Source organism: Balaenoptera physalus (assembly GCF_965194825.1).
Source record: "Balaenoptera physalus genome assembly, chromosome: 9".
NCBI lineage: Eukaryota > Metazoa > Chordata > Mammalia > Artiodactyla > Balaenopteridae > Balaenoptera > Balaenoptera physalus.
Genome location: NC_138888.1, coordinates 78,089,096 through 78,233,274, shown reverse-complemented (window position 1 = coordinate 78,233,274; position 144,179 = coordinate 78,089,096).

The following is a 144,179-nucleotide window of genomic DNA, read 5'->3' as shown; positions in this document are numbered from 1 at the left end:
TTCCTTGAAGTCAAAAAACTTGCATTCATTTCAAGTACCTGGTGATCATAGGGTACAGCCAGGGAAGGTGCCATCCCCCTTGGGGGGAGGGGCAGTGGATGGGCTCCCGCACCCATGCACCTCCTGATGCACAGATTCTGGAGAAACAAAGGGCAGTCACACCGCAGTCAGCCTGTCAGGCTGTCGGGCCACTGGACAACCCGACCAGCCTGGAAGTGCCCCATCAGTTTGCTGAAAGCAAAACCCTGTCCCCCCTGTGAAGCCAGGCAATTTGGGTCAGAGAGTCAGAGGAGACCGGTAATCAACTCCTCCTCTCTGCTCACCTCCTTGGGGTTACAGCAACCCCATCTCCAAACCCAAATCTGACCCTGGAGTGCCAAACTGGGAGTGGCAGGTGGGCTCTGCCGGTGCTTCAGCGCCCTCTGGAGGTTGTCTGCTCTAATGGCAACTCTCAGCCCTTCCTCCTCCTCCTTCCCTAGTCCTGGGGGCTGCCTTGGCCTCCTGCAGCTGCTGGCCTGAATTCATTCTTCTTTTTTCTCCAATTACAATGAAGTGTCTTACAGAGGTTTGGAATCTCTTGAAGAAGGAAGATCTTTTAGCCAATACACCTTAACCGTGAGAAGTTGGTTTCAAGAATGAACCTGAAATACTGTATTTTTCTCCTGATGATTCCAAGGAGAGACAGCTCAAGTTTTCTAAATCATAAGAAAAACCAAGGTAAATATGATATTCTGAGCCAGAGATGAAAAAGCAGTTTTTAGCACCCCCTCCTCATGTCATATGACCGGGATTTAAATCAATCAACTGCCACTGGTTTTTAAATCAAGTGACCCAACTTTAAATCCATCAGCTGCTTCCCTGTAACTCACGTGACTTGGCTTTGAATAGTAAGAAATGCAGAGGTATAAAAATGATGTTCTGAACAATAAATGGAAAGACAACATTTTAGAAAGTTTTTTCCTTTTCGAATGGACCATTCATTGCCTACAGAATAAAGGATTCCCTTGTGGATTTCTTGAACTGTAAACACATACATTGTCTCCGTTGGCTTGATTGACTTAGATTTTGGGTTTTTTTTGTTGTTGTTGTTGTTGTTAACATCTTTATTGGAGTATAATTGCTTTACCTTGTTGTGTTAGCTTCTGCTGTATAACAAAGTGAATCAACTATTCGTATACATATATCCCCATATCCTCTCCCTCTTGTGTCTCCCTCCCACCTTCCCTATCCCACCCCTCTAGGTGGTCACAAAGCACTGAGCTGATCTCCCTGTGCTATATGCAGCTGCTTCCCAATAGCTATCTATTTCACCTTTGGTAGTGTATAGATGTCCATGCCACTCTCTCACTTCATCCCAGCATACCCTTCCCCCTCCATGTGTCCTCAGGTCCGTTCTCTACATCTACGTCTTTATTCCTCGGCAGCGACTCCTGCTAGGGACGGATACTTCCTTTTATGCTCAGGGAAATCCCCTAGTTTGAATATGATTTGAGTTTGATCCTGTGAAACCATCAGAACTTCCCACCAGAGATAAATGAGGAGATTCTGGCCTTTATTAGTATGCATGATGAACACGGGTGTCCTGGCTGTACTTGCCAACCCTCCTATTTTACCCACCTATTTTTATCCACCTTCCTCCCTGTGAGTACCTTTGACCAACCCTGAGTTCAGACTCCTGACCTATTACAGTGACTTTGTCAGCCTTTCTTTAAAAATGGACAGGTAATAAAACGAATTTAACCTAGAAGCAGCAGCTCAGTAAGGGAAATAAAATCATCAGAAGTTATCTAATCACAGCCACAGCCATCCAGGGCTCTGTCTTACCTGCTGGGTCATAAGAATGGGACCTTCCTAAACTTGAAGGGCATCCAATCAAATAAGTAAAGGTCTGCTCACCTCTGGCTCTTGGAGGGATTGCTAGGCACTCTACCCAGTGTATACTAACTGCAAAACACTGTCATGGTTGTGAAACACCTATGTTCCAGGAAAGCTTTTTGGGGTGCATGGGGAAGGTTTCTTTTTGACATCAAGCAAAAAATAAATCACCAAGCTCTTTGAGCACAGGGGTTCTTAAGAGGGCAGTAGAAGGAAGGAATGGGCAGAAAAGACGATCTCCAGTGAAGTGAAGGCCGTTTTTCCAAAAGAGTAGGATTTAGTCTCAGTTTAAGGAGAACACTTTTAAATAGCTGGGACAGCTCCAAACTGCAGTTTAGGGAACGAGTGCTTCAAAAGAACAGTGCTTTAAAAGTCCTGGCAAGGCAGCAAGAGGATGAAGAGTTGGTTTTGCATAGTTTTGAACACAGGAGTAAAGAAGCAGAGGCATCTCTGACTAAAAGGCCCTGAGATCCTATGGCATCAATGGGTCAGTTGCAGGGGCAGGGGGTGTGGGGGGCGATATTTCTCTCTCAATGTCTCCCAGGGCAGCCACCCCTCCCGACCCCACCACCCCCACTCCCTTCACCCTTCCTCCCTCCACTGTTGGGTCCCCAGGGACAGCACTTTTCAAGCTGGAGCCCTCAGGCACCATCTCTGCTGTCTGGATTCTTCCTGGAGCCTGGCAAGTTCTGGGACAGGAAGGCGGGTCTGCAAGGCCGCTGCGGTGCAGTCGGACCTGGAGGCCTGGAGGGGAACTGGAGCCCTGAAGCCCACCCACGTCCTTGAAGCCGAGGGAGGAACACATCCTCCTAACAGTACTTCTCAGGGGTCAGCGTGCTCCCCACCCGACGGTGATCCATACTCACTTGAGGCAGCAAGGACTGCCTCTAACTGGCCCCCTCGATTCCGCCTTAAGGGTCCTCGCACATGTGTGATAGCGCAGGCCCCGGATCTCTTTAGTCAGCTGAGGCCAGTGCTGCCGGCATCCCTCCAGTCCCATCCCCCAGCCCCTCCCTTGGGATTGTATCTAATAGAAGAAAGAGCACAGAGGAATTGGCTGAATCAAGGGACCTGGGAGCCTGGGGATGAGTTTGAAGACCGAGAACCTAAGGCGCAATTACATATTATTGGAAACTCTTGTGGAGTGTGTGTGGGGGGGAGGTTAGGAGGCTGAGAGGCTGAGTCGACCTGCTGAGTCCAGCCCCAGGACACCACACAGCCCTGTCCCCCTTTCCCTGCCATCAGACAAGCGGTGCCGCAACTCCAGCCGGGACTCTGCACTTCCCCCTCCCTGATTCTCCAGAAGAGCAGGTGGCCCCCCTCTGAGGGCAGGGGCAAGACAACGGACCGATGTCCCCCTGCACTAAGGCGCTACTGGAATCTTTTCCTGAACAGCAGTGCTGGCTTGGAGCGAACCCGTGCACCGCCAAAGTTGGTCTCGTCCTGCAGCTGAGGGATGCAGGCTTTAAGTCAGCTGCCTTGGCTTTAAATCAATCAGTCCCCCCTTTAAGTCAGGTGACCCGACTTTAAATCACTGTGTGCCCCTCAAGCCTGCCACTTCAAAAGTTGGGAACTTCACTTTGATCCCAGCACCTCACACAGCTGAATGCACACTGTAGTCACCCCCAAGCCTGGCTTAGAGGCAGGATATAAGGTAAGGGGATGGGCTGCACACATGGTGAGGAGGGTGCACTTCATGTACCAGAAGGGTCCAGGTACTCTGGGTACAGCAAGCAGTGCACGATACAGCAGCTCCCTGGCAAAGCTGGTGATGCACAGGGGGAGCAGGCACACTCAGGCATGCAGAGGTTCCAGGCCAGGAGCTGGGGCACAGCCAGCCGGGAGGGTGTGAAAGCCGAGGATCTGAGCCTTCTTGAGAAAGGCAGACACAGAGGATGGATGAGAAACAAAGACCAGATGAAACATGGATTTGAAAAGCACACCCTGCTCTTGAAATTGGGGTGGGGTCACCCCAGATTTGACTCTTCTTACGCCCCAGTACCTAGTGCTCTGCATTTGCCCAATTACTTATAAAATGTGACTGATAATATCTAAACCATAGAATACTGCATTTGGAGTGGTTTTGCGTGTTTATGTTTCTATAGTGGAATAATCTTTTCTACAAGAAAAATGTACACAATCTGAAATAAATTCAAACCCCTCTTTAAAAAATACTATATCGGACTTCCCTGGTGGCGCAGTGGTTAAGAATCTGCCTGCCAAGGCAGGTGACATGGGTTCGAGCCGTGGTCAGGGAAGATCACACATGCCGCACAGCAGCTAAGCCCATGGGCCACAACTAATGAGCCTGCAGACCACAACTACTGAAACCCGCGCGCCTAGAACCGGTGCTCCACAACAAGCGCAGCAAGAGAAGCCACCGCAATGAGAAGCCCGCGCACCGCAAAAAAGAGTAGCCCCCGCTTGCCGCAACTAGAGAAAGCCTGCGCATAGCAACGAAGACCCAACGCAGCCAAAAACAAATTAATTAATTAATTAGTTAACTATTTTAAACAAAAGTACTATTTCCTTCTGTACAGCTTCTCTGGGAAGAACAGAGAGATGGCATAGGAGAGTGAGAAAGACCAACATTTAGTGCACATCTCTCATGCAGTTGCTCTGCTGGCTCAGATAGATTTATCCCCACTTTACAAAGGAGGAAATAATCTCAGATAGGTTTAGTAATTTTCCCAAAGCCAAACAGCTATGGAGTGGCAGAACCAAGATCTGAACCAAGTCTGTTACCTTCAAAGCCTAAGTCCTCATCACAACAAAACTCAATTAATATTTACATTTATCGAATTACATGGCAACCTGGGGAGTTCTTGGCACAATCCTGAATAAGAGTGAGAAAGAAAGAAATAGCATTGTTCCTATAGTCAACCCAAATTTTTGGAGCAGCTGCTAGATGCCTGGCCCTTTTTGGGGTTCAGCAGTGATCAAGACAGGAAGAGTCCTGCTTTCATGAACCACGTAGTGGGGAGGAGAGACGGGTGCAACTTGGGTGAGGGATTTCACCTTGCTGGACCTCTGTTTTGTCATCTGGAAAATGGGATGGGTGTTCCTCATTTTCTGGGATTGTCCAGCCCTCACATTCTCTGATTCCATAAGAAGCATTTGTTTTCCTGTTTCTTTCAAATTCATTCAGGCCGTGAGCTGTGATGAATGTTGTTAGCTGCTCCCCAAATCACTCTATTCCCACCCTTTTCCTGTGATCAGGTCTTTCCCGAAACATGACTCACAGTCAGTCAAGTCACAGAACCGAAGGGGCACCCAGCAGAAAAATCCCAACCCTTGCTTCCCAGGAGCTCTGCGGTCTACCTGCCAGGTAAACTTAACTCACCTGGCACAAGGGGGCCATCCCTGGTGTCACATCAACATGATCTCAGGCACAAACCTCCTTGTTTTTCCATTTTGTCTTGAAGTTACTTGTTGAAACAACTGCACAAATATGACACAGATATAAAATCAGGCATCTTCTGCCCCCAGTGCCTACTAATAAATGATTTTCTGCCACTTTAATGATAAAGATAGAACATTTCAACATTCTGCTACCCTTATTATTTGTCATTTTTGTTGATATTTCTATTGACTACATCTTTCAATATTTTAACAATGGAACATTTATTTAGGGTGTTCCAGACCCAGCCTTTAGTGGTAAAGGTTTTGTTGTTATATTTCTATTATGTTTCCTTTAAAAATCATTATCCTATTTAAATGGATTAAGTCAATTCTATAGGCATTTACCTTATGATATTGATGAAATTGATACATAGAGGGCAGTAGTACAAGTTGATTGGACTTGAGAACCTCTATTAGCACAGTTAAGTATAAATATTAGCTATATGTAAACCAAAGTACAGGCCGAGTGAGATTCTCTGACTTTTTTCCACTGTCTGCCCCTCAAGCCTGTGAGAAATGGAATAGTTCTTGCCCTATCAGTAAACAAAGGATGTCACAGTCTTCAGCACTTGCAGCCCTCCAATGTGAGCCGGCGGGCCCTGAGGCACTCAGGATATGCAAATACAGAATGCAGGCCCCAGAGAGCTGAGGTGCATATCAAAGGAAGGAATTCAGTGAGCCCAGGCAAAGAAAAGCGCCGCATTCCTCACCTTGGGAGAGCTGGTTTTCCTTAGTTAACAATCACCTTTTGATGTTCCCCATTACCTGCGCCAGTTCCCTGCCCTGTCCCCTCCCCCTGGTACTTTAGCTCAGGGAGGAAGGAGCGCAGAGGGACTCGGCTGAATAAGGGGCCTGTGCGCCTCGGGAGGAGTTTTCAGCCGCTTTCCCCGCAGTCGGGAAGAGGGGCGCTGACGCTGCAGCCGGACCCTGTGCCTCCTTTGCCCCGTTTCCCGTCAGGACGCTCAGGCCGACCCCCTCCTCACGCCCACCAGGCCTCACGAGCCAGGACGAGGGCAGGGGCGAGAGGAGGGACCGAAGTTCCTGGGGACCAGACGCTGGAGGCCGCTCTTTCTGCACAGCAGCGGCGGGTGGCAGCGAACCCCTGCCCCTCAGAAGCTGGTCTTGTGCTGCCGCCCGGGCACCGGACCATGCGGAGGGTCGGCGCCCACTTACCCGGCCCGCCGTCCCCGCGACTGTCATGGCTTCGGCCGCTGGGGCACCTCCAGAGCCGGCAGCCTCAGTGAGGTCGCCCTCCCCTCGGGCTCCGGGGCAGTTCCGTGAAGGCGGAGGGAGGAGACCCCGCCTGAGCCGGGAGTTCCAGCTCTGAGGAAACGCGGGCTCTGTTCAGCGCGCAGTGGGTGGGACCGCTCTGCCCCGAGGCCTTCCGGGAGGGAGCGGGGCGGCGGGGGAGGGAGCCGCCAGGAGCGCAGGGCCCCGTCGGGGGTCCTGGAGGGGCGGCCCGGCCTGGGGGCCACGCCCACTGTGGCCGCAGCCCAGGCCTTTTTCCTGGAATCCTACACAAAAAAATTAGAAAGATACACAGTCTATAGTAAATATTCACAAATGATTGTTGCTGCTGGGCTCACTATTCTATTAAAGGTGTAAAATCCATAAAACACTTTAAGTTCAAAATTAAATGTGAATTTTTACCTTTCTAATTATGTCCCTGATATTCACAGTTGTGGTTAATGAATCAGAGACTGTGGCATCACTAGTTAAAAATGAGCTTGTTAAAAATATAGAACTCAGGCCCACCGGACCTACTGAATCACAATCTGCACTTTTACAATCTCCCCAGTGTACTCGTGTACCCATGAATAGTTGAAAGGTACATTTTTACCTCGACAGGTCTTTTCTCTATGAGAAATACACACATTTTATCCAGTTTGATATAAATAAAACACTCAAAAATTCATATGCCTGTGTTGAAACCATCATTTTATCATTTCTTTTCCAGACAAGTATAGTCTCTATACTGGTTTTGTGGATCACATGCCATACTCTTTTCTTGTAGTTAGAAATAAGGTAGAGCAAGTTACTTTGTAAAAAAAAAATTATATATATATATATATATATATGTATGTATTAGTGGATAATTGAAGACACTCTTCTAAATTAAAACCTTCTCTTAACTTGCTGTTTTCTTCTTGGGTCATATTATGAGCTCTTCCCGTGGCCACATGGCATGTGTACGTTTAATTTCAGGGACTGCTGACATTCCAGGATGTGGCCATAGATTTCTGTCAAGAGGAGTGAGAATGCCTGGACCAAGATCAATGGGAATTGTACAGGGATGTGATGTTAGAGAAGTATAGGAACCTGCTCTCCTTGGGTGAGGATACCTTCCTTCCAGAATTCCTTATCCAACCACTGGGTTTGCAGTCCTTCATTTGTAGAATGTCTCCTGGAATCTTCTGCTTCCTACAATAGGGTTTCAGATTGCAACGTTTCAGGAAAGATTGGGAGTTTGTGGGTATAATTTTTCTTATTCTTTTAAAATTGCAGCCTCCCTTTTAATATACTTTGTAACTGCTTGGGATGTGTCTATATGAACTGTGTACTATATGCTTCTGTTGTAGTCCTTACAATATTTCATTGTCTTATTTTCTCTAACAATTTTCCATGGATTCTTTGGGCTTAAGGTATATTAAAAGGGAGACTGCGAATCTGGGACTTCCCTGGTGATGCAGTGATTAAGAATTCGCCTGCCAATGCAGGGGACCTGGTTCGATCCCCGGTCCGGGAAGATCTCACATGCCACGGAACAACTAAGCCAGTGGGCCACAACTACTGAGTCTGCACGCCACAACTACTGAAGCCGGTGTGTCTTGAGCCCGTGCGCCATTTATTTTTTGGAGAATAAAACCACTTCTGAGTGATTAAAATTTAGGCCAGCTAGTCAAAATGCTTTATCACCTGTTCTTCTAAAACACTGGTCAATGGAACAAGTTTTACTAGGGATAACAGTGTAATTGTATTCTGGAGTTCATATGGGCAATATGGTTTATGACCTTGATGCTGGATCACGACATTTCAACGGTATAACTGCTATTAATTGTCTGTTTGTTCAACGATTAAAGTCTCACGTGATCTGAGTTCAGACTGGAGTCATCCTGGTTGGTTTCTGTCTATTGCAGATTTCTTCCAGCATGAAAGGACAAGAGCAATACGGCTTCCTTTACAAAATGTCTTCAAACTAAATGATGATATAGTCTACATTCAATTAATTTATACATACCCTACTGTAGAACAGGGTTCGTTACGCAGGCAGAGCCCGGTAATTATGTAAAACTGAAACTTTTTCTGCACTGGTTCAAGTCCTCTTCCTAAGAATATGTTTATAATCAACATTCTTTCACAAATTACCCAATTTAATTCACCATAGCATTCCTCATATTAACTAAATGGAAAATCCTAGGCTATATACAAATCCAGAAAGGGCCAAAAATCATCAGCCCCCATGGATGATTACAACCCATTGCTGAGGCATTCAAATTACTTATTAAAGAACCACTATGTCCATCAACATCATCAATTTATATATTATTGCCCCAATGCTAGCCTTAACCCTGGCTCTCACAACATGAATTCCTCTTCCCATATCTTATCCACTAATTAGTATAAATGTAGGCATATTATTTCTATTAGCCATATCACACCTAGCCATTTACTCCATCCTCAGATCTGGATGAACTTCACATTCAAAATACTCACTCACTGGAGCTGTAGGAACAATAGCACAGACGATCATCTCATATGAAGTAATGTAGCAGTTATTCTATTCTCAGTCTTACTGGTAAATGGATCATTTACACTTTCAACAGTAATTATTACACAAGGACACCGATGACTAATTTTCTCCTGACCCCTACCCAGAATTTGATTATCTCCGCAGTAGCAGAAATCCAGTGAAGCCCCACTTGATTTAACAGAAGTAGAATCAAAACCTGTACATGTCTTCAATGTAGAAAATGTAGCAGGCCCATTCACCCCGTCCTTCCTAGAGAATATGTCAATTTCCCTATAATAAACATTTCCACAGCAATCTATTTTTAGGAGCATTCGGCAATCCCTAGGTGCCAGAATTATAGATTCTTTCATCTTTTAAATATAGTTTTTTTTTAAAAATAATTTTTATAGTTTTACTACCTTTAAACAAAATGTACTCCATTGCTGTGGAATATTCCTTCATAGGAGCGTGCATGGTTCATTTCTGCATCCGTCTGTGATGGCCTTCAGGTTCTTTCAGGTTTGGCTCCTGTGGCTGCAAGTCCATGTCCGTGTGTCCTGGTGCAGGGCTGGTGGGTTTGTGTTCAACTGGGAGGAGCACTGTGGGTCTCTGTGCACGGACGTCGCTATCTGAGGCCCGATTGCTTCAGAAGTGGTTGCATCCCCCCGTTGCGTACCAGGCTTTCCATTGCTCCACATCCTGCTGATAATTGATACTATGTCTTTCATGTCTGCCATTCTGGTAGGTGTATACACAGTATTTTGCTTATGGCTTTAATCCCTCTGTTGTTAGTGAAGTTGTGCATCTTGTGGTATTCATGGACTATTTCCTGTTGTTTTTTGAAAAGTTTTAAAAATTGTGGTCTGGTACACATAACGTAAAATGTACTATCTTAACCATTTTTAAGTGCACATTTCAGGGTCAAGAAGTAATTCACACTGTTGTGCAAACCTGACCACCATCATCCTCCAGAACTTTTTCATCTTGCAAAATTGAAACAGTCCCCATTAAACACTCACTCCCCATTGTCCCTCCCTCAGCCTCTGGCCCTCAACGTCCTACTTTATGTCCCTATGTTTCCGACTGCTCTAGGGGCCTTGTATGAGTGGATCAAGCACTGTTTGTTTTTTTGTGTCTAGCTTACATCACTGAGCATAATGCGCTCAAGGTTCATCCCTGCTGCATCCTGTGTCAGAATTGACTTCCTTTTTAGGCTGAATAGCATTCCCTTGGATTGATGGACCGTGTTTTTCTTCTCCATTCATCCATTAGTGGACACATGTAATATCTACATTCATTTCTACTGTCATAATATTTGTGGAATAAACTCAGAAAGTCCTATGAATCAAAAGTCATTTGCCATTAACTTTTTTCTTAAACTTGTTGTTGTGGAAAACATCAAGGCTAAGAAAAGGGAAAAATACATGTCAGCTTCACTTGTGTTCAGGAATTAATGCTTTACGGATTCACTTTATTCCCTGTGTGTGTGCTCTGCGTGTGCATGTGCCTGTTTGCATACATATGCTGTGCATGTGCATAGGTATGTGAACTTGCACCCATTAGTGTGTGCATGGGCATATGGGTGCATGTGTGTTCACATGCTAGTGTGTGAATATAGTTGTGCTGTGCACGTGCATATGTTTGTGTGTGTGCTGTGCCTGCCTGTGCGCACACCTGTGTGTTTGCTGGAACCACTTGCAAGTTGGCTGCAGACTGAATTGTGCCCCAGATATATCCGCACGCAGCTGCTCTAACAATCCTGCGTAGCCACGTAAAGGTCACAGATCTCAGGGATTTAAATGGATGGAGCAGGATATCCTGACACAGAGTTTGTCTTCCAATGACTGTCACTGTCTCAGTAACATCCTTCACACCTTCTTTAAGCCCCATTCAGGGTCCAGTTTAGACTCCCATTACATTCATTCACCTGTCCCAGGTCCCCTAAAGCAACAATGTCACCGTTGGAGAGCCCGGCCAAGGCTGGGGGTGCCCCTCCTGTTGGCCTGGCCTCCAGGCCCTGCCCTTGGCTCCTGTTTTCTCATATCTCAGCCAGGCCCCGACTTGGATCGGGCCGCCACCTCTTTCCTCACAGGGTCCCATCGCCCAGTCAAGGGGGTTCATTCTCCCCAAACACAGCATCAGGAGTCGGGGGCTGACAGTCCCCACTGGGTCTCCTTCATGTGAGACCCTGTGCTGTTGAAAGAGCAGGCACCCTGCCCTCGGGGGTGGGGGACTGGGGGGCGACATGCGGCCCACGATGGGCAGGCGGGTCTCCGGGTGGGGCGAGCCAGTGTGCAAGGAGTTCCGCGGTGGGTTCTCCTCTCCAACGGCTTCTGTGCCCCTACCTCTCCCCGTGCCTCCCCTCGAAGACAGCACGGTGCCCGGGTTGGGAACCATGGGAGCCGTCAGCCACCGCCCCCTCTACACACACACACACACGCACACGCACACGCACACGCACACGCTGCAGGGAAGCAGGACCTGAGTGCAGGGCTCTCAGCGGCCCTGAGCGCCCCGCCCGGAATCGGCCAGCCGAATGGACAGACCGGATCTCCCGGCCCGGACCATGCAGGACTCTCCTGACCTGGCTTTCAGTGTGGCCGCCTCCTTCTGGAAGCCTGGGAGGCTGGAATCAGGCCACTTCTTATCTGTCCTGGCAGCAGACTGGGCTGCACTCTAAGAAGTTCGTGGCTCGCCCGTGGATCCTGACCATCAGGTGGCCAGAGAAATTGGGAACATTTCTGTTTTGCCTGTTGAAATGTTTAATGACAAAGATTTTGTTCAGTTTCCTGATGTGGGTGTCCAAAGATGAGAGACCCATGTGTGTGATCTGTACCTCCTATGAGATCAGCCCTAAGCTAGTTGAAACATGATCAAGTTGTGTCTACATGGTAGATTTAGACCTCTGCATGTCCTGTCTACTGATTATGTTTAGAGCTGACCATGTGTTGTCTATAATAAGAAGATTTAGACCTGAGCATGTTCTGTGTACGCTAGGACTATGGGGACCTGGGTAGAGACCCGGCCTGGCCTCAGTACTGGGAAGCTCCGTGCCTGCATCTGAATGTCAGTGCTTAGATGTCTGGGGTCTGGAGCTGAGGTGGGCTTGTCTACGTAACAGCCTCTCTTCTGAGTGTGGTGACCTGGTCCTCCCAAGGGTCAGTGCTATGGTCGGGGCCTTAGTCTTAATCCCTGCAAGGTTCACCTTCCCTGGGGCTCATGGAGAATCCTCAGGAGGACTACCTGGCAATAATTCCAATTTACCAGCACGTGCATGGTGCATAGGGAAGCAGGTTTAGCTGCTGAATTGATTGCAGGGCACGCAGATCGGGCAAAAGGCCGATGGGTGACAGCTGAGGCTGCTGCTGAGCTCTCCCTCCAGTCTACCGTCCCTACTCAGCAGAGTCCAGAGCTGCCCCTCGGCTTTCAGCCCTGCTGTCCTGTGAGTTTTCTCAACATGTAAGTGAGACGAGAAAGGACTGAGCATGCCAGCACCAGGGTCGTGTGTTCAACTCTAGTATGAAAGCTGTAAAAACAGTTAAAATCACACAGAACCAAAGTGAGAAGAGGAGGACTCCTCTGGGACAAGTGTGGGGAAAGGAGACCCACCTGCCACTTTTTCCCATCCCAGGAGGTCCCAGGGACCCAGCTTGTTTCCACATTGGGGGAGCCCCCTGCAGAGCCATGGTGTCCTGACCAAGGGGACGTGTGACCCCAGGTGCAGGGTCTGGGGAGGTGAGGGCACCCTGGGACTGTGGACATGTGACCCAGGTGGAGGGGTCTGGGGAGGTGGGTCACCCTGGTGAGTGTGGATGTGTGGCCCCAGGTATAGGGTGCGAGGACTGTGTGGGTCTCACCATAACTGCATGGATCAGGATCACAAGGATGGGGAGACCGCATATGCGCTCTTTGCCTGCAGTGTGTCCTGTCCCCTTTGAGATTTCCAACCTCTGCATTAAGGGTGTTGTCCTGATTAACCTGTGGTTCCTTTTCTTCTCTTCATCTTGTCACAATCATATGAGGTCAGGCATGTTTGAGTGGGTTGCTGCTCTGTGTTCCGGTGAGTGACAACACTTGGTGGTATCGTATTAATACTATAGCATATCATATGTCTAATCTATGGGGGTCACCACTGCCTGAGTCCCCCAGGACATAGGTCAGGTGAGCACAGACTAGCCCCCCCTAAGAATGGTCTCCCACGTGCTCTGTGAGGGTACCGTGATGGCCCCTAAGGTAGGGGACTGTGTCTGGGCCTCCGACATTTGTGATGAAGGGGAGTCGAAACGGAATCTCAATTAACAAGACATTATTTTAAGAATTTATTTTAAGTGAAATAAAACACACGTCACATACCCTTTACCATCATCACCGTTTTAAGTGCACGTTTCTGAGGCGTCAGATAGATTCACTTTCTCGTGGAGCCATCACCACCATCACTAGAACTTTTCATCTTGCAAAACCAAAATTCCACAACCATGAAAGTCTCATTCCCCATCCCCTCCCACTGCCCCTGGCACCGATATCCACTTCAGTCCCTGAGTTGTCGACTCCAGGGCACCCACTGGAGTGGAATCCTGCAGTGTTTGCTGACGGGTCATTTTGGAAGAGCTGACTTTCAGTCTGAAGCTCTGCCTGTTGGCATCTGAAGAATCTGCATTTAAGGAGAGGGTGTATGAGGAAGGGGGTGTCTGCGGGACAAAGGTGTCCGGGGTGCAGGTGAGCCAGGACCTGACCAGCTGCCTTTTGGGTCCTCTGGTCCCATCTCTTGGTCTGTGCCTCATCTGCATCATCACTGTCCCCGCTGGCACCGCTGGGGTGTTGTTGTCTGAGTGAGAGTCCCCTGGTGCCCCTGCTCTCCTCCCCTCCTCCTGCTGGTTGCGGAGGGAACTGCTTGCTGGGTGGTCTCTACTCCTGAGGCATGAAGGACCCTGTAGCATGGACCTGCAGACTGTGGGGTGTGGTCCCAAGAGCATGGGGCCCACATAGGACACGACATCGGGGCGTGACAAGTGCTAGGGCTGCCTCATCACTGACAGGGAATGTTGCCCAGATCCTGCTCCAGAGGGCGTGGTGGGTGGCCTGGGACCCTAGAGGCCCCATTCCTATACTGGAGCTTGGAGAGTGCATCCCCATGGGCTTCAGATTCACCCCATATCTCAGCCATATCCCTCTGTCCTGTCTTTGAACTCAGGAAAACGAGCTCTCTTGTCCACAACATAGGCCTGGTCCTCTTGATACAAGGTTTCTTTAAGTTAGGCGTCCTGGGATAGCAGCTCCTTTTAGGCCTGAGAAGGAACAACTCCGGAGTGTACAACAATTTCAGAGGAAACTAATATTCAATGACTATCCCTAACTACTCGGTTGTTGACTTCTATTAGTCATTATTCTCCTGGTTTTAGCTCTGATGTGGGGATTACAGAGGAGTCAACATTTAAATCTTCGTAATCTGTGTATTTGTAGCTTCAGTATCATTACTGACCCATAGTTTTTTACGGTTTGGGAAGAGTTATTGATTTCATGTATCATGTAAAGGATTCACAATGATGATAGGACAATTAAGATTACAATAATAGCTAGTAAATTGTTCACATTTTCTCTACCTGTGCATCTATTGTATGCATATGAATTTAGATGTCAATATTAGTGAAATGATATAGAGGACTAGAGAACTTATTTTAAAAATCACTATTAATGTGTGATGAAGAAAATGTAAAAGTTCTTCCATAATCGGTGATGTTGTATCTTGAGAGCCTAGATGAAATTGATATGCCTTAGTCATATACAGGATTTTAGCCTATCATTTAACTCTGACAAAGCTACATCACTTTTTACTTTTATCTCATTTATTGAGGAAGACATAATTGATATGGTGTTGGCTTGAAACTGGTTGAAAAGGACTTGAGTCCTTCCTTATTTTACATTTACATAGGTAGGATCTTGAAACGTAGGATATGGTGGAGGACATCCGTGTAACCATTCTAGGTTAGGAGTAGCAATTTCCACTGCTAAGACTTCTTGATTAGACACAAATGCTTTTCAAAGTATGAAGATTATTAGCATTACTGCTGCTACTGAGATGAATGAGCCTAAAGACAAAACATTTCATGTTGTGTGTGTCTCAGGGTACTCAGACTAACGTAGTGACATCCCTGAGAGGCCACGAAAGTGCGGCAGGAAGTCATATTTACTACTACAAATATACTTGTGAAGTGAATTTTTGCTCATGCTGAGTTAACTGTATAACCTGAGAATAGTGGGAATCAGTGTAGAAAGCCTCCTATAATAGTGAAGACTGCTCCCATGGACATTAGGTCATGGAAGTGTGCTACTACGTAGTATGTATCCTGGAGGACAATGTCTGGGGATGAGTTGGCTAAGATGATTCCTGTCAAACCACCTCCTGTAAAAAGAAAAACTAAAGCCTAAATCTCATAATATAGTGGGAGGTCATAGAGAATTACCTCCGTGAACAGTTGCTAACCAGGGACTTCCCTGGTGACGCAGTGGTTAAGAATTCGTCTGCCAATGCAGGGGACACGGGTTCGAGCCCTTGTGTGGGAAGAGTCCACATGCCGTGGAGCAAAAAGCCCGTGTGCCACAAATACTGAGCCTGCCCTCTAGAGCCCGCAAGCCACAACTACTGAAGCCCACGCGCCTAGAGGCCGTGCTGTGCAACAAGAGAAGCCAGTGCAATGAAAGGGCCGCGCACCGCAACAAAGAGTAGCTGCCGCTCACCGCAACCAGAGAAAGCCCATGCGCAGCAACCAAGACCCAACTCAGCCAAAAAAAAAAAAGAAAAGAAAAAGAAAAATTAAATAAGGAGTTGCTAATCAGCTAGATACTTTGACTCCTGTAGGGATAGAAGTAATTACGGTAGATGATGCAAAGTATGCTCCTGAGTCCACAGCTATCCCTATGGTAAACATATGATGGGCCCACAAGAGAACTCCTAAAAAACCAGTGGACATGACTCATACTATTCCCAGATAGCTGAAAGGCAATTTTTGTCCTAAATAGTATGTAATGATATGTGAGTTTATAACAAACCCTGTTAGGCCATGAATACAGACTTCAGGGTGAGCAAAGTATCAAAAGAGGTGTTGGTATAGGATTCGGTCTCCTCCTGCAGGGTCAAAGAAAGTAGTGTTTAGATTTCTATCTCTTAACAGCATGGCAATTCTGGCTGCTTGGACTGAGATTGGTAATTATAGTAATATGGCTATAGTTGGGGAAGATTAAACAAATAATGGTGTTTGATATTGGGATATGACTGCTGGTTTTGTATTAAAGATTATAGTAATAAAAGTAATAATACCAAGAATTGAGGAGACACCTGCTAAATGTAAGGAGAAAGCAGTTAGGTCGACAGAGGCTCCTGCATGGGCCAGATTGCAGGCTAGAGCTGAATACACGGTCCCACTGGTACCAGAACCAGCTTCTGCTATTGGTGATATGAGTAGGAGTAAGAATGATGGGGGAAGTCGTCAAAAGTTTATATGATTTATTGGGGGAAATGCTACTTCAGGTGTCCGAGTTATTAGTGGCTCAAGTCAGTTTTCAAAGCCTGCAATCATAACGGGTACAGCAATAAAGAAAATTATTACAAGTGCAGGGACTGTTATGACAACCTTACAGATTTGGGCATCTCCAAGTAGCGGTCCAGGTCAGCATAGCTCAGCCTGGATTAATATAATTAAGGTGCTGCCTGCTACTCCAGCTCAAGCACCAAACAGTAAATATAAAATGCCGATATCTTTGTGATTTGTTGAAAATAATCAGCAGTGTATGAACAGAGGTAAAATGACTGAGTTAGCATTAGACTGTAAATCTAAAGACAGAGATTGAACCCTCTTTCTGGCAAACCCTGTGGTGAATCACCAAATTGAATTGTAACTTCAGAGAAGCAGCTTCAATTCTGCCAGTGAGTATCCTGCCCTTTTTTTTTTTCTTTATTTCTTTCTCAAATGAAGAAGTAGACTGAAGCCAGTTGACTAGAGGATTTGCCTGTTAACTACAGTTTCCTGGGGTTAAAACTCATCAATCTCGTAAAGATTTGGCTTCAATACAGTGTTTGCTTTACATTCAATTGATGTAGAATAAAGTCTTGCAATCCTTATTTTTAGGAATTAAGTAAATTTCACTTGTTTAGGGTTTTGAAAGCTCTTGGTCTGAACTAACCTAAATTCCTAGTCCAGCACCGATAGAATGGGTGTTGTGTGTAGTAACCGTGTGGGTATTATGATTGGTAATGATAGGAAGGTTATTTCTTTGTATGTTCAAATTGTTTTGTGTTTGTTTTGTTTAATGAAGGGAATATAGTTAGTGATGTGCAGTATGTTAGCTGCAAGTAGAAATATATGCTGAGGACTGCTATGATGGCTATTAGTGTTGGTAGAATGATGTTGTCGTTTTTGTTATCTCTTGGATAATTATTCATTTGGGTAGAAAGCCTGATAGTGGTGGGCGATGTCCTAATGATAATATAATGGTGAGGAAAATGATTGTGATGGGAGGTGTTTTATCTCATGTGTGTGATAATGATACTCTTGTAGTACATGATCTGGGCATAAATAAGAAGAAGATAGTGTTGTTATGATATAAATTAGTATGTTTAGGATTGTTATAATCTGAATATACATTATAATAGCTGTTATTCATCCTATAAGGGCAATTGATGAGGAGGGTGTAATACTTTCCAGGTGAGTATGGCGAAGCCTGCCTCAGCCTCCAGCTATGATTTATAATATCACTATGATTAATAGTATATTTAGGTTGATGGATGGTGACATGTGGTATAAAACTGAGAGGGGTGCAATTTTGTCATGTTGATAGCATCAGCTCTGCTGTTCATGGGATGCCTCGTGTGACTTCAGGCACTCAGAAGTGAAATGGGGAAAGTCCTACTTTTGTGACAAGGGCGATTGTCATGAGGGTGGACGCTGCTGGATTAAAGATTCTTGTTGTTCATTGTGCTCTTTGACCAGAGTATATTAGATTAATGATAATAGCCATTATAAGTAGTATTGATGTGGTGGACTGTTTTAGGAAATATTTGTTGGATGCTTCTGTAGCTTATGGGTTCAAGTTTTTTTATTAGAATGGGAATACCATTAACCAGTGTGAGCTTGTTATACAATTATATTTCCTGAGAAAATGGTCAGTAGAATGATGGTAAAAACAATGAGAGTTTATTAGCACAGGAAGGATATACAAAAATATTTTGGGGGTACGGGCCTGAAGCTTACTTAGAGAACTTTACTATATAGCATGTGGTGTAATGTGGTAGGTAGCATGGAGAATGCAAAATTATTAGGAAGAATTCAATTCCAGGAATAAGAGCATTGAAACCTCTATGATTTACTCTATCAAAGAATCTCTTTTGTCAGACATATTTCTTAAATTTGTGGTGGGTTGCCTGGTATGATGACAAGTAGTGAAATCTCTCATATACATAAGGTTAATGTTAGTCGTAAAAAACTTCTCATAAGAGATGTATGCGTTGATCATATCAAAATTGTAGGTAGGAGGCTCAAATTCATAGAAAGGAGATTGTTAGATGTGTTTTAATGATGACTTGGGCTGTATATAATTCTGGGACCTAGGGATTGTCGAATGCTCCGAAAAATAGATTGCTGTGGAAATGTTTATTATAGGGAAATTGACATATTCTCTAGGAGGGACGGGGTGAAGGGGCCTGCTACATTTTCTACATTGAAGACTTATACAGGTTTTGATGCTACTTCCGTTAAATCAAGTGGGGCTTCATTGGATTTCTGCTACTGCGGAGATAATCAAATTCTGGGTAGGGGTCAGGAGAAAATGAGTCATAGGTGTTCTTGTGTAATAATTACTGTTGAAAGTGTAAATGATCCATTTATCAGTAAGACTGAGAATAGAATAACTGCTACATTACTTCATATGAGATGATTGTCTGTGCTATTGTTCCTAGAGCTCCAGTGAGTGTGTATTTTGAATGTGAAGTTCATCCAGATCTGAGGATGGAGTAAATGGCTAGGTGTGATATGGCTAATAGAAATAATATGCCTACATTTATATTAATTAGTGGATAAGATATGGGAAGAGGAATTCATGTTGTGAGAGCCAGGGTTAAGGCTAGCATTGGGGTTAAGGCTAGCAAGAGAAGCCACCGCAATGAGAAGCCCGCGCACCGCAACAAAGAGTAGCCCCCGCTTGCCGCAACTAGAGAAAGCCTGCGCATAGCAACGAAGACCCAACACAGCCAAAAACAAATTAATTAATTAACTAGTTAACTATTTTAAACAAAAGTACTATATCCTTCTGTACAGCTTCTCTGGGAAGAACAGAGAGATGGCGTAGGAGAGTGAGAAAGACCAATATTTAGTGCACATCTCTCATGCAGGTGCTCTGCTGGCTCAGATAGATTTATCCCCACTTTACAAAGGAGGAAATAATCTCAGAGAGGTTTAGTAATTTTCCCAAAGCCAAACAGCTATGGAGTGGCAGAACCAAGATCTGAACCAAGTCTGTTACCTTCAAAGCCTAAGTCCTCATCACAACAAAACTCAATTAATATTTACATTTATCGAATTACATGGCAACCTGGGGAGTTCTTGGCACAATCCTGAATAAGAGTGAGAAAGAAAGAAATAGCATTGTTCCTATAGTCAACCCAAATTTTTGGGGCAGCTGCTAGATGCCTGGCCCTTTTTGGGGTTCAGCAGTGATCAAGACAGGAAGAGTCCTGCTTTCATGAACCACGTAGTGGGGAGGAGAGACGGGTGCAACTTGGGTGAGGGATTTCACCTTGCTGGACCTCTGTTTTGGCATCTGGAAAATGGGATGGGTGTTCCTCATTTTCTGGGATTGTCCAGCCCTCACATTCTCTGATTCCATAAGAAGCATTTGTTTTCCTGTTTCTTTCAAATTCATTCAGGCCGTGAGCTGTGATGAATGTTGTTAGCTGCTCCCCAAATCACTCTATTCCCACCCTTTTCCTGTGATCAGGTCTTTCCCGAAACATGACTCACAATCAGTCAAGTCACAGAACCGAAGGGGCACCCAGCAGAAAAATCCCAACCCTTGCTTCCCAGGAGCTCTGCGGTCTACCTGCCAGGTAAACTTAACTCACCTGGCACAAGGGGGCCATCCCTGGTGTCACATCAACATGATCTCAGGCACAAACCTCCTTGTTTTTCCATTTTGTCTTGAAGTTACTTGTTGAAACAACTGCACAAATATGACACAGATATAAAATCAGGCATCTTCTGCCCCCAGTGCCTACTAATAAATGATTTTCTGCCACTTTAATGATAAAGATAGAACATTTCAACATTCTGCTACCCTTATTATTTGTCATTTTTGTTGATATTTCTATGGACTACATCTTTCAATATTTTAACAATGGAACATTTATTTAGGGTGTTCCAGACCCAGCCTTTAGTGGTAAAGGTTTTGTTGTTATATTTCTATTATGTTTCCTTTAAAAATCATTATCCTATTTAAATGGATTAAGTCAATTCTATAGGCATTTACCTTATGATATTGATGAAATTGATACATAGAGGGCAGTAGTACAAGTTGATTGGACTTGAGAACCTCTATTAGCACAGTTAAGTATAAATATTATCTATATGTAAACCAAAGTACAGGCCGAGTGAGATTCTCTGACTTTTTTCCACTGTCTGCCCCTCAAGCCTGTGAGAAATGGAATAGTTCTTGCCCTATCAGTAAACAAAGGATGTCACAGTCTTCAGCACTTGCAGCCCTCCAATGTGAGCCGGCGGGCCCTGAGGCACTCAGGATATGCAAATACAGAATGCAGGCCCCAGAGAGCTGAGGTGCATATCAAAGGAAGGAATTCAGTGAGCCCAGGCAAAGAAAAGCGCCGCATTCCTCACCTTGGGAGAGCTGGTTTTCCTTAGTTAACAATCACCTTTTGATGTTCCCCATTACCTGCGCCAGTTCCCTGCCCTGTCCCCTCCCCCCGGTACTTTAGCTCAGGGAGGAAGGAGCGCAGAGGGACTCGGCTGAATAAGGGGCCTGTGCACCTCGGGAGGAGTTTTCAGCTGCTTTCCCCGCAGTCGGGAAGAGGGGCGCTGAGGCTGCAGCCGGACCCTCTGCCTCCCTTGCCCCGTTTCCCCTCAGGACGCTCAGGCCGACCCCCTCCTCACGCCCACCAGGCCTCGCGAGCCAGGACGAGGGCAGGGGCGAGAGGAGGGACCGAAGTTCCCGGGGACCAGACGCTGGAGGCCGCTCTCTCTGCACAGCAGCGGCGGGTGGCAGCGAACCCCTGCCCCTCAGAAGCTGGTCTTGTGCTGCCGCCCGGGCACCGGACAAGGCGGAGGGTCGGCGCCCACTTACCCGGCCCGCCGTCCCCGCGACTGTCATGGCTTCGGCCGCTGGGGCACCTCCAGAGCCGGCAGCCTCAGTGAGGTCGCCCTCCCCTCGGGCTCCGAGGCAGTTCCGTGAAGGCGGAGGGAAGAGACCCCGCCTGAGCCGGGAGTTCCAGCTCTGAGGAAACGCGGGCTCTGTTCAGCGCGCAGTGGGTGGGACCGCTCTGCCCCGAGGCCTTCCGGGAGGGAGCGGGGCGGCGGGGGAGGGAGCCGCCAGGAGCGCAGGGCCCCGTCGGGGGTCCTGGAGGGGCGGCCCGGCCTGGGGGCCACGCCCACTGTGGCCGCAGCCCAGGCCTTTTTCCTGGAATCCTACACAAAAAAATTAGAAAGATACACAGTCTATAGTAAATATTCACAAATGATTGTTGCTGCTGTGCTCACTATTCTATTAAAGGTGTAAAATCCATAAAACACTTTAAGTTCAAAATTAAATATGAATTTTTACCTTTCTAATTATGTCCCTGATATTCACAGTTGTGGTTAATGAATCAGAGACTGTGGCATCACTAGTTAAAAATGAGCTTGTTAAAAATATAGAACTCAGGCCCACCGGACCTACTGAATCACAATCTGCACTTTTACAATCTCCCCAGTGTACTCGTGTACCCATGAATAGTTGAAAGGTACATTTTTACCTCGACAGGTCTTTTCTCTATGAGAAATACACACATTTTATCCAGTTTGATATAAATAAAACACTCAAAAATGCATATGCCTGTGTTGAAACCATCATTTTATCATTTCTTTTCCAGACAAGTATAGTCTCTATACTGGTTTTGTGGATCACATGCCATACTCTTTTCTTGTAGTTAGAAATAAGGTAGAGCAAGTTACTTTGTAAAAAAAAAATTATATATATATATATGTATGTATTAGTGGATAATTGAAGACACTCTTCTAAATTAAAACCTTCTCTTAACTTGCTGTTTTCTTCTTGGGTCATATTATGAGCTCTTCCCGTGGCCACATGGCATGTGTACGTTTAATTTCAAGGACTGCTGACATTCCAGGATGTGGCCATAGATTTCTGTCAAGAGGAGTGAGAATGCCTGGACCAAGATCAATGGGAATTGTACAGGGATGTGATGTTAGAGAAGTATAGGAACCTGCTCTCCTTGGGTGAGGATACCTTCCTTCCAGAATTCCTTATCCAACCACTGGGTTTGCAGTCCTTCATTTGTAGAATGTCTCCTGGAATCTTCTGCTTCCTACAATAGGGTTTCAGATTGCAACGTTTCAGGAAAGATTGGGAGTTTGTGGGTATAATTTTTCTTATTCTTTTAAAATTGCAGCCTCCCTTTTAATATACTTTGTAACTGCTTGGGATGTGTCTATATGAACTGTGTACTATATGCTTCTGTTGTAGTCCTTACAACATTTCATTGTCTTATTTTCTCTAACAATTTTCCATGGATTCTTTGGGCTTAAGGTATATTAAAAGGGAGACTGCGAATCTGGGACTTCCCTGGTGATGCAGTGATTAAGAATTCGCCTGCCAATGCAGGGGACCCGGTTCGATCCCCGGTCCGGGAAGATCTCACATGCCACGGAACAACTAAGCCAGTGGGCCACAACTACTGAGTCTGCACGCCACAACTACTGAAGCCGGTGTGTCTTGAGCCCGTGCGCCATTTATTTTTTGGAGAATAAAACCACTTCTGAGTGATTAAAATTTAGGCCAGCTAGTCAAAATGCTTTATCACCTGTTCTTCTAAAACACTGGTCAATGGAACAAGTTTTACTAGGGATAACAGTGTAATTGTATTCTGGAGTTCATATGGGCAATATGGTTTATGACCTTGATGCTGGATCACGACATTTCAACGGTATAACTGCTATTAATTGTCTGTTTGTTCAACGATTAAAGTCTCACGTGATCTGAGTTCAGACTGGAGTCATCCTGGTTGGTTTCTGTCTATTGCAGATTTCTTCCAGCATGAAAGGACAAGAGCAATACGGCTTCCTTTACAAAATGTCTTCAAACTAAATGATGATATAATCTACATTCAATTAATTTATACATACCCTACTGTAGAACAGGGTTCGTTACGCAGGCAGAGCCCGGTAATTATGTAAAACTGAAACTTTTTCTGCACTGGTTCAAGTCCTCTTCCTAAGAATATGTTTATAATCAACATTCTTTCACAAATTACCCAATTTAATTCACCATAGCATTCCTCATATTAACTAAATGGAAAATCCTAGGCTATATACAAATCCAGAAAGGGCCAAAAATCATCAGCCCCCATGGATGATTACAACCCATTGCTGAGGCATTCAAATTACTTATTAAAGAACCACTATGTCCATCAACATCATCAATTTATATATTATTGCCCCAATGCTAGCCTTAACCCTGGCTCTCACAACATGAATTCCTCTTCCCATATCTTATCCACTAATTAGTATAAATGTAGGCATATTATTTCTATTAGCCATATCACACCTAGCCATTTACTCCATCCTCAGATCTGGATGAACTTCACATTCAAAATACTCACTCACTGGAGCTGTAGGAACAATAGCACAGACGATCATCTCATATGAAGTAATGTAGCAGTTATTCTATTCTCAGTCTTACTGGTAAATGGATCATTTACACTTTCAACAGTAATTATTACACAAGGACACCGATGACTAATTTTCTCCTGACCCCTACCCAGAATTTGATTATCTCCGCAGTAGCAGAAATCCAGTGAAGCCCCACTTGATTTAACAGAAGTAGAATCAAAACCTGTACATGTCTTCAATGTAGAAAATGTAGCAGGCCCATTCACCCCGTCCTTCCTAGAGAATATGTCAATTTCCCTATAATAAACATTTCCACAGCAATCTATTTTTAGGAGCATTCGGCAATCCCTAGGTGCCAGAATTATAGATTCTTTCATCTTTTAAATATAGTTTTTTTTAAAAATAATTTTTATAGTTTTACTACCTTTAAACAAAATGTACTCCATTGCTGTGGAATATTCCTTCATAGGAGCGTGCATGGTTCATTTCTGCATCCGTCTGTGATGGCCTTCAGGTTCTTTCAGGTTTGGCTCCTGTGGCTGCAAGTCCATGTCCGTGTGTCCTGGTGCAGGGCTGGTGGGTTTGTGTTCAACTGGGAGGAGCACTGTGGGTCTCTGTGCACGGACGTCGCTATCTGAGGCCCGATTGCTTCAGAAGTGGTTGCATCCCCCCGTTGCGTACCAGGCTTTCCATTGCTCCACATCCTGCTGATAATTGATACTATGTCTTTCATGTCTGCCATTCTGGTAGGTGTATACACAGTATTTTGCTTATGGCTTTAATCCCTCTGTTGTTAGTGAAGTTGTGCATCTTGTGGTATTCATGGACTATTTCCTGTTGTTTTTTGAAAAGTTTTAAAAATTGTGGTCTGGTACACATAACGTAAAATGTACTATCTTAACCATTTTTAAGTGCACATTTCAGGGTCAAGAAGTAATTCACACTGTTGTGCAAACCTGACCACCATCATCCTCCAGAACTTTTTCATCTTGCAAAATTGAAACAGTCCCCATTAAACACTCACTCCCCATTGTCCCTCCCTCAGCCTCTGTCCCTCAACGTCCTACTTTATGTCCCTATATTCCCGACTGCTCTAGGGGCCTTGTATGAGTGGATCAAGCACTGTTTGTTTTTTTGTGTCTAGCTTACATCACTGAGCATAATGCGCTCAAGGTTCATCCCTGCTGCATCCTGTGTCAGAATTGACTTCCTTTTTAGGCTGAATAGCATTCCCTTGGATTGATGGACCGTGTTTTTCTTCTCCATTCATCCATTAGTGGACACATGTAATATCTACATTCATTTCTACTGTCATAATATTTGTGGAATAAACTCAGAAAGTCCTATGAATCAAAAGTCATTTGCCATTAACTTTTTTCTTAAACTTATTGTGGAAAACATCAAGGCTAAGAAAAGGGAAAAATACATGTCAGCTTCACTTGTGTTCAGGAATTAATGCTTTACGGATTCACTTTATTCCCTGTGTGTGTGCTCTGCGTGTGCATGTGCCTCTTTGCATACATATGCTGTGCATGTGCATAGGTATGTGAACTTGCACACATTAGTGTGTGCATGGGCATATGGGTGCATGTGTGTTCACATGCTAGTGTGTGAATATAGTTGTGCTGTGCACGTGCATATGTTTGTGTGTGTGCTGTGCCTGCCTGTGCGCACACCTGTGTGTTTGCTGGAACCACTTGCAAGTTGGCTGCAGACTGAATTGTGCCCCAGATATATCCGCACGCAGCTGCTCTAACAATCCTGCGTAGCCACGTAAAGGTCACAGATCTCAGGGATTTAAATGGATGGAGCAGGATATCCTGACACAGAGTTTGTCTTCCAATGACTGTCACTGTCTCAGTAACATCCTTCACACCTTCTTTAAGCCCCATTCAGGGTCCAGTTTAGACTCCCATTACATTCATTCACCTGTCCCAGGTCCCCTAAAGCAACAATGTCACCGTTGGAGAGCCCGGCCAAGGCTGGGGGTGCCCCTCCTGTTGGCCTGGCCTCCAGGCCCTGCCCTTGGCTCCTGTTTTCTCATATCTCAGCCAGGCCCCGACTTGGATCGGGCCACCACCTCTTTCCTCACAGGGTCCCATCGCCCAGTCAAGGGGGTTCATTCTCCCCAAACACAGCATCAGGAGTCGGGGGCTGACAGTCCCCACTGGGTCTCCTTCATGTGAGACCCTGTGCTGTTGAAAGAGCAGGCACCCTGCCCTCGGGGGTGGGGGACTGGGGGGCGACATGCGGCCCACGATGGGCAGGCGGGTCTCCGGGTGGGGCGAGCCAGTGTGCAAGGAGTTCCGCGGTGGGTTCTCCTCTCCAACGGCTTCTGTGCCCCTACCTCTCCCCGTGCCTCCCCTCGAAGACAGCACGGTGCCCGGGTTGGGAACCATGGGAGCCGTCAGCCACCGCCCCCTCTACACACACACACACACGCACACGCACACGCACACGCACACGCTGCAGGGAAGCAGGACCTGAGTGCAGGGCTCTCAGCGGCCCTGAGCGCCCCGCCCGGAATCGGCCAGCCGAATGGACAGACCGGATCTCCCGGCCCGGACCATGCAGGACTCTCCTGACCTGGCTTTCAGTGTGGCCGCCTCCTTCTGGAAGCCTGGGAGGCTGGAATCAGGCCACTTCTTATCTGTCCTGGCAGCAGACTGGGCTGCACTCTAAGAAGTTCGTGGCTCGCCCGTGGATCCTGACCATCAGGTGGCCAGAGAAATTGGGAACATTTCTGTTTTGCCTGTTGAAATATTTAATGACAAAGATTTTGTTCAGTTTCCTGATGTGGGTGTCCAAAGATGAGAGACCCATGTGTGTGATCTGTACCTCCTATGAGATCAGCCCTAAGCTAGTTGAAACATGATCAAGTTGTGTCTACATGGTAGATTTAGACCTCTGCATGTCCTGTCTACTGATTATGTTTAGAGCTGACCATGTGTTGTCTATAATAAGAAGATTTAGACCTGAGCATGTTCTGTGTACGCTAGGACTATGGGGACCTGGGTAGAGACCCGGCCTGGCCTCAGTACTGGGAAGCTCCGTGCCTGCATCTGAATGTCAGTGCTTAGATGTCTGGGGTCTGGAGCTGAGGTGGGCTTGTCTACGTAACAGCCTCTCTTCTGAGTGTGGTGACCTGGTCCTCCCAAGGGTCAGTGCTATGGTCGGGGCCTTAGTCTTAATCCCTGCAAGGTTCACCTTCCCTGGGGCTCATGGAGAATCCTCAGGAGGACTACCTGGCAATAATTCCAATTTACCAGCACGTGCATGGTGCATAGGGAAGCAGGTTTAGCTGCTGAATTGATTGCAGGGCACGCAGATCGGGCAAAAGGCCGATGGGTGACAGCTGAGGCTGCTGCTGAGCTCTCCCTCCAGTCTACCGTCCCTACTCAGCAGAGTCCAGAGCTGCCCCTCGGCTTTCAGCCCTGCTGTCCTGTGAGTTTTCTCAACATGTAAGTGAGACGAGAAAGGACTGAGCATGCCAGCACCAGGGTCGTGTGTTCAACTCTAGTATGAAAGCTGTAAAAACAGTTAAAATCACACAGAACCAAAGTGAGAAGAGGAGGACTCCTCTGGGACAAGTGTGGGGAAAGGAGACCCACCTGCCACTTTTTCCCATCCCAGGAGGTCCCAGGGACCCAGCTTGTTTCCACATTGGGGGAGCCCCCTGCAGAGCCATGGTGTCCTGACCAAGGGGACGTGTGACCCCAGGTGCAGGGTCTGGGGAGGTGAGGGCACCCTGGGACTGTGGACATGTGACCCAGGTGGAGGGGTCTGGGGAGGTGGGTCACCCTGGTGAGTGTGGATGTGTGGCCCCAGGTATAGGGTGCGAGGACTGTGTGGGTCTCACCATAACTGCATGGATCAGGATCACATGGATGGGGAGACCGCATATGCGCTCTTTGCCTGCAGTGTGTCCTGTCCCCTTTGAGATTTCCAACCTCTGCATTAAGGGTGTTGTCCTGATTAACCTGTGGTTCCTTTTCTTCTCTTCATATTGTCACAATCATATGAGGTCAGGCATGTTTGAGTGGGTTGCTGCTCTGTGTTCCGGTGAGTGACAACACTTGGTGGTATCGTATTAATACTATAGCATATCATATGTCTAATCTATGGGGGTCACCACTGCCTGAGTCCCCCAGGACATAGGTCAGGTGAGCACAGACTAGCCCCCCCTAAGAATGGTCTCCCACGTGCTCTGTGAGGGTACCGTGATGGCCCCTAAGGTAGGGGACTGTGTCTGGGCCTCCGACATTTGTGATGAAGGGGAGTCGAAACGGAATCTCAATTAACAAGACATTATTTTAAGAATTTATTTTAAGTGAAATAAAACACACGTCACATACCCTTTACCATCATCACCGTTTTAAGTGCACGTTTCTGAGGCGTCAGATAGATTCACTTTCTCGTGGAGCCATCACCACCATCACTAGAACTTTTCATCTTGCAAAACCAAAATTCCACAACCATGAAAGTCTCATTCCCCATCCCCTCCCACTGCCCCTGGCACCGATATCCACTTCAGTCCCTGAGTTGTCGACTCCAGGGCACCCACTGGAGTGGAATCCTGCAGTGTTTGCTGACGGGTCATTTTGGAAGAGCTGACTTTCAGTCTGAAGCTCTGCCTGTTGGCATCTGAAGAATCTGCATTTAAGGAGAGGGTGTATGAGGAAGGGGGTGTCTGCGGGACAAAGGTGTCCGGGGTGCAGGTGAGCCAGGACCTGACCAGCTGCCTTTTGGGTCCTCTGGTCCCATCTCTTGGTCTGTGCCTCATCTGCATCATCACTGTCCCCGCTGGCACCGCTGGGGTGTTGTTGTCTGAGTGAGAGTCCCCTGGTGCCCCTGCTCTCCTCCCCTCCTCCTGCTGGTTGCGGAGGGAACTGCTTGCTGGGTGGTCTCTACTCCTGAGGCATGAAGGACCCTGTAGCATGGACCTGCAGACTGTGGGGTGTGGTCCCAAGAGCATGGGGCCCACATAGGACACGACATCGGGGCGTAACAAGTGCTAGGGCTGCCTCATCACTGACAGGGAATGTTGCCCAGATCCTGCTCCAGAGGGCGTGGTGGGTGGCCTGGGACCCTAGAGGCCCCATTCCTATACTGGAGCTTGGAGAGTGCATCCCCATGGGCTTCAGATTCACCCCATATCTCAGCCATATCCCTCTGTCCTGTCTTTGAACTCAGGAAAACGAGCTCTCTTGTCCACAACATAGGCCTGGTCCTCTTGATACTAGGTTTCTTTAAGTTAGGCGTCCTGGGATAGCAGCTCCTTTTAGGCCTGAGAAGGAACAACTCCGGAGTGTACAACAATTTCAGAGGAAACTAATATTCAATGACTATCCCTAACTACTCGGTTGTTGACTTCTATTAGTCATTATTCTCCTGGTTTTAGCTCTGATGTGGGGATTACAGAGGAGTCAACATTTAAATCTTCGTAATCTGTGTATTTGTAGCTTCAGTATCATTACTGACCCATAGTTTTTTACGGTTTGGGAAGAGTTATTGATTTCATGTATCATGTAAAGGATTCACAATGATGATAGGACAATTAAGATTACAATAATAGCTAGTAAATTGTTCACATTTTCTCTACCTGTGCATCTATTGTATGCATATGAATTTAGATGTCAATATTAGTGAAATGATATAGAGGACTAGAGAACTTATTTTAAAAATCACTATTAATGTGTGATGAAGAAAATGTAAAAGTTCTTCCATAATCGGTGATGTTGTATCTTGAGAGCCTAGATGAAATTGATATGCCTTAGTCATATACAGGATTTTAGCCTATCATTTAACTCTGACAAAGCTACATCACTTTTTACTTTTATCTCATTTATTGAGGAAGACATAATTGTTATGGTGTTGGCTTGAAACTGGTTGAAAAGGACTTGAGTCCTTCCTTATTTTACATTTACATAGGTAGGATCTTGAAACGTAGGATATGGTGGAGGACATCCGTGTAACCATTCTAGGTTAGGAGTAGCAATTTCCACTGCTAAGACTTCTTGTTTAGACACAAATGCTTTTCAAAGTATGAAGATTATTAGCATTACTGCTGCTACTGAGATGAATGAGCCTAAAGACAAAACATTTCATGTTGTGTGTGTCTCAGGGTACTCAGACTAACGTAGTGACATCCCTGAGAGGCCACGAAAGTGCGGCAGGAAGTCATATTTACTACTACAAATATACTTGTGAAGTGAATTTTTGCTCATGCTGAGTTAACTGTATAACCTGAGAATAGTGGGAATCAGTGTAGAAAGGCTCCTATAATAGTGAAGACTGCTCCCATGGACATTAGGTCATGGAAGTGTGCTACTACATAGTATGTATCCTGGAGGACAATGTCTGGGGATGAGTTGGCTAAGATGATTCCTGTCAAACCACCTACTGTAAAAAGAAAAACTAAAGCCTAAATCTCATAATATAGTGGGAGGTCATATAGAATTACCTCCGTGAACAGTTGCTAACCAGGGACTTCCCTGGTGACGCAGTGGTTAAGAATTCGTCTGCCAATGCAGGGGACACGGGTTCGAGCCCTTGTCTGGGAAGATTCCACATGCCGTGGAGCAAAAAGCCCGTGTGCCACAACTACTGAGCCTGCCCTCTAGAGCCCGCAAGCCACAACTACTGAAGCCCACGCGCCTAGAGGCCGTGCTGTGCAACAAGAGAAGCCAGTGCAATGAAAGGGCCGCACACCACAACGAAGAGTAGCTGCCGCTCACCGCAACCAGAGAAAGCCCATGCGCAGCAACCAAGACCCAACTCAGCCAAAAAATAAAAAAGAAAAGAAAAAGAAAAATTAAATAAGGAGTTGCTAATCAGCTAGATACTTTTACTCCTGTAGGGATAGAAGTAATTACGGTAGCTGATGCAAAGTATGCTCCTGAGTCCACAGCTATCCCTATGGTAAACATGTGATGGGCCCACAAGAGAACTCCTAAAAAACCAGTGGACATGACTCATACTATTCCCAGATAGCTGAAAGGCAATTTTTGTCCTAAATAGTATGTAATGATATGTGAGTTTATAACAAACCCTGTTAGGCCATGAATACAGACTTCAGGGTGAGCAAAGTATCAAAAGAGGTGTTGGTATAGGATTCGGTCTCCTCCTGCAGGGTCAAAGAAAGTAGTGTTTAGATTTCTATCTCTTAACAGCATGGCAATTCTGGCTGCTTGGACTGAGATTGGTAATTATAGTAATATGGCTATAGTTGGGGAAGATTAAACAAATAATGGTGTTTGGTATTGGGATATGACTGCTGGTTTTGTATTAAAGATTATAGTAATAAAAGTAATAATACCAAGAATTGAGGAGACACCTGCTAAATGTAAGGAGAAAGCAGTTAGGTCGACAGAGGCTCCTGCATGGGCCAGATTGCAGGCTAGAGCTGAATACACTGTCCCACTGGTACCAGAACCAGCTTCTACTATTGGTGATATGAGTAGGAGTAAGAATGATGGGGGAAGTCGTCAAAAGTTTATATGATTTATTGGGGGAAATGCTACTTCAGGTGTCCGAGTTATTAGTGGCTCAAGTCAGTTTTCAAAGCCTGCAATCATAACGGGTACAGCAATAAAGAAAATTATTACAAGTGCAGGGACTGTTATGACAACCTTACAGATTTGGGCATCTCCAAGTAGCGGTCCAGGTCAGGATAGCTCAGCCTGGATTAATATAATTAAGGTGCTGCCTGCTACTCCAGCTCAAGCACCAAACAGTAAATATAAAATGCCGATATCTTTGTGATTTGTTGAAAATAATCAGCAGTGTATGAACAGAGGTAAAATGACTGAGTTAGCATTAGACTGTAAATCTAAAGACAGAGATTGAACCCTCTTTCTGGCAAACCCTGTGGTGAATCAACAAATTGAATTGTAACTTCAGAGAAGCAGCTTCAATTCTGCCAGTGAGTATCCTGCCCTTTTTTTTTTCTTTTTTTCTTTCTCAAATGAAGGAGAAGTAGACTGAAGCCAGTTGACTAGAGGATTTGCCTGTTAACTAAAATTTCCTGGGGTTAAAACTCATCAATCTCGTAAAGATTTGGCTTCAATACAGTGTTTGCTTTACATTCAATTGATGTAGAATAAAGTCTTGCAATCCTTATTTTTAGGAATTAAGTAAATTTCACTTGTTTAGGGTTTTGAAAGCTCTTGGTCTGAACTAACCTAAATTCCTAGTCCAGCACCGATAGAATGGGTGTTGTGTGTAGTAACCGTGTGGGTATTATGATTGGTAATGATAGGAAGGTTATTTCTTTGTATGTTCAAATTGTTTTGTGTTTGTTTTGTTTAATGAAGGGAATATAGTTAGTGATGTGCAGTATGTTAGCTGCAAGTAGAAATATATGCTGAGGACTGCTATGATGGCTATTAGTGTTGGTAGAATGATGTCGTTTTTGTTATCTCTTGGATAATTATTCATTTGGGTAGAAAGCCTGATAGTGGTGGGCGATGTCCTAATGATACTATAATGGTGAGGAAAATGATTGTGATGGGAGGTGTTTTATCTCATGTGTGTGATAATGATACTCTAGTAGTACATGATCTGGGCATAAATAAGAAGAAGATAGTGTTATTATGATATAAATTAGTATGTTTAGGATTGTTATATTCTGAATATACATTATAATAGCTGTTATTCATCCTATAAGGGCAATTGATGAGGAGGGTGTAATACTTTCCAGGTGAATATGGCGAAGTCTGCCTCAGCCTCCAGCTATGATTTATAATATCACTATGATTAATAGTATATTTAGGTTGATGGATGGTGACATGTGGTATAAAACTGATAGGGGTGCAATTTTGTCATGTTGATAGCATCAGGTCTGCTGTTCATGGGATGCCTCGTGTGACTTCAGGCACTCAGAAGTGAAATGGGGAAAGTCCTACTTTTGTGACAAGGGCGATTGTCATGAGGGTGGATGCTGCTGGATTAAAGATTCTTGTTATTCATTGTGCTCTTTGACCAGAGTATATTAGATTAATGATAATAGCCATTATAAGTAGTATTGATGTGGTGGACTGTTTTAGGAAATATTTGTTGGATGCTTCTGTAGCTTATGGGTTCAAGTTTTTTTATTAGAATGGGAATACCATTAACCAGTGTGAGCTTGTTATACAATTATATTTCCTGAGAAAATGGTCAGTAGAATGATGGTAAAAACAATGAGAGTTTATTAGCACAGGAAGGATATACAAAAATATTTTGGGGGTACGGGCCTGAAGCTTACTTAGAGAACTTTACTATATAGCATGTGGTGTAATGTGGTAGGTAGCATGGAGAATGTAAAATTATTAGGAAGAATTCAATTCCAGGAATAAGAGCATTGAAACCTCTATGATTTACTCTATCAAAGAATCTCTTTTGTCAGACATATTTCTTAAATTTGTGGTGGGTTGCCTGGTATGATGACAAGTAGTGAAATCTCTCATATACATAAGGTTAATGTTAGTCGTAAAAAAACTTTTCATAAGAGATGTATGCGTTGATCATATCAAAATTGTAGGTAGGAGGCTCAAATTCATAGAAAGGAGATTGTTAGATGTGTTTTAATGATGACTTGGGCTGTATATAATTCTGGCACCTAGGGATTGTCGAATGCTCCGAAAAATAGATTGCTGTGGAAATGTTTATTATAGGGAAATTGACATATTCTCTAGGAGGGACGGGGTGAATGGGCCTGCTACATTTTCTACATTGAAGACTTATACAGGTTTTGATGCTACTTCCGTTAAATCAAGTGGGGCTTCATTGGATTTCTGCTACTGCGGAGATAATCAAATTCTGGGTAGGGGTCAGGAGAAAATGAGTCATAGGTGTTCTTGTGTAATAATTACTGTTGAAAGTGTAAATGATCCATTTATCAGTAAGACTGAGAATAGAATAACTGCTACATTACTTCATATGAGATGATTGTCTGTGCTATTGTTCCTAGAGCTCCAGTGAGTGTGTATTTTGAATGTGAAGTTCATCCAGATCTGAGGATGGAGTAAATGGCTAGGTGTGATATGGCTAATAGAAATAATATGCCTACATTTATATTAATTAGTGGATAAGATATGGGAAGAGGAATTCATGTTGTGAGAGCCAGGGTTAAGGCTAGCATTGGGGTTAAGGCTAGCAAGAGAAGCCACCGCAATGAGAAGCCCGCGCACCGCAACAAAGAGTAGCCCCCGCTTGCCTCAACTAGAGAAAGCCTGCGCATAGCAACGAAGACCCAACACAGCCAAAAACAAATTAATTAATTAATTAGTTAACTATTTTAAACAAAAGTACTATATCCTTCTGTACAGCTTCTCTGGGAAGAACAGAGAGATGGCGTAGGAGAGTGAGAAAGACCAATATTTAGTGCACATCTCTCATGCAGGTGCTCTGCTGGCTCAGATAGATTTATCCCCACTTTACAAAGGAGGAAATAATCTCAGAGAGGTTTAGTAATTTTCCCAAAGCCAAACAGCTATGGAGTGGCAGAACCAAGATCTGAACCAAGTCTGTTACCTTCAAAGCCTAAGTCCTCATCACAACAAAACTCAATTAATATTTACATTTATCGAATTACATGGCAACCTGGGGAGTTCTTGGCACAATCCTGAATAAGAGTGAGAAAGAAAGAAATAGCATTGTTCCTATAGTCAACCCAAATTTTTGGGGCAGCTGCTAGATGCCTGGCCCTTTTTGGGGTTCAGCAGTGATCAAGACAGGAAGAGTCCTGCTTTCATGAACCACGTAGTGGGGAGGAGAGACGGGTGCAACTTGGGTGAGGGATTTCACCTTGCTGGACCTCTGTTTTGGCATCTGGAAAATGGGATGGGTGTTCCTCATTTTCTGGGATTGTCCAGCCCTCACATTCTCTGATTCCATAAGAAGCATTTGTTTTCCTGTTTCTTTCAAATTCATTCAGGCCGTGAGCTGTGATGAATGTTGTTAGCTGCTCCCCAAATCACTCTATTCCCACCCTTTTCCTGTGATCAGGTCTTTCCCGAAACATGACTCACAGTCAGTCAAGTCACAGAACCGAAGGGGCACCCAGCAGAAAAATCCCAACCCTTGCTTCCCAGGAGCTCTGCGGTCTACCTGCCAGGTAAACTTAACTCACCTGGCACAAGGGGGCCATCCCTGGTGTCACATCAACATGATCTCAGGCACAAACCTCCTTGTTTTTCCATTTTGTCTTGAAGTTACTTGTTGAAACAACTGCACAAATATGACACAGATATAAAATCAGGCATCTTCTGCCCCCAGTGCCTACTAATAAATGATTTTCTGCCACTTTAATGATAAAGATAGAACATTTCAACATTCTGCTACCCTTATTATTTGTCATTTTTGTTGATATTTCTATTGACTACATCTTTCAATATTTTAACAATGGAACATTTATTTAGGGTGTTCCAGACCCAGCCTTTAGTGGTAAAGGTTTTGTTGTTATATTTCTATTATGTTTCCTTTAAAAATCATTATCCTATTTAAATGGATTAAGTCAATTCTATAGGCATTTACCTTATGATATTGATGAAATTGATACATAGAGGGCAGTAGTACAAGTTGATTGGACTTGAGAACCTCTATTAGCACAGTTAAGTATAAATATTATCTATATGTAAACCAAAGTACAGGCCGAGTGAGATTCTCTGACTTTTTTCCACTGTCTGCCCCTCAAGCCTGTGAGAAATGGAATAGTTCTTGCCCTATCAGTAAACAAAGGATGTCACAGTCTTCAGCACTTGCAGCCCTCCAATGTGAGCCGGCGGGCCCTGAGGCACTCAGGATATGCAAATACAGAATGCAGGCCCCAGAGAGCTGAGGTGCATATCAAAGGAAGGAATTCAGTGAGCCCAGGCAAAGAAAAGCGCCGCATTCCTCACCTTGGGAGAGCTGGTTTTCCTTAGTTAACAATCACCTTTTGATGTTCCCCATTACCTGCGCCAGTTCCCTGCCCTGTCCCCTCCCCCCGGTACTTTAGCTCAGGGAGGAAGGAGCGCAGAGGGACTCGGCTGAATAAGGGGCCTGTGCACCTCGGGAGGAGTTTTCAGCTGCTTTCCCCGCAGTCGGGAAGAGGGGCGCTGAGGCTGCAGCCGGACCCTCTGCCTCCCTTGCCCCGTTTCCCCTCAGGACGCTCAGGCCGACCCCCTCCTCACGCCCACCAGGCCTCGCGAGCCAGGACGAGGGCAGGGGCGAGAGGAGGGACCGAAGTTCCCGGGGACCAGACGCTGGAGGCCGCTCTCTCTGCACAGCAGCGGCGGGTGGCAGCGAACCCCTGCCCCTCAGAAGCTGGTCTTGTGCTGCCGCCCGGGCACCGGACAAGGCGGAGGGTCGGCGCCCACTTACCCGGCCCGCCGTCCCCGCGACTGTCATGGCTTCGGCCGCTGGGGCACCTCCAGAGCCGGCAGCCTCAGTGAGGTCGCCCTCCCCTCGGGCTCCGAGGCAGTTCCGTGAAGGCGGAGGGAAGAGACCCCGCCTGAGCCGGGAGTTCCAGCTCTGAGGAAACGCGGGCTCTGTTCAGCGCGCAGTGGGTGGGACCGCTCTGCCCCGAGGCCTTCCGGGAGGGAGCGGGGCGGCGGGGGAGGGAGCCGCCAGGAGCGCAGGGCCCCGTCGGGGGTCCTGGAGGGGCGGCCCGGCCTGGGGGCCACGCCCACTGTGGCCGCAGCCCAGGCCTTTTTCCTGGAATCCTACACAAAAAAATTAGAAAGATACACAGTCTATAGTAAATATTCACAAATGATTGTTGCTGCTGTGCTCACTATTCTATTAAAGGTGTAAAATCCATAAAACACTTTAAGTTCAAAATTAAATATGAATTTTTACCTTTCTAATTATGTCCCTGATATTCACAGTTGTGGTTAATGAATCAGAGACTGTGGCATCACTAGTTAAAAATGAGCTTGTTAAAAATATAGAACTCAGGCCCACCGGACCTACTGAATCACAATCTGCACTTTTACAATCTCCCCAGTGTACTCGTGTACCCATGAATAGTTGAAAGGTACATTTTTACCTCGACAGGTCTTTTCTCTATGAGAAATACACACATTTTATCCAGTTTGATATAAATAAAACACTCAAAAATGCATATGCCTGTGTTGAAACCATCATTTTATCATTTCTTTTCCAGACAAGTATAGTCTCTATACTGGTTTTGTGGATCACATGCCATACTCTTTTCTTGTAGTTAGAAATAAGGTAGAGCAAGTTACTTTGTAAAAAAAAAATTATATATATATATATGTATGTATTAGTGGATAATTGAAGACACTCTTCTAAATTAAAACCTTCTCTTAACTTGCTGTTTTCTTCTTGGGTCATATTATGAGCTCTTCCCGTGGCCACATGGCATGTGTACGTTTAATTTCAGGGACTGCTGACATTCCAGGATGTGGCCATAGATTTCTGTCAAGAGGAGTGAGAATGCCTGGACCAAGATCAATGGGAATTGTACAGGGATGTGATGTTAGAGAAGTATAGGAACCTGCTCTCCTTGGGTGAGGATACCTTCCTTCCAGAATTCCTTATCCAACCACTGGGTTTGCAGTCCTTCATTTGTAGAATGTCTCCTGGAATCTTCTGCTTCCTACAATAGGGTTTCAGATTGCAACGTTTCAGGAAAGATTGGGAGTTTGTGGGTATAATTTTTCTTATTCTTTTAAAATTGCAGCCTCCCTTTTAATATACTTTGTAACTGCTTGGGATGTGTCTATATGAACTGTGTACTATATGCTTCTGTTGTAGTCCTTACAATATTTCATTGTCTTATTTTCTCTAACAATTTTCCATGGATTCTTTGGGCTTAAGGTATATTAAAAGGGAGACTGCGAATCTGGGACTTCCCTGGTGATGCAGTGATTAAGAATTCGCCTGCCAATGCAGGGGACCCGGTTCGATCCCCGGTCCGGGAAGATCTCACATGCCACAGAACAACTAAGCCAGTGGGCCACAACTACTGAGTCTGCACGCCACAACTACTGAAGCCGGTGTGTCTTGAGCCCGTGCGCCATTTATTTTTTGGAGAATAAAACCACTTCTGAGTGATTAAAATTTAGGCCAGCTAGTCAAAATGCTTTATCACCTGTTCTTCTAAAACACTGGTCAATGGAACAAGTTTTACTAGGGATAACAGTGTAATTGTATTCTGGAGTTCATATGGGCAATATGGTTTATGACCTTGATGCTGGATCACGACATTTCAACGGTATAACTGCTATTAATTGTCTGTTTGTTCAACGATTAAAGTCTCACGTGATCTGAGTTCAGACTGGAGTCATCCTGGTTGGTTTCTGTCTATTGCAGATTTCTTCCAGCATGAAAGGACAAGAGCAATACGGCTTCCTTTACAAAATGTCTTCAAACTAAATGATGATATAATCTACATTCAATTAATTTATACATACCCTACTGTAGAACAGGGTTCGTTACGCAGGCAGAGCCCGGTAATTATGTAAAACTGAAACTTTTTCTGCACTGGTTCAAGTCCTCTTCCTAAGAATATGTTTATAATCAACATTCTTTCACAAATTACCCAATTTAATTCACCATAGCATTCCTCATATTAACTAAATGGAAAATCCTAGGCTATATACAAATCCAGAAAGGGCCAAAAATCATCAGCCCCCATGGATGATTACAACCCATTGCTGAGGCATTCAAATTACTTATTAAAGAACCACTATGTCCATCAACATCATCAATTTATATATTATTGCCCCAATGCTAGCCTTAACCCTGGCTCTCACAACATGAATTCCTCTTCCCATATCTTATCCACTAATTAGTATAAATGTAGGCATATTATTTCTATTAGCCATATCACACCTAGCCATTTACTCCATCCTCAGATCTGGATGAACTTCACATTCAAAATACTCACTCACTGGAGCTGTAGGAACAATAGCACAGACGATCATCTCATATGAAGTAATGTAGCAGTTATTCTATTCTCAGTCTTACTGGTAAATGGATCATTTACACTTTCAACAGTAATTATTACACAAGGACACCGATGACTAATTTTCTCCTGACCCCTACCCAGAATTTGATTATCTCCGCAGTAGCAGAAATCCAGTGAAGCCCCACTTGATTTAACAGAAGTAGAATCAAAACCTGTACATGTCTTCAATGTAGAAAATGTAGCAGGCCCATTCACCCCGTCCTTCCTAGAGAATATGTCAATTTCCCTATAATAAACATTTCCACAGCAATCTATTTTTAGGAGCATTCGGCAATCCCTAGGTGCCAGAATTATAGATTCTTTCATCTTTTAAATATAGTTTTTTTTTAAAAATAATTTTTATAGTTTTACTACCTTTAAACAAAATGTACTCCATTGCTGTGGAATATTCCTTCATAGGAGCGTGCATGGTTCATTTCTGCATCCGTCTGTGATGGCCTTCAGGTTCTTTCAGGTTTGGCTCCTGTGGCTGCAAGTCCATGTCCGTGTGTCCTGGTGCAGGGCTGGTGGGTTTGTGTTCAACTGGGAGGAGCACTGTGGGTCTCTGTGCACGGACGTCGCTATCTGAGGCCCGATTGCTTCAGAAGTGGTTGCATCCCCCCGTTGCGTACCAGGCTTTCCATTGCTCCACATCCTGCTGATAATTGATACTATGTCTTTCATGTCTGCCATTCTGGTAGGTGTATACACAGTATTTTGCTTATGGCTTTAATCCCTCTGTTGTTAGTGAAGTTGTGCATCTTGTGGTATTCATGGACTATTTCCTGTTGTTTTTTGAAAAGTTTTAAAAATTGTGGTCTGGTACACATAACGTAAAATGTACTATCTTAACCATTTTTAAGTGCACATTTCAGGGTCAAGAAGTAATTCACACTGTTGTGCAAACCTGACCACCATCATCCTCCAGAACTTTTTCATCTTGCAAAATTGAAACAGTCCCCATTAAACACTCACTCCCCATTGTCCCTCCCTCAGCCTCTGGCCCTCAACGTCCTACTTTATGTCCCTATATTTCCGACTGCTCTAGGGGCCTTGTATGAGTGGATCAAGCACTGTTTGTTTTTTTGTGTCTAGCTTACATCACTGAGCATAATGCGCTCAAGGTTCATCCCTGCTGCATCCTGTGTCAGAATTGACTTCCTTTTTAGGCTGAATAGCATTCCCTTGGATTGATGGACCGTGTTTTTCTTCTCCATTCATCCATTAGTGGACACATGTAATATCTACATTCATTTCTACTGTCATAATATTTGTGGAATAAACTCAGAAAGTCCTATGAATCAAAAGTCATTTGCCATTAACTTTTTTCTTAAACTTGTTGTTGTGGAAAACATCAAGGCTAAGAAAAGGGAAAAATACATGTCAGCTTCACTTGTGTTCAGGAATTAATGCTTTACGGATTCACTTTATTCCCTGTGTGTGTGCTCTGCGTGTGCATGTGCCTGTTTGCATACATATGCTGTGCATGTGCATAGGTATGTGAACTTGCACACATTAGTGTGTGCATGGGCATATGGGTGCATGTGTGTTCACATGCTAGTGTGTGAATATAGTTGTGCTGTGCACGTGCATATGTTTGTGTGTGTGCTGTGCCTGCCTGTGCGCACACCTGTGTGTTTGCTGGAACCACTTGCAAGTTGGCTGCAGACTGAATTGTGCCCCAGATATATCCGCACGCAGCTGCTCTAACAATCCTGCGTAGCCACGAAAAGGTCACAGATCTCAGGGATTTAAATGGATGGAGCAGGATATCCTGACACAGAGTTTGTCTTCCAATGACTGTCACTGTCTCAGTAACATCCTTCACACCTTCTTTAAGCCCCATTCAGGGTCCAGTTTAGACTCCCATTACATTCATTCACCTGTCCCAGGTCCCCTAAAGCAACAATGTCACCGTTGGAGAGCCCGGCCAAGGCTGGTGGTGCCCCTCCTGTTGGCCTGGCCTCCAGGCCCTGCCCTTGGCTCCTGTTTTCTCATATCTCAGCCAGGCCCCGACTTGGATCGGGCCGCCACCTCTTTCCTCACAGGGTCCCATCGCCCAGTCAAGGGGGTTCATTCTCCCCAAACACAGCATCAGGAGTCGGGGGCTGACAGTCCCCACTGGGTCTCCTTCATGTGAGACCCTGTGCTGTTGAAAGAGCAGGCACCCTGCCCTCGGGGGTGGGGGACTGGGGGGCGACATGCGGCCCACGATGGGCAGGCGGGTCTCCGGGTGGGGCGAGCCAGTGTGCAAGGAGTTCCGCGGTGGGTTCTCCTCTCCAACGGCTTCTGTGCCCCTACCTCTCCCCGTGCCTCCCCTCGAAGACAGCACGGTGCCCGGGTTGGGAACCATGGGAGCCGTCAGCCACCGCCCCCTCTACACACACACACACACGCACACGCACACGCACACGCACACGCTGCAGGGAAGCAGGACCTGAGTGCAGGGCTCTCAGCGGCCCTGAGCGCCCCGCCCGGAATCGGCCAGCCGAATGGACAGACCGGATCTCCCGGCCCGGACCATGCAGGACTCTCCTGACCTGGCTTTCAGTGTGGCCGCCTCCTTCTGGAAGCCTGGGAGGCTGGAATCAGGCCACTTCTTATCTGTCCTGGCAGCAGACTGGGCTGCACTCTAAGAAGTTCGTGGCTCGCCCGTGGATCCTGACCATCAGGTGGCCAGAGAAATTGGGAACATTTCTGTTTTGCCTGTTGAAATGTTTAATGACAAAGATTTTGTTCAGTTTCCTGATGTGGGTGTCCAAAGATGAGAGACCCATGTGTGTGATCTGTACCTCCTATGAGATCAGCCCTAAGCTAGTTGAAACATGATCAAGTTGTGTCTACATGGTAGATTTAGACCTCTGCATGTCCTGTCTACTGATTATGTTTAGAGCTAACCATGTGTTGTCTATAATAAGAAGATTTAGACCTGAGCATGTTCTGTGTACGCTAGGACTATGGGGACCTGGGTAGAGACCCGGCCTGGCCTCAGTACTGGGAAGCTCCGTGCCTGCATCTGAATGTCAGTGCTTAGATGTCTGGGGTCTGGAGCTGAGGTGGGCTTGTCTACGTAACAGCCTCTCTTCTGAGTGTGGTGACCTGGTCCTCCCAAGGGTCAGTGCTATGGTCGGGGCCTTAGTCTTAATCCCTGCAAGGTTCACCTTCCCTGGGGCTCATGGAGAATCCTCAGGAGGACTACCTGGCAATAATTCCAATTTACCAGCACGTGCATGGTGCATAGGGAAGCAGGTTTAGCTGCTGAATTGATTGCAGGGCACGCAGATCGGGCAAAAGGCCGATGGGTGACAGCTGAGGCTGCTGCTGAGCTCTCCCTCCAGTCTACCGTCCCTACTCAGCAGAGTCCAGAGCTGCCCCTCGGCTTTCAGCCCTGCTGTCCTGTGAGTTTTCTCAACATGTAAGTGAGACGAGAAAGGACTGAGCATGCCAGCACCAGGGTCGTGTGTTCAACTCTAGTATGAAAGCTGTAAAAACAGTTAAAATCACACAGAACCAAAGTGAGAAGAGGAGGACTCCTCTGGGACAAGTGTGGGGAAAGGAGACCCACCTGCCACTTTTTCCCATCCCAGGAGGTCCCAGGGACCCAGCTTGTTTCCACATTGGGGGAGCCCCCTGCAGAGCCATGGTGTCCTGACCAAGGGGACGTGTGACCCCAGGTGCAGGGTCTGGGGAGGTGAGGGCACCCTGGGACTGTGGACATGTGACCCAGGTGGAGGGGTCTGGGGAGGTGGGTCACCCTGGTGAGTGTGGATGTGTGGCCCCAGGTATAGGGTGCGAGGACTGTGTGGGTCTCACCATAACTGCATGGATCAGGATCACAAGGATGGGGAGACCGCATATGCGCTCTTTGCCTGCAGTGTGTCCTGTCCCCTTTGAGATTTCCAACCTCTGCATTAAGGGTGTTGTCCTGATTAACCTGTGGTTCCTTTTCTTCTCTTCATCTTGTCACAATCATATGAGGTCAGGCATGTTTGAGTGGGTTGCTGCTCTGTGTTCCGGTGAGTGACAACACTTGGTGGTATCGTATTAATACTATAGCATATCATATGTCTAATCTATGGGGGTCACCACTGCCTGAGTCCCCCAGGACATAGGTCAGGTGAGCACAGACTAGCCCCCCCTAAGAATGGTCTCCCACGTGCTCTGTGAGGGTACCGTGATGGCCCCTAAGGTAGGGGACTGTGTCTGGGCCTCCGACATTTGTGATGAAGGGGAGTCGAAACGGAATCTCAATTAACAAGACATTATTTTAAGAATTTATTTTAAGTGAAATAAAACACACGTCACATACCCTTTACCATCATCACCGTTTTAAGTGCACGTTTCTGAGGCGTCAGATAGATTCACTTTCTCGTGGAGCCATCACCACCATCACTAGAACTTTTCATCTTGCAAAACCAAAATTCCACAACCATGAAAGTCTCATTCCCCATCCCCTCCCACTGCCCCTGGCACCGATATCCACTTCAGTCCCTGAGTTGTCGACTCCAGGGCACCCACTGGAGTGGAATCCTGCAGTGTTTGCTGACGGGTCATTTTGGAAGAGCTGACTTTCAGTCTGAAGCTCTGCCTGTTGGCATCTGAAGAATCTGCATTTAAGGAGAGGGTGTATGAGGAAGGGGGTGTCTGCGGGACAAAGGTGTCCGGGGTGCAGGTGAGCCAGGACCTGACCAGCTGCCTTTTGGGTCCTCTGGTCCCATCTCTTGGTCTGTGCCTCATCTGCATCATCACTGTCCCCGCTGGCACCGCTGGGGTGTTGTTGTCTGAGTGAGAGTCCCCTGGTGCCCCTGCTCTCCTCCCCTCCTCCTGCTGGTTGCGGAGGGAACTGCTTGCTGGGTGGTCTCTACTCCTGAGGCATGAAGGACCCTGTAGCATGGACCTGCAGACTGTGGGGTGTGGTCCCAAGAGCATGGGGCCCACATAGGACACGACATCGGGGCGTGACAAGTGCTAGGGCTGCCTCATCACTGACAGGGAATGTTGCCCAGATCCTGCTCCAGAGGGCGTGGTGGGTGGCCTGGGACCCTAGAGGCCCCATTCCTATACTGGAGCTTGGAGAGTGCATCCCCATGGGCTTCAGATTCACCCCATATCTCAGCCATATCCCTCTGTCCTGTCTTTGAACTCAGGAAAACGAGCTCTCTTGTCCACAACATAGGCCTGGTCCTCTTGATACAAGGTTTCTTTAAGTTAGGCGTCCTGGGATAGCAGCTCCTTTTAGGCCTGAGAAGGAACAACTCCGGAGTGTACAACAATTTCAGAGGAAACTAATATTCAATGACTATCCCTAACTACTCGGTTGTTGACTTCTATTAGTCATTATTCTCCTGGTTTTAGCTCTGATGTGGGGATTACAGAGGAGTCAACATTTAAATCTTCGTAATCTGTGTATTTGTAGCTTCAGTATCATTACTGACCCATAGTTTTTTACGGTTTGGGAAGAGTTATTGATTTCATGTATCATGTAAAGGATTCACAATGATGATAGGACAATTAAGATTACAATAATAGCTAGTAAATTGTTCACATTTTCTCTACCTGTGCATCTATTGTATGCATATGAGTTTAGATGTCAATATTAGTGAAATGATATAGAGGACTAGAGAACTTATTTTAAAAATCACTATTAATGTGTGATGAAGAAAATGTAAAAGTTCTTCCATAATCGGTGATGTTGTATCTTGAGAGCCTAGATGAAATTGATATGCCTTAGTCATATACAGGATTTTAGCCTATCATTTAACTCTGACAAAGCTACATCACTTTTTACTTTTATCTCATTTATTGAGGAAGACATAATTGTTATGGTGTTGGCTTGAAACTGGTTGAAAAGGACTTGAGTCCTTCCTTATTTTACATTTACATAGGTAGGATCTTGAAACGTAGGATATGGTGGAGGACATCCGTGTAACCATTCTAGGTTAGGAGTAGCAATTTCCACTGCTAAGACTTCTTGTTTAGACACAAATGCTTTTCAAAGTATGAAGATTATTAGCATTACTGCTGCTACTGAGATGAATGAGCCTAAAGACAAAACATTTCATGTTGTGTGTGTCTCAGGGTACTCAGACTAACGTAGTGACATCCCTGAGAGGCCACGAAAGTGCGGCAGGAAGTCATATTTACTACTACAAATATACTTGTGAAGTGAATTTTTGCTCATGCTGAGTTAACTGTATAACCTGAGAATAGTGGGAATCAGTGTAGAAAGCCTCCTATAATAGTGAAGACTGCTCCCATGGACATTAGGTCATGGAAGTGTGCTACTACATAGTATGTATCCTGGAGGACAATGTCTGGGGATGAGTTGGCTAAGATGATTCCTGTCAAACCACCTCCTGTAAAAAGAAAAACTAAAGCCTAAATCTCATAATATAGTGGGAGGTCATAGAGAATTACCTCCGTGAACAGTTGCTAACCAGGGACTTCCCTGGTGACGCAGTGGTTAAGAATTCGTCTGCCAATGCAGGGGACACGGGTTCGAGCCCTTGTCTGGGAAGAGTCCACATGCCGTGGAGCAAAAAGCCCGTGTGCCACAACTACTGAGCCTGCCCTCTAGAGCCCGCAAGCCACAACTACTGAAGCCCACGCGCCTAGAGGCCGTGCTGTGCAACAAGAGAAGCCAGTGCAATGAAAGGGCCGCACACCGCAACGAAGAGTAGCTGCCGCTCACCGCAACCAGAGAAAGCCCATGCGCAGCAACCAAGACCCAACTCAGCCAAAAAAAAAAAAGAAAAGAAAAAGAAAAATTAAATAAGGAGTTGCTAATCAGCTAGATACTTTGACTCCTGTAGGGATAGAAGTAATTACGGTAGCTGATGCAAAGTATGCTCCTGAGTCCACAGCTATCCCTATGGTAAACATATGATGGGCCCACAAGAGAACTCCTAAAAAACCAGTGGACATGACTCATACTATTCCCAGATAGCTGAAAGGCAATTTTTGTCCTAAATAGTATGTAATGATATGTGAGTTTATAACAAACCCTGTTAGGCCATGAATACAGACTTCAGGGTGAGCAAAGTATCAAAAGAGGTGTTGGTATAGGATTCGGTCTCCTCCTGCAGGGTCAAAGAAAGTAGTGTTTAGATTTCTATCTCTTAACAGCATGGCAATTCTGGCTGCTTGGACTGAGATTGGTAATTATAGTAATATGGCTATAGTTGGGGAAGATTAAACAAATAATGGTGTTTGATATTGGGATATGACTGCTGGTTTTGTATTAAAGATTATAGTAATAAAAGTAATAATACCAAGAATTGAGGAGACACCTGCTAAATGTAAGGAGAAAGCAGTTAGGTCGACAGAGGCTCCTGCATGGGCCAGATTGCAGGCTAGAGCTGAATACACGGTCCCACTGGTACCAGAACCAGCTTCTGCTATTGGTGATATGAGTAGGAGTAAGAATGATGGGGGAAGTCGTCAAAAGTTTATATGATTTATTGGGGGAAATGCTACTTCAGGTGTCCGAGTTATTAGTGGCTCAAGTCAGTTTTCAAAGCCTGCAATCATAACGGGTACAGCAATAAAGAAAATTATTACAAGTGCAGGGACTGTTATGACAACCTTACAGATTTGGGCATCTCCAAGTAGCGGTCCAGGTCAGCATAGCTCAGCCTGGATTAATATAATTAAGGTGCTGCCTGCTACTCCAGCTCAAGCACCAAACAGTAAATATAAAATGCCGATATCTTTGTGATTTGTTGAAAATAATCAGCAGTGTATGAATAGAGGTAAAATGACTGAGTTAGCATTAGACTGTAAATCTAAAGACAGAGATTGAACCCTCTTTCTGGCAAACCCTGTGGTGAATCACCAAATTGAATTGTAACTTCAGAGAAGCAGCTTCAATTCTGCCAGTGAGTATCCTGCCCTTTTTTTTTTCTTTATTTCTTTCTCAAATGAAGGAGAAGTAGACTGAAGCCAGTTGACTAGAGGATTTGCCTGTTAACTACAGTTTCCTGGGGTTAAAACTCATCAATCTCGTAAAGATTTGGCTTCAATACAGTGTTTGCTTTACATTCAATTGATGTAGAATAAAGTCTTGCAATCCTTATTTTTAGGAATTAAGTAAATTTCACTTGTTTAGGGTTTTGAAAGCTCTTGGTCTGAACTAACCTAAATTCCTAGTCCAGCACCGATAGAATGGGTGTTGTGTGTAGTAACCGTGTGGGTATTATGATTGGTAATGATAGGAAGGTTATTTCTTTGTATGTTCAAATTGTTTTGTGTTTGTTTTGTTTAATGAAGGGAATATAGTTAGTGATGTGCAGTATGTTAGCTGCAAGTAGAAATATATGCTGAGGACTGCTATGATGGCTATTAGTGTTGGTAGAATGATGTTGTCGTTTTTGTTATCTCTTGGATAATTATTCATTTGGGTAGAAAGCCTGATAGTGGTGGGCGATGTCCTAATGATACTATAATGGTGAGGAAAATGATTGTGATGGGAGGTGTTTTATCTCATGTGTGTGATAATGATACTCTTGTAGTACATGATCTGGGCATAAATAAGAAGAAGATAGTGTTGTTATGATATAAATTAGTATGTTTAGGATTGTTATAATCTGAATATACATTATAATAGCTGTTATTCATCCTATAAGGGCAATTGATGAGGAGGGTGTAATACTTTCCAGGTGAGTATGGCGAAGCCTGCCTCAGCCTCCAGCTATGATTTATAATATCACTATGATTAATAGTATATTTAGGTTGATGGATGGTGACATGTGGTATAAAACTGATAGGGGTGCAATTTTGTCATGTTGATAGCATCAGGTCTGCTGTTCATGGGATGCCTCGTGTGACTTCAGGCACTCAGAAGTGAAATGGGGAAAGTCCTACTTTTGTGACAAGGGCGATTGTCATGAGGGTGGATGCTGCTGGATTAAAGATTCTTGTTATTCATTGTGCTCTTTGACCAGAGTATATTAGATTAATGATAATAGCCATTATAAGTAGTATTGATGTGGTGGACTGTTTTAGGAAATATTTGTTGGATGCTTCTGTAGCTTATGGGTTCAAGTTTTTTTATTAGAATGGGAATACCATTAACCAGTGTGAGCTTGTTATACAATTATATTTCCTGAGAAAATGGTCAGTAGAATGATGGTAAAAACAATGAGAGTTTATTAGCACAGGAAGGATATACAAAAATATTTTGGGGGTACGGGCCTGAAGCTTACTTAGAGAACTTTACTATATAGCATGTGGTGTAATGTGGTAGGTAGCATGGAGAATGTAAAATTATTAGGAAGAATTCAATTCCAGGAATAAGAGCATTGAAACCTCTATGATTTACTCTATCAAAGAATCTCTTTTGTCAGACATATTTCTTAAATTTGTGGTGGGTTGCCTGGTATGATGACAAGTAGTGAAATCTCTCATATACATAAGGTTAATGTTAGTCGTAAAAAAACTTTTCATAAGAGATGTATGCGTTGATCATATCAAAATTGTAGGTAGGAGGCTCAAATTCATAGAAAGGAGATTGTTAGATGTGTTTTAATGATGACTTGGGCTGTATATAATTCTGGCACCTAGGGATTGTCGAATGCTCCGAAAAATAGATTGCTGTGGAAATGTTTATTATAGGGAAATTGACATATTCTCTAGGAGGGACGGGGTGAATGGGCCTGCTACATTTTCTACATTGAAGACTTATACAGGTTTTGATGCTACTTCCGTTAAATCAAGTGGGGCTTCATTGGATTTCTGCTACTGCGGAGATAATCAAATTCTGGGTAGGGGTCAGGAGAAAATGAGTCATAGGTGTTCTTGTGTAATAATTACTGTTGAAAGTGTAAATGATCCATTTATCAGTAAGACTGAGAATAGAATAACTGCTACATTACTTCATATGAGATGATTGTCTGTGCTATTGTTCCTAGAGCTCCAGTGAGTGTGTATTTTGAATGTGAAGTTCATCCAGATCTGAGGATGGAGTAAATGGCTAGGTGTGATATGGCTAATAGAAATAATATGCCTACATTTATATTAATTAGTGGATAAGATATGGGAAGAGGAATTCATGTTGTGAGAGCCAGGGTTAAGGCTAGCATTGGGGTTAAGGCTAGCAAGAGAAGCCACCGCAATGAGAAGCCCGCGCACCGCAACAAAGAGTAGCCCCCGCTTGCCGCAACTAGAGAAAGCCTGCGCATAGCAACGAAGACCCAACACAGCCAAAAACAAATTAATTAATTAATTAGTTAACTATTTTAAACAAAAGTACTATATCCTTCTGTACAGCTTCTCTGGGAAGAACAGAGAGATGGCGTAGGAGAGTGAGAAAGACCAATATTTAGTGCACATCTCTCATGCAGGTGCTCTGCTGGCTCAGATAGATTTATCCCCACTTTACAAAGGAGGAAATAATCTCAGAGAGGTTTAGTAATTTTCCCAAAGCCAAACAGCTATGGAGTGGCAGAACCAAGATCTGAACCAAGTCTGTTACCTTCAAAGCCTAAGTCCTCATCACAACAAAACTCAATTAATATTTACATTTATCGAATTACATGGCAACCTGGGGAGTTCTTGGCACAATCCTGAATAAGAGTGAGAAAGAAAGAAATAGCATTGTTCCTATAGTCAACCCAAATTTTTGGGGCAGCTGCTAGATGCCTGGCCCTTTTTGGGGTTCAGCAGTGATCAAGACAGGAAGAGTCCTGCTTTCATGAACCACGTAGTGGGGAGGAGAGACGGGTGCAACTTGGGTGAGGGATTTCACCTTGCTGGACCTCTGTTTTGTCATCTGGAAAATGGGATGGGTGTTCCTCATTTTCTGGGATTGTCCAGCCCTCACATTCTCTGATTCCATAAGAAGCATTTGTTTTCCTGTTTCTTTCAAATTCATTCAGGCCGTGAGCTGTGATGAATGTTGTTAGCTGCTCCCCAAATCACTCTATTCCCACCCTTTTCCTGTGATCAGGTCTTTCCCGAAACATGACTCACAGTCAGTCAAGTCACAGAACCGAAGGGGCACCCAGCAGAAAAATCCCAACCCTTGCTTCCCAGGAGCTCTGCGGTCTACCTGCCAGGTAAACTTAACTCACCTGGCACAAGGGGGCCATCCCTGGTGTCACATCAACATGATCTCAGGCACAAACCTCCTTGTTTTTCCATTTTGTCTTGAAGTTACTTGTTGAAACAACTGCACAAATATGACACAGATATAAAATCAGGCATCTTCTGCCCCCAGTGCCTACTAATAAATGATTTTCTGCCACTTTAATGATAAAGATAGAACATTTCAACATTCTGCTACCCTTATTATTTGTCATTTTTGTTGATATTTCTATTGACTACATCTTTCAATATTTTAACAATGGAACATTTATTTAGGGTGTTCCAGACCCAGCCTTTAGTGGTAAAGGTTTTGTTGTTATATTTCTATTATGTTTCCTTTAAAAATCATTATCCTATTTAAATGGATTAAGTCAATTCTATAGGCATTTACCTTATGATATTGATGAAATTGATACATAGAGGGCAGTAGTACAAGTTGATTGGACTTGAGAACCTCTATTAGCACAGTTAAGTATAAATATTATCTATATGTAAACCAAAGTACAGGCCGAGTGAGATTCTCTGACTTTTTTCCACTGTCTGCCCCTCAAGCCTGTGAGAAATGGAATAGTTCTTGCCCTATCAGTAAACAAAGGATGTCACAGTCTTCAGCACTTGCAGCCCTCCAATGTGAGCCGGCGGGCCCTGAGGCACTCAGGATATGCAAATACAGAATGCAGGCCCCAGAGAGCTGAGGTGCATATCAAAGGAAGGAATTCAGTGAGCCCAGGCAAAGAAAAGCGCCGCATTCCTCACCTTGGGAGAGCTGGTTTTCCTTAGTTAACAATCACCTTTTGATGTTCCCCATTACCTGCGCCAGTTCCCTGCCCTGTCCCCTCCCCCCGGTACTTTAGCTCAGGGAGGAAGGAGCGCAGAGGGACTCGGCTGAATAAGGGGCCTGTGCACCTCGGGAGGAGTTTTCAGCTGCTTTCCCCGCAGTCGGGAAGAGGGGCGCTGAGGCTGCAGCCGGACCCTCTGCCTCCCTTGCCCCGTTTCCCCTCAGGACGCTCAGGCCGACCCCCTCCTCACGCCCACCAGGCCTCGCGAGCCAGGACGAGGGCAGGGGCGAGAGGAGGGACCGAAGTTCCCGGGGACCAGACGCTGGAGGCCGCTCTCTCTGCACAGCAGCGGCGGGTGGCAGCGAACCCCTGCCCCTCAGAAGCTGGTCTTGTGCTGCCGCCCGGGCACCGGACAAGGCGGAGGGTCGGCGCCCACTTACCCGGCCCGCCGTCCCCGCGACTGTCATGGCTTCGGCCGCTGGGGCACCTCCAGAGCCGGCAGCCTCAGTGAGGTCGCCCTCCCCTCGGGCTCCGAGGCAGTTCCGTGAAGGCGGAGGGAAGAGACCCCGCCTGAGCCGGGAGTTCCAGCTCTGAGGAAACGCGGGCTCTGTTCAGCGCGCAGTGGGTGGGACCGCTCTGCCCCGAGGCCTTCCGGGAGGGAGCGGGGCGGCGGGGGAGGGAGCCGCCAGGAGCGCAGGGCCCCGTCGGGGGTCCTGGAGGGGCGGCCCGGCCTGGGGGCCACGCCCACTGTGGCCGCAGCCCAGGCCTTTTTCCTGGAATCCTACACAAAAAAATTAGAAAGATACACAGTCTATAGTAAATATTCACAAATGATTGTTGCTGCTCTGCTCACTATTCTATTAAAGGTGTAAAATCCATAAAACACTTTAAGTTCAAAATTAAATATGAATTTTTACCTTTCTAATTATGTCCCTGATATTCACAGTTGTGGTTAATGAATCAGAGACTGTGGCATCACTAGTTAAAAATGAGCTTGTTAAAAATATAGAACTCAGGCCCACCGGACCTACTGAATCACAATCTGCACTTTTACAATCTCCCCAGTGTACTCGTGTACCCATGAATAGTTGAAAGGTACATTTTTACCTCGACAGGTCTTTTCTCTATGAGAAATACACACATTTTATCCAGTTTGATATAAATAAAACACTCAAAAATGCATATGCCTGTGTTGAAACCATCATTTTATCATTTCTTTTCCAGACAAGTATAGTCTCTATACTGGTTTTGTGGATCACATGCCATACTCTTTTCTTGCAGTTAGAAATAAGGTAGAGCAAGTTACTTTGTAAAAAAAAAATTATATATATATATATATATATGTATGTATTAGTGGATAATTGAAGACACTCTTCTAAATTAAAACCTTCTCTTAACTTGCTGTTTTCTTCTTGGGTCATATTATGAGCTCTTCCCGTGGCCACATGGCATGTGTACGTTTAATTTCAGGGACTGCTGACATTCCAGGATGTGGCCATAGATTTCTGTCAAGAGGAGTGAGAATGCCTGGACCAAGATCAATGGGAATTGTACAGGGATGTGATGTTAGAGAAGTATAGGAACCTGCTCTCCTTGGGTGAGGATACCTTCCTTCCAGAATTCCTTATCCAACCACTGGGTTTGCAGTCCTTCATTTGTAGAATGTCTCCTGGAATCTTCTGCTTCCTACAATAGGGTTTCAGATTGCAACGTTTCAGGAAAGATTGGGAGTTTGTGGGTATAATTTTTCTTATTCTTTTAAAATTGCAGCCTCCCTTTTAATATACTTTGTAACTGCTTGGGATGTGTCTATATGAACTGTGTACTATATGCTTCTGTTGTAGTCCTTACAATATTTCATTGTCTTATTTTCTCTAACAATTTTCCATGGATTCTTTGGGCTTAAGGTATATTAAAAGGGAGACTGCGAATCTGGGACTTCCCTGGTGATGCAGTGATTAAGAATTCGCCTGCCAATGCAGGGGACCCGGTTCGATCCCCGGTCCGGGAAGATCTCACATGCCACAGAACAACTAAGCCAGTGGGCCACAACTACTGAGTCTGCACGCCACAACTACTGAAGCCGGTGTGTCTTGAGCCCGTGCGCCATTTATTTTTTGGAGAATAAAACCACTTCTGAGTGATTAAAATTTAGGCCAGCTAGTCAAAATGCTTTATCACCTGTTCTTCTAAAACACTGGTCAATGGAACAAGTTTTACTAGGGATAACAGTGTAATTGTATTCTGGAGTTCATATGGGCAATATGGTTTATGACCTTGATGCTGGATCACGACATTTCAACGGTATAACTGCTATTAATTGTCTGTTTGTTCAACGATTAAAGTCTCACGTGATCTGAGTTCAGACTGGAGTCATCCTGGTTGGTTTCTGTCTATTGCAGATTTCTTCCAGCATGAAAGGACAAGAGCAATACGGCTTCCTTTACAAAATGTCTTCAAACTAAATGATGATATAATCTACATTCAATTAATTTATACATACCCTACTGTAGAACAGGGTTCGTTACGCAGGCAGAGCCCGGTAATTATGTAAAACTGAAACTTTTTCTGCACTGGTTCAAGTCCTCTTCCTAAGAATATGTTTATAATCAACATTCTTTCACAAATTACCCAATTTAATTCACCATAGCATTCCTCATATTAACTAAATGGAAAATCCTAGGCTATATACAAATCCAGAAAGGGCCAAAAATCATCAGCCCCCATGGATGATTACAACCCATTGCTGAGGCATTCAAATTACTTATTAAAGAACCACTATGTCCATCAACATCATCAATTTATATATTATTGCCCCAATGCTAGCCTTAACCCTGGCTCTCACAACATGAATTCCTCTTCCCATATCTTATCCACTAATTAGTATAAATGTAGGCATATTATTTCTATTAGCCATATCACACCTAGCCATTTACTCCATCCTCAGATCTGGATGAACTTCACATTCAAAATACTCACTCACTGGAGCTGTAGGAACAATAGCACAGACGATCATCTCATATGAAGTAATGTAGCAGTTATTCTATTCTCAGTCTTACTGGTAAATGGATCATTTACACTTTCAACAGTAATTATTACACAAGGACACCGATGACTAATTTTCTCCTGACCCCTACCCAGAATTTGATTATCTCCGCAGTAGCAGAAATCCAGTGAAGCCCCACTTGATTTAACAGAAGTAGAATCAAAACCTGTACATGTCTTCAATGTAGAAAATGTAGCAGGCCCATTCACCCCGTCCTTCCTAGAGAATATGTCAATTTCCCTATAATAAACATTTCCACAGCAATCTATTTTTAGGAGCATTCGGCAATCCCTAGGTGCCAGAATTATAGATTCTTTCATCTTTTAAATATAGTTTTTTTTTAAAAATAATTTTTATAGTTTTACTACCTTTAAACAAAATGTACTCCATTGCTGTGGAATATTCCTTCATAGGAGCGTGCATGGTTCATTTCTGCATCCGTCTGTGATGGCCTTCAGGTTCTTTCAGGTTTGGCTCCTGTGGCTGCAAGTCCATGTCCGTGTGTCCTGGTGCAGGGCTGGTGGGTTTGTGTTCAACTGGGAGGAGCACTGTGGGTCTCTGTGCACGGACGTCGCTATCTGAGGCCCGATTGCTTCAGAAGTGGTTGCATCCCCCCGTTGCGTACCAGGCTTTCCATTGCTCCACATCCTGCTGATAATTGATACTATGTCTTTCATGTCTGCCATTCTGGTAGGTGTATACACAGTATTTTGCTTATGGCTTTAATCCCTCTGTTGTTAGTGAAGTTGTGCATCTTGTGGTATTCATGGACTATTTCCTGTTGTTTTTTGAAAAGTTTTAAAAATTGTGGTCTGGTACACATAACGTAAAATGTACTATCTTAACCATTTTTAAGTGCACATTTCAGGGTCAAGAAGTAATTCACACTGTTGTGCAAACCTGACCACCATCATCCTCCAGAACTTTTTCATCTTGCAAAATTGAAACAGTCCCCATTAAACACTCACTCCCCATTGTCCCTCCCTCAGCCTCTGGCCCTCAACGTCCTACTTTATGTCCCTATATTTCCGACTGCTCTAGGGGCCTTGTATGAGTGGATCAAGCACTGTTTGTTTTTTTGTGTCTAGCTTACATCACTGAGCATAATGCGCTCAAGGTTCATCCCTGCTGCATCCTGTGTCAGAATTGACTTCCTTTTTAGGCTGAATAGCATTCCCTTGGATTGATGGACCGTGTTTTTCTTCTCCATTCATCCATTAGTGGACACATGTAATATCTACATTCATTTCTACTGTCATAATATTTGTGGAATAAACTCAGAAAGTCCTATGAATCAAAAGTCATTTGCCATTAACTTTTTTCTTAAACTTGTTGTTGTGGAAAACATCAAGGCTAAGAAAAGGGAAAAATACATGTCAGCTTCACTTGTGTTCAGGAATTAATGCTTTACGGATTCACTTTATTCCCTGTGTGTGTGCTCTGCGTGTGCATGTGCCTGTTTGCATACATATGCTGTGCATGTGCATAGGTATGTGAACTTGCACACATTAGTGTGTGCATGGGCATATGGGTGCATGTGTGTTCACATGCTAGTGTGTGAATATAGTTGTGCTGTGCACGTGCATATGTTTGTGTGTGTGCTGTGCCTGCCTGTGCGCACACCTGTGTGTTTGCTGGAACCACTTGCAAGTTGGCTGCAGACTGAATTGTGCCCCAGATATATCCGCACGCAGCTGCTCTAACAATCCTGCGTAGCCACGAAAAGGTCACAGATCTCAGGGATTTAAATGGATGGAGCAGGATATCCTGACACAGAGTTTGTCTTCCAATGACTGTCACTGTCTCAGTAACATCCTTCACACCTTCTTTAAGCCCCATTCAGGGTCCAGTTTAGACTCCCATTACATTCATTCACCTGTCCCAGGTCCCCTAAAGCAACAATGTCACCGTTGGAGAGCCCGGCCAAGGCTGGGGGTGCCCCTCCTGTTGGCCTGGCCTCCAGGCCCTGCCCTTGGCTCCTGTTTTCTCATATCTCAGCCAGGCCCCGACTTGGATCGGGCCGCCACCTCTTTCCTCACAGGGTCCCATCGCCCAGTCAAGGGGGTTCATTCTCCCCAAACACAGCATCAGGAGTCGGGGGCTGACAGTCCCCACTGGGTCTCCTTCATGTGAGACCCTGTGCTGTTGAAAGAGCAGGCACCCTGCCCTCGGGGGTGGGGGACTGGGGGGCGACATGCGGCCCACGATGGGCAGGCGGGTCTCCGGGTGGGGCGAGCCAGTGTGCAAGGAGTTCCGCGGTGGGTTCTCCTCTCCAACGGCTTCTGTGCCCCTACCTCTCCCCGTGCCTCCCCTCGAAGACAGCACGGTGCCCGGGTTGGGAACCATGGGAGCCGTCAGCCACCGCCCCCTCTACACACACACACACACGCACACGCACACGCACACGCACACGCTGCAGGGAAGCAGGACCTGAGTGCAGGGCTCTCAGCGGCCCTGAGCGCCCCGCCCGGAATCGGCCAGCCGAATGGACAGACCGGATCTCCCGGCCCGGACCATGCAGGACTCTCCTGACCTGGCTTTCAGTGTGGCCGCCTCCTTCTGGAAGCCTGGGAGGCTGGAATCAGGCCACTTCTTATCTGTCCTGGCAGCAGACTGGGCTGCACTCTAAGAAGTTCGTGGCTCGCCCGTGGATCCTGACCATCAGGTGGCCAGAGAAATTGGGAACATTTCTGTTTTGCCTGTTGAAATGTTTAATGACAAAGATTTTGTTCAGTTTCCTGATGTGGGTGTCCAAAGATGAGAGACCCATGTGTGTGATCTGTACCTCCTATGAGATCAGCCCTAAGCTAGTTGAAACATGATCAAGTTGTGTCTACATGGTAGATTTAGACCTCTGCATGTCCTGTCTACTGATTATGTTTAGAGCTAACCATGTGTTGTCTATAATAAGAAGATTTAGACCTGAGCATGTTCTGTGTACGCTAGGACTATGGGGACCTGGGTAGAGACCCGGCCTGGCCTCAGTACTGGGAAGCTCCGTGCCTGCATCTGAATGTCAGTGCTTAGATGTCTGGGGTCTGGAGCTGAGGTGGGCTTGTCTACGTAACAGCCTCTCTTCTGAGTGTGGTGACCTGGTCCTCCCAAGGGTCAGTGCTATGGTCGGGGCCTTAGTCTTAATCCCTGCAAGGTTCACCTTCCCTGGGGCTCATGGAGAATCCTCAGGAGGACTACCTGGCAATAATTCCAATTTACCAGCACGTGCATGGTGCATAGGGAAGCAGGTTTAGCTGCTGAATTGATTGCAGGGCACGCAGATCGGGCAAAAGGCCGATGGGTGACAGCTGAGGCTGCTGCTGAGCTCTCCCTCCAGTCTACCGTCCCTACTCAGCAGAGTCCAGAGCTGCCCCTCGGCTTTCAGCCCTGCTGTCCTGTGAGTTTTCTCAACATGTAAGTGAGACGAGAAAGGACTGAGCATGCCAGCACCAGGGTCGTGTGTTCAACTCTAGTATGAAAGCTGTAAAAACAGTTAAAATCACACAGAACCAAAGTGAGAAGAGGAGGACTCCTCTGGGACAAGTGTGGGGAAAGGAGACCCACCTGCCACTTTTTCCCATCCCAGGAGGTCCCAGGGACCCAGCTTGTTTCCACATTGGGGGAGCCCCCTGCAGAGCCATGGTGTCCTGACCAAGGGGACGTGTGACCCCAGGTGCAGGGTCTGGGGAGGTGAGGGCACCCTGGGACTGTGGACATGTGACCCAGGTGGAGGGGTCTGGGGAGTTGGGTCACCCTGGTGAGTGTGGATGTGTGGCCCCAGGTATAGGGTGCGAGGACTGTGTGGGTCTCACCATAACTGCATGGATCAGGATCACAAGGATGGGGAGACCGCATATGCGCTCTTTGCCTGCAGTGTGTCCTGTCCCCTTTGAGATTTCCAACCTCTGCATTAAGGGTGTTGTCCTGATTAACCTGTGGTTCCTTTTCTTCTCTTCATCTTGTCACAATCATATGAGGTCAGGCATGTTTGAGTGGGTTGCTGCTCTGTGTTCCGGTGAGTGACAACACTTGGTGGTATCGTATTAATACTATAGCATATCATATGTCTAATCTATGGGGGTCACCACTGCCTGAGTCCCCCAGGACATAGGTCAGGTGAGCACAGACTAGCCCCCCCTAAGAATGGTCTCCCACGTGCTCTGTGAGGGTACCGTGATGGCCCCTAAGGTAGGGGACTGTGTCTGGGCCTCCGACATTTGTGATGAAGGGGAGTCGAAACGGAATCTCAATTAACAAGACATTATTTTAAGAATTTATTTTAAGTGAAATAAAACACACGTCACATACCCTTTACCATCATCACCGTTTTAAGTGCACGTTTCTGAGGCGTCAGATAGATTCACTTTCTCGTGGAGCCATCACCACCATCACTAGAACTTTTCATCTTGCAAAACCAAAATTCCACAACCATGAAAGTCTCATTCCCCATCCCCTCCCACTGCCCCTGGCACCGATATCCACTTCAGTCCCTGAGTTGTCGACTCCAGGGCACCCACTGGAGTGGAATCCTGCAGTGTTTGCTGACGGGTCATTTTGGAAGAGCTGACTTTCAGTCTGAAGCTCTGCCTGTTGGCATCTGAAGAATCTGCATTTAAGGAGAGGGTGTATGAGGAAGGGGGTGTCTGCGGGACAAAGGTGTCCGGGGTGCAGGTGAGCCAGGACCTGACCAGCTGCCTTTTGGGTCCTCTGGTCCCATCTCTTGGTCTGTGCCTCATCTGCATCATCACTGTCCCCGCTGGCACCGCTGGGGTGTTGTTGTCTGAGTGAGAGTCCCCTGGTGCCCCTGCTCTCCTCCCCTCCTCCTGCTGGTTGCGGAGGGAACTGCTTGCTGGGTGGTCTCTACTCCTGAGGCATGAAGGACCCTGTAGCATGGACCTGCAGACTGTGGGGTGTGGTCCCAAGAGCATGGGGCCCACATAGGACACGACATCGGGGCGTGACAAGTGCTAGGGCTGCCTCATCACTGACAGGGAATGTTGCCCAGATCCTGCTCCAGAGGGCGTGGTGGGTGGCCTGGGACCCTAGAGGCCCCATTCCTATACTGGAGCTTGGAGAGTGCATCCCCATGGGCTTCAGATTCACCCCATATCTCAGCCATATCCCTCTGTCCTGTCTTTGAACTCAGGAAAACGAGCTCTCTTGTCCACAACATAGGCCTGGTCCTCTTGATACAAGGTTTCTTTAAGTTAGGCGTCCTGGGATAGCAGCTCCTTTTAGGCCTGAGAAGGAACAACTCCGGAGTGTACAACAATTTCAGAGGAAACTAATATTCAATGACTATCCCTAACTACTCGGTTGTTGACTTCTATTAGTCATTATTCTCCTGGTTTTAGCTCTGATGTGGGGATTACAGAGGAGTCAACATTTAAATCTTCGTAATCTGTGTATTTGTAGCTTCAGTATCATTACTGACCCATAGTTTTTTACGGTTTGGGAAGAGTTATTGATTTCATGTATCATGTAAAGGATTCACAATGATGATAGGACAATTAAGATTACAATAATAGCTAGTAAATTGTTCACATTTTCTCTACCTGTGCATCTATTGTATGCATATGAGTTTAGATGTCAATATTAGTGAAATGATATAGAGGACTAGAGAACTTATTTTAAAAATCACTATTAATGTGTGATGAAGAAAATGTAAAAGTTCTTCCATAATCGGTGATGTTGTATCTTGAGAGCCTAGATGAAATTGATATGCCTTAGTCATATACAGGATTTTAGCCTATCATTTAACTCTGACAAAGCTACATCACTTTTTACTTTTATCTCATTTATTGAGGAAGACATAATTGTTATGGTGTTGGCTTGAAACTGGTTGAAAAGGACTTGAGTCCTTCCTTATTTTACATTTACATAGGTAGGATCTTGAAACGTAGGATATGGTGGAGGACATCCGTGTAACCATTCTAGGTTAGGAGTAGCAATTTCCACTGCTAAGACTTCTTGTTTAGACACAAATGCTTTTCAAAGTATGAAGATTATTAGCATTACTGCTGCTACTGAGATGAATGAGCCTAAAGACAAAACATTTCATGTTGTGTGTGTCTCAGGGTACTCAGACTAACGTAGTGACATCCCTGAGAGGCCACGAAAGTGCGGCAGGAAGTCATATTTACTACTACAAATATACTTGTGAAGTGAATTTTTGCTCATGCTGAGTTAACTGTATAACCTGAGAATAGTGGGAATCAGTGTAGAAAGCCTCCTATAATAGTGAAGACTGCTCCCATGGACATTAGGTCATGGAAGTGTGCTACTACATAGTATGTATCCTGGAGGACAATGTCTGGGGATGAGTTGGCTAAGATGATTCCTGTCAAACCACCTCCTGTAAAAAGAAAAACTAAAGCCTAAATCTCATAATATAGTGGGAGGTCATAGAGAATTACCTCCGTGAACAGTTGCTAACCAGGGACTTCCCTGGTGACGCAGTGGTTAAGAATTCGTCTGCCAATGCAGGGGACACGGGTTCGAGCCCTTGTCTGGGAAGAGTCCACATGCCGTGGAGCAAAAAGCCCGTGTGCCACAACTACTGAGCCTGCCCTCTAGAGCCCGCAAGCCACAACTACTGAAGCCCACGCGCCTAGAGGCCGTGCTGTGCAACAAGAGAAGCCAGTGCAATGAAAGGGCCGCACACCGCAACGAAGAGTAGCTGCCGCTCACCGCAACCAGAGAAAGCCCATGCGCAGCAACCAAGACCCAACTCAGCCAAAAAAAAAAAAGAAAAGAAAAAGAAAAATTAAATAAGGAGTTGCTAATCAGCTAGATACTTTGACTCCTGTAGGGATAGAAGTAATTACGGTAGCTGATGCAAAGTATGCTCCTGAGTCCACAGCTATCCCTATGGTAAACATATGATGGGCCCACAAGAGAACTCCTAAAAAACCAGTGGACATGACTCATACTATTCCCAGATAGCTGAAAGGCAATTTTTGTCCTAAATAGTATGTAATGATATGTGAGTTTATAACAAACCCTGTTAGGCCATGAATACAGACTTCAGGGTGAGCAAAGTATCAAAAGAGGTGTTGGTATAGGATTCGGTCTCCTCCTGCAGGGTCAAAGAAAGTAGTGTTTAGATTTCTATCTCTTAACAGCATGGCAATTCTGGCTGCTTGGACTGAGATTGGTAATTATAGTAATATGGCTATAGTTGGGGAAGATTAAACAAATAATGGTGTTTGATATTGGGATATGACTGCTGGTTTTGTATTAAAGATTATAGTAATAAAAGTAATAATACCAAGAATTGAGGAGACACCTGCTAAATGTAAGGAGAAAGCAGTTAGGTCGACAGAGGCTCCTGCATGGGCCAGATTGCAGGCTAGAGCTGAATACACGGTCCCACTGGTACCAGAACCAGCTTCTGCTATTGGTGATATGAGTAGGAGTAAGAATGATGGGGGAAGTCGTCAAAAGTTTATATGATTTATTGGGGGAAATGCTACTTCAGGTGTCCGAGTTATTAGTGGCTCAAGTCAGTTTTCAAAGCCTGCAATCATAACGGGTACAGCAATAAAGAAAATTATTACAAGTGCAGGGACTGTTATGACAACCTTACAGATTTGGGCATCTCCAAGTAGCGGTCCAGGTCAGCATAGCTCAGCCTGGATTAATATAATTAAGGTGCTGCCTGCTACTCCAGCTCAAGCACCAAACAGTAAATATAAAATGCCGATATCTTTGTGATTTGTTGAAAATAATCAGCAGTGTATGAACAGAGGTAAAATGACTGAGTTAGCATTAGACTGTAAATCTAAAGACAGAGATTGAACCCTCTTTCTGGCAAACCCTGTGGTGAATCACCAAATTGAATTGTAACTTCAGAGAAGCAGCTTCAATTCTGCCAGTGAGTATCCTGCCCTTTTTTTTTTTCTTTATTTCTTTCTCAAATGAAGGAGAAGTAGACTGAAGCCAGTTGACTAGAGGATTTGCCTGTTAACTACAGTTTCCTGGGGTTAAAACTCATCAATCTCGTAAAGATTTGGCTTCAATACAGTGTTTGCTTTACATTCAATTGATGTAGAATAAAGTCTTGCAATCCTTATTTTTAGGAATTAAGTAAATTTCACTTGTTTAGGGTTTTGAAAGCTCTTGGTCTGAACTAACCTAAATTCCTAGTCCAGCACCGATAGAATGGGTGTTGTGTGTAGTAACCGTGTGGGTATTATGATTGGTAATGATAGGAAGGTTATTTCTTTGTATGTTCAAATTGTTTTGTGTTTGTTTTGTTTAATGAAGGGAATATAGTTAGTGATGTGCAGTATGTTAGCTGCAAGTAGAAATATATGCTGAGGACTGCTATGATGGCTATTAGTGTTGGTAGAATGATGTTGTCGTTTTTGTTATCTCTTGGATAATTATTCATTTGGGTAGAAAGCCTGATAGTGGTGGGCGATGTCCTAATGATACTATAATGGTGAGGAAAATGATTGTGATGGGAGGTGTTTTATCTCATGTGTGTGATAATGATACTCTTGTAGTACATGATCTGGGCATAAATAAGAAGAAGATAGTGTTGTTATGATATAAATTAGTATGTTTAGGATTGTTATAATCTGAATATACATTATAATAGCTGTTATTCATCCTATAAGGGCAATTGATGAGGAGGGTGTAATACTTTCCAGGTGAGTATGGCGAAGCCTGCCTCAGCCTCCAGCTATGATTTATAATATCACTATGATTAATAGTATATTTAGGTTGATGGATGGTGACATGTGGTATAAAACTGAGAGGGGTGCAATTTTGTCATGTTGATAGCATCAGCTCTGCTGTTCATGGGATGCCTCGTGTGACTTCAGGCACTCAGAAGTGAAATGGGGAAAGTCCTACTTTTGTGACAAGGGCGATTGTCATGAGGGTGGACGCTGCTGGATTAAAGATTCTTGTTGTTCATTGTGCTCTTTGACCAGAGTATATTAGATTAATGATAATAGCCATTATAAGTAGTATTGATGTGGTGGACTGTTTTAGGAAATATTTGTTGGATGCTTCTGTAGCTTATGGGTTCAAGTTTTTTTATTAAAATGGGAATACCATTAACCAGTGTGAGCTTGTTATACAATTATATTTCCTGAGAAAATGGTCAGTAGAATGATGGTAAAAACAATGAGAGTTTATTAGCACAGGAAGGATATACAAAAATATTTTGGGGGTACGGGCCTGAAGCTTACTTAGAGAACTTTACTATATAGCATGTGGTGTAATGTGGTAGGTAGCATGGAGAATGCAAAATTATTAGGAAGAATTCAATTCCAGGAATAAGAGCATTGAAACCTCTATGATTTACTCTATCAAAGAATCTCTTTTGTCAGACATATTTCTTAAATTTGTGGTGGGTTGCCTGGTATGATGACAAGTAGTGAAATCTCTCATATACATAAGGTTAATGTTAGTCGTAAAAAACTTCTCATAAGAGATGTATGCGTTGATCATATCAAAATTGTAGGTAGGAGGCTCAAATTCATAGAAAGGAGATTGTTAGATGTGTTTTAATGATGACTTGGGCTGTATATAATTCTGGCACCTAGGGATTGTCGAATGCTCCGAAAAATAGATTGCTGTGGAAATGTTTATTATAGGGAAATTGACATATTCTCTAGGAGGGACGGGGTGAAGGCGCCTGCTACATTTTCTACATTGAAGACTTATACAGGTTTTGATGCTACTTCCGTTAAATCAAGTGGGGCTTCATTGGATTTCTGCTACTGCGGAGATAATCAAATTCTGGGTAGGGGTCAGGAGAAAATGAGTCATAGGTGTTCTTGTGTAATAATTACTGTTGAAAGTGTAAATGATCCATTTATCAGTAAGACTGAGAATAGAATAACTGCTACATTACTTCATATGAGATGATTGTCTGTGCTATTGTTCCTAGAGCTCCAGTGAGTGTGTATTTTGAATGTGAAGTTCATCCAGATCTGAGGATGGAGTAAATGGCTAGGTGTGATATGGCTAATAGAAATAATATGCCTACATTTATATTAATTAGTGGATAAGATATGGGAAGAGGAATTCATGTTGTGAGAGCCAGGGTTAAGGCTAGCATTGGGGTTAAGGCTAGCAAGAGAAGCCACCGCAATGAGAAGCCCGCGCACCGCAACAAAGAGTAGCCCCCGCTTGCCGCAACTAGAGAAAGCCTGCGCATAGCAACGAAGACCCAACACAGCCAAAAACAAATTAATTAATTAATTAGTTAACTATTTTAAACAAAAGTACTATATCCTTCTGTACAGCTTCTCTGGGAAGAACAGAGAGATGGCGTAGGAGAGTGAGAAAGACCAATATTTAGTGCACATCTCTCATGCAGGTGCTCTGCTGGCTCAGATAGATTTATCCCCACTTTACAAAGGAGGAAATAATCTCAGAGAGGTTTAGTAATTTTCCCAAAGCCAAACAGCTATGGAGTGGCAGAACCAAGATCTGAACCAAGTCTGTTACCTTCAAAGCCTAAGTCCTCATCACAACAAAACTCAATTAATATTTACATTTATCGAATTACATGGCAACCTGGGGAGTTCTTGGCACAATCCTGAATAAGAGTGAGAAAGAAAGAAATAGCATTGTTCCTATAGTCAACCCAAATTTTGGGGGCAGCTGCTAGATGCCTGTCCCTTTTTGGGGTTCAGCAGTGATCAAGACAGGAAGAGTCCTGCTTTCATGAACCACGTAGTGGGGAGGAGAGACGGGTGCAACTTGGGTGAGGGACTTCACCTTGCTGGACCTCTGTTTTGTCATCTGGAAAATGGGATGGGTGTTCCTCATTTTCTGGGATTGTCCAGCCCTCACATTCTCTGATTCCATAAGAAGCATTTGTTTTCCTGTTTCTTTCAAATTCATTCAGGCCGTGAGCTGTGATGAATGTTGTTAGCTGCTCCCCAAATCACTCTATTCCCACCCTTTTCCTGTGATCAGGTCTTTCCCGAAACATGACTCACAGTCAGTCAAGTCACAGAACCTAAGGGGCACCCAGCAGAAAAATCCCAACCCTTGCTTCCCAGGAGCTCTGCGGTCTACCTGCCAGGTAAACTTAACTCACCTGGCACAAGGTGGCCATCCCTGGTGTCACATCAACATGATCTCAGGCACAAACCTCCTTGTTTTTCCATTTTGTCTTGAAGTTACTTGTTGAAACAACTGCACAAATATGACACAGATATAAAATCAGGCATCTTCTGCCTCCAGTGCCCACTAATAAATGATTTTCTGCCACTTTAATGATAAAGATAGAACATTTCAACATTCTGCTACCCTTGTTATTTGTCATTTTTGTTGATATTTCTATTGACTACATCGTTCAATATTTTAACAATGGAACATTTATTTAGGGTGTTCCAGACCCAGCCTTTAGTGGTAAAGGTTTTGTTGTTATATTTCTATTATGTTTCCTTTAAAAATCATTATCCTATTTAAATGGATTAAGTCAATTCTATAGGCATTTACCTTATGATATTGATGAAATTGATACATAGAGGGCAGTACTACAAGTTGATTGGACTTGAGAACCTCTATTAGCACAGTTAAGGATAAATATTATCTATAAGTAAACCAAAGTACAGGCCGAGTGAGATTCTCTGACTTTTTTCCACTGTCTGCCCCTCAAGCCTGTGAGAAATGGAATACTTCTTGCCCTATCAGTAAACAAAGGATGTCACAGGCTTCAGCACTTGCAGCCCTCCAATGTGAGCCGGCGGGCCCTGAGGCACTCAGGATATGCAAATACAGAATGCAGGCCCCAGAGAGCTGAGGTGCATATCAAAGGAAGGAATTCAGTGAGCCCAGGCAAAGAAAAGCGCCGCATTCCTCACCTTGGGAGAGCTGGTTTTCCTTAGTTAACAATCACCTTTTGATGTTCCCCATTACCTGCGCCAGTTCCCTGCCCTGTCCCCTCCCCCCGGTACTTTAGCTCAGGGAGGAAGGAGCGCAGAGGGACTCGGCTGAATAAGGGGCCTGTGCGCCTCGGGAGGAGTTTTCAGCCGCTTTCCCCGCAGTCGGGAAGAGGGGCGCTGACGCTGCAGCCGGACCCTGTGCCTCCCTTGCCCCGTTTCCCCTCAGAACGCTCAGGCCGACCCCCTCCTCACGCCCACCAGGCCTCGCGAGCCAGGACGAGGGCAGGGGCGAGAGGAGGGACCGAAGTTCTCGGGGACCAGACGCTGGAGGCCGCCCTTTCTGCACAGCAGCGGCGGGTGGCAGCGAACCCCTGCCCCTCAGAAGCTGGTCTTGTGCTGCCGCCCGGGCACCGGACAAGGCGGAGGGTCGGCGCCCACTTACCCGGCCCGCCGTCCCCGCGACTGTCATGGCTTCGGCCGCTGGGGCACCTCCAGAGCCGGCAGCCTCAGTGAGGTCGCCCTCCCCTCGGGCTCCGAGGCAGTTCCGTGAAGGCGGAGGGAAGAGACCCCGCCTGAGCCGGGAGTTCCAGCTCTGAGGAAACGCGGGCTCTGTTCAGCGCGCAGTGGGTGGGACCGCTCTGCCCTGAGGCCTTCCGGGAGGGAACGGGGCGGCGGGGGAGGGAGCCGCCAGGAGCGCAGTGCCCCGTCGGGGGTCCTGGAGGGGCGGCCCGGCCTGTGGGCCACGCCCACTGTGGCCGCAGCCCAGGCCTTTTTCCTGGAATCCTACACAAAAAAATTAGAAAGATACACAGTCTATAGTAAATATTCACAAATGATTGTTGCTGCTGGGCTCACTATTCTATTAAAGGTGTAAAATCCATAAAACACTTTAAGTTCAAAATTAAATATGAATTTTTACCTTTCTAATTATGTCCCTGATATTCACAGTTGTGGTTAATGAATCAGAGACTCTGGCATCACTAGTTAAAAATGAGCTTGTTAAAAATATAGAACTCAGGCCCACCGGACCTACTGAATCACAATCTGCACTTTTACAATCTCCCCAGTGTACTCGTGTACCCATGAATAGTTGAAAGGTACATTTTTACCTCGACAGGTCTTTTCTCTATGAGAAATACACACATTTTATCCAGTTTGATATAAATAAAACACTCAAAAATGCATATGCCTGTGTTGAAACCATCATTTTATCATTTCTTTTCCAGACAAGTATAGTCTCTATACTGGTTTTGTGGATCACATGCCATACTCTTTTCTTGCAGTTAGAAATAAGGTAGAGCAAGTTACTTTGTAAAAAAAAAATTATATATATATATATATATATGTATGTATTAGTGGATAATTGAAGACACTCTTCTAAATTAAAACCTTCTCTTAACTTGCTGTTTTCTTCTTGGGTCATATTATGAGCTCTTCCCGTGGCCACATGGCATGTGTACGTTTAATTTCAGGGACTGCTGACATTCCAGGATGTGGCCATAGATTTCTGTCAAGAGGAGTGAGAATGCCTGGACCAAGATCAATGGGAATTGTACAGGGATGTGATGTTAGAGAAGTATAGGAACCTGCTCTCCTTGGGTGAGGATACCTTCCTTCCAGAATTCCTTATCCAACCACTGGGTTTGCAGTCCTTCATTTGTAGAATGTCTCCTGGAATCTTCTGCTTCCTACAATAGGGTTTCAGATTGCAACGTTTCAGGAAAGATTGGGAGTTTGTGGGTATAATTTTTCTTATTCTTTTAAAATTGCAGCCTCCCTTTTAATATACTTTGTAACTGCTTGGGATGTGTCTATATGAACTGTGTACTATATGCTTCTGTTGTAGTCCTTACAATATTTCATTGTCTTATTTTCTCTAACAATTTTCCATGGATTCTTTGGGCTTAAGGTATATTAAAAGGGAGACTGCGAATCTGGGACTTCCCTGGTGATGCAGTGATTAAGAATTCGCCTGCCAATGCAGGGGACCCGGTTCGATCCCCGGTCCGGGAAGATCTCACATGCCACGGAACAACTAAGCCAGTGGGCCACAACTACTGAGTCTGCACGCCACAACTACTGAAGCCGGTGTGTCTTGAGCCCGTGCGCCATTTATTTTTTGGAGAATAAAACCACTTCTGAGTGATTAAAATTTAGGCCAGCTAGTCAAAATGCTTTATCACCTGTTCTTCTAAAACACTGGTCAATGGAACAAGTTTTACTAGGGATAACAGTGTAATTGTATTCTGGAGTTCATATGGGCAATATGGTTTATGACCTTGATGCTGGATCACGACATTTCAACGGTATAACTGCTATTAATTGTCTGTTTGTTCAACGATTAAAGTCTCACGTGATCTGAGTTCAGACTGGAGTCATCCTGGTTGGTTTCTGTCTATTGCAGATTTCTTCCAGCATGAAAGGACAAGAGCAATACGGCTTCCTTTACAAAATGTCTTCAAACTAAATGATGATATAATCTACATTCAATTAATTTATACATACCCTACTGTAGAACAGGGTTCGTTACGCAGGCAGAGCCCGGTAATTATGTAAAACTGAAACTTTTTCTGCACTGGTTCAAGTCCTCTTCCTAAGAATATGTTTATAATCAACATTCTTTCACAAATTACCCAATTTAATTCACCATAGCATTCCTCATATTAACTAAATGGAAAATCCTAGGCTATATACAAATCCAGAAAGGGCCAAAAATCATCAGCCCCCATGGATGATTACAACCCATTGCTGAGGCATTCAAATTACTTATTAAAGAACCACTATGTCCATCAACATCATCAATTTATATATTATTGCCCCAATGCTAGCCTTAACCCTGGCTCTCACAACATGAATTCCTCTTCCCATATCTTATCCACTAATTAGTATAAATGTAGGCATATTATTTCTATTAGCCATATCACACCTAGCCATTTACTCCATCCTCAGATCTGGATGAACTTCACATTCAAAATACTCACTCACTGGAGCTGTAGGAACAATAGCACAGACGATCATCTCATATGAAGTAATGTAGCAGTTATTCTATTCTCAGTCTTACTGGTAAATGGATCATTTACACTTTCAACAGTAATTATTACACAAGAACACCGATGACTAATTTTCTCCTGACCCCTACCCAGAATTTGATTATCTCCGCAGTAGCAGAAATCCAGTGAAGCCCCACTTGATTTAACAGAAGTAGAATCAAAACCTGTACATGTCTTCAATGTAGAAAATGTAGCAGGCCCATTCACCCCGTCCTTCCTAGAGAATATGTCAATTTCCCTATAATAAACATTTCCACAGCAATCTATTTTTAGGAGCATTCGGCAATCCCTAGGTGCCAGAATTATAGATTCTTTCATCTTTTAAATATAGTTTTTTTTTAAAAATAATTTTTATAGTTTTACTACCTTTAAACAAAATGTACTCCATTGCTGTGGAATATTCCTTCATAGGAGCGTGCATGGTTCATTTCTGCATCCGTCTGTGATGGCCTTCAGGTTCTTTCAGGTTTGGCTCCTGTGGCTGCAAGTCCATGTCCGTGTGTCCTGGTGCAGGGCTGGTGGGTTTGTGTTCAACTGGGAGGAGCACTGTGGGTCTCTGTGCACGGACGTCGCTATCTGAGGCCCGATTGCTTCAGAAGTGGTTGCATCCCCCCGTTGCGTACCAGGCTTTCCATTGCTCCACATCCTGCTGATAATTGATACTATGTCTTTCATGTCTGCCATTCTGGTAGGTGTATACACAGTATTTTGCTTATGGCTTTAATCCCTCTGTTGTTAGTGAAGTTGTGCATCTTGTGGTATTCATGGACTATTTCCTGTTGTTTTTTGAAAAGTTTTAAAAATTGTGGTCTGGTACACAACGTAAAATGTACTATCTTAACCATTTTTAAGTGCACATTTCAGGGTCAAGAAGTAATTCACACTGTTGTGCAAACCTGACCACCATCATCCTCCAGAGCTTTTTCATCTTGCAAAATTGAAACAGTCCCCATTAAACACTCACTCCCCATTGTCCTTCCCTCAGCCTCTGGCCCCCAACGTCCTACTTTATGTCCTTATATTTCCAACTGCTCTAGGGGCCTTGTATGAGTGGATCAAGCACTGTTTGTTTTTTTGTGTCTAGCTTACATCACTGAGCATAATGCCCTCAAGGTTCATCCCTGCTGCATCCTGTGTCAGAATTGACTTCCTTTTTAGGCTGAATAGCATTCCCTTGTATTGATGGACCGTGTTTTTCTTCTCCATTCATCCATTAGTGGACACATGTAATATCTACATTCATTTCTACTGTCATAATATTTGTGGAATAAACTCAGAAAGTCCTATGAATCAAAAGTCATTTGCCATTAACTTTTTTCTTAAACTTGTTGTTGTGGAAAACATCAAGACTAAGAAAAGGGAAAAATACATGTCAGCTTCACTTGTGTTCAGGAATTAATGCTTTACGGATTCACTTTATTCCCTGTGTGTGTGCTCTGCGTGTGCATGTGCCTGTTTGCATACATATGCTGTGCATGTGCATAGGTATGTGAACTTGCACACATTAGTGTGTGCATGGGCATATGGGTGCATGTGTGTTCACATGCTAGTGTGTGAATATAGTTGTGCTGTGCACGTGCATATGTTTGTGTGTGTGCTGTGCCTGCCTGTGCGCACACCTGTGTGTTTGCTGGAACCACTTGCAAGTTGGCTGCAGACTGAATTGTGCCCCAGATATATCCGCACGCAGCTGCTCTAACAATCCTGCGTAGCCACGTAAAGGTCACAGATCTCAGGGATTTAAATGGATGGAGCAGGATATCCTGACACAGAGTTTGTCTTCCAATGACTGTCACTGTCTTAGTAACATCCTTCACACCTTCTTTAAGCCCCATTCAGGGTCCAGTTTAGACTCCCATTACATTCAGTCACCTGTCCCAGGTCCCCTAAAGCAACAATGTCACCGTTGGAGAGCCCGGCCAAGGCTGGGGGTGCCCCTCCTGTTGGCCTGGCCTCCAGGCCCTGCCCTTGGCTCCTGTTTTCTCATATCTCAGCCAGGCACCGACTTGGATCGGGCCGCCACCTCTTTCCTCACAGGGTCCCATCGCCCAGTCAAGGGGGTTCATTCTCCCCAAACACAGCATCAGGAGTCGGGGGCTGACAGTCCCCACTGGGTCTCCTTCATGTGAGACCCTGTGCTGTTGAAAGAGCAGGCACCCTGCCCTCGGGTGTGGGGGACTGGGGGGCGACATGCGGCCCACGATGGGCAGGCGGGTCTCCGGGTGGGGCGAGCCAGTGTGCAAGGAGTTCCGCGGTGGGTTCTCCTCTCCAACGGCTTCTGTGCCCCTACCTCTCCCCGTGCCTCCCCTCGAAGACAGCACGGTGCCCGGGTTGGGAACCATGGGAGCCGTCAGCCACCGCCCCCTCTACACACACACACACACGCACACGCACACGCACACGCACACGCTGCAGGGAAGCAGGACCTGAGTGCAGGGCTCTCAGCGGCCCTGAGCGCCCCGCCCGGAATCGGCCAGCCGAATGGACAGACCGGATCTCCCGGCCCGGACCATGCAGGACTCTCCTGACCTGGCTTGCAGTGTGGCCGCCTCCTTCTGGAAGCCTGGGAGGCTGGAATCAGGCCACTTCTTATCTGTCCTGGCAGCAGACTGGGCTGCACTCTAAGAAGTTAGTGGCTCGCCCGTGGATCCTGACCATCAGGTGGCCAGAGAAATTGGGAACATTTCTGTTTTGCCTGTTGAAATGTTTAATGACAAAGATTTTGTTCAGTTTCCTGATGTGGGTGTCCAAAGATGAGAGACCCATGTGTGTGATCTGTACCTCCTATGAGATCAGCCGTAAGCTAGTTGAAACATGATCAAGTTGTGTCTACATGGTAGATTTAGACCTCTGCATGTCCTGTCTACTGATTATGTTTAGAGCTGACCATGTGTTGTCTATAATAAGAAGATTTAGACCTGATCATGTTCTGTGTACGCTAGGACTATGGGGACCTGGGTAGAGACCCGGCCTGGCCTCAGTACTGGGAAGCTCCATGCCTGCATCTGAATGTCAGTGCTTAGATGTCTGGGGTCTGGAGCTGAGGTGGGCTTGTCTACGTAACAGCCTCTCTTCTGAGTGTGGTGACCTGGTCCTCCCAAGGGTCAGTGCTATGGTCGGGGCCTTAGTCTTAATCCCTGCAAGGTTCACCTTCCCTGGGGCTCATGGAGAATCCTCAGGAGGACTACCTGGCAATAATTCCAATTTACCAGCACGTGCATGGTGCATAGGGAAGCAGGTTTAGCTGCTGAATTGATTGCAGGGCACGCAGATCGGGCAAAAGGCCGATGGGTGACAGCTGAGGCTGCTGCTGAGCTCTCCCTCCAGTCTACCGTCCCTACTCAGCAGAGTCCAGAGCTGCCCCTCGGCTTTCAGCCCTGCTGTCCTGTGAGCTTTCTCAACATGTAAGTGAGACGAGAAAGGACTGAGCATGCCAGCACCAGGGTCGTGTGTCCAACTCTAGTATGAAAGCTGTAAAAACAGTTAAAATCACACAGAACCAAAGTGAGAAGAGGAGGACTCCTCTGGGACAAGTGTGGGGAAAGGAGACCCACCTGACACTTTTTCCCATCCCAGGAGGTCCCAGGGACCCAGCTTGTTTCCACATTGGGGGAGCCCCCTGCAGAGCCATGGTGTCCTGACCAAGGGGACGTGTGACCCCAGGTGCAGGGTCTGGGGAGGTGAGGGCACCCTGGGACTGTGGACATGTGACCCAGGTGGAGGGGCCTGGGGAGGTGGGTCACCCTGGTGAGTGTGGATGTGTGGCCCCAGGTATAGGGTGCGGGGACTGTGTGGGTCTCACCTTACCTGCATGGGTCAGGATCACATGTATGGGGAGACCGCATATGCGCTCTTTGCCTGCAGTGTGTCCTGTCCCCTTCGAAATTTCCAACCTCTGCATTAAGGGTGTTGTCCTGATTAACCTGTGGTTCCTTTTCTTCTCTTCATCTTGTCACAATCATATTAGGTCAGGCATGTTTGAGTGGGTTGCTGCTCTGTGTTCCGGTGAGTGACAACACTTGGTCGTATCGTATTAATACTATAGCATATCATATGTCTAATCTATGGGGGTCACCACTGCCTGGGTCCCCCTGGACAGAGGTCAAGTGAGCACAGACTAGCCCCCCCTAAGAATGGTCTCCCATATTCTCTGTGAGGGTACCGTGATGGCCCCTATGGTAGGGGACTGTGTCTGGGCCTCCGACATTTGTGATGAAGGGGAGTCGAAATGGAATCTCAATTAACAAGACATTATTTTAAGAATTTATTTTAAGTGAAATAAAACACACGTCACATACCCTTTACCATCATCACCGTTTTAAGTGCACGTTTCTGAGGCGTCAGATAGATTCACTTTCTCGTGGAGCCATCACCACCATCACTAGAACTTTTCATCTTGCAAAACCAAAATTCCACAACCATGAAAGTCTCATTCCCCATCCCCTCCCACTGCCCCTGGCACCGATATCCACTTCAGTCCCTGAGTTGTCGACTCCAGGGCACCCACTGGAGTGGAATCCTGCAGTGTTTGCTGACGGGTCATTTTGGAAGAGCTGACTTTCAGTCTGAAGCTCTGCCTGTTGGCATCTGAAGAATCAGCATTTAAGGAGAGGGTGTATGAGGAAGGGGGTGTCTGCGGGACAAAGGTGTCCGGGGTGCAGGTGAGCCAGGACCTGACCAGCTGCCTTTTGGGTCCTCTGGTCCCATCTCTTGGTCTGTGCCTCATCTGCATCATCACTGTCCCCGCTGGCACCGCTGGGGTGTTGTTGTCTGAGTGAGAGTCCCCTGGTGCCCCTGCTCTCCTCCCCTCCTCCTGCTGGTTGCGGAGGGAACTGCTTGCTGGGTGGTCTCTACTCCTGAGGCATGAAGGACCCTGTAGCATGGACCTGCAGACTGTGGGGTGTGGTCCCAAGAGCATGGGGCCCACATAGGACACGACATCGGGGCGTGACAAGTGCTAGGGCTGCCTCATCACTGACAGGGAATGTTGCCCAGATCCTGCTCCAGAGGGCGTGGTGGGTGGCCTGGGACCCTAGAGGCCCCATTCCTATACTGGAGCTTGGAGAGTGCATCCCCATGGGCTTCAGATTCACCCCATATCTCAGCCATATCCCTCTGTCCTGTCTTTGAACTCAGGAAAACGAGCTCTCTTGTCCACAACATAGGCCTGGTCCTCTTGATACAAGGTTTCTTTAAGTTAGGCGTCCTGGGATAGCAGCTCCTTTTAGGCCTGAGAAGGAACAACTCCGGAGTGTACAACAATTTCAGAGGAAACTAATATTCAATGACTATCCCTAACTACTCGGTTGTTGACTTCTATTAGTCATTATTCTCCTGGTTTTAGCTCTGATGTGGGGATTACAGAGGAGTCAACATTTAAATCTTCGTAATCTGTGTATTTGTAGCTTCAGTATCATTACTGACCCATAGTTTTTTACGGTTTGGGAAGAGTTATTGATTTCATGTATCATGTAAAGGATTCACAATGATGATAGGACAATTAAGATTACAATAATAGCTAGTAAATTGTTCACATTTTCTCTACCTGTGCATCTATTGTATGCATATGAGTTTAGATGTCAATATTAGTGAAATGATATAGAGGACTAGAGAACTTATTTTAAAAATCACTATTAATGTGTGATGAAGAAAATGTAAAAGTTCTTCCATAATCGGTGATGTTGTATCTTGAGAGCCTAGATGAAATTGATATGCCTTAGTCATATACAGGATTTTAGCCTATCATTTAACTCTGACAAAGCTACATCACTTTTTACTTTTATCTCATTTATTGAGGAAGACATAATTGTTATGGTGTTGGCTTGAAACTGGTTGAAAAGGACTTGAGTCCTTCCTTATTTTACATTTACATAGGTAGGATCTTGAAACGTAGGATATGGTGGAGGACATCCGTGTAACCATTCTAGGTTAGGAGTAGCAATTTCCACTGCTAAGACTTCTTGTTTAGACACAAATGCTTTTCAAAGTATGAAGATTATTAGCATTACTGCTGCTACTGAGATGAATGAGCCTAAAGACAAAACATTTCATGTTGTGTGTGTCTCAGGGTACTCAGACTAACGTAGTGACATCCCTGAGAGGCCACGAAAGTGCGGCAGGAAGTCATATTTACTACTACAAATATACTTGTGAAGTGAATTTTTGCTCATGCTGAGTTAACTGTATAACCTGAGAATAGTGGGAATCAGTGTAGAAAGCCTCCTATAATAGTGAAGACTGCTCCCATGGACATTAGGTCATGGAAGTGTGCTACTACATAGTATGTATCCTGGAGGACAATGTCTGGGGATGAGTTGGCTAAGATGATTCCTGTCAAACCACCTCCTGTAAAAAGAAAAACTAAAGCCTAAATCTCATAATATAGTGGGAGGTCATAGAGAATTACCTCCGTGAACAGTTGCTAACCAGGGACTTCCCTGGTGACGCAGTGGTTAAGAATTCGTCTGCCAATGCAGGGGACACGGGTTCGAGCCCTTGTCTGGGAAGAGTCCACATGCCGTGGAGCAAAAAGCCCGTGTGCCACAACTACTGAGCCTGCCCTCTAGAGCCCGCAAGCCACAACTACTGAAGCCCACGCGCCTAGAGGCCGTGCTGTGCAACAAGAGAAGCCAGTGCAATGAAAGGGCCGCACACCACAACGAAGAGTAGCTGCCGCTCACCGCAACCAGAGAAAGCCCATGCGCAGCAACCAAGACCCAACTCAGCCAAAAAAAAAAAAGAAAAGAAAAAGAAAAATTAAATAAGGAGTTGCTAATCAGCTAGATACTTTGACTCCTGTAGGGATAGAAGTAATTACGGTAGCTGATGCAAAGTATGCTCCTGAGTCCACAGCTATCCCTATGGTAAACATATGATGGGCCCACAAGAGAACTCCTAAAAAACCAGTGGACATGACTCATACTATTCCCAGATAGCTGAAAGGCAATTTTTGTCCTAAATAGTATGTAATGATATGTGAGTTTATAACAAACCCTGTTAGGCCATGAATACAGACTTCAGGGTGAGCAAAGTATCAAAAGAGGTGTTGGTATAGGATTCGGTCTCCTCCTGCAGGGTCAAAGAAAGTAGTGTTTAGATTTCTATCTCTTAACAGCATGGCAATTCTGGCTGCTTGGACTGAGATTGGTAATTATAGTAATATGGCTATAGTTGGGGAAGATTAAACAAATAATGGTGTTTGATATTGGGATATGACTGCTGGTTTTGTATTAAAGATTATAGTAATAAAAGTAATAATACCAAGAATTGAGGAGACACCTGCTAAATGTAAGGAGAAAGCAGTTAGGTCGACAGAGGCTCCTGCATGGGCCAGATTGCAGGCTAGAGCTGAATACACGGTCCCACTGGTACCAGAACCAGCTTCTGCTATTGGTGATATGAGTAGGAGTAAGAATGATGGGGGAAGTCGTCAAAAGTTTATATGATTTATTGGGGGAAATGCTACTTCAGGTGTCCGAGTTATTAGTGGCTCAAGTCAGTTTTCAAAGCCTGCAATCATAACGGGTACAGCAATAAAGAAAATTATTACAAGTGCAGGGACTGTTATGACAACCTTACAGATTTGGGCATCTCCAAGTAGCGGTCCAGGTCAGCATAGCTCAGCCTGGATTAATATAATTAAGGTGCTGCCTGCTACTCCAGCTCAAGCACCAAACAGTAAATATAAAATGCCGATATCTTTGTGATTTGTTGAAAATAATCAGCAGTGTATGAACAGAGGTAAAATGACTGAGTTAGCATTAGACTGTAAATCTAAAGACAGAGATTGAACCCTCTTTCTGGCAAACCCTGTGGTGAATCACCAAATTGAATTGTAACTTCAGAGAAGCAGCTTCAATTCTGCCAGTGAGTATCCTGCCCTTTTTTTTTTTCTTTATTTCTTTCTCAAATGAAGGAGAAGTAGACTGAAGCCAGTTGACTAGAGGATTTGCCTGTTAACTACAGTTTCCTGGGGTTAAAACTCATCAATCTCGTAAAGATTTGGCTTCAATACAGTGTTTGCTTTACATTCAATTGATGTAGAATAAAGTCTTGCAATCCTTATTTTTAGGAATTAAGTAAATTTCACTTGTTTAGGGTTTTGAAAGCTCTTGGTCTGAACTAACCTAAATTCCTAGTCCAGCACCGATAGAATGGGTGTTGTGTGTAGTAACCGTGTGGGTATTATGATTGGTAATGATAGGAAGGTTATTTCTTTGTATGTTCAAATTGTTTTGTGTTTGTTTTGTTTAATGAAGGGAATATAGTTAGTGATGTGCAGTATGTTAGCTGCAAGTAGAAATATATGCTGAGGACTGCTATGATGGCTATTAGTGTTGGTAGAATGATGTTGTCGTTTTTGTTATCTCTTGGATAATTATTCATTTGGGTAGAAAGCCTGATAGTGGTGGGCGATGTCCTAATGATACTATAATGGTGAGGAAAATGATTGTGATGGGAGGTGTTTTATCTCATGTGTGTGATAATGATACTCTTGTAGTACATGATCTGGGCATAAATAAGAAGAAGATAGTGTTGTTATGATATAAATTAGTATGTTTAGGATTGTTATAATCTGAATATACATTATAATAGCTGTTATTCATCCTATAAGGGCAATTGATGAGGAGGGTGTAATACTTTCCAGGTGAGTATGGCGAAGCCTGCCTCAGCCTCCAGCTATGATTTATAATATCACTATGATTAATAGTATATTTAGGTTGATGGATGGTGACATGTGGTATAAAACTGAGAGGGGTGCAATTTTGTCATGTTGATAGCATCAGCTCTGCTGTTCATGGGATGCCTCGTGTGACTTCAGGCACTCAGAAGTGAAATGGGGAAAGTCCTACTTTTGTGACAAGGGCGATTGTCATGAGGGTGGACGCTGCTGGATTAAAGATTCTTGTTGTTCATTGTGCTCTTTGACCAGAGTATATTAGATTAATGATAATAGCCATTATAAGTAGTATTGATGTGGTGGACTGTTTTAGGAAATATTTGTTGGATGCTTCTGTAGCTTATGGGTTCAAGTTTTTTTATTAGAATGGGAATACCATTAACCAGTGTGAGCTTGTTATACAATTATATTTCCTGAGAAAATGGTCAGTAGAATGATGGTAAAAACAATGAGAGTTTATTAGCACAGGAAGGATATACAAAAATATTTTGGGGGTACGGGCCTGAAGCTTACTTAGAGAACTTTACTATATAGCATGTGGTGTAATGTGGTAGGTAGCATGGAGAATGCAAAATTATTAGGAAGAATTCAATTCCAGGAATAAGAGCATTGAAACCTCTATGATTTACTCTATCAAAGAATCTCTTTTGTCAGACATATTTCTTAAATTTGTGGTGGGTTGCCTGGTATGATGACAAGTAGTGAAATCTCTCATATACATAAGGTTAATGTTAGTCGTAAAAAACTTCTCATAAGAGATGTATGCGTTGATCATATCAAAATTGTAGGTAGGAGGCTCAAATTCATAGAAAGGAGATTGTTAGATGTGTTTTAATGATGACTTGGGCTGTATATAATTCTGGGACCTAGGGATTGTCGAATGCTCCGAAAAATAGATTGCTGTGGAAATGTTTATTATAGGGAAATTGACATATTCTCTAGGAGGGACGGGGTGAAGGGGCCTGCTACATTTTCTACATTGAAGACTTATACAGGTTTTGATGCTACTTCCGTTAAATCAAGTGGGGCTTCATTGGATTTCTGCTACTGCGGAGATAATCAAATTCTGGGTAGGGGTCAGGAGAAAATGAGTCATAGGTGTTCTTGTGTAATAATTACTGTTGAAAGTGTAAATGATCCATTTATCAGTAAGACTGAGAATAGAATAACTGCTACATTACTTCATATGAGATGATTGTCTGTGCTATTGTTCCTAGAGCTCCAGTGAGTGTGTATTTTGAATGTGAAGTTCATCCAGATCTGAGGATGGAGTAAATGGCTAGGTGTGATATGGCTAATAGAAATAATATGCCTACATTTATATTAATTAGTGGATAAGATATGGGAAGAGGAATTCATGTTGTGAGAGCCAGGGTTAAGGCTAGCATTGGGGTTAAGGCTAGCAAGAGAAGCCACCGCAATGAGAAGCCCGCGCACCGCAACAAAGAGTAGCCCCCGCTTGCCGCAACTAGAGAAAGCCTGCGCATAGCAACGAAGACCCAACACAGCCAAAAACAAATTAATTAATTAACTAGTTAACTATTTTAAACAAAAGTACTATATCCTTCTGTACAGCTTCTCTGGGAAGAACAGAGAGATGGCGTAGGAGAGTGAGAAAGACCAATATTTAGTGCACATCTCTCATGCAGGTGCTCTGCTGGCTCAGATAGATTTATCCCCACTTTACAAAGGAGGAAATAATCTCAGAGAGGTTTAGTAATTTTCCCAAAGCCAAACAGCTATGGAGTGGCAGAACCAAGATCTGAACCAAGTCTGTTACCTTCAAAGCCTAAGTCCTCATCACAACAAAACTCAATTAATATTTACATTTATCGAATTACATGGCAACCTGGGGAGTTCTTGGCACAATCCTGAATAAGAGTGAGAAAGAAAGAAATAGCATTGTTCCTATAGTCAACCCAAATTTTGGGGGCAGCTGCTAGATGCCTGTCCCTTTTTGGGGTTCAGCAGTGATCAAGACAGGAAGAGTCCTGCTTTCATGAACCACGTAGTGGGGAGGAGAGACGGGTGCAACTTGGGTGAGGGATTTCACCTTGCTGGACCTCTGTTTTGTCATCTGGAAAATGGGATGGGTGTTCCTCATTTTCTGGGATTGTCCAGCCCTCACATTCTCTGATTCCATAAGAAGCATTTGTTTTCCTGTTTCTTTCAAATTCATTCAGGCCGTGAGCTGTGATGAATGTTGTTAGCTGCTCCCCAAATCACTCTATTCCCACCCTTTTCCTGTGATCAGGTCTTTCCCGAAACATGACTCACAGTCAGTCAAGTCACAGAACCTAAGGGGCACCCAGCAGAAAAATCCCAACCCTTGCTTCCCAGGAGCTCTGCGGTCTACCTGCCAGGTAAACTTAACTCACCTGGCACAAGGTGGCCATCCCTGGTGTCACATCAACATGATCTCAGGCACAAACCTCCTTGTTTTTCCATTTTGTCTTGAAGTTACTTGTTGAAACAACTGCACAAATATGACACAGATATAAAATCAGGCATCTTCTGCCTCCAGTGCCCACTAATAAATGATTTTCTGCCACTTTAATGATAAAGATAGAACATTTCAACATTCTGCTACCCTTGTTATTTGTCATTTTTGTTGATATTTCTATTGACTACATCGTTCAATATTTTAACAATGGAACATTTATTTAGGGTGTTCCAGACCCAGCCTTTAGTGGTAAAGGTTTTGTTGTTATATTTCTATTATGTTTCCTTTAAAAATCATTATCCTATTTAAATGGATTAAGTCAATTCTATAGGCATTTACCTTATGATATTGATGAAATTGATACATAGAGGGCAGTACTACAAGTTGATTGGACTTGAGAACCTCTATTAGCACAGTTAAGGATAAATATTATCTATAAGTAAACCAAAGTACAGGCCGAGTGAGATTCTCTGACTTTTTTCCACTGTCTGCCCCTCAAGCCTGTGAGAAATGGAATAGTTCTTGCCCTATCAGTAAACAAAGGATGTCACAGGCTTCAGCACTTGCAGCCCTCCAATGTGAGCCGGCGGGCCCTGAGGCACTCAGGATATGCAAATACAGAATGCAGGCCCCAGAGAGCTGAGGTGCATATCAAAGGAAGGAATTCAGTGAGCCCAGGCAAAGAAAAGCGCCGCATTCCTCACCTTGGGAGAGCTGGTTTTCCTTAGTTAACAATCACCTTTTGATGTTCCCCATTACCTGCGCCAGTTCCCTGCCCTGTCCCCTCCCCCCGGTACTTTAGCTCAGGGAGGAAGGAGCGCAGAGGGACTCGGCTGAATAAGGGGCCTGTGCGCCTCGGGAGGAGTTTTCAGCCGCTTTCCCCGCAGTCGGGAAGAGGGGCGCTGACGCTGCAGCCGGACCCTGTGCCTCCCTTGCCCCGTTTCCCCTCAGGACGCTCAGGCCGACCCCCTCCTCACGCCCACCAGGCCTCGCGAGCCAGGACGAGGGCAGGGGCGAGAGGAGGGACCGAAGTTCCCGGGGACCAGACGCTGGAGGCCGCTCTTTCTGCACAGCAGCGGCGGGTGGCAGCGAACCCCTGCCCCTCAGAAGCTGGTCTTGTGCTGCCGCCCGGGCACCGGACAAGGCGGAGGGTCGGCGCCCACTTACCCGGCCCGCCGTCCCCGCGACTGTCATGGCTTCGGCCGCTGGGGCACCTCCAGAGCCGGCAGCCTCAGTGAGGTCGCCCTCCCCTCGGGCTCCGAGGCAGTTCCGTGAAGGCGGAGGGAAGAGACCCCGCCTGAGCCGGGAGTTCCAGCTCTGAGGAAACGCGGGCTCTGTTCAGCGCGCAGTGGGTGGGACCGCTCTGCCCCGAGGCCTTCCGGGAGGGAGCGGGGCGGCGGGGGAGGGAGCCGCCAGGAGCGCAGGGCCCCGTCGGGGGTCCTGGAGGGGCGGCCTGGCCTGGGGGCCACGCCCACTGTGGCTGCAGCCCAGGCCTTTTTCCTGGAATCCTACACAAAAAAATTAGAAAGATACACAGTCTATAGTAAATATTCACAAATGATTGTTGCTGCTGTGCTCACTATTCTATTAAAGGTGTAAAATCCATAAAACACTTTAAGTTCAAAATTAAATATGAATTTTTACCTTTCTTATTATGTCCCTGATATTCACAGTTGTGGTTAATGAATCAGAGACTGTGGCATCACTAGTTAAAAATGAGCTTGTTAAAAATATAGAACTCAGGCCCACCGGACCTACTGAATCACAATCTGCACTTTTACAATCTCCCCAGTGTACTCGTGTACCCATGAATAGTTGAAAGGTACATTTTTACCTCGACAGGTCTTTTCTCTATGAGAAATACACACATTTTATCCAGTTTGATATAAATAAAACACTCAAAAATGCATATGCCTGTGTTGAAACCATCATTTTATCATTTCTTTTCCAGACAAGTATAGTCTCTATACTGGTTTTGTGGATCACATGCCATACTCTTTTCTTGTAGTTAGAAATAAGGTAGAGCAAGTTACTTTGTAAAAAAAAAATTATATATATATATATATATATGTATGTATTAGTGGATAATTGAAGACACTCTTCTAAATTAAAACCTTCTCTTAACTTGCTGTTTTCTTCTTGGGTCATATTATGAGCTCTTCCCGTGGCCACATGGCATGTGTACGTTTAATTTCAGGGACTGCTGACATTCCAGGATGTGGCCATAGATTTCTGTCAAGAGGAGTGAGAATGCCTGGACCAAGATCAATGGGAATTGTACAGGGATGTGATGTTAGAGAAGTATAGGAACCTGCTCTCCTTGGGTGAGGATACCTTCCTTCCAGAATTCCTTATCCAACCACTGGGTTTGCAGTCCTTCATTTGTAGAATGTCTCCTGGAATCTTCTGCTTCCTACAATAGGGTTTCAGATTGCAACGTTTCAGGAAAGATTGGGAGTTTGTGGGTATAATTTTTCTTATTCTTTTAAAATTGCAGCCTCCCTTTTAATATACTTTGTAACTGCTTGGGATGTGTCTATATGAACTGTGTACTATATGCTTCTGTTGTAGTCCTTACAATATTTCATTGTCTTATTTTCTCTAACAATTTTCCATGGATTCTTTGGGCTTAAGGTATATTAAAAGGGAGACTGCGAATCTGGGACTTCCCTGGTGATGCAGTGATTAAGAATTCGCCTGCCAATGCAGGGGACCCGGTTCGATCCCCGGTCCGGGAAGATCTCACATGCCACGGAACAACTAAGCCAGTGGGCCACAACTACTGAGTCTGCACGCCACAACTACTGAAGCCGGTGTGTCTTGAGCCCGTGCGCCATTTATTTTTTGGAGAATAAAACCACTTCTGAGTGATTAAAATTTAGGCCAGCTAGTCAAAATGCTTTATCACCTGTTCTTCTAAAACACTGGTCAATGGAACAAGTTTTACTAGGGATAACAGTGTAATTGTATTCTGGAGTTCATATGGGCAATATGGTTTATGACCTTGATGCTGGATCACGACATTTCAACGGTATAACTGCTATTAATTGTCTGTTTGTTCAACGATTAAAGTCTCACGTGATCTGAGTTCAGACTGGAGTCATCCTGGTTGGTTTCTGTCTATTGCAGATTTCTTCCAGCATGAAAGGACAAGAGCAATACGGCTTCCTTTACAAAATGTCTTCAAACTAAATGATGATATAATCTACATTCAATTAATTTATACATACCCTACTGTAGAACAGGGTTCGTTACGCAGGCAGAGCCCGGTAATTATGTAAAACTGAAACTTTTTCTGCACTGGTTCAAGTCCTCTTCCTAAGAATATGTTTATAATCAACATTCTTTCACAAATTACCCAATTTAATTCACCATAGCATTCCTCATATTAACTAAATGGAAAATCCTAGGCTATATACAAATCCAGAAAGGGCCAAAAATCATCAGCCCCCATGGATGATTACAACTCATTGCTGAGGCATTCAAATTACTTATTAAAGAACCACTATGTCCATCAACATCATCAATTTATATATTATTGCCCCAATGCTAGCCTTAACCCTGGCTCTCACAACATGAATTCCTCTTCCCATATCTTATCCACTAATTAGTATAAATGTAGGCATATTATTTCTATTAGCCATATCACACCTAGCCATTTACTCCATCCTCAGATCTGGATGAACTTCACATTCAAAATACTCACTCACTGGAGCTGTAGGAACAATAGCACAGACGATCATCTCATATGAAGTAATGTAGCAGTTATTCTATTCTCAGTCTTACTGGTAAATGGATCATTTACACTTTCAACAGTAATTATTACACAAGAACACCGATGACTAATTTTCTCCTGACCCCTACCCAGAATTTGATTATCTCCGCAGTAGCAGAAATCCAGTGAAGCCCCACTTGATTTAACAGAAGTACAATCAAAACCTGTACATGTCTTCAATGTAGAAAATGTAGCAGGCCCATTCACCCCGTCCTTCCTAGAGAATATGTCAATTTCCCTATAATAAACATTTCCACAGCAATCTATTTTTAGGAGCATTCGGCAATCCCTAGGTGCCAGAATTATAGATTCTTTCATCTTTTAAATATAGTTTTTTTTTAAAAATAATTTTTATAGTTTTACTACCTTTAAACAAAATGTACTCCATTGCTGTGGAATATTCCTTCATAGGAGCGTGCATGGTTCATTTCTGCATCCGTCTGTGATGGCCTTCAGGTTCTTTCAGGTTTGGCTCCTGTGGCTGCAAGTCCATGTCCGTGTGTCCTGGTGCAGGGCTGGTGGGTTTGTGTTCAACTGGGAGGAGCACTGTGGGTCTCTGTGCACGGACGTCGCTATCTGAGGCCCGATTGCTTCAGAAGTGGTTGCATCCCCCCGTTGCGTACCAGGCTTTCCATTGCTCCACATCCTGCTGATAATTGATACTATGTCTTTCATGTCTGCCATTCTGGTAGGTGTATACACAGTATTTTGCTTATGGCTTTAATCCCTCTGTTGTTAGTGAAGTTGTGCATCTTGTGGTATTCATGGACTATTTCCTGTTGTTTTTTGAAAAGTTTTAAAAATTGTGGTCTGGTACACATAACGTAAAATGTACTATCTTAACCATTTTTAAGTGCACATTTCAGGGTCAAGAAGTAATTCACACTGTTGTGCAAACCTGACCACCATCATCCTCCAGAGCTTTTTCATCTTGCAAAATTGAAACAGTCCCCATTAAACACTCACTCCCCATTGTCCTTCCCTCAGCCTCTGGCCCCCAACGTCCTACTTTATGTCCTTATATTTCCAACTGCTCTAGGGGCCTTGTATGAGTGGATCAAGCACTGTTTGTTTTTTTGTGTCTAGCTTACATCACTGAGCATAATGCCCTCAAGGTTCATCCCTGCTGCATCCTGTGTCAGAATTGACTTCCTTTTTAGGCTGAATAGCATTCCCTTGTATTGATGGACCGTGTTTTTCTTCTCCATTCATCCATTAGTGGACACATGTAATATCTACATTCATTTCTACTGTCATAATATTTGTGGAATAAACTCAGAAAGTCCTATGAATCAAAAGTCATTTGCCATTAACTTTTTTCATAAACTTGTTGTTGTGGAAAACATCAAGACTAAGAAAAGGGAAAAATACATGTCAGCTTCACTTGTGTTCAGGAATTAATGCTTTACGGATTCACTTTATTCCCTGTGTGTGTGCTCTGCGTGTGCATGTGCCTGTTTGCATACATATGCTGTGCATGTGCATAGGTATGTGAACTTGCACACATTAGTGTGTGCATGGGCATATGGGTGCATGTGTGTTCACATGCTAGTGTGTGAATATAGTTGTGCTGTGCACGTGCATATGTTTGTGTGTGTGCTGTGCCTGCCTGTGCGCACACCTGTGTGTTTGCTGGAACCACTTGCAAGTTGGCTGCAGACTGAATTGTGCCCCAGATATATCCGCACGCAGCTGCTCTAACAATCCTGCGTAGCCACGTAAAGGTCACAGATCTCAGGGATTTAAATGGATGGAGCAGGATATCCTGACACAGAGTTTGTCTTCCAATGACTGTCACTGTCTTAGTAACATCCTTCACACCTTCTTTAAGCCCCATTCAGGGTCCAGTTTAGACTCCCATTACATTCAGTCACCTGTCCCAGGTCCCCTAAAGCAACAATGTCACCGTTGGAGAGCCCGGCCAAGGCTGGGGGTGCCCCTCCTGTTGGCCTGGCCTCCAGGCCCTGCCCTTGGCTCCTGTTTTCTCATATCTCAGCCAGGCACCGACTTGGATCGGGCCGCCACCTCTTTCCTCACAGGGTCCCATCGCCCAGTCAAGGGGGTTCATTCTCCCCAAACACAGCATCAGGAGTCGGGGGCTGACAGTCTCCACTGGGTCTCCTTCATGTGAGACCCTGTGCTGTTGAAAGAGCAGGCACCCTGCCCTCGGGGGTGGGGGACTGGGGGGCGACATGCGGCCCACGATGGGCAGGCGGGTCTCCGGGTGGGGCGAGCCAGTGTGCAAGGAGTTCCGCGGTGGGTTCTCCTCTCCAACGGCTTCTGTGCCCCTACCTCTCCCCGTGCCTCCCCTCGAAGACAGCACGGTGCCCGGGTTGGGAACCATGGGAGCCGTCAGCCACCGCCCCCTCTACACACACACACACACGCACACGCACACGCACACGCACACGCTGCAGGGAAGCAGGACCTGAGTGCAGGGCTCTCAGCGGCCCTGAGCGCCCCGCCCGGAATCGGCCAGCCGAATGGACAGACCGGATCTCCCGGCCCGGACCATGCAGGACTCTCCTGACCTGGCTTGCAGTGTGGCCGCCTCCTTCTGGAAGCCTGGGAGGCTGGAATCAGGCCACTTCTTATCTGTCCTGGCAGCAGACTGGGCTGCACTCTAAGAAGTTAGTGGCTCGCCCGTGGATCCTGACCATCAGGTGGCCAGAGAAATTGGGAACATTTCTGTTTTGCCTGTTGAAATGTTTAATGATAAAGATTTTGTTCAGTTTCCTGATGTGGGTGTCCAAAGATGAGAGACCCATGTGTGTGATCTGTACCTCCTATGAGATCAGCCGTAAGCTAGTTGAAACATGATCAAGTTGTGTCTACATGGTAGATTTAGACCTCTGCATGTCCTGTCTACTGATTATGTTTAGAGCTGACCATGTGTTGTCTATAATAAGAAGATTTAGACCTGATCATGTTCTGTGTACGCTAGGACTATGGGGACCTGGGTAGAGACCCGGCCTGGCCTCAGTACTGGGAAGCTCCATGCCTGCATCTGAATGTCAGTGCTTAGATGTCTGGGGTCTGGAGCTGAGGTGGGCTTGTCTACGTAACAGCCTCTCTTCTGAGTGTGGTGACCTGGTCCTCCCAAGGGTCAGTGCTATGGTCGGGGCCTTAGTCTTAATCCCTGCAAGGTTCACCTTCCCTGGGGCTCATGGAGAATCCTCAGGAGGACTACCTGGCAATAATTCCAATTTACCAGCACGTGCATGGTGCATAGGGAAGCAGGTTTAGCTGCTGAATTGATTGCAGGGCACGCAGATCGGGCAAAAGGCCGATGGGTGACAGCTGAGGCTGCTGCTGAGCTCTCCCTCCAGTCTACCGTCCCTACTCAGCAGAGTCCAGAGCTGCCCCTCGGCTTTCAGCCCTGCTGTCCTGTGAGCTTTCTCAACATGTAAGTGAGACGAGAAAGGACTGAGCATGCCAGCACCAGGGTCGTGTGTCCAACTCTAGTATGAAAGCTGTAAAAACAGTTAAAATCACACAGAACCAAAGTGAGAAGAGGAGGACTCCTCTGGGACAAGTGTGGGGAAAGGAGACCCACCTGACACTTTTTCCCATCCCAGGAGGTCCCAGGGACCCAGCTTGTTTCCACATTGGGGGAGCCCCCTGCAGAGCCATGGTGTCCTGACCAAGGGGACGTGTGACCCCAGGTGCAGGGTCTGGGGAGGTGAGGGCACCCTGGGACTGTGGACATGTGACCCAGGTGGAGGGGCCTGGGGAGGTGGGTCACCCTGGTGAGTGTGGATGTGTGGCCCCAGGTATAGGGTGCGGGGACTGTGTGGGTCTCACCTTACCTGCATGGGTCAGGATCACATGGATGGGGAGACCGCATATGCGCTCTTTGCCTGCAGTGTGTCCTGTCCCCTTCGAGATTTCCAACCTCTGCATTAAGGGTGTTGTCCTGATTAACCTGTGGTTCCTTTTCTTCTCTTCATCTTGTCACAATCATATTAGGTCAGGCACGTTTGAGTGGGTTGCTGCTCTGTGTTCCGGTGAGTGACAACACTTGGTCGTATCGTATTAATACTATAGCATATCATATGTCTAATCTATGGGGGTCACCACTGCCTGGGTCCCCCTGGACAGAGGTCAAGTGAGCACAGACTAGCCCCCCCTAAGAATGGTCTCCCATATTCTCTGTGAGGGTACCGTGATGGCCCCTATGGTAGGGGACTGTGTCTGGGCCTCCGACATTTGTGATGAAGGGGAGTCGAAATGGAATCTCAATTAACAAGACATTATTTTAAGAATTTATTTTAAGTGAAATAAAACACACGTCACATACCCTTTACCATCATCACCGTTTTAAGTGCACGTTTCTGAGGCGTCAGATAGATTCACTTTCTCGTGGAGCCATCACCACCATCACTAGAACTTTTCATCTTGCAAAACCAAAATTCCACAACCATGAAAGTCTCATTCCCCATCCCCTCCCACTGCCCCTGGCACCGATATCCACTTCAGTCCCTGAGTTGTCGACTCCAGGGCACCCACTGGAGTGGAATCCTGCAGTGTTTGCTGACGGGTCATTTTGGAAGAGCTGACTTTCAGTCTGAAGCTCTGCCTGTTGGCATCTGAAGAATCTGCATTTAAGGAGAGGGTGTATGAGGAAGGGGGTGTCTGCGGGACAAAGGTGTCCTGGGTGCAGGTGAGCCAGGACCTGACCAGCTGCCTTTTGGGTCCTCTGGTCCCATCTCTTGGTCTGTGCCTCATCTGCATCATCACTGTCCCCGCTGGCACCGCTGGGGTGTTGTTGTCTGAGTGAGAGTCCCCTGGTGCCCCTGCTCTCCTCCCCTCCTCCTGCTGGTTGCGGAGGGAACTGCTTGCTGGGTGGTCTCTACTCCTGAGGCATGAAGGACCCTGTAGCATGGACCTGCAGACTGTGGGGTGTGGTCCCAAGAGCATGGGGCCCACATAGGACACGACATCGGGGCGTGACAAGTGCTAGGGCTGCCTCATCACTGACAGGGAATGTTGCCCAGATCCTGCTCCAGAGGGCGTGGTGGGTGGCCTGGGACCCTAGAGGCCCCATTCCTATATTGGAGCTTGGAGAGTGCATCCCCATGGGCTTCAGATTCACCCCATATCTCAGCCATATCCCTCTGTCCTGTCTTTGAACTCAGGAAAACGAGCTCTCTTGTCCACAACATAGGCCTGGTCCTCTTGATACAAGGTTTCTTTAAGTTAGGCGTCCTGGGATAGCAGCTCCTTTTAGGCCTGAGAAGGAACAACTCCGGAGTGTACAACAATTTCAGAGGAAACTAATATTCAATGACTATCCCTAACTACTCGGTTGTTGACTTCTGTTAGTCATTATTCTCCTGGTTTTAGCTCTGATGTGGGGATTACAGAGGAGTCAACATTTAAATCTTCGTAATCTGTGTATTTGTAGCTTCAGTATCATTACTGACCCATAGTTTTTTACGGTTTGGGAAGAGTTATTGATTTCATGTATCATGTAAAGGATTCACAATGATGATAGGACAATTAAGATTACAATAATAGCTAGTAAATTGTTCACATTTTCTCTACCTGTGCATCTATTGTATGCATATGAGTTTAGATGTCAATATTAGTGAAATGATATAGAGGACTAGAGAACTTATTTTAAAAATCACTATTAATGTGTGATGAAGAAAATGTAAAAGTTCTTCCATAATCGGTGATGTTGTATCTTGAGAGCCTAGATGAAATTGATATGCCTTAGTCATATACAGGATTTTAGCCTATCATTTAACTTTGACAAAGCTACATCACTTTTTACTTTTATCTCATTTATTGAGGAAGACATAATTGTTATGGTGTTGGCTTGAAACTGGTTGAAAAGGACTTGAGTCCTTCCTTATTTTACATTTACATAGGTAGGATCTTGAAACGTAGGATATGGTGGAGGACATCCGTGTAACCATTCTAGGTTAGGAGTAGCAATTTCCACTGCTAAGACTTCTTGTTTAGACACAAATGCTTTTCAAAGTATGCAGATTATTAGCATTACTGCTGCTACTGAGATGAATGAGCCTAAAGACAAAACATTTCATGTTGTGTGTGTCTCAGGGTACTCAGACTAACGTAGTGACATCCCTGAGAGGCCACGAAAGTGCGGCAGGAAGTCATATTTACTACTACAAATATACTTGTGAAGTGAATTTTTGCTCATGCTGAGTTAACTGTATAACCTGAGAATAGTGGGAATCAGTGTAGAAAGCCTCCTATAATAGTGAAGACTGCTCCCATGGACATTAGGTCATGGAAGTGTGCTACTACATAGTATGTATCCTGGAGGACAATGTCTGGGGATGAGTTGGCTAAGATGATTCCTGTCAAACCACCTCCTGTAAAAAGAAAAACTAAAGCCTAAATCTCATAATATAGTGGGAGGTCATATAGAATTACCTCCGTGAACAGTTGCTAACCAGGGACTTCCCTGGTGACGCAGTGGTTAAGAATTCGTCTGCCAATGCAGGGGACACGGGTTCGAGCCCTTGTCTGGGAAGAGTCCACATGCCGTGGAGCAAAAAGCCCGTGTGCCACAACTACTGAGCCTGCCCTCTAGAGCCCGCAAGCCACAACTACTGAAGCCCACGCGCCTAGAGGCCGTGCTGTGCAACAAGAGAAGCCAGTGCAATGAAAGGGCCGCACACCACAACGAAGAGTAGCTGCCGCTCACCGCAACCAGAGAAAGCCCATGCGCAACAACCAAGACCCAACTCAGCCAAAAAATAAAAAAGAAAAGAAAAAGAAAAATTAAATAAGGAGTTGCTAATCAGCTAGATACTTTTACTCCTGTAGGGATAGAAGTAATTACGGTAGCTGATGCAAAGTATGCTCCTGAGTCCACAGCTATCCCTATGGTAAACATGTGATGGGCCCACAAGAGAACTCCTAAAAAACCAGTGGACATGACTCATACTATTCCCAGATAGCTGAAAGGCAATTTTTGTCCTAAATAGTATGTAATGATATGTGAGTTTATAACAAACCCTGTTAGGCCATGAATACAGACTTCAGGGTGAGCAAAGTATCAAAAGAGGTGTTGGTATAGGATTCGGTCTCCTCCTGCAGGGTCAAAGAAAGTAGTGTTTAGATTTCTATCTCTTAACAGCATGGCAATTCTGGCTGCTTGGACTGAGATTGGTAATTATAGTAATATGGCTATAGTTGGGGAAGATTAAACAAATAATGGTGTTTGGTATTGGGATATGACTGCTGGTTTTGTATTAAAGATTATAGTAATAAAAGTAATAATACCAAGAATTGAGGAGACACCTGCTAAATGTAAGGAGAAAGCAGTTAGGTCGACAGAGGCTCCTGCATGGGCCAGATTGCAGGCTAGAGCTGAATACACGGTCCCACTGGTACCAGAACCAGCTTCTACTATTGGTGATATGAGTAGGAGTAAGAATGATGGGGGAAGTCGTCAAAAGTTTATATGATTTATTGGGGGAAATGCTACTTCAGGTGTCCGAGTTATTAGTGGCTCAAGTCAGTTTTCAAAGCCTGCAATCATAACGGGTACAGCAATAAAGAAAATTATTACAAGTGCAGGGACTGTTATGACAACCTTACAGATTTGGGCATCTCCAAGTAGCGGTCCAGGTCAGCATATCTCAGCCTGGATTAATATAATTAAGGTGCTGCCTGCTACTCCAGCTCAAGCACCAAATAATAAATATAAAATGCCGATATCTTTGTGATTTGTTGAAAATAATCAGCAGTGTATGAACAGAGGTAAAATGACTGAGTTAGCATTAGACTGTAAATCTAAAGACAGAGATTTTACCCTCTTTCTGGCAAACCCTGTGGTGAATCAACAAATTTAATTGTAACTTCAGAGAAGCAGCTTCAATTCTGCCAGTGATTATCCTGCTCTTTTTTTTTTCTTTTTTTCTTTCTCAAATGAAGGAGAAGTAGACTGAAGCCAGTTGACTAGAGGATTTGCCTGTTAACTAAAGTTTCCTGGGGTTAAAACTCATCAATCTCGTAAAGATTTGGCTTCAATACAGTGTTTGCTTTACATTCAATTAATGTAGAATAAAGTCTTGCAATCCTTATTTTTAGGAATTAAGTAAATTTCACTTGTTTAGGGTTTTGAAAGCTCTTGGTCTGAACTAACCTAAATTCCTAGTCCAGCACCGATAGAATGGGTGTTGTGTGTAGTAACCGTGTGGGTATTATGATTGGTAATGATAGGAAGGTTATTTCTTTGTATGTTCAAATTGTTTTGTGTTTGTTTTGTTTAATGAAGGGAATATAGTTAGTGATGTGGAGTATGTTAGCTACAAGTAGAAATATATGCTGAGGACTGCTATGATGGCTATTAGTGTTGGTAGAATGATGTTGTCGTTTTTGTTATCTCTTGGATAATTATTCATTTGGGTAGAAAGCCTGATAGTGGTGGGCGATGTCCTAATGATACTATAATGGTGAGGAAAATGATTGTGATGGGAGGTGTTTTATCTCATGTGTGTGATAATGATACTCTTGTAGTACATGATCTGGGCATACATAAGAAGAAGATAGTGTTATTATGATATAAATTAGTATGTTTAGGATTGTTATATTCTGAATATACATTATAATAGCTGTTATTCATCCTATAAGGGCAATTGATGAGGAGGGTGTAATACTTTCCAGGTGAGCATGGCGAAGTCTGCCTCAGCCTCCAGCTATGATTTATAATATCACTATGATTAATAGTATATTTAGGTTGATGGATGGTGACATGTGGTATAAAACTGATAGGGGTGCAATTTTGTCATGTTGATAGCATCAGGTCTGCTGTTCATGGGATGCCTCGTGTGACTTCAGGCACTCAGAAGTGAAATGGGGAAAGTCCTACTTTTGTGACAAGGGCGATTGTCATGAGGGTGGATGCTGCTGGATTAAAGATTCTTGTTATTCATTGTGCTCTTTGACCAGAGTATATTAGATTAATGATAATAGCCATTATAAGTAGTATTGATGTGGTGGACTGTTTTAGGAAATATTTGTTGGATGCTTCTGTAGCTTATGGGTTCATGTTTTTTTGTTAGAATGGTAATACCATTAACCAGTGTGAGCTTGTTATACAATTATATTTCCTGAGAAAATGGTCAGTAGAATGATGGTAAAAACAATGAGAGTTTATTAGCACAGGAAGGATATACAAAAATATTTTGGGGGTACGGGCCTGAAGCTTACTTAGAGAACTTTACTATATAGCATGTGGTGTAATGTGGTAGGTAGCATGGAGAATGTAAAATTATTAGGAAGAATTCAATTCCAGGAATAAGAGCATTGAAACCTCTATGATTTACTCTATCAAAGAATCTCTTTTGTCAGACATATTTCTTAAATTTGTGGTGGGTTGCCTGGTATGATGACAAGTAGTGAAATCTCTCATATACATAAGGTTAATGTTAGTCGTAAAAAACTTTTCATAAGAGATGTATGCGTTGATCATATCAAAATTGTAGGTAGGAGGCTCAAATTCATAGAAAGGAGATTGTTAGATGTGTTTTAATGATGACTTGGGCTGTATATAATTCTGGCACCTAGGGATTGTCGAATGCTCCGAAAAATAGATTGCTGTGGAAATGTTTATTATAGGGAATTGACATATTCTCTAGGAGGGACGGGGTGAATGGGCCTGCTACATTTTCTACATTGAAGACTTATACAGGTTTTGATGCTACTTCCGTTAAATCAAGTGGGGCTTCATTGGATTTCTGCTACTGCGGAGATAATCAAATTCTGGGTAGGGGTCAGGAGAAAATGAGTCATAGGTGTTCTTGTGTAATAATTACTGTTGAAAGTGTAAATGATCCATTTATCAGTAAGACTGAGAATAGAATAACTGCTACATTACTTCATATGAGATGATTGTCTGTGCTATTGTTCCTAGAGCTCCAGTGAGTGTGTATTTTGAATGTGAAGTTCATCCAGATCTGAGGATGGAGTAAATGGCTAGGTGTGATATGGCTAATAGAAATAATATGCCTACATTTATATTAATTAGTGGATAAGATATGGGAAGAGGAATTCATGTTGTGAGAGCCAGGGTTAAGGCTAGCATTGGGGTTAAGGCTAGCAAGAGAAGCCACCGCAATGAGAAGCCCGCGCACCGCAACAAAGAGTAGCCCCCGCTTGCCGCAACTAGAGAAAGCCTGCGCATAGCAACGAAGACCCAACACAGCCAAAAACAAATTAATTAATTAACTAGTTAACTATTTTAAACAAAAGTACTATATCCTTCTGTACAGCTTCTCTGGGAAGAACAGAGAGATGGCGTAGGAGAGTGAGAAAGACCAATATTTAGTGCACATCTCTCATGCAGGTGCTCTGCTGGCTCAGATAGATTTATCCCCACTTTACAAAGGAGGAAATAATCTCAGAGAGGTTTAGTAATTTTCCCAAAGCCAAACAGCTATGGAGTGGCAGAACCAAGATCTGAACCAAGTCTGTTACCTTCAAAGCCTAAGTCCTCATCACAACAAAACTCAATTAATATTTACATTTATCGAATTACATGGCAACCTGGGGAGTTCTTGGCACAATCCTGAATAAGAGTGAGAAAGAAAGAAATAGCATTGTTCCTATAGTCAACCCAAATTTTGGGGGCAGCTGCTAGATGCCTGTCCCTTTTTGGGGTTCAGCAGTGATCAAGACAGGAAGAGTCCTGCTTTCATGAACCACGTAGTGGGGAGGAGAGACGGGTGCAACTTGGGTGAGGGATTTCACCTTGCTGGACCTCTGTTTTGTCATCTGGAAAATGGGATGGGTGTTCCTCATTTTCTGGGATTGTCCAGCCCTCACATTCTCTGATTCCATAAGAAGCATTTGTTTTCCTGTTTCTTTCAAATTCATTCAGGCCGTGAGCTGTGATGAATGTTGTTAGCTGCTCCCCAAATCACTCTATTCCCACCCTTTTCCTGTGATCAGGTCTTTCCCGAAACATGACTCACAGTCAGTCAAGTCACAGAACCGAAGGGGCACCCAGCAGAAAAATCCCAACCCTTGCTTCCCAGGAGCTCTGCGGTCTACCTGCCAGGTAAACTTAACTCACCTGGCACAAGGTGGCCATCCCTGGTGTCACATCAACATGATCTCAGGCACAAACCTCCTTGTTTTTCCATTTTGTCTTGAAGTTACTTGTTGAAACAACTGCACAAATATGACACAGATATAAAATCAGGCATCTTCTGCCTCCAGTGCCCACTAATAAATGATTTTCTGCCACTTTAATGATAAAGATAGAACATTTCAACATTCTGCTACCCTTGTTATTTGTCATTTTTGTTGATATTTCTATGGACTACATCGTTCAATATTTTAACAATGGAACATTTATTTAGGGTGTTCCAGACCCAGCCTTTAGTGGTAAAGGTTTTGTTGTTATATTTCTATTATGTTTCCTTTAAAAATCATTATCCTATTTAAATGGATTAAGTCAATTCTATAGGCATTTACCTTATGATATTGATGAAATTGATACATAGAGGGCAGTAGTACAAGTTGATTGGACTTGAGAACCTCTATTAGCACAGTTAAGTATAAATATTATCTATATGTAAACCAAAGTACAGGCCGAGTGAGATTCTCTGACTTTTTTCCACTGTCTGCCCCTCAAGCCTGTGAGAAATGGAATACTTCTTGCCCTATCAGTAAACAAAGGATGTCACAGTCTTCAGCACTTGCAGCCCTCCAATGTGAGCCGGCGGGCCCTGAGGCACTCAGGATATGCAAATACAGAATGCAGGCCCCAGAGAGCTGAGGTGCATATCAAAGGAAGGAATTCAGTGAGCCCAGGCAAAGAAAAGCGCCGCATTCCTCACCTTGGGAGAGCTGGTTTTCCTTAGTTAACAATCACCTTTTGATGTTCCCCATTACCTGCGCCAGTTCCCTGCCCTGTCCCCTCCCCCCGGTACTTTAGCTCAGGGAGGAAGGAGCGCAGAGGGACTCGGCTGAATAAGGGGCCTGTGCGCCTCGGGAGGAGTTTTCAGCTGCTTTCCCCGCAGTCGGGAAGAGGGGCGCTGAGGCTGCAGCCGGACCCTGTGCCTCCCTTGCCCCGTTTCCCCTCAGGACGCTCAGGCCGACCCCCTCCTCACGCCCACCAGGCCTCGCGAGCCAGGACGAGGGCAGGGGCGAGAGGAGGGACCGAAGTTCCCGGGGACCAGACGCTGGAGGCCGCTCTTTCTGCACAGCAGCGGCGGGTGGCAGCGAACCCCTGCCCCTCAGAAGCTGGTCTTGTGCTGCCGCCCGGGCACCGGACAAGGCGGAGGGTCGGCGCCCACTTACCCGGCCCGCCGTCCCCGCGACTGTCATGGCTTCGGCCGCTGGGGCACCTCCAGAGCCGGCAGCCTCAGTGAGGTCGCCCTCCCCTCGGGCTCCGAGGCAGTTCCGTGAAGGCGGAGGGAAGAGACCCCGCCTGAGCCGGGAGTTCCAGCTCTGAGGAAACGCGGGCTCTGTTCAGCGCGCAGTGGGTGGGACCGCTCTGCCCCGAGGCCTTCCGGGAGGGAGCGGGGCGGCGGGGGAGGGAGCCGCCAGGAGCGCAGGGCCCCGTCGGGGGTCCTGGAGGGGCGGCCTGGCCTGGGGGCCACGCCCACTGTGGCTGCAGCCCAGGCCTTTTTCCTGGAATCCTACACAAAAAAATTAGAAAGATACACAGTCTATAGTAAATATTCACAAATGATTGTTGCTGCTGTGCTCACTATTCTATTAAAGGTGTAAAATCCATAAAACACTTTAAGTTCAAAATTAAATATGAATTTTTACCTTTCTTATTATGTCCCTGATATTCACAGTTGTGGTTAATGAATCAGAGACTGTGGCATCACTAGTTAAAAATGAGCTTGTTAAAAATATAGAACTCAGGCCCACCGGACCTACTGAATCACAATCTGCACTTTTACAATCTCCCCAGTGTACTCGTGTACCCATGAATAGTTGAAAGGTACATTTTTACCTCGACAGGTCTTTTCTCTATGAGAAATACACACATTTTATCCAGTTTGATATAAATAAAACACTCAAAAATGCATATGCCTGTGTTGAAACCATCATTTTATCATTTCTTTTCCAGACAAGTATAGTCTCTATACTGGTTTTGTGGATCACATGCCATACTCTTTTCTTGTAGTTAGAAATAAGGTAGAGCAAGTTACTTTGTAAAAAAAAAATTATATATATATATATATATATGTATGTATTAGTGGATAATTGAAGACACTCTTCTAAATTAAAACCTTCTCTTAACTTGCTGTTTTCTTCTTGGGTCATATTATGAGCTCTTCCCGTGGCCACATGGCATGTGTACGTTTAATTTCAGGGACTGCTGACATTCCAGGATGTGGCCATAGATTTCTGTCAAGAGGAGTGAGAATGCCTGGACCAAGATCAATGGGAATTGTACAGGGATGTGATGTTAGAGAAGTATAGGAACCTGCTCTCCTTGGGTGAGGATACCTTCCTTCCAGAATTCCTTATCCAACCACTGGGTTTGCAGTCCTTCATTTGTAGAATGTCTCCTGGAATCTTCTGCTTCCTACAATAGGGTTTCAGATTGCAACGTTTCAGGAAAGATTGGGAGTTTGTGGGTATAATTTTTCTTATTCTTTTAAAATTGCAGCCTCCCTTTTAATATACTTTGTAACTGCTTGGGATGTGTCTATATGAACTGTGTACTATATGCTTCTGTTGTAGTCCTTACAATATTTCATTGTCTTATTTTCTCTAACAATTTTCCATGGATTCTTTGGGCTTAAGGTATATTAAAAGGGAGACTGCGAATCTGGGACTTCCCTGGTGATGCAGTGATTAAGAATTCGCCTGCCAATGCAGGGGACCCGGTTCGATCCCCGGTCCGGGAAGATCTCACATGCCACGGAACAACTAAGCCAGTGGGCCACAACTACTGAGTCTGCACGCCACAACTACTGAAGCCGGTGTGTCTTGAGCCCGTGCGCCATTTATTTTTTGGAGAATAAAACCACTTCTGAGTGATTAAAATTTAGGCCAGCTAGTCAAAATGCTTTATCACCTGTTCTTCTAAAACACTGGTCAATGGAACAAGTTTTACTAGGGATAACAGTGTAATTGTATTCTGGAGTTCATATGGGCAATATGGTTTATGACCTTGATGCTGGATCACGACATTTCAACGGTATAACTGCTATTAATTGTCTGTTTGTTCAACGATTAAAGTCTCACGTGATCTGAGTTCAGACTGGAGTCATCCTGGTTGGTTTCTGTCTATTGCAGATTTCTTCCAGCATGAAAGGACAAGAGCAATACGGCTTCCTTTACAAAATGTCTTCAAACTAAATGATGATATAATCTACATTCAATTAATTTATACATACCCTACTGTAGAACAGGGTTCGTTACGCAGGCAGAATCCCGGTAATTATGTAAAACTGAAACTTTTTCTGCACTGGTTCAAGTCCTCTTCCTAAGAATATGTTTATAATCAACATTCTTTCACAAATTACCCAATTTAATTCACCATAGCATTCCTCATATTAACTAAATGGAAAATCCTAGGCTATATACAAATCCAGAAAGGGCCAAAAATCATCAGCCCCCATGGATGATTACAACCCATTGCTGAGGCATTCAAATTACTTATTAAAGAACCACTATGTCCATCAACATCATCAATTTATATATTATTGCCCCAAAGCTAGCCTTAACCCTGGCTCTCACAACATGAATTCCTCTTCCCATATCTTATCCACTAATTAGTATAAATGTAGGCATATTATTTCTATTAGCCATATCACACCTAGCCATTTACTCCATCCTCAGATCTGGATGAACTTCACATTCAAAATACTCACTCACTGGAGCTGTAGGAACAATAGCACAGACGATCATCTCATATGAAGTAATGTAGCAGTTATTCTATTCTCAGTCTTACTGGTAAATGGATCATTTACACTTTCAACAGTAATTATTACACAAGAACACCTATGACTCATTTTCTCCTGACCGCTACCCAGAATTTGATTATCTCCGCAGTAGCAGAAATCCAGTGAAGTCCCACTTGATTTAACAGAAGTAGAATCAAAACCTGTACATGTCTTCAATGTAGAAAATGTAGCAGGCCCATTCACCCCGTCCTTCCTAGAGAATATGTCAATTTCCCTATAATAAACATTTCCACAGCAATCTATTTTTAGGAGCATTCGGCAATCCCTAGGTGCCAGAATTATATATTCTTTCATCTTTTAAATATAGTTTTTTTTAAAAAATAATTTTTATAGTTTTACTACCTTTAAACAAAATGTACTCCATTGCTGTGGAATATTCCTTCATAGGAGCGTGCATGGTTCATTTCTGCATCCGTCTGTGATGGCCTTCAGGTTCTTTCAGGTTTGGCTCCTGTGGCTGCACGTCTATGTCCGTGTGTCCTGGTGCAGGGCTGGTGGGTTTGTGTTCAACTGGGAGGAGCACTGTGGGTCTCCGTGCACGGACGTCGCTATCTGAGGCCCGATTGCTTCAGAAGTGGTTGCATCCCCCCGTTGCGTACCAGGCTTTCCATTGCTCCACATCCTGCTGATAATTGATACTATGTCTTTCATGTCTGCCATTCTGGTAGGTGTATGCACAGTATTTTGCTTATGGCTTTAATCCCTCTGTTGTTAGTGAAGTTGTGCATCTTGTGGTATTCATGGACTATTTCCTGTTGTTTTTTGAAAAGTTTTAAAAATTGTGGTCTGGTACACATAACGTAAAATGTACTATCTTAACCATTTTTAAGTGCACATTTCAGGGTCAAGAAGTAATTCACACTGTTGTGCAAACCTGACCACCATCATCCTCCAGAACTTTTTCATCTTGCAAAATTGAAACAGTCCCCATTAAACACTCACTCCCCATTGTCCTTCCCTCAGCCTCTGGCCCCCAACGTCCTACTTTATGTCCTTATATTTCCAACTGCTCTAGGGGCCTTGTGTGAGTGGATCAAGCACTGTTTGTTTTTTTGTGTCTAGCTTACATCACTGAGCATAATGCCCTCAAGGTTCATCCCTGCTGCATCCTGTGTCAGAATTGACTTCCTTTTTAGGCTGAATAGCATTCCCTTGTATTGATGGACCGTGTTTTTCTTCTCCATTCATCCATTAGTGGACACATGTAATATCTACATTCATTTCTACTGTCATAATATTTGTGGAATAAACTCAGAAAGTCCTATGAATCAAAAGTCATTTGCCATTAACTTTTTTCTTAAACTTGTTGTTGTGGAAAACATCAAGACTAAGAAAAGGGAAAAATACATGTCAGCTTCACTTGTGTTCAGGAATTAATGCTTTACGGATTCACTTTATTCCCTGTGTGTGTGCTCTGCGTGTGCATGTGCCTGTTTACATATATATGCTGTGCATGTGCATAGGTATGTGAACTTGCACACATTAGTGTGTGCATGGGCATATGGGTGCATGTGTGTTCACATGCTAGTGTGTGAATATAGTTGTGCTGTGCACGTGCATATGTTTGTGTGTGTGCTGTGCCTGCCTGTGCGCACACCTGTGTGTTTGCTGGAACCACTTGCAAGTTGGCTGCAGACTGAATTGTGCCCGAGATATATCCGCACGCAGCTGCTCTAACAATCCTGCGTAGCCACGTAAAGGTCACAGATCTCAGGGATTTAAATGGATGGAGCAGGATATCCAGACACAGAGTTTGTCTTCCAATGACTGTCACTGTCTTAGTAACATCCTTCACACCTTCTTTAAGCCCCATTCAGGGTCCAGTTTAGACTCCCATTACATTCAGTCACCTGTCCCAGGTCCCCTAAAGCAACAATGTCACCGTTGGAGAGCCCGGCCAAGGCTGGGGGTGCCCCTCCTGTTGGCCTGGCCTCCAGGCCCTGCCCTTGGCTCCTGTTTTCTCATATCTCAGCCAGGCCCCGACTTGGATCGGGCCGCCACCTCTTTCCTCACAGGGTCCCATCGCCCAGTCAAGGGGGTTCATTCTCCCCAAACACAGCATCAGGAGTCGGGGGCTGACAGTCCCCACTGGGTCTCCTTCATGTGAGACCCTGTGCTGTTGAAAGAGCAGGCACCCTGCCCTCGGGGGTGGGGGACTGGGGGGCGACATGCGGCCCACGATGGGCAGGCGGGTCTCCGGGTGGGGCGAGCCAGTGTGCAAGGAGTTCCGCGGTGGGTTCTCCTCTCCAACGGCTTCTGTGCCCCTACCTCTCCCCGTGCCTCCCCTCGAAGACAGCACGGTGCCCGGGTTGGGAACCATGGGAGCCGTCAGCCACCGCCCCCTCTACACACACACACACACGCACACGCACACGCACACGCACACGCTGCAGGGAAGCAGGACCTGAGTGCAGGGCTCTCAGCGGCCCTGAGCGCCCCGCCCGGAATCGGCCAGCCGAATGGACAGACCGGATCTCCCGGCCCGGACCATGCAGGACTCTCCTGACCTGGCTTGCAGTGTGGCCGCCTCCTTCTGGAAGCCTGGGAGGCTGGAATCAGGCCACTTCTTATCTGTCCTGGCAGCAGACTGGGCTGCACTCTAAGAAGTTAGTGGCTCGCCCGTGGATCCTGACCATCAGGTGGCCAGAGAAATTGGGAACATTTCTGTTTTGCCTGTTGAAATGTTTAATGACAAAGATTTTGTTCAGTTTCCTGATGTGGGTGTCCAAAGATGAGAGACCCATGTGTGTGATCTGTACCTCCTATGAGATCAGCCGTAAGCTAGTTGAAACATGATCAAGTTGTGTCTACATGGTAGATTTAGACCTCTGCATGTCCTGTCTACTGATTATGTTTAGAGCTGACCATGTGTTGTCTATAATAAGAAGATTTAGACCTGATCATGTTCTGTGTACGCTAGGACTATGGGGACCTGGGTAGAGACCCGGCCTGGCCTCAGTACTGGGAAGCTCCATGCCTGCATCTGAATGTCAGTGCTTAGATGTCTGGGGTCTGGAGCTGAGGTGGGCTTGTCTACGTAACAGCCTCTCTTCTGAGTGTGGTGACCTGGTCCTCCCAAGGGTCAGTGCTATGGTCGGGGCCTTAGTCTTAATCCCTGCAAGGTTCACCTTCCCTGGGGCTCATGGAGAATACTCAGGAGGACTACCTGGCAATAATTCCAATTTACCAGCACGTGCATGGTGCATAGGGAAGCAGGTTTAGCTGCTGAATTGATTGCAGGGCACGCAGATCGGGCAAAAGGCCGATGGGTGACAGCTGAGGCTGCTGCTGAGCTCTCCCTCCAGTCTACCGTCCCTACTCAGCAGAGTCCAGAGCTGCCCCTCGGCTTTCAGCCCTGCTGTCCTGTGAGCTTTCTCAACATGTAAGTGAGACGAGAAAGGACTGAGCATGCCAGCACCAGGGTCGTGTGTCCAACTCTAGTATGAAAGCTGTAAAAACAGTTAAAATCACACAGAACCAAAGTGAGAAGAGGAGGACTCCTCTGGGACAAGTGTGGGGAAAGGAGACCCACCTGACACTTTTTCCCATCCCAGGAGGTCCCAGGGACCCAGCTTGTTTCCACATTGGGGGAGCCCCCTGCAGAGCCATGGTGTCCTGACCAAGGGGACGTGTGACCCCAGGTGCAGGGTCTGGGGAGGTGAGGGCACCCTGGGACTGTGGACATGTGACCCAGGTGGAGGGGCCTGGGGAGGTGGGTCACCCTGGTGAGTGTGGATGTGTGGCCCCAGGTATAGGGTGCGGGGACTGTGTGGGTCTCACCTTACCTGCATGGGTCAGGATCACATGGATGGGGAGACCGCATATGCGCTCTTTGCCTGCAGTGTGTCCTGTCCCCTTCGAGATTTCCAACCTCTGCATTAAGGGTGTTGTCCTGATTAACCTGTGGTTCCTTTTCTTCTCTTCATCTTGTCACAATCATATTAGGTCAGGCACGTTTGAGTGGGTTGCTGCTCTGTGTTCCGGTGAGTGACAACACTTGGTCGTATCGTATTAATACTATAGCATATCATATGTCTAATCTATGGGGGTCACCACTGCCTGGGTCCCCCTGGACAGAGGTCAAGTGAGCACAGACTAGCCCCCCCTAAGAATGGTCTCCCATATTCTCTGTGAGGGTACCGTGATGGCCCCTATGGTAGGGGACTGTGTCTGGGCCTCCGACATTTGTGATGAAGGGGAGTCGAAATGGAATCTCAATTAACAAGACATTATTTTAAGAATTTATTTTAAGTGAAATAAAACACACGTCACATACCCTTTACCATCATCACCGTTTTAAGTGCACGTTTCTGAGGCGTCAGATAGATTCACTTTCTCGTGGAGCCATCACCACCATCACTAGAACTTTTCATCTTGCAAAACCAAAATTCCACAACCATGAAAGTCTCATTCCCCATCCCCTCCCACTGCCCCTGGCACCGATATCCACTTCAGTCCCTGAGTTGTCGACTCCAGGGCACCCACTGGAGTGGAATCCTGCAGTGTTTGCTGACGGGTCATTTTGGAAGAGCTGACTTTCAGTCTGAAGCTCTGCCTGTTGGCATCTGAAGAATCTGCATTTAAGGAGAGGGTGTATGAGGAAGGGGGTGTCTGCGGGACAAAGGTGTCCGGGGTGCAGGTGAGCCAGGACCTGACCAGCTGCCTTTTGGGTCCTCTGGTCCCATCTCTTGGTCTGTGCCTCATCTGCATCATCACTGTCCCCGCTGGCACCGCTGGGGTGTTGTTGTCTGAGTGAGAGTCCCCTGGTGCCCCTGCTCTCCTCCCCTCCTCCTGCTGGTTGCGGAGGGAACTGCTTGCTGGATGGTCTCTACTCCTGAGGCATGAAGGACCCTGTAGCATGGACCTGCAGACTGTGGGGTGTGGTCCCAAGAGCATGGGGCCCACATAGGACACGACATCGGGGCGTGACAAGTGCTAGGGCTGCCTCATCACTGACAGGGAATGTTGCCCAGATCCTGCTCCAGAGGGCGTGGTGGGTGGCCTGGGACCCTAGAGGCCCCATTCCTATATTGGAGCTTGGAGAGTGCATCCCCATGGGCTTCAGATTCACCCCATATCTCAGCCATATCCCTCTGTCCTGTCTTTGAACTCAGGAAAACGAGCTCTCTTGTCCACAACATAGGCCTGGTCCTCTTGATACAAGGTTTCTTTAAGTTAGGCGTCCTGGGATAGCAGCTCCTTTTAGGCCTGAGAAGGAACAACTCCGGAGTGTACAACAATTTCAGAGGAAACTAATATTCAATGACTATCCCTAACTACTCGGTTGTTGACTTCTGTTAGTCATTATTCTCCTGGTTTTAGCTCTGATGTGGGGATTACAGAGGAGTCAACATTTAAATCTTCGTAATCTGTGTATTTGTAGCTTCAGTATCATTACTGACCCATAGTTTTTTACGGTTTGGGAAGAGTTATTGATTTCATGTATCATGTAAAGGATTCACAATGATGATAGGACAATTAAGATTACAATAATAGCTAGTAAATTGTTCACATTTTCTCTACCTGTGCATCTATTGTATGCATATGAGTTTAGATGTCAATATTAGTGAAATGATATAGAGGACTAGAGAACTTATTTTAAAAATCACTATTAATGTGTGATGAAGAAAATGTAAAAGTTCTTCCATAATCGGTGATGTTGTATCTTGAGAGCCTAGATGAAATTGATATGCCTTAGTCATATACAGGATTTTAGCCTATCATTTAACTTTGACAAAGCTACATCACTTTTTACTTTTATCTCATTTATTGAGGAAGACATAATTGTTATGGTGTTGGCTTGAAACTGGTTGAAAAGGACTTGAGTCCTTCCTTATTTTACATTTACATAGGTAGGATCTTGAAACGTAGGATATGGTGGAGGACATCCGTGTAACCATTCTAGGTTAGGAGTAGCAATTTCCACTGCTAAGACTTCTTGTTTAGACACAAATGCTTTTCAAAGTATGAAGATTATTAGCATTACTGCTGCTACTGAGATGAATGAGCCTAAAGACAAAACATTTCATGTTGTGTGTGTCTCAGGGTACTCAGACTAACGTAGTGACATCCCTGAGAGGCCACGAAAGTGCGGCAGGAAGTCATATTTACTACTACAAATATACTTGTGAAGTGAATTTTTGCTCATGCTGAGTTAACTGTATAACCTGAGAATAGTGGGAATCAGTGTAGAAAGCCTCCTATAATAGTGAAGACTGCTCCCATGGACATTAGGTCATGGAAGTGTGCTACTACATAGTATGTATCCTGGAGGACAATGTCTGGGGATGAGTTGGCTAAGATGATTCCTGTCAAACCACCTCCTGTAAAAAGAAAAACTAAAGCCTAAATCTCATAATATAGTGGGAGGTCATATAGAATTACCTCCGTGAACAGTTGCTAACCAGGGACTTCCCTGGTGACGCAGTGGTTAAGAATTCGTCTGCCAATGCAGGGGACACGGGTTCGAGCCCTTGTCTGGGAAGAGTCCACATGCCGTGGAGCAAAAAGCCCGTGTGCCACAACTACTGAGCCTGCCCTCTAGAGCCCGCAAGCCACAACTACTGAAGCCCACGCGCCTAGAGGCCGTGCTGTGCAACAAGAGAAGCCAGTGCAATGAAAGGGCCGCACACCACAACGAAGAGTAGCTGCCGCTCACCGCAACCAGAGAAAGCCCATGCGCAGCAACCAAGACCCAACTCAGCCAAAAAATAAAAAAGAAAAGAAAAAGAAAAATTAAATAAGGAGTTGCTAATCAGCTAGATACTTTTACTCCTGTAGGGATAGAAGTAATTACGGTAGCTGATGCAAAGTATGCTCCTGAGTCCACAGCTATCCCTATGGTAAACATGTGATGGGCCCACAAGAGAACTCCTAAAAAACCAGTGGACATGACTCATACTATTCCCAGATAGCTGAAAGGCAATTTTTGTCCTAAATAGTATGTAATGATATGTGAGTTTATAACAAACCCTGTTAGGCCATGAATACAGACTTCAGGGTGAGCAAAGTATCAAAAGAGGTGTTGGTATAGGATTCGGTCTCCTCCTGCAGGGTCAAAGAAAGTAGTGTTTAGATTTCTATCTCTTAACAGCATGGCAATTCTGGCTGCTTGGACTGAGATTGGTAATTATAGTAATATGGCTATAGTTGGGGAAGATTAAACAAATAATGGTGTTTGGTATTGGGATATGACTGCTGGTTTTGTATTAAAGATTATAGTAATAAAAGTAATAATACCAAGAATTGAGGAGACACCTGCTAAATGTAAGGAGAAAGCAGTTAGGTCGACAGAGGCTCCTGCATGGGCCAGATTGCAGGCTAGAGCTGAATACACGGTCCCACTGGTACCAGAACCAGCTTCTACTATTGGTGATATGAGTAGGAGTAAGAATGATGGGGGAAGTCGTCAAAAGTTTATATGATTTATTGGGGGAAATGCTACTTCAGGTGTCCGAGTTATTAGTGGCTCAAGTCAGTTTTCAAAGCCTGCAATCATAACGGGTACAGCAATAAAGAAAATTATTACAAGTGCAGGGACTGTTATGACAACCTTACAGATTTGGGCATCTCCAAGTAGCGGTCCAGGTCAGCATATCTCAGCCTGGATTAATATAATTAAGGTGCTGCCTGCTACTCCAGCTCAAGCACCAAATAATAAATATAAAATGCCGATATCTTTGTGATTTGTTGAAAATAATCAGCAGTGTATGAACAGAGGTAAAATGACTGAGTTAGCATTAGACTGTAAATCTAAAGACAGAGATTTTACCCTCTTTCTGGCAAACCCTGTGGTGAATCAACAAATTTAATTGTAACTTCAGAGAAGCAGCTTCAATTCTGCCAGTGATTATCCTGCTCTTTTTTTTTTCTTTTTTTCTTTCTCAAATGAAGGAGAAGTAGACTGAAGCCAGTTGACTAGAGGATTTGCCTGTTAACTAAAGTTTCCTGGGGTTAAAACTCATCAATCTCGTAAAGATTTGGCTTCAATACAGTGTTTGCTTTACATTCAATTGATGTAGAATAAAGTCTTGCAATCCTTATTTTTAGGAATTAAGTAAATTTCACTTGTTTAGGGTTTTGAAAGCTCTTGGTCTGAACTAACCTAAATTCCTAGTCCAGCACCGATAGAATGGGTGTTGTGTGTAGTAACCGTGTGGGTATTATGATTGGTAATGATAGGAAGGTTATTTCTTTGTATGTTCAAATTGTTTTGTGTTTGTTTTGTTTAATGAAGGGAATATAGTTAGTGATGTGGAGTATGTTAGCTACAAGTAGAAATATATGCTGAGGACTGCTATGATGGCTATTAGTGTTGGTAGAATGATGTTGTCGTTTTTGTTATCTCTTGGATAATTATTCATTTGGGTAGAAAGCCTGATAGTGGTGGGCGATGTCCTAATGATACTATAATGGTGAGGAAAATGATTGTGATGGGAGGTGTTTTATCTCATGTGTGTGATAATGATACTCTTGTAGTACATGATCTGGGCATACATAAGAAGAAGATAGTGTTATTATGATATAAATTAGTATGTTTAGGATTGTTATATTCTGAATATACATTATAATAGCTGTTATTCATCCTATAAGGGCAATTGATGAGGAGGGTGTAATACTTTCCAGGTGAGCATGGCGAAGTCTGCCTCAGCCTCCAGCTATGATTTATAATATCACTATGATTAATAGTATATTTAGGTTGATGGATGGTGACATGTGGTATAAAACTGATAGGGGTGCAATTTTGTCATGTTGATAGCATCAGGTCTGCTGTTCATGGGATGCCTCGTGTGACTTCAGGCACTCAGAAGTGAAATGGGGAAAGTCCTACTTTTGTGACAAGGGCGATTGTCATGAGGGTGGATGCTGCTGGATTAAAGATTCTTGTTATTCATTGTGCTCTTTGACCAGAGTATATTAGATTAATGATAATAGCCATTATAAGTAGTATTGATGTGGTGGACTGTTTTAGGAAATATTTGTTGGATGCTTCTGTAGCTTATGGGTTCATGTTTTTTTGTTAGAATGGTAATACCATTAACCAGTGTGAGCTTGTTATACAATTATATTTCCTGAGAAAATGGTCAGTAGAATGATGGTAAAAACAATGAGAGTTTATTAGCACAGGAAGGATATACAAAAATATTTTGGGGGTACGGGCCTGAAGCTTACTTAGAGAACTTTACTATATAGCATGTGGTGTAATGTGGTAGGTAGCATGGAGAATGTAAAATTATTAGGAAGAATTCAATTCCAGGAATAAGAGCATTGAAACCTCTATGATTTACTCTATCAAAGAATCTCTTTTGTCAGACATATTTCTTAAATTTGTGGTGGGTTGCCTGGTATGATGACAAGTAGTGAAATCTCTCATATACATAAGGTTAATGTTAGTCGTAAAAAACTTTTCATAAGATATGTATGCGTTGATCATATCAAAATTGTAGGTAGGAGGCTCAAATTCATAGAAAGGAGATTGTTAGATGTGTTTTAATGATGACTTGGGCTGTATATAATTCTGGCACCTAGGGATTGTCGAATGCTCCGAAAAATAGATTGCTGTGGAAATGTTTATTATAGGGAATTGACATATTCTCTAGGAGGGAAGGGGTGAATGGGCCTGCTACATTTTCTACATTGAAGACTTATACAGGTTTTGATGCTACTTCCGTTAAATCAAGTGGGGCTTCATTGGATTTCTGCTACTGCGGAGATAATCAAATTCTGGGTAGGGGTCAGGAGAAAATGAGTCATAGGTGTTCTTGTGTAATAATTACTGTTGAAAGTGTAAATGATCCATTTATCAGTAAGACTGAGAATAGAATAACTGCTACATTACTTCATATGAGATGATTGTCTGTGCTATTGTTCCTAGAGCTCCAGTGAGTGTGTATTTTGAATGTGAAGTTCATCCAGATCTGAGGATGGAGTAAATGGCTAGGTGTGATATGGCTAATAGAAATAATATGCCTACATTTATATTAATTAGTGGATAAGATATGGGAAGAGGAATTCATGTTGTGAGAGCCAGGGTTAAGGCTAGCATTGGGGTTAAGGCTAGCAAGAGAAGCCACCGCAATGAGAAGCCCGCGCACCGCAACAAAGAGTAGCCCCCGCTTGCCGCAACTAGAGAAAGCCTGCGCATAGCAACGAAGACCCAACACAGCCAAAAACAAATTAATTAATTAACTAGTTAACTATTTTAAACAAAAGTACTATATCCTTCTGTACAGCTTCTCTGGGAAGAACAGAGAGATGGCGTAGGAGAGTGAGAAAGACCAATATTTAGTGCACATCTCTCATGCAGGTGCTCTGCTGGCTCAGATAGATTTATCCCCACTTTACAAAGGAGGAAATAATCTCAGAGAGGTTTAGTAATTTTCCCAAAGCCAAACAGCTATGGAGTGGCAGAACCAAGATCTGAACCAAGTCTGTTACCTTCAAAGCCTAAGTCCTCATCACAACAAAACTCAATTAATATTTACATTTATCGAATTACATGGCAACCTGGGGAGTTCTTGGCACAATCCTGAATAAGAGTGAGAAAGAAAGAAATAGCATTGTTCCTATAGTCAACCCAAATTTTGGGGGCAGCTGCTAGATGCCTGTCCCTTTTTGGGGTTCAGCAGTGATCAAGACAGGAAGAGTCCTGCTTTCATGAACCACGTAGTGGGGAGGAGAGACGGGTGCAACTTGGGTGAGGGATTTCACCTTGCTGGACCTCTGTTTTGTCATCTGGAAAATGGGATGGGTGTTCCTCATTTTCTGGGATTGTCCAGCCCTCACATTCTCTGATTCCATAAGAAGCATTTGTTTTCCTGTTTCTTTCAAATTCATTCAGGCCGTGAGCTGTGATGAATGTTGTTAGCTGCTCCCCAAATCACTCTATTCCCACCCTTTTCCTGTGATCAGGTCTTTCCCGAAACATGACTCACAGTCAGTCAAGTCACAGAACCGAAGGGGCACCCAGCAGAAAAATCCCAACCCTTGCTTCCCAGGAGCTCTGCGGTCTACCTGCCAGGTAAACTTAACTCACCTGGCACAAGGGGGCCATCCCTGGTGTCACATCAACATGATCTCAGGCACAAACCTCCTTGTTTTTCCATTTTGTCTTGAAGTTACTTGTTGAAACAACTGCACAAATATGACACAGATATAAAATCAGGCATCTTCTGCCTCCAGTGCCCACTAATAAATGATTTTCTGCCACTTTAATGATAAAGATAGAACATTTCAACATTCTGCTACCCTTGTTATTTGTCATTTTTGTTGATATTTCTATGGACTACATCGTTCAATATTTTAACAATGGAACATTTATTTAGGGTGTTCCAGACCCAGCCTTTAGTGGTAAAGGTTTTGTTGTTATATTTCTATTATGTTTCCTTTAAAAATCATTATCCTATTTAAATGGATTAAGTCAATTCTATAGGCATTTACCTTATGATATTGATGAAATTGATACATAGAGGGCAGTAGTACAAGTTGATTGGACTTGAGAACCTCTATTAGCACAGTTAAGTATAAATATTATCTATATGAAAACCAAAGTACAGGCCGAGTGAGATTCTCTGACTTTTTTCCACTGTCTGCCCCTCAAGCCTGTGAGAAATGGAATACTTCTTGCCCTATCAGTAAACAAAGGATGTCACAGTCTTCAGCACTTGCAGCCCTCCAATGTGAGCCGGCGGGCCCTGAGGCACTCAGGATATGCAAATACAGAATGCAGGCCCCAGAGAGCTGAGGTGCATATCAAAGGAAGGAATTCAGTGAGCCCAGGCAAAGAAAAGCGCCGCATTCCTCACCTTGGGAGAGCTGGTTTTCCTTAGTTAACAATCACCTTTTGATGTTCCCCATTACCTGCGCCAGTTCCCTGCCCTGTCCCCTCCCCCCGGTACTTTAGCTCAGGGAGGAAGGAGCGCAGAGGGACTCGGCTGAATAAGGGGCCTGTGCGCCTCGGGAGGAGTTTTCAGCTGCTTTCCCCGCAGTCGGGAAGAGGGGCGCTGAGGCTGCAGCCGGACCCTGTGCCTCCCTTGCCCCGTTTCCCCTCAGGACTCTCAGGCCGACCCCCTCCTCACGCCCACCAGGCCTCGCGAGCCAGGACGAGGGCAGGGGCGAGAGGAGGGACCGAAGTTCCCGGGGACCAGACGCTGGAGGCCGCTCTTTCTGCACAGCAGCGGCGGGTGGCAGCGAACCCCTGCCCCTCAGAAGCTGGTCTTGTGCTGCCGCCCGGGCACCGGACAAGGCGGAGGGTCGGCGCCCACTTACCCGGCCCGCCGTCCCCGCGACTGTCATGGCTTCGGCCGCTGGGGCACCTCCAGAGCCGGCAGCCTCAGTGAGGTCGCCCTCCCCTCGGGCTCCGAGGCAGTTCCGTGAAGGCGGAGGGAAGAGACCCCGCCTGAGCCGGGAGTTCCAGCTCTGAGGAAACGCGGGCTCTGTTCAGCGCGCAGTGGGTGGGACCGCTCTGCCCCGAGGCCTTCCGGGAGGGAGCGGGGCGGCGGGGGAGGGAGCCGCCAGGAGCGCAGGGCCCCGTCGGGGGTCCTGGAGGGGCGGCCTGGCCTGGGGGCCACGCCCACTGTGGCCGCAGCCCAGGCCTTTTTCCTGGAATCCTACACAAAAAAATTAGAAAGATACACAGTCTATAGTAAATATTCACAAATGATTGTTGCTGCTGTGCTCACTATTCTATTAAAGGTGTAAAATCCATAAAACACTTTAAGTTCAAAATTAAATATGAATTTTTACCTTTCTTATTATGTCCCTGATATTCACAGTTGTGGTTAATGAATCAGAGACTGTGGCATCACTAGTTAAAAATGAGCTTGTTAAAAATATAGAACTCAGGCCCACCGGACCTACTGAATCACAATCTGCACTTTTACAATCTCCCCAGTGTACTCGTGTACCCATGAATAGTTGAAAGGTACATTTTTACCTCGACAGGTCTTTTCTCTATGAGAAATACACACATTTTATCCAGTTTGATATAAATAAAACACTCAAAAATGCATATGCCTGTGTTGAAACCATCATTTTATCATTTCTTTTCCAGACAAGTATAGTCTCTATACTGGTTTTGTGGATCACATGCCATACTCTTTTCTTGTAGTTAGAAATAAGGTAGAGCAAGTTACTTTGTAAAAAAAAAATTATATATATATATATATATATGTATGTATTAGTGGATAATTGAAGACACTCTTCTAAATTAAAACCTTCTCTTAACTTGCTGTTTTCTTCTTGGGTCATATTATGAGCTCTTCCCGTGGCCACATGGCATGTGTACGTTTAATTTCAGGGACTGCTGACATTCCAGGATGTGGCCATAGATTTCTGTCAAGAGGAGTGAGAATGCCTGGACCAAGATCAATGGGAATTGTACAGGGATGTGATGTTAGAGAAGTATAGGAACCTGCTCTCCTTGGGTGAGGATACCTTCCTTCCAGAATTCCTTATCCAACCACTGGGTTTGCAGTCCTTCATTTGTAGAATGTCTCCTGGAATCTTCTGCTTCCTACAATAGGGTTTCAGATTGCAACGTTTCAGGAAAGATTGGGAGTTTGTGGGTATAATTTTTCTTATTCTTTTAAAATTGCAGCCTCCCTTTTAATATACTTTGTAACTGCTTGGGATGTGTCTATATGAACTGTGTACTATATGCTTCTGTTGTAGTCCTTACAATATTTCATTGTCTTATTTTCTCTAACAATTTTCCATGGATTCTTTGGGCTTAAGGTATATTAAAAGGGAGACTGCGAATCTGGGACTTCCCTGGTGATGCAGTGATTAAGAATTCGCCTGCCAATGCAGGGGACCCGGTTCGATCCCCGGTCCGGGAAGATCTCACATGCCACGGAACAACTAAGCCAGTGGGCCACAACTACTGAGTCTGCACGCCACAACTACTGAAGCCGGTGTGTCTTGAGCCCGTGCGCCATTTATTTTTTGGAGAATAAAACCACTTCTGAGTGATTAAAATTTAGGCCAGCTAGTCAAAATGCTTTATCACCTGTTCTTCTAAAACACTGGTCAATGGAACAAGTTTTACTAGGGATAACAGTGTAATTGTATTCTGGAGTTCATATGGGCAATATGGTTTATGACCTTGATGCTGGATCACGACATTTCAACGGTATAACTGCTATTAATTGTCTGTTTGTTCAACGATTAAAGTCTCACGTGATCTGAGTTCAGACTGGAGTCATCCTGGTTGGTTTCTGTCTATTGCAGATTTCTTCCAGCATGAAAGGACAAGAGCAATACGGCTTCCTTTACAAAATGTCTTCAAACTAAATGATGATATAATCTACATTCAATTAATTTATACATACCCTACTGTAGAACAGGGTTCGTTACGCAGGCAGAATCCCGGTAATTATGTAAAACTGAAACTTTTTCTGCACTGGTTCAAGTCCTCTTCCTAAGAATATGTTTATAATCAACATTCTTTCACAAATTACCCAATTTAATTCACCATAGCATTCCTCATATTAACTAAATGGAAAATCCTAGGCTATATACAAATCCAGAAAGGGCCAAAAATCATCAGCCCCCATGGATGATTACAACCCATTGCTGAGGCATTCAAATTACTTATTAAAGAACCACTATGTCCATCAACATCATCAATTTATATATTATTGCCCCAAAGCTAGCCTTAACCCTGGCTCTCACAACATGAATTCCTCTTCCCATATCTTATCCACTAATTAGTATAAATGTAGGCATATTATTTCTATTAGCCATATCACACCTAGCCATTTACTCCATCCTCAGATCTGGATGAACTTCACATTCAAAATACTCACTCACTGGAGCTGTAGGAACAATAGCACAGACGATCATCTCATATGAAGTAATGTAGCAGTTATTCTATTCTCAGTCTTACTGGTAAATGGATCATTTACACTTTCAACAGTAATTATTACACAAGAACACCTATGACTCATTTTCTCCTGACCGCTACCCAGAATTTGATTATCTCCGCAGTAGCAGAAATCCAGTGAAGCCCCACTTGATTTAACAGAAGTAGAATCAAAACCTGTACATGTCTTCAATGTAGAAAATGTAGCAGGCCCATTCACCCCGTCCTTCCTAGAGAATATGTCAATTTCCCTATAATAAACATTTCCACAGCAATCTATTTTTAGGAGCATTCGGCAATCCCTAGGTGCCAGAATTATAGATTCTTTCATCTTTTAAATATAGTTTTTTTTTAAAAATAATTTTTATAGTTTTACTACCTTTAAACAAAATGTACTCCATTGCTGTGGAATATTCCTTCATAGGAGCGTGCATGGTTCATTTCTGCATCCGTCTGTGATGGCCTTCAGGTTCTTTCAGGTTTGGCTCCTGTGGCTGCACGTCTATGTCCGTGTGTCCTGGTGCAGGGCTGGTGGGTTTGTGTTCAACTGGGAGGAGCACTGTGGTTCTCCGTGCACGGACGTCGCTATCTGAGGCCCGATTGCTTCAGAAGTGGTTGCATCCCCCCGTTGCGTACCAGGCTTTCCATTGCTCCACATCCTGCTGATAATTGATACTATGTCTTTCATGTCTGCCATTCTGGTAGGTGTATGCACAGTATTTTGCTTATGGCTTTAATCCCTCTGTTGTTAGTGAAGTTGTGCATCTTGTGGTATTCATGGACTATTTCCTGTTGTTTTTTGAAAAGTTTTAAAAATTGTGGTCTGGTACACATAACGTAAAATGTACTATCTTAACCATTTTTAAGTGCACATTTCAGGGTCAAGAAGTAATTCACACTGTTGTGCAAACCTGACCACCATCATCCTCCAGAACTTTTTCATCTTGCAAAATTGAAACAGTCCCCATTAAACACTCACTCCCCATTGTCCTTCCCTCAGCCTCTGGCCCCCAACGTCCTACTTTATGTCCTTATATTTCCAACTGCTCTAGGGGCCTTGTATGAGTGGATCAAGCACTGTTTGTTTTTTTGTGTCTAGCTTACATCACTGAGCATAATGCCCTCAAGGTTCATCCCTGCTGCATCCTGTGTCAGAATTGACTTCCTTTTTAGGCTGAATAGCATTCCCTTGTATTGATGGACCGTGTTTTTCTTCTCCATTCATCCATTAGTGGACACATGTAATATCTACATTCATTTCTACTGTCATAATATTTGTGGAATAAACTCAGAAAGTCCTATGAATCAAAAGTCATTTGCCATTAACTTTTTTCTTAAACTTGTTGTTGTGGAAAACATCAAGACTAAGAAAAGGGAAAAATACATGTCAGCTTCACTTGTGTTCAGGAATTAATGCTTTACGGATTCACTTTATTCCCTGTGTGTGTGCTCTGCGTGTGCATGTGCCTGTTTGCATATATATGCTGTGCATGTGCATAGGTATGTGAACTTGCACACATTAGTGTGTGCATGGGCATATGGGTGCATGTGTGTTCACATGCTAGTGTGTGAATATAGTTGTGCTGTGCACGTGCATATGTTTGTGTGTGTGCTGTGCCTGCCTGTGCGCACACCTGTGTGTTTGCTGGAACCACTTGCAAGTTGGCTGCAGACTGAATTGTGCCCGAGATATATCCGCACGCAGCTGCTCTAACAATCCTGCGTAGCCACGTAAAGGTCACAGATCTCAGGGATTTAAATGGATGGAGCAGGATATCCAGACACAGAGTTTGTCTTCCAATGACTGTCACTGTCTTAGTAACATCCTTCACACCTTCTTTAAGCCCCATTCAGGGTCCAGTTTAGACTCCCATTACATTCAGTCACCTGTCCCAGGTCCCCTAAAGCAACAATGTCACCGTTGGAGAGCCCGGCCAAGGCTGGGGGTGCCCCTCCTGTTGGCCTGGCCTCCAGGCCCTGCCCTTGGCTCCTGTTTTCTCATATCTCAGCCAGGCCCCGACTTGGATCGGGCCGCCACCTCTTTCCTCACAGGGTCCCATCGCCCAGTCAAGGGGGTTCATTCTCCCCAAACACAGCATCAGGAGTCGGGGGCTGACAGTCCCCACTGGGTCTCCTTCATGTGAGACCCTGTGCTGTTGAAAGAGCAGGCACCCTGCCCTCGGGGGTGGGGGACTGGGGGGCGACATGCGGCCCACGATGGGCAGGCGGGTCTCCGGGTGGGGCGAGCCAGTGTGCAAGGAGTTCCGCGGTGGGTTCTCCTCTCCAACGGCTTCTGTGCCCCTACCTCTCCCCGTGCCTCCCCTCGAAGACAGCACGGTGCCCGGTTTGGGAACCATGGGAGCCGTCAGCCACCGCCCCCTCTACACACACACACACACGCACGCACACGCACACGCACACGCTGCAGGGAAGCAGGACCTGAGTGCAGGGCTCTCAGCGGCCCTGAGCGCCCCGCCCGGAATCGGCCAGCCGAATGGACAGACCGGATCTCCCGACCCGGACCATGCAGGACTCTCCTGACCTGGCTTGCAGTGTGGCCGCCTCCTTCTGGAAGCCTGGGAGGCTGGAATCAGGCCACTTCTTATCTGTCCTGGCAGCAGACTGGGCTGCACTCTAAGAAGTTAGTGGCTCGCCCGTGGATCCTGACCATCAGGTGGCCAGAGAAATTGGGAACATTTCTGTTTTGCCTGTTGAAATGTTTAATGACAAAGATTTTGTTCAGTTTCCTGATGTGGGTGTCCAAAGATGAGAGACCCATGTGTGTGATCTGTACCTCCTATGAGATCAGCCGTAAGCTAGTTGAAACATGATCAAGTTGTGTCTACATGGTAGATTTAGACCTCTGCATGTCCTGTCTACTGATTATGTTTAGAGCTGACCATGTGTTGTCTATAATAAGAAGATTTAGACCTGATCATGTTCTGTGTACGCTAGGACTATGGGGACCTGGGTAGAGACCCGGCCTGGCCTCAGTACTGGGAAGCTCCATGCCTGCATCTGAATGTCAGTGCTTAGATGTCTGGGGTCTGGAGCTGAGGTGGGCTTGTCTACGTAACAGCCTCTCTTCTGAGTGTGGTGACCTGGTCCTCCCAAGGGTCAGTGCTATGGTCGGGGCCTTAGTCTTAATCCCTGCAAGGTTCACCTTCCCTGGGGCTCATGGAGAATCCTCAGGAGGACTACCTGGCAATAATTCCAATTTACCAGCACGTGCATGGTGCATAGGGAAGCAGGTTTAGCTGCTGAATTGATTGCAGGGCACGCAGATCGGGCAAAAGGCCGATGGGTGACAGCTGAGGCTGCTGCTGAGCTCTCCCTCCAGTCTACCGTCCCTACTCAGCAGAGTCCAGAGCTGCCCCTCGGCTTTCAGCCCTGCTGTCCTGTGAGCTTTCTCAACATGTAAGTGAGACGAGAAAGGACTGAGCATGCCAGCACCAGGGTCGTGTGTCCAACTCTAGTATGAAAGCTGTAAAAACAGTTAAAATCACACAGAACCAAAGTGAGAAGAGGAGGACTCCTCTGGGACAAGTGTGGGGAAAGGAGACCCACCTGACACTTTTTCCCATCCCAGGAGGTCCCAGGGACCCAGCTTGTTTCCACATTGGGGGAGCCCCCTGCAGAGCCATGGTGTCCTGACCAAGGGGACGTGTGACCCCAGGTGCAGGGTCTGGGGAGGTGAGGGCACCCTGGGACTGTGGACATGTGACCCAGGTGGAGGGGCCTGGGGAGGTGGGTCACCCTGGTGAGTGTGGATGTGTGGCCCCAGGTATAGGGTGCGGGGACTGTGTGGGTCTCACCTTACCTGCATGGGTCAGGATCACATGGATGGGGAGACCGCATATGCGCTCTTTGCCTGCAGTGTGTCCTGTCCCCTTCGAGATTTCCAACCTCTGCATTAAGGGTGTTGTCCTGATTAACCTGTGGTTCCTTTTCTTCTCTTCATCTTGTCACAATCATATTAGGTCAGGCACGTTTGAGTGGGTTGCTGCTCTGTGTTCCGGTGAGTGACAACACTTGGTCGTATCGTATTAATACTATAGCATATCATATGTCTAATCTATGGGGGTCACCACTGCCTGGGTCCCCCTGGACAGAGGTCAAGTGAGCACAGACTAGCCCCCCCTAAGAATGGTCTCCCATATTCTCTGTGAGGGTACCGTGATGGCCCCTATGGTAGGGGACTGTGTCTGGGCCTCCGACATTTGTGATGAAGGGGAGTCGAAATGGAATCTCAATTAACAAGACATTATTTTAAGAATTTATTTTAAGTGAAATAAAACACACGTCACATACCCTTTACCATCATCACCGTTTTAAGTGCACGTTTCTGAGGCGTCAGATAGATTCACTTTCTCGTGGAGCCATCACCACCATCACTAGAACTTTTCATCTTGCAAAACCAAAATTCCACAACCATGAAAGTCTCATTCCCCATCCCCTCCCACTGCCCCTGGCACCGATATCCACTTCAGTCCCTGAGTTGTCGACTCCAGGGCACCCACTGGAGTGGAATCCTGCAGTGTTTGCTGACGGGTCATTTTGGAAGAGCTGACTTTCAGTCTGAAGCTCTGCCTGTTGGCATCTGAAGAATCTGCATTTAAGGAGAGGGTGTATGAGGAAGGGGGTGTCTGCGGGACAAAGGTGTCCTGGGTGCAGGTGAGCCAGGACCTGACCAGCTGCCTTTTGGGTCCTCTGGTCCCATCTCTTGGTCTGTGCCTCATCTGCATCATCACTGTCCCCGCTGGCACCGCTGGGGTGTTGTTGTCTGAGTGAGAGTCCCCTGGTGCCCCTGCTCTCCTCCCCTCCTCCTGCTGGTTGCGGAGGGAACTGCTTGCTGGGTGGTCTCTACTCCTGAGGCATGAAGGACCCTGTAGCATGGACCTGCAGACTGTGGGGTGTGGTCCCAAGAGCATGGGGCCCACATAGGACACGACATCGGGGCGTGACAAGTGCTAGGGCTGCCTCATCACTGACAGGGAATGTTGCCCAGATCCTGCTCCAGAGGGCGTGGTGGGTGGCCTGGGACCCTAGAGGCCCCATTCCTATATTGGAGCTTGGAGAGTGCATCCCCATGGGCTTCAGATTCACCCCATATCTCAGCCATATCCCTCTGTCCTGTCTTTGAACTCAGGAAAACGAGCTCTCTTGTCCACAACATAGGCCTGGTCCTCTTGATACAAGGTTTCTTTAAGTTAGGCGTCCTGGGATAGCAGCTCCTTTTAGGCCTGAGAAGGAACAACTCCGGAGTGTACAACAATTTCAGAGGAAACTAATATTCAATGACTATCCCTAACTACTCGGTTGTTGACTTCTGTTAGTCATTATTCTCCTGGTTTTAGCTCTGATGTGGGGATTACAGAGGAGTCAACATTTAAATCTTCGTAATCTGTGTATTTGTAGCTTCAGTATCATTACTGACCCATAGTTTTTTACGGTTTGGGAAGAGTTATTGATTTCATGTATCATGTAAAGGATTCACAATGATGATAGGACAATTAAGATTACAATAATAGCTAGTAAATTGTTCACATTTTCTCTACCTGTGCATCTATTGTATGCATATGAGTTTAGATGTCAATATTAGTGAAATGATATAGAGGACTAGAGAACTTATTTTAAAAATCACTATTAATGTGTGATGAAGAAAATGTAAAAGTTCTTCCATAATCGGTGATGTTGTATCTTGAGAGCCTAGATGAAATTGATATGCCTTAGTCATATACAGGATTTTAGCCTATCATTTAACTTTGACAAAGCTACATCACTTTTTACTTTCATCTCATTTATTGAGGAAGACATAATTGTTATGGTGTTGGCTTGAAACTGGTTGAAAAGGACTTGAGTCCTTCCTTATTTTACATTTACATAGGTAGGATCTTGAAACGTAGGATATGGTGGAGGACATCCGTGTAACCATTCTAGGTTAGGAGTAGCAATTTCCACTGCTAAGACTTCTTGTTTAGACACAAATGCTTTTCAAAGTATGAAGATTATTAGCATTATTGCTGCTACTGAGATGAATGAGCCTAAAGACAAAACATTTCATGTTGTGTGTGTCTCAGGGTACTCAGACTAACGTAGTGACATCCCTGAGAGGCCACGAAAGTGCGGCAGGAAGTCATATTTACTACTACAAATATACTTGTGAAGTGAATTTTTGCTCATGCTGAGTTAACTGTATAACCTGAGAATAGTGGGAATCAGTGTAGAAAGCCTCCTATAATAGTGAAGACTGCTCCCATGGACATTAGGTCATGGAAGTGTGCTACTACATAGTATGTATCCTGGAGGACAATGTCTGGGGATGAGTTGGCTAAGATGATTCCTGTCAAACCACCTACTGTAAAAAGAAAAACTAAAGCCTAAATCTCATAATATAGTGGGAGGTCATATAGAATTATCTCCGTGAACAGTTGCTAACCAGGGACTTCCCTGGTGACGCAGTGGTTAAGAATTCGTCTGCCAATGCAGGGGACACGGGTTCGAGCCCTTGTCTGGGAAGATTCCACATGCCGTGGAGCAAAAAGCCCGTGTGCCACAACTACTGAGCCTGCCCTCTAGAGCCCGCAAGCCACAACTACTGAAGCCCACGCGCCTAGAGGCCGTGCTGTGCAACAAGAGAAGCCAGTGCAATGAAAGGGCCGCACACCACAACGAAGAGTAGCTGCCGCTCACCGCAACCAGAGAAAGCCCATGCGCAACAACCAAGACCCAACTCAGCCAAAAAATAAAAAAGAAAAGAAAAAGAAAAATTAAATAAGGAGTTGCTAATCAGCTAGATACTTTTACTCCTGTAGGGATAGAAGTAATTACGGTAGCTGATGCAAAGTATGCTCCTGAGTCCACAGCTATCCCTATGGTAAACATGTGATGGGCCCACAAGAGAACTCCTAAAAAACCAGTGGACATGACTCATACTATTCCCAGATAGCTGAAAGGCAATTTTTGTCCTAAATAGTATGTAATGATATGTGAGTTTATAACAAACCCTGTTAGGCCATGAATACAGACTTCAGGGTGAGCAAAGTATCAAAAGAGGTGTTGGTATAGGATTCGGTCTCCTCCTGCAGGGTCAAAGAAAGTAGTGTTTAGATTTCTATCTCTTAACAGCATGGCAATTCTGGCTGCTTGGACTGAGATTGGTAATTATAGTAATATGGCTATAGTTGGGGAAGATTAAACAAATAATGGTGTTTGGTATTGGGATATGACTGCTGGTTTTGTATTAAAGATTATAGTAATAAAAGTAATAATACCAAGAATTGAGGAGACACCTGCTAAATGTAAGGAGAAAGCAGTTAGGTCGACAGAGGCTCCTGCATGGGCCAGATTGCAGGCTAGAGCTGAATACACGGTCCCACTGGTACCAGAACCAGCTTCTACTATTGGTGATATGAGTAGGAGTAAGAATGATGGGGGAAGTCGTCAAAAGTTTATATGATTTATTGGGGGAAATGCTACTTCAGGTGTCCGAGTTATTAGTGGCTCAAGTCAGTTTTCAAAGCCTGCAATCATAACGGGTACAGCAATAAAGAAAATTATTACAAGTGCAGGGACTGTTATGACAACCTTACAGATTTGGGCATCTCCAAGTAGCGGTCCAGGTCAGCATAGCTCAGCCTGGATTAATATAATTAAGGTGCTGCCTGCTACTCCAGCTCAAGCACCAAATAATAAATGTAAAATGCCGATATCTTTGTGATTTGTTGAAAATAATCAGCAGTGTATGAACAGAGGTAAAATGACTGAGTTAGCATTAGACTGTAAATCTAAAGACAGAGATTTTACCCTCTTTCTGGCAAACCCTGTGGTGAATCAACAAATTTAATTGTAACTTCAGAGAAGCAGCTTCAATTCTGCCAGTGATTATCCTGCTCTTTTTTTTTTCTTTTTTTCTTTCTCAGATGAAGGAGAAGTAGACTGAAGCCAGTTGACTAGAGGATTTGCCTGTTAACTAAAGTTTCCTGGGGTTAAAACTCATCAATCTCGTAAAGATTTGGCTTCAATACAGTGTTTGCTTTACATTCAATTGATGTAGAATAAAGTCTTGCAATCCTTATTTTTAGGAATTAAGTAAATTTCACTTGTTTAGGGTTTTGAAAGCTCTTGGTCTGAACTAACCTAAATTCCTAGTCCAGCACCGATAGAATGGGTGTTGTGTGTAGTAACCGTGTGGGTATTATGATTGGTAATGATAGGAAGGTTATTTCTTTGTATGTTCAAATTGTTTTGTGTTTGTTTTGTTTAATGAAGGGAATATAGTTAGTGATGTGGAGTATGTTAGCTACAAGTAGAAATATATGCTGAGGACTGCTATGATGGCTATTAGTGTTGGTAGAATGATGTTGTCGTTTTTGTTATCTCTTGGATAATTATTCATTTGGGTAGAAAGCCTGATAGTGGTGGGCGATGTCCTAATGATACTATAATGGTGAGGAAAATGATTGTGATGGGAGGTGTTTTATCTCATGTGTGTGATAATGATACTCTTGTAGTACATGATCTGGGCATAAATAAGAAGAAGATAGTGTTATTATGATATAAATTAGTATGTTTAGGATTGTTATATTCTGAATATACATTATAATAGCTGTTATTCATCCTATAAGGGCAATTGATGAGGAGGGTGTAATACTTTCCAGGTGAGCATGGCGAAGTCTGCCTCAGCCTCCAGCTATGATTTATAATATCACTATGATTAATAGTATATTTAGGTTGATGGATGGTGACATGTGGTATAAAACTGATAGGGGTGCAATTTTGTCATGTTGATAGCATCAGGTCTGCTGTTCATGGGATGCCTCGTGTGACTTCAGGCACTCAGAAGTGAAATGGGGAAAGTCCTACTTTTGTGACAAGGGCGATTGTCATGAGGGTGGATGCTGCTGGATTAAAGATTCTTGTTATTCATTGTGCTCTTTGACCAGAGTATATTAGATTAATGATAATAGCCATTATAAGTAGTATTGATGTGGTGGACTGTTTTAGGAAATATTTGTTGGATGCTTCTGTAGCTTATGGGTTCATGTTTTTTTGTTAGAATGGTAATACCATTAACCAGTGTGAGCTTGTTATACAATTATATTTCCTGAGAAAATGGTCAGTAGAATGATGGTAAAAACAATGAGAGTTTATTAGCACAGGAAGGATATACAAAAATATTTTGGGGGTACGGGCCTGAAGCTTACTTAGAGAACTTTACTATATAGCATGTGGTGTAATGTGGTAGGTAGCATGGAGAATGTAAAATTATTAGGAAGAATTCAATTCCAGGAATAAGAGCATTGAAACCTCTATGATTTACTCTATCAAAGAATCTCTTTTGTCAGACATATTTCTTAAATTTGTGGTGGGTTGCCTGGTATGATGACAAGTAGTGAAATCTCTCATATACATAAGGTTAATGTTAGTCGTAAAAAACTTTTCATAAGAGATGTATGCGTTGATCATATCAAAATTGTAGGTAGGAGGCTCAAATTCATAGAAAGGAGATTGTTAGATGTGTTTTAATGATGACTTGGGCTGTATATAATTCTGGCACCTAGGGATTGTCGAATGCTCCGAAAAATAGATTGCTGTGGAAATGTTTATTATAGGGAAATTGACATATTCTCTAGGAGGGACGGGGTGAATGGGCCTGCTACATTTTCTACATTGAAGACTTATACAGGTTTTGATGCTACTTCCGTTAAATCAAGTGGGGCTTCATTGGATTTCTGCTACTGCGGAGATAATCAAATTCTGGGTAGGGGTCAGGAGAAAATGAGTCATAGGTGTTCTTGTGTAATAATTACTGTTGAAAGTGTAAATGATCCATTTATCAGTAAGACTGAGAATAGAATAACTGCTACATTACTTCATATGAGATGATTGTCTGTGCTATTGTTCCTAGAGCTCCAGTGAGTGTGTATTTTGAATGTGAAGTTCATCCAGATCTGAGGATGGAGTAAATGGCTAGGTGTGATATGGCTAATAGAAATAATATGCCTACATTTATATTAATTAGTGGATAAGATATGGGAAGAGGAATTCATGTTGTGAGAGCCAGGGTTAAGGCTAGCATTGGGGTTAAGGCTAGCATTGGGGTTAAGTCTAGCAAGAGAAGCCACCGCAATGAGAAGCCCGCGCACCGCAACAAAGAGTAGCCCCCGCTTGCCGCAACTAGAGAAAGCCTGCGCATAGCAACGAAGACCCAACACAGCCAAAAACAAATTAATTAATTAATTAGTTAACTATTTTAAACAAAAGTACTATATCCTTCTGTACAGCTTCTCTGGGAAGAACAGAGAGATGGCGTAGGAGAGTGAGAAAGACCAATATTTAGTGCACATCTCTCATGCAGGTGCTCTGCTGGCTCAGATAGATTTATCCCCACTTTACAAAGGAGGAAATAATCTCAGAGAGGTTTAGTAATTTTCCCAAAGCCAAACAGCTATGGAGTGGCAGAACCAAGATCTGAACCAAGTCTGTTACCTTCAAAGCCTAAGTCCTCATCACAACAAAACTCAATTAATATTTACATTTATCGAATTACATGGCAACCTGGGGAGTTCTTGGCACAATCCTGAATAAGAGTGAGAAAGAAAGAAATAGCATTGTTCCTATAGTCAACCCAAATTTTTGGGGCAGCTGCTAGATGCCTGGCCCTTTTTGGGGTTCAGCAGTGATCAAGACAGGAAGAGTCCTGCTTTCATGAACCACGTAGTGGGGAGGAGAGACGGGTGCAACTTGGGTGAGGGATTTCACCTTGCTGGACCTCTGTTTTGTCATCTGGAAAATGGGATGGGTGTTCCTCATTTTCTGGGATTGTCCAGCCCTCACATTCTCTGATTCCATAAGAAGCATTTGTTTTCCTGTTTCTTTCAAATTCATTCAGGCCGTGAGCTGTGATGAATGTTGTTAGCTGCTCCCCAAATCACTCTATTCCCACCCTTTTCCTGTGATCAGGTCTTTCCCGAAACATGACTCACAGTCAGTCAAGTCACAGAACCGAAGGGGCACCCAGCAGAAAAATCCCAACCCTTGCTTCCCAGGAGCTCTGCGGTCTACCTGCCAGGTAAACTTAACTCACCTGGCACAAGGGGGCCATCCCTGGTGTCACATCAACATGATCTCAGGCACAAACCTCCTTGTTTTTCCATTTTGTCTTGAAGTTACTTGTTGAAACAACTGCACAAATATGACACAGATATAAAATCAGGCATCTTCTGCCCCCAGTGCCTACTAATAAATGATTTTCTGCCACTTTAATGATAAAGATAGAACATTTCAACATTCTGCTACCCTTATTATTTGTCATTTTTGTTGATATTTCTATTGACTACATCTTTCAATATTTTAACAATGGAACATTTATTTAGGGTGTTCCAGACCCAGCCTTTAGTGGTAAAGGTTTTGTTGTTATATTTCTATTATGTTTCCTTTAAAAATCATTATCCTATTTAAATGGATTAAGTCAATTCTATAGGCATTTACCTTATGATATTGATGAAATTGATACATAGAGGGCAGTAGTACAAGTTGATTGGACTTGAGAACCTCTATTAGCACAGTTAAGTATAAATATTATCTATATGTAAACCAAAGTACAGGCCGAGTGAGATTCTCTGACTTTTTTCCACTGTCTGCCCCTCAAGCCTGTGAGAAATGGAATAGTTCTTGCCCTATCAGTAAACAAAGGATGTCACAGTCTTCAGCACTTGCAGCCCTCCAATGTGAGCCGGCGGGCCCTGAGGCACTCAGGATATGCAAATACAGAATGCAGGCCCCAGAGAGCTGAGGTGCATATCAAAGGAAGGAATTCAGTGAGCCCAGGCAAAGAAAAGCGCCGCATTCCTCACCTTGGGAGAGCTGGTTTTCCTTAGTTAACAATCACCTTTTGATGTTCCCCATTACCTGCGCCAGTTCCCTGCCCTGTCCCCTCCCCCCGGTACTTTAGCTCAGGGAGGAAGGAGCGCAGAGGGACTCGGCTGAATAAGGGGCCTGTGCGCCTCGGGAGGAGTTTTCAGCTGCTTTCCCCGCAGTCGGGAAGAGGGGCGCTGAGGCTGCAGCCGGACCCTGTGCCTCCCTTGCCCCGTTTCCCCTCAGGACGCTCAGGCCGACCCCCTCCTCACGCCCACCAGGCCTCGCGAGCCAGGACGAGGGCAAGGGCGAGAGGAGGGACCGAAGTTCCCGGGGACCAGACGCTGGAGGCCGCTCTTTCTGCACAGCAGCGGCGGGTGGCAGCGAACCCCTGCCCCTCAGAAGCTGGTCTTGTGCTGCCGCCCGGGCACCGGACAAGGCGGAGGGTCGGCGCCCACTTACCCGGCCCGCCGTCCCCGCGACTGTCATGGCTTCGGCCGCTGGGGCACCTCCAGAGCCGGCAGCCTCAGTGAGGTCGCCCTCCCCTCGGGCTCCGAGGCAGTTCCGTGAAGGCGGAGGGAAGAGACCCCGCCTGAGCCGGGAGTTCCAGCTCTGAGGAAACGCGGGCTCTGTTCAGCGCGCAGTGGGTGGGACCGCTCTGCCCCGAGGCCTTCCGGGAGGGAGCGGGGCGGCGGGGGAGGGAGCCGCCAGGAGCGCAGGGCCCCGTCGGGGGTCCTGGAGGGGCGGCCTGGCCTGGGGGCCACGCCCACTGTGGCCGCAGCCCAGGCCTTTTTCCTGGAATCCTACACAAAAAAATTAGAAAGATACACAGTCTATAGTAAATATTCACAAATGATTGTTGCTGCTGTGCTCACTATTCTATTAAAGGTGTAAAATCCATAAAACACTTTAAGTTCAAAATTAAATATGAATTTTTACCTTTCTTATTATGTCCCTGATATTCACAGTTGTGGTTAATGAATCAGAGACTGTGGCATCACTAGTTAAAAATGAGCTTGTTAAAAATATAGAACTCAGGCCCACCGGACCTACTGAATCACAATCTGCACTTTTACAATCTCCCCAGTGTACTCGTGTACCCATGAATAGTTGAAAGGTACATTTTTACCTCGACAGGTCTTTTCTCTATGAGAAATACACACATTTTATCCAGTTTGATATAAATAAAACACTCAAAAATGCATATGCCTGTGTTGAAACCATCATTTTATCATTTCTTTTCCAGACAAGTATAGTCTCTATACTGGTTTTGTGGATCACATGCCATACTCTTTTCTTGTAGTTAGAAATAAGGTAGAGCAAGTTACTTTGTAAAAAAAAAATTATATATATATATATATATATGTATGTATTAGTGGATAATTGAAGACACTCTTCTAAATTAAAACCTTCTCTTAACTTGCTGTTTTCTTCTTGGGTCATATTATGAGCTCTTCCCGTGGCCACATGGCATGTGTACGTTTAATTTCAGGGACTGCTGACATTCCAGGATGTGGCCATAGATTTCTGTCAAGAGGAGTGAGAATGCCTGGACCAAGATCAATGGGAATTGTACAGGGATGTGATGTTAGAGAAGTATAGGAACCTGCTCTCCTTGGGTGAGGATACCTTCCTTCCAGAATTCCTTATCCAACCACTGGGTTTGCAGTCCTTCATTTGTAGAATGTCTCCTGGAATCTTCTGCTTCCTACAATAGGGTTTCAGATTGCAACGTTTCAGGAAAGATTGGGAGTTTGTGGGTATAATTTTTCTTATTCTTTTAAAATTGCAGCCTCCCTTTTAATATACTTTGTAACTGCTTGGGATGTGTCTATATGAACTGTGTACTATATGCTTCTGTTGTAGTCCTTACAATATTTCATTGTCTTATTTTCTCTAACAATTTTCCATGGATTCTTTGGGCTTAAGGTATATTAAAAGGGAGACTGCGAATCTGGGACTTCCCTGGTGATGCAGTGATTAAGAATTCGCCTGCCAATGCAGGGGACCCGGTTCGATCCCCGGTCCGGGAAGATCTCACATGCCACGGAACAACTAAGCCAGTGGGCCACAACTACTGAGTCTGCACGCCACAACTACTGAAGCCGGTGTGTCTTGAGCCCGTGCGCCATTTATTTTTTGGAGAATAAAACCACTTCTGAGTGATTAAAATTTAGGCCAGCTAGTCAAAATGCTTTATCACCTGTTCTTCTAAAACACTGGTCAATGGAACAAGTTTTACTAGGGATAACAGTGTAATTGTATTCTGGAGTTCATATGGGCAATATGGTTTATGACCTTGATGCTGGATCACGACATTTCAACGGTATAACTGCTATTAATTGTCTGTTTGTTTAACGATTAAAGTCTCACGTGATCTGAGTTCAGACTGGAGTCATCCTGGTTGGTTTCTGTCTATTGCAGATTTCTTCCAGCATGAAAGGACAAGAGCAATACGGCTTCCTTTACAAAATGTCTTCAAACTAAATGATGATATAATCTACATTCAATTAATTTATACATACCCTACTGTAGAACAGGGTTCGTTACGCAGGCAGAATCCCGGTAATTATGTAAAACTGAAACTTTTTCTGCACTGGTTCAAGTCCTCTTCCTAAGAATATGTTTATAATCAACATTCTTTCACAAATTACCCAATTTATTTCACCATAGCATTCCTCATATTAACTAAATGGAAAATCCTAGGCTATATACAAATCCAGAAAGGGCCAAAAATCATCAGCCCCCATGGATGATTACAACCCATTGCTGAGGCATTCAAATTACTTATTAAAGAACCACTATGTCCATCAACATCATCAATTTATATATTATTGCCCCAAAGCTAGCCTTAACCCTGGCTCTCACAACATGAATTCCTCTTCCCATATCTTATCCACTAATTAGTATAAATGTAGGCATATTATTTCTATTAGCCATATCACACCTAGCCATTTACTCCATCCTCAGATCTGGATGAACTTCACATTCAAAATACTCACTCACTGGAGCTGTAGGAACAATAGCACAGACGATCATCTCATATGAAGTAATGTAGCAGTTATTCTATTCTCAGTCTTACTGGTAAATGGATCATTTACACTTTCAACAGTAATTATTACACAAGAACACCTATGACTAATTTTCTCCTGACCGCTACCCAGAATTTGATTATCTCCGCAGTAGCAGAAATCCAGTGAAGCCCCACTTGATTTAACAGAAGTAGAATCAAAACCTGTACATGTCTTCAATGTAGAAAATGTAGCAGGCCCATTCACCCCGTCCTTCCTAGAGAATATGTCAATTTCCCTATAATAAACATTTCCACAGCAATCTATTTTTAGGAGCATTCGGCAATCCCTAGGTGCCAGAATTATATATTCTTTCATCTTTTAAATATAGTTTTTTTTAAAAAATAATTTTTATAGTTTTACTACCTTTAAACAAAATGTACTCCATTGCTGTGGAATATTCCTTCATAGGAGCGTGCATGGTTCATTTCTGCATCCGTCTGTGATGGCCTTCAGGTTCTTTCAGGTTTGGCTCCTGTGGCTGCACGTCTATGTCCGTGTGTCCTGGTGCAGGGCTGGTGGGTTTGTGTTCAACTGGGAGGAGCACTGTGGGTCTCCGTGCACGGACGTCGCTATCTGAGGCCCGATTGCTTCAGAAGTGGTTGCATCCCCCCGTTGCGTACCAGGCTTTCCATTGCTCCACATCCTGCTGATAATTGATACTATGTCTTTCATGTCTGCCATTCTGGTAGGTGTATGCACAGTATTTTGCTTATGGCTTTAATCCCTCTGTTGTTAGTGAAGTTGTGCATCTTGTGGTATTCATGGACTATTTCCTGTTGTTTTTTGAAAAGTTTTAAAAATTGTGGTCTGGTACACATAACGTAAAATGTACTATCTTAACCATTTTTAAGTGCACATTTCAGGGTCAAGAAGTAATTCACACTGTTGTGCAAACCTGACCACCATCATCCTCCAGAACTTTTTCATCTTGCAAAATTGAAACAGTCCCCATTAAACACTCACTCCCCATTGTCCTTCCCTCAGCCTCTGGCCCCCAACGTCCTACTTTATGTCCTTATATTTCCAACTGCTCTAGGGGCCTTGTATGAGTGGATCAAGCACTGTTTGTTTTTTTGTGTCTAGCTTACATCACTGAGCATAATGCCCTCAAGGTTCATCCCTGCTGCATCCTGTGTCAGAATTGACTTCCTTTTTAGGCTGAATAGCATTCCCTTGTATTGATGGACCGTGTTTTTCTTCTCCATTCATCCATTAGTGGACACATGTAATATCTACATTCATTTCTACTGTCATAATATTTGTGGAATAAACTCAGAAAGTCCTATGAATCCAAAGTCATTTGCCATTAACTTTTTTCTTAAACTTGTTGTTGTGGAAAACATCAAGACTAAGAAAAGGGAAAAATACATGTCAGCTTCACTTGTGTTCAGGAATTAATGCTTTACGGATTCACTTTATTCCCTGTGTGTGTGCTCTGCGTGTGCATGTGCCTGTTTGCATACATATGCTGTGCATGTGCATAGGTATGTGAACTTGCACACATTAGTGTGTGCATGGGCATATGGGTGCATGTGTGTTCACATGCTAGTGTGTGAATATAGTTGTGCTGTGCACGTGCATATGTTTGTGTGTGTGCTGTGCCTGCCTGTGCGCACACCTGTGTGTTTGCTGGAACCACTTGCAAGTTGGCTGCAGACTGAATTGTGCCCGAGATATATCCGCACGCAGCTGCTCTAACAATCCTGCGTAGCCACGTAAAGGTCACAGATCTCAGGGATTTAAATGGATGGAGCAGGATATCCAGACACAGAGTTTGTCTTCCAATGACTGTCACTGTCTTAGTAACATCCTTCACACCTTCTTTAAGCCCCATTCAGGGTCCAGTTTAGACTCCCATTACATTCAGTCACCTGTCCCAGGTCCCCTAAAGCAACAATGTCACCGTTGGAGAGCCCGGCCAAGGCTGGGGGTGCCCCTCCTGTTGGCCTGGCCTCCAGGCCCTGCCCTTGGCTCCTGTTTTCTCATATCTCAGCCAGGCCCCGACTTGGATCGGGCCGCCACCTCTTTCCTCACAGGGTCCCATCGCCCAGTCAAGGGGGTTCATTCTCCCCAAACACAGCATCAGGAGTCGGGGGCTGACAGTCCCCACTGGGTCTCCTTCATGTGAGACCCTGTGCTGTTGAAAGAGCAGGCACCCTGCCCTCGGGGGTGGGGGACTGGGGGGCGACATGCGGCCCACGATGGGCAGGCGGGTCTCCGGGTGGGGCGAGCCAGTGTGCAAGGAGTTCCGCGGTGGGTTCTCCTCTCCAACGGCTTCTGTGCCCCTACCTCTCCCCGTGCCTCCCCTCGAAGACAGCACGGTGCCCGGGTTGGGAACCATGGGAGCCGTCAGCCACCGCCCCCTCTACACACACACACACACGCACGCACACGCACACGCACACGCACACGCTGCAGGGAAGCAGGACCTGAGTGCAGGGCTCTCAGCGGCCCTGAGCGCCCCGCCCGGAATCGGCCAGCCGAATGGACAGACCGGATCTCCCGACCCGGACCATGCAGGACTCTCCTGACCTGGCTTGCAGTGTGGCCGCCTCCTTCTGGAAGCCTGGGAGGCTGGAATCAGGCCACTTCTTATCTGTCCTGGCAGCAGACTGGGCTGCACTCTAAGAAGTTAGTGGCTCGCCCGTGGATCCTGACCATCAGGTGGCCAGAGAAATTGGGAACATTTCTGTTTTGCCTGTTGAAATGTTTAATGACAAAGATTTTGTTCAGTTTCCTGATGTGGGTGTCCAAAGATGAGAGACCCATGTGTGTGATCTGTACCTCCTATGAGATCAGCCGTAAGCTAGTTGAAACATGATCAAGTTGTGTCTACATGGTAGATTTAGACCTCTGCATGTCCTGTCTACTGATTATGTTTAGAGCTGACCATGTGTTGTCTATAATAAGAAGATTTAGACCTGATCATGTTCTGTGTACGCTAGGACTATGGGGACCTGGGTAGAGACCCGGCCTGGCCTCAGTACTGGGAAGCTCCATGCCTGCATCTGAATGTCAGTGCTTAGATGTCTGGGGTCTGGAGCTGAGGTGGGCTTGTCTACGTAACAGCCTCTCTTCTGAGTGTGGTGACCTGGTCCTCCCAAGGGTCAGTGCTATGGTCGGGGCCTTAGTCTTAATCCCTGCAAGGTTCACCTTCCCTGGGGCTCATGGAGAATCCTCAGGAGGACTACCTGGCAATAATTCCAATTTACCAGCACGTGCATGGTGCATAGGGAAGCAGGTTTAGCTGCTGAATTGATTGCAGGGCACGCAGATCGGGCAAAAGGCCGATGGGTGACAGCTGAGGCTGCTGCTGAGCTCTCCCTCCAGTCTACCGTCCCTACTCAGCAGAGTCCAGAGCTGCCCCTCGGCTTTCAGCCCTGCTGTCCTGTGAGCTTTCTCAACATGTAAGTGAGACGAGAAAGGACTGAGCATGCCAGCACCAGGGTCGTGTGTCCAACTCTAGTATGAAAGCTGTAAAAACAGTTAAAATCACACAGAACCAAAGTGAGAAGAGGAGGACTCCTCTGGGACAAGTGTGGGGAAAGGAGACCCACCTGACACTTTTTCCCATCCCAGGAGGTCCCAGGGACCCAGCTTGTTTCCACATTGGGGGAGCCCCCTGCAGAGCCATGGTGTCCTGACCAAGGGGACGTGTGACCCCAGGTGCAGGGTCTGGGGAGGTGAGGGCACCCTGGGACTGTGGACATGTGACCCAGGTGGAGGGGCCTGGGGAGGTGGGTCACCCTGGTGAGTGTGGATGTGTGGCCCCAGGTATAGGGTGCGGGGACTGTGTGGGTCTCACCTTACCTGCATGGGTCAGGATCACATGGATGGGGAGACCGCATATGCGCTCTTTGCCTGCAGTGTGTCCTGTCCCCTTTGAGATTTCCAACCTCTGCATTAAGGGTGTTGTCCTGATTAACCTGTGGTTCCTTTTCTTCTCTTCATCTTGTCACAATCATATTAGGTCAGGCACGTTTGAGTGGGTTGCTGCTCTGTGTTCCGGTGAGTGACAACACTTGGTCGTATCGTATTAATACTATAGCATATCATATGTCTAATCTATGGGGGTCACCACTGCCTGGGTCCCCCTGGACAGAGGTCAAGTGAGCACAGACTAGCCCCCCCTAAGAATGGTCTCCCATGTTCTCTGTGAGGGTACCGTGATGGCCCCTATGGTAGGGGACTGTGTCTGGGCCTCCGACATTTGTGATGAAGGGGAGTCGAAATGGAATCTCAATTAACAAGACATTATTTTAAGAATTTATTTTAAGTGAAATAAAACACACGTCACATACCCTTTACCATCATCACCGTTTTAAGTGCACGTTTCTGAGGCGTCAGATAGATTCACTTTCTCGTGGAGCCATCACCACCATCACTAGAACTTTTCATCTTGCAAAACCAAAATTCCACAACCATGAAAGTCTCATTCCCCATCCCCTCCCACTGCCCCTGGCACCGATATCCACTTCAGTCCCTGAGTTGTCGACTCCAGGGCACCCACTGGAGTGGAATCCTGCAGTGTTTGCTGACGGGTCATTTTGGAAGAGCTGACTTTCAGTCTGAAGCTCTGCCTGTTGGCATCTGAAGAATCTGCATTTAAGGAGAGGGTGTATGAGGAAGGGGGTGTCTGCGGGACAAAGGTGTCCGGGGTGCAGGTGAGCCAGGACCTGACCAGCTGCCTTTTGGGTCCTCTGGTCCCATCTCTTGGTCTGTGCCTCATCTGCATCATCACTGTCCCCGCTGGCACCGCTGGGGTGTTGTTGTCTGAGTGAGAGTCCCCTGGTGCCCCTGCTCTCCTCCCCTCCTCCTGCTGGTTGCGGAGGGAACTGCTTGCTGGGTGGTCTCTACTCCTGAGGCATGAAGGACCCTGTAGCATGGACCTGCAGACTGTGGGGTGTGGTCCCAAGAGCATGGGGCCCACATAGGACACGACATCGGGGCGTGACAAGTGCTAGGGCTGCCTCATCACTGACAGGGAATGTTGCCCAGATCCTGCTCCAGAGGGCGTGGTGGGTGGCCTGGGACCCTAGAGGCCCCATTCCTATACTGGAGCTTGGAGAGTGCATCCCCATGGGCTTCAGATTCACCCCATATCTCAGCCATATCCCTCTGTCCTGTCTTTGAACTCAGGAAAACGAGCTCTCTTGTCCACAACATAGGCCTGGTCCTCTTGATACAAGGTTTCTTTAAGTTAGGCGTCCTGGGATAGCAGCTCCTTTTAGTCCTGAGAAGGAACAACTCCGGAGTGTACAACAATTTCAGAGGAAACTAATATTCAATGACTATCCCTAACTACTCGGTTGTTGACTTCTATTAGTCATTATTCTCCTGGTTTTAGCTCTGATGTGGGGATTACAGAGGAGTCAACATTTAAATCTTCGTAATCTGTGTATTTGTAGCTTCAGTATCATTACTGACCCATAGTTTTTTACGGTTTGGGAAGAGTTATTGATTTCATGTATCATGTAAAGGATTCACAATGATGATAGGACAATTAAGATTACAATAATAGCTAGTAAATTGTTCACATTTTCTCTACCTGTGCATCTATTGTATGCATATGAGTTTAGATGTCAATATTAGTGAAATGATATAGAGGACTAGAGAACTTATTTTAAAAATCACTATTAATGTGTGATGAAGAAAATGTAAAAGTTCTTCCATAATCGGTGATGTTGTATCTTGAGAGCCTAGATGAAATTGATATGCCTTAGTCATATACAGGATTTTAGCCTATCATTTAACTTTGACAAAGCTACATCACTTTTTACTTTTATCTCATTTATTGAGGAAGACATAATTGTTATGGTGTTGGCTTGAAACTGGTTGAAAAGGACTTGAGTCCTTCCTTATTTTACATTTACATAGGTAGGATCTTGAAACGTAGGATATGGTGGAGGACATCCGTGTAACCATTCTAGGTTAGGAGTAGCAATTTCCACTGCTAAGACTTCTTGTTTAGACACAAATGCTTTTCAAAGTATGAAGATTATTAGCATTACTGCTGCTACTGAGATGAATGAGCCTAAAGACAAAACATTTCATGTTGTGTGTGTCTCAGGGTACTCAGACTAACGTAGTGACATCCCTGAGAGGCCACGAAAGTGCGGCAGGAAGTCATATTTACTACTACAAATATACTTGTGAAGTGAATTTTTGCTCATGCTGAGTTAACTGTATAACCTGAGAATAGTGGGAATCAGTGTAGAAAGCCTCCTATAATAGTGAAGACTGCTCCCATGGACATTAGGTCATGGAAGTGTGCTACTACATAGTATGTATCCTGGAGGACAATGTCTGGGGATGAGTTGGCTAAGATGATTCCTGTCAAACCACCTACTGTAAAAAGAAAAACTAAAGCCTAAATCTCATAATATAGTGGGAGGTCATATAGAATTACCTCCGTGAACAGTTGCTAACCAGGGACTTCCCTGGTGACGCAGTGGTTAAGAATTCGTCTGCCAATGCAGGGGACACGGGTTCGAGCCCTTGTCTGGGAAGATTCTACATGCCGTGGAGCAAAAAGCCCGTGTGCCACAACTACTGAGCCTGCCCTCTAGAGCCCGCAAGCCACAACTACTGAAGCCCACGCGCCTAGAGGCCGTGCTGTGCAACAAGAGAAGCCAGTGCAATGAAAGGGCCGCACACCACAACGAAGAGTAGCTGCCGCTCACCGCAACCAGAGAAAGCCCATGCGCAACAACCAAGACCCAACTCAGCCAAAAAATAAAAAAGAAAAGAAAAAGAAAAATTAAATAAGGAGTTGCTAATCAGCTAGATACTTTTACTCCTGTAGGGATAGAAGTAATTACGGTAGCTGATGCAAAGTATGCTCCTGAGTCCACAGCTATCCCTATGGTAAACATGTGATGGGCCCACAAGAGAACTCCTAAAAAACCAGTGGACATGACTCATACTATTCCCAGATAGCTGAAAGGCAATTTTTGTCCTAAATAGTATGTAATGATATGTGAGTTTATAACAAACCCTGTTAGGCCATGAATACAGACTTCAGGGTGAGCAAAGTATCAAAAGAGGTGTTGGTATAGGATTCGGTCTCCTCCTGCAGGGTCAAAGAAAGTAGTGTTTAGATTTCTATCTCTTAACAGCATGGCAATTCTGGCTGCTTGGACTGAGATTGGTAATTATAGTAATATGGCTATAGTTGGGGAAGATTAAACAAATAATGGTGTTTGGTATTGGGATATGACTGCTGGTTTTGTATTAAAGATTATAGTAATAAAAGTAATAATACCAAGAATTGAGGAGACACCTGCTAAATGTAAGGAGAAAGCAGTTAGGTCGACAGAGGCTCCTGCATGGGCCAGATTGCAGGCTAGAGCTGAATACACGGTCCCACTGGTACCAGAACCAGCTTCTACTATTGGTGATATGAGTAGGAGTAAGAATGATGGGGGAAGTCGTCAAAAGTTTATATGATTTATTGGGGGAAATGCTACTTCAGGTGTCCGAGTTATTAGTGGCTCAAGTCAGTTTTCAAAGCCTGCAATCATAACGGGTACAGCAATAAAGAAAATTATTACAAGTGCAGGGACTGTTATGACAACCTTACAGATTTGGGCATCTCCAAGTAGCGGTCCAGGTCAGCATAGCTCAGCCTGGATTAATATAATTAAGGTGCTGCCTGCTACTCCAGCTCAAGCACCAAATAATAAATGTAAAATGCCGATATCTTTGTGATTTGTTGAAAATAATCAGCAGTGTATGAACAGAGGTAAAATGACTGAGTTAGCATTAGACTGTAAATCTAAAGACAGAGATTTTACCCTCTTTCTGGCAAACCCTGTGGTGAATCAACAAATTTAATTGTAACTTCAGAGAAGCAGCTTCAATTCTGCCAGTGATTATCCTGCTCTTTTTTTTTTCTTTTTTTCTTTCTCAAATGAAGGAGAAGTAGACTGAAGCCAGTTGACTAGAGGATTTGCCTGTTAACTAAAGTTTCCTGGGGTTAAAACTCATCAATCTCGTAAAGATTTGGCTTCAATACAGTGTTTGCTTTACATTCAATTGATGTAGAATAAAGTCTTGCAATCCTTATTTTTAGGAATTAAGTAAATTTCACTTGTTTAGGGTTTTGAAAGCTCTTGGTCTGAACTAACCTAAATTCCTAGTCCAGCACCGATAGAATGGGTGTTGTGTGTAGTAACCGTGTGGGTATTATGATTGGTAATGATAGGAAGGTTATTTCTTTGTATGTTCAAATTGTTTTGTGTTTGTTTTGTTTAATGAAGGGAATATAGTTAGTGATGTGGAGTATGTTAGCTACAAGTAGAAATATATGCTGAGGACTGCTATGATGGCTATTAGTGTTGGTAGAATGATGTTGTCGTTTTTGTTATCTCTTGGATAATTATTCATTTGGGTAGAAAGCCTGATAGTGGTGGGCGATGTCTTAATGATACTATAATGGTGAGGAAAATGATTGTGATGGGAGGTGTTTTATCTCATGTGTGTGATAATGATACTCTTGTAGTACATGATCTGGGCATAAATAAGAAGAAGATAGTGTTATTATGATATAAATTAGTATGTTTAGGATTGTTATATTCTGAATATACATTATAATAGCTGTTATTCATCCTATAAGGGCAATTGATGAGGAGGGTGTAATACTTTCCAGGTGAGCATGGCGAAGTCTGCCTCAGCCTCCAGCTATGATTTATAATATCACTATGATTAATAGTATATTTAGGTTGATGGATGGTGACATGTGGTATAAAACTGATAGGGGTGCAATTTTGTCATGTTGATAGCATCAGGTCTGCTGTTCATGGGATGCCTCGTGTGACTTCAGGCACTCAGAAGTGAAATGGGGAAAGTCCTACTTTTGTGACAAGGGCGATTGTCATGAGGGTGGATGCTGCTGGATTAAAGATTCTTGTTATTCATTGTGCTCTTTGACCAGAGTATATTAGATTAATGATAATAGCCATTATAAGTAGTATTGATGTGGTGGACTGTTTTAGGAAATATTTGTTGGATGCTTCTGTAGCTTATGGGTTCATGTTTTTTTGTTAGAATGGTAATACCATTAACCAGTGTGAGCTTGTTATACAATTATATTTCCTGAGAAAATGGTCAGTAGAATGATGGTAAAAACAATGAGAGTTTATTAGCACAGGAAGGATATACAAAAATATTTTGGGGGTACGGGCCTGAAGCTTACTTAGAGAACTTTACTATATAGCATGTGGTGTAATGTGGTAGGTAGCATGGAGAATGTAAAATTATTAGGAAGAATTCAATTCCAGGAATAAGAGCATTGAAACCTCTATGATTTACTCTATCAAAGAATCTCTTTTGTCAGACATATTTCTTAAATTTGTGGTGGGTTGCCTGGTATGATGACAAGTAGTGAAATCTCTCATATACATAAGGTTAATGTTAGTCGTAAAAAACTTTTCATAAGAGATGTATGCGTTGATCATATCAAAATTGTAGGTAGGAGGCTCAAATTCATAGAAAGGAGATTGTTAGATGTGTTTTAATGATGACTTGGGCTGTATATAATTCTGGCACCTAGGGATTGTCGAATGCTCCGAAAAATAGATTGCTGTGGAAATGTTTATTATAGGGAAATTGACATATTCTCTAGGAGGGACGGGGTGAATGGGCCTGCTACATTTTCTACATTGAAGACTTATACAGGTTTTGATGCTACTTCCGTTAAATCAAGTGGGGCTTCATTGGATTTCTGCTACTGCGGAGATAATCAAATTCTGGGTAGGGGTCAGGAGAAAATGAGTCATAGGTGTTCTTGTGTAATAATTACTGTTGAAAGTGTAAATGATCCATTTATCAGTAAGACTGAGAAGAGAATAACTGCTACATTACTTCATATGAGATGATTGTCTGTGCTATTGTTCCTAGAGCTCCAGTGAGTGTGTATTTTGAATGTGAAGTTCATCCAGATCTGAGGATGGAGTAAATGGCTAGGTGTGATATGGCTAATAGAAATAATATGCCTACATTTATATTAATTAGTGGATAAGATATGGGAAGAGGAATTCATGTTGTGAGAGCCAGGGTTAAGGCTAGCATTGGGGTTAAGTCTAGCAAGAGAAGCCACCGCAATGAGAAGCCCGCGCACCGCAACAAAGAGTAGCCCCCGCTTGCCGCAACTAGAGAAAGCCTGCGCATAGCAACGAAGACCCAACACAGCCAAAAACAAATTAATTAATTAATTAGTTAACTATTTTAAACAAAAGTACTATATCCTTCTGTACAGCTTCTCTGGGAAGAACAGAGAGATGGCGTAGGAGAGTGAGAAAGACCAATATTTAGTGCACATCTCTCATGCAGGTGCTCTGCTGGCTCAGATAGATTTATCCCCACTTTACAAAGGAGGAAATAATCTCAGAGAGGTTTAGTAATTTTCCCAAAGCCAAACAGCTATGGAGTGGCAGAACCAAGATCTGAACCAAGTCTGTTACCTTCAAAGCCTAAGTCCTCATCACAACAAAACTCAATTAATATTTACATTTATCGAATTACATGGCAACCTGGGGAGTTCTTGGCACAATCCTGAATAAGAGTGAGAAAGAAAGAAATAGCATTGTTCCTATAGTCAACCCAAATTTTTGGAGCAGCTGCTAGATGCCTGGCCCTTTTTGGGGTTCAGCAGTGATCAAGACAGGAAGAGTCCTGCTTTCATGAACCACGTAGTGGGGAGGAGAGACGGGTGCAACTTGGGTGAGGGATTTCACCTTGCTGGACCTCTGTTTTGTCATCTGGAAAATGGGATGGGTGTTCCTCATTTTCTGGGATTGTCCAGCCCTCACATTCTCTGATTCCATAAGAAGCATTTGTTTTCCTGTTTCTTTCAAATTCATTCAGGCCGTGAGCTGTGATGAATGTTGTTAGCTGCTCCCCAAATCACTCTATTCCCACCCTTTTCCTGTGATCACGTCTTTCCCGAAACATGACTCACAGTCAGTCAAGTCACAGAACCGAAGGGGCACCCAGCAGAAAAATCCCAACCCTTGCTTCCCAGGAGCTCTGCGGTCTACCTGCCAGGTAAACTTAACTCACCTGGCACAAGGTGGCCATCCCTGGTGTCACATCAACATGATCTCAGGCACAAACCTCCTTGTTTTTCCATTTTGTCTTGAAGTTACTTGTTGAAACAACTGCACAAATATGACACAGATATAAAATCAGGCATCTTCTGCCCCCAGTGCCTACTAATAAATGATTTTCTGCCACTTTAATGATAAAGATAGAACATTTCAACATTCTGCTACCCTTATTATTTGTCATTTTTGTTGATATTTCTATGGACTACATCTTTCAATATTTTAACAATGGAACATTTATTTAGGGTGTTCCAGACCCAGCCTTTAGTGGTAAAGGTTTTGTTGTTATATTTCTATTATGTTTCCTTTAAAAATCATTATCCTATTTAAATGGATTAAGTCAATTCTATAGGCATTTACCTTATGATATTGATGAAATTGATACATAGAGGGCAGTAGTACAAGTTGATTGGACTTGAGAACCTCTATTAGCACAGTTAAGTATAAATATTATCTATATGTAAACCAAAGTACAGGCCGAGTGAGATTCTCTGACTTTTTTCCACTGTCTGCCCCTCAAGCCTGTGAGAAATGGAATAGTTCTTGCCCTATCAGTAAACAAAGGATGTCACAGTCTTCAGCACTTGCAGCCCTCCAATGTGAGCCGGCGGGCCCTGAGGCACTCAGGATATGCAAATACAGAATGCAGGCCCCAGAGAGCTGAGGTGCATATCAAAGGAAGGAATTCAGTGAGCCCAGGCAAAGAAAAGCGCCGCATTCCTCACCTTGGGAGAGCTGGTTTTCCTTAGTTAACAATCACCTTTTGATGTTCCCCATTACCTGCGCCAGTTCCCTGTCCTGTCCCCTCCCCCCGGTACTTTAGCTCAGGGAGGAAGGAGCGCAGAGGGACTCGGCTGAATAAGGGGCCTGTGCGCCTCGGGAGGAGTTTTCAGCTGCTTTCCCCGCAGTCGGGAAGAGGGGCGCTGAGGCTGCAGCCGGACCCTGTGCCTCCCTTGCCCCGTTTCCCCTCAGGACGCTCAGGCCGACCCCCTCCTCACGCCCACCAGGCCTCGCGAGCCAGGACGAGGGCAGGGGCGAGAGGAGGGACCGACGTTCCCGGGGACCAGACGCTGGAGGCCGCTCTTTCTGCACAGCAGCGGCGGGTGGCAGCGAACCCCTGCCCCTCAGAAGCTGGTCTTGTGCTGCCGCCCGGGCACCGGACAAGGCGGAGGGTCGGCGCCCACTTACCCGGCCCGCCGTCCCCGCGACTGTCATGGCTTCGGCCGCTGGGGCACCTCCAGAGCCGGCAGCCTCAGTGAGGTCGCCCTCCCCTCGGGCTCCGAGGCAGTTCCGTGAAGGCGGAGGGAAGAGACCCCGCCTGAGCCGGGAGTTCCAGCTCTGAGGAAACGCGGGCTCTGTTCAGCGCGCAGTGGGTGGGACCGCTCTGCCCCGAGGCCTTCCGGGAGGGAGCGGGGCGGCGGGGGAGGGAGCCGCCAGGAGCGCAGGGCCCCGTCGGGGGTCCTGGAGGGGCGGCCTGGCCTGGGGGCCACGCCCACTGTGGCCGCAGCCCAGGCCTTTTTCCTGGAATCCTACACAAAAAAATTAGAAAGATACACAGTCTATAGTAAATATTCACAAATGATTGTTGCTGCTGTGCTCACTATTCTATTAAAGGTGTAAAATCCATAAAACACTTTAAGTTCAAAATTAAATATGAATTTTTACCTTTCTTATTATGTCCCTGATATTCACAGTTGTGGTTAATGAATCAGAGACTGTGGCATCACTAGTTAAAAATGAGCTTGTTAAAAATATAGAACTCAGGCCCACCGGACCTACTGAATCACAATCTGCACTTTTACAATCTCCCCAGTGTACTCGTGTACCCATGAATAGTTGAAAGGTACATTTTTACCTCGACAGGTCTTTTCTCTATGAGAAATACACACATTTTATCCAGTTTGATATAAATAAAACACTCAAAAATGCATATGCCTGTGTTGAAACCATCATTTTATCATTTCTTTTCCAGACAAGTATAGTCTCTATACTGGTTTTGTGGATCACATGCCATACTCTTTTCTTGTAGTTAGAAATAAGGTAGAGCAAGTTACTTTGTAAAAAAAAAATTATATATATATATATATATATGTATGTATTAGTGGATAATTGAAGACACTCTTCTAAATTAAAACCTTCTCTTAACTTGCTGTTTTCTTCTTGGGTCATATTATGAGCTCTTCCCGTGGCCACATGGCATGTGTACGTTTAATTTCAGGGACTGCTGACATTCCAGGATGTGGCCATAGATTTCTGTCAAGAGGAGTGAGAATGCCTGGACCAAGATCAATGGGAATTGTACAGGGATGTGATGTTAGAGAAGTATAGGAACCTGCTCTCCTTGGGTGAGGATACCTTCCTTCCAGAATTCCTTATCCAACCACTGGGTTTGCAGTCCTTCATTTGTAGAATGTCTCCTGGAATCTTCTGCTTCCTACAATAGGGTTTCAGATTGCAACGTTTCAGGAAAGATTGGGAGTTTGTGGGTATAATTTTTCTTATTCTTTTAAAATTGCAGCCTCCCTTTTAATATACTTTGTAACTGCTTGGGATGTGTCTATATGAACTGTGTACTATATGCTTCTGTTGTAGTCCTTACAATATTTCATTGTCTTATTTTCTCTAACAATTTTCCATGGATTCTTTGGGCTTAAGGTATATTAAAAGGGAGACTGCGAATCTGGGACTTCCCTGGTGATGCAGTGATTAAGAATTCGCCTGCCAATGCAGGGGACCCGGTTCGATCCCCGGTCCGGGAAGATCTCACATGCCACGGAACAACTAAGCCAGTGGGCCACAACTACTGAGTCTGCACGCCACAACTACTGAAGCCGGTGTGTCTTGAGCCCGTGCGCCATTTATTTTTTGGAGAATAAAACCACTTCTGAGTGATTAAAATTTAGGCCAGCTAGTCAAAATGCTTTATCACCTGTTCTTCTAAAACACTGGTCAATGGAACAAGTTTTACTAGGGATAACAGTGTAATTGTATTCTGGAGTTCATATGGGCAATATGGTTTATGACCTTGATGCTGGATCACGACATTTCAACGGTATAACTGCTATTAATTGTCTGTTTGTTCAACGATTAAAGTCTCACGTGATCTGAGTTCAGACTGGAGTCATCCTGGTTGGTTTCTGTCTATTGCAGATTTCTTCCAGCATGAAAGGACAAGAGCAATACGGCTTCCTTTACAAAATGTCTTCAAACTAAATGATGATATAATCTACATTCAATTAATTTATACATACCCTACTGTAGAACAGGGTTCGTTACGCAGGCAGAATCCCGGTAATTATGTAAAACTGAAACTTTTTCTGCACTGGTTCAAGTCCTCTTCCTAAGAATATGTTTATAATCAACATTCTTTCACAAATTACCCAATTTAATTCACCATAGCATTCCTCATATTAACTAAATGGAAAATCCTAGGCTATATACAAATCCAGAAAGGGCCAAAAATCATCAGCCCCCATGGATGATTACAACCCATTGCTGAGGCATTCAAATTACTTATTAAAGAACCACTATGTCCATCAACATCATCAATTTATATATTATTGCCCCAAAGCTAGCCTTAACCCTGGCTCTCACAACATGAATTCCTCTTCCCATATCTTATCCACTAATTAGTATAAATGTAGGCATATTATTTCTATTAGCCATATCACACCTAGCCATTTACTCCATCCTCAGATCTGGATGAACTTCACATTCAAAATACTCACTCACTGGAGCTGTAGGAACAATAGCACAGACGATCATCTCATATGAAGTAATGTAGCAGTTATTCTATTCTCAGTCTTACTGGTAAATGGATCATTTACACTTTCAACAGTAATTATTACACAAGAACACCTATGACTAATTTTCTCCTGACCGCTACCCAGAATTTGATTATCTCCGCAGTAGCAGAAATCCAGTGAAGCCCCACTTGATTTAACAGAAGTAGAATCAAAACCTGTACATGTCTTCAATGTAGAAAATGTAGCAGGCCCATTCACCCCGTCCTTCCTAGAGAATATGTCAATTTCCCTATAATAAACATTTCCACAGCAATCTATTTTTAGGAGCATTCGGCAATCCCTAGGTGCCAGAATTATATATTCTTTCATCTTTTAAATATAGTTTTTTTTAAAAAATAATTTTTATAGTTTTACTACCTTTAAACAAAATGTACTCCATTGCTGTGGAATATTCCTTCATAGGAGCGTGCATGGTTCATTTCTGCATCCGTCTGTGATGGCCTTCAGGTTCTTTCAGGTTTGGCTCCTGTGGCTGCACGTCTATGTCCGTGTGTCCTGGTGCAGGGCTGGTGGGTTTGTGTTCAACTGGGAGGAGCACTGTGGGTCTCCGTGCACGGACGTCGCTATCTGAGGCCCGATTGCTTCAGAAGTGGTTGCATCCCCCCGTTGCGTACCAGGCTTTCCATTGCTCCACATCCTGCTGATAATTGATACTATGTCTTTCATGTCTGCCATTCTGGTAGGTGTATGCACAGTATTTTGCTTATGGCTTTAATCCCTCTGTTGTTAGTGAAGTTGTGCATCTTGTGGTATTCATGGACTATTTCCTGTTGTTTTTTGAAAAGTTTTAAAAATTGTGGTCTGGTACACATAACGTAAAATGTACTATCTTAACCATTTTTAAGTGCACATTTCAGGGTCAAGAAGTAATTCACACTGTTGTGCAAACCTGACCACCATCATCCTCCAGAACTTTTTCATCTTGCAAAATTGAAACAGTCCCCATTAAACACTCACTCCCCATTGTCCTTCCCTCAGCCTCTGGCCCCCAACGTCCTACTTTATGTCCTT